Source organism: Ipomoea nil, unplaced genomic scaffold (genome assembly GCF_001879475.1).
Source record: "Ipomoea nil cultivar Tokyo-kokei standard unplaced genomic scaffold, Asagao_1.1 scaffold0715, whole genome shotgun sequence".
In the NCBI taxonomy this organism is placed as follows: Eukaryota; Viridiplantae; Streptophyta; class Magnoliopsida; order Solanales; family Convolvulaceae; genus Ipomoea; species Ipomoea nil.
The window spans coordinates 344,056-488,234 of NW_017617143.1; the positions used below are offsets into that span (position 1 = coordinate 344,056).

Sequence of the window (144,179 nt, forward strand, 5' to 3'; positions counted from 1 at the left end):
GAGAGCAGAAAATACGAACTCACCAAGAGGAACGAATTGAGCAATAAAGCTTAAAAGAGCATAGAGCAAAAATCTCATTTGGTACAGAGCATACCAAAAATCTTCAAGTGAGAAGTGAGAAAAGAAAAAGAACTCAGAGAGCTTCAAATGAAAATATTCTGAGAGTTCTTAAACAGAGCAAAACGGAGCAAAAATATCAAGTGTTTTACTTGATATATTCAAAGAGAGAAAACACTCAGAGTTATCAAGAGAAATCATTCCAGAGTGTTTATCTTCATCAAGGAGACCTTCGCATCATTGAAGATCATCTACAGAGTCTCAGAAGTTGGAAGCAAGACAACACTTGTTTTGGAGCAAAACAAGATAAGGGAGGAAAGTAGCACGGAGCTGTGAGATCCGAAGTAGCAGTGTCGGAGGCACTGGGCGTGATTAGTGCGGGCTTTGTGATCAAAGCACTAGATCACGGGATACGTTTCTACCGGAGTGTGGAAGACGGGGGGAAAGTAACGCGGATTCGTGAAATCCTGGGATAGTAGCGCGGCGACGTGAAACCTGAAGCAGCAGTGTGGTGTCACTGGGCGTGATTAGTGCGGGCTTTGTGATCAAAGTACTAGATCACGGAAATTCATTGTATCTTGGAACCAAGGAGTGGTAGATATAGTGAATTGCTCTTGGAGATAAGAGCAAGTGGAGTAGGAGGATTACACCACCTCGCGAACCACTATAATTGTCTTGTGTTCTTTAGTGCTTTCTTTACTTAATGCTCTTTACATAATTGCTCTACACGAGATATACTGCTCACACAATCTCACACACACTTTATCTTTATTTAATTCCGCTGTGCACCATACTCTAACATTCTAGTTAAGAGTTTTTGTTTATCTCTGGCTTAGCAATGGTTGTGCTGTACAAAAAAGTTTGAAAGTCTATTAACCCCCCCCCCCCCCCCCCCTCTAGACTTTCACCTTACCTCTTTTGGGACCAACAATTGGTACCAGAGCCTGTAGCCTATTTGAGTCAGTATATACCAACCTTTAGTATTAAAACACGTTGCCTAAACTAGGTTAACTGTTTTTGACTGCTAGGCTGATCCATTATACAAAGTGTGTGATTGGATTAATCTTTCATATCTCTCGTGATGATGATGAAGAAAGATTTAGCTCAAAATCTATTATTCTCACTTGATAAATTTGATGATTGGAAAGTTCGTATGCAGGTACACTTATCGGCTTTACACGATGAAATGTGGGAAGTTATTTCCACTGGCCCTATCGAAATATTAAAAATCAATACTGCGTTTGTTATATCCCCGGATGCTCCACAGTATGTACAAAAGCATAAACCGGAATGGACATCGGATGATAGAACGCGGAATAATCTTGACAATATTGCCAAGGATATTCTATTCAAAGCCGTTGATGATACAATATTTCCGAAGATCCGAAAGTGTGCTACTGTGAAAGAAATATGGGAAACTCTCATCAAGATTGGCGAAGGAGATGAACAAGAAAAAGACAATAAGCTTACAATCGCCATGAAGAAGTTTGAAGATTTCAAAATGCTCTCAAATGAAGGTGTTGCAGACATGGAAGCTCGAATGATCAAAGTTCTTGGAGAGATTAGTGATCTTGGCAAAAATATTAGCCAAAAAGAAATTAATCTCAAAATCCTATGAGGCTTACCATCTGCATGGGATATGAAGGTTACGCCTATACGCGATCACCGAGATCTAAGAATGTTGTCAACAGACAAATTATTTAGTGATCTAAAAGCATATGAGTTCGAAATGAAGGCCAAAGATGATGATGTTCATGAAGCTCGAAATGCTGCTCTAATGGCCGAACAACCGTCAACCTCCACGTCAGTAGAAAATAATGTTAATTTTATGACTGACGAACAATTTGCTCTTTTTGTCAAAAAGTTTAGAAGGTTTATGCGAAAAGGAGACAACAAAAATTCTGCTCGTGGAAAATTCGTCTCTCGCACCCCACAAGAAGAAAAAGTCGAAGAAAACAACAATTTGTGCTACAATTGCCGCAAACCCGGACATTTTAAAATAAATTGTCCGTATCCAATCGTTAGCAAGTATCAAGGCAAAAATGTTGAATCTACGCCGAACAAATCCGAAAGCAAAATAAATTGTTTTATGTGAATAAATTGTTCTACGTGTTTATATGCATGTTTTTATTCGAAATTTTTATGTGATAAAATTGCAATATGTGTTAAGAATTTATTTGTGTATTTGCATGTGTTATTTAACGTGAAATCATATGTCATGCAAATTTATTTGATGAAATGTGCATTTCGTGATTAATTTGACAATTTGTTTAAAATTGCATGTTTTAACGTGTTATTTAGTCTATAAGTATTTGTTCATGTTTGTATAATTTAAATAATTTGTTTGCATGAACAATTTACTTTAAAAGATTTAATTTAATGTGTTTATTGATTTATATATGTGTTTTGTGCATATGTGATATAATTTGCAATAAAATGTTTTAGAAACCTGAGCTAAAAGTCAATTTATTTGTTAGTTTCTAAAATATTTTAGAATCTGATTTGTGTGCTAATTATGTGAAGATGTTTCTAAATATTAATTTGGAATATGTGTGTTAATTTTGCTAGTTTCCAAAAAATGTTTATTTTGATTAGAAATTACCGTGTATGTGTTTAATATAATTGGTATGTGTGATTAATTATTTGTGGAGTAATTTTTGCTACTAACGAGATGTTTGAGTATGATTATATCTGTGGTACACGTTTTTGAGAAGGAAATCAGGAGATAAAGGAGGAAAATTAGAGTTTAATTGGGCATCAAACCTCCACCCATAAACTCCTACCCTTTCTAAACCTCCACCCAACCTAAACCTCCCCCCATAATCCTCCCCTAAATCAAATCTTTCCAAACAGATTTACCCTCTCTCTCAATCGACACCCCCATCTCGACTGTCAGAAAAATCACCCCCTTAATCGATCCCCATAAACAAATCTCAAGGAGATCAGAACCCAAATCCTCTCTAAGTGTCTCTTCAAATCTCCACCCTCTACACCTTACGTGCATTGGGTATTTCTAAAGAAGTGTGAGCATTAAATGCTCTTGTCTGCTAATGATGACAATTTCTCTTTCCTCGTAACACCCTCTATCAGATGACTCATCTACCCTAAACTCACCCAATCGACACACCTCAACCAAAGGGTACAATTGAGAAATCTCTTCTCTCTCTTAAATCCGAAAAACCCCTTCGAGTCATCCTCCTCATATAAACCTCTCACTTATATTTCAAAAACTCTTTCAAGACCTTCAGAATATCAGAAACTCTCTCTCAAAATTTATCTCTCCTCTATCAAACGATCTGATCATCATGGTTCAATCTGGAAGAAAGCAAATCGATCCTATTCTCGCCCTCTCGCAACAAGTGACGAATGGGATGGTACTCAATCCTGAGTTTTTCAAACTAGGTTCTACCGACAAGGACACGGCCGAGAAAATTCTTCAAGCTTTAAAAGACTGCGGACTGTTTGATTTCTTCACCTACAACTACTTTGGAAACTTTGAAGAAGATGTAGCCGAATTTTATCTACATGCAGTCGTTGAAAAGGACTCGATTAAATCTAGAGTTGGAGGATCAGAAGTTTCGATCACTGAAGATGACATACACAAGTGCTTCAGCTTTCCTGAATCTCAGATAATGCCAGAATCTCACAGCTATGTTGTTCAAAATTTTTGGAACGAGATTCGTGATCCTACGGCTCCAATTTTCTCTGATGTATCCGCTCAGAAGAATGTATTGAAATTTGAATATGAGACGTTGGTGGACATGATTTACAAGATTCTTGAACACAAACTGGGGAGTACTGAAGATTTGACTGCATCAACAGTGTGCCTGATGGACGGAATCATGAAAGGAATAAAATTCAAATGGGCAAAATTTATCTACAGGAAGATGGTTATTTTTGTTCATGCTGCCAAACCAATGAAGAAACCTGCTGTGGTGGACCGATTCTATCAAAATGTTGGATATGGTCTCATCATTGGAGAACTGCTAAGGAAAAAAGACAATTCCAATGAGAAAACACAAAAATATTGGAATCTACAGAGCACTCTTCAGAAAATTCAGCCCGAATTTTGGAAAAAGGTCAAGCCAGAGAAGAGGACAAGAAGGTGGGAGTTCTACAAGTTCAAAGACACCACAAAGCTCAAGAATGAGAAGCAGCAAAGCAATCTCAGCCTCAAGTAATCAAATTAGATCAAGTAATCGATCCGGAAGAGATCAAGAAGCCATCAGTACGGCTATGACTGTTGTTCCACTCAAATATGCCGAACCGAACATGTTGGCCGAAGGAGTTGACGATACAACAAGAATGGAATTTGCAGGAGTTGATGTGCAAATTTCGAATGATCTACAAAGAAGACTCTCAAGTCAATCTGCAGCCGAAGGAAGTGCAGGACCTATAGTTTTTGACTCAGCTCTCATTCAAGATGATCCGGAGCTGCTAAGAGAATTAATAATGGTGCAAACTTGGAGAGAATGGAAACTTGAAAGATATCACTCTTTCATGTCAAAAATCACCCCAGATTTGATACGGAGTGAAGATTTTTCTTTGGAATGGTGCGGAACTAACGTGATGTTAGATGCACACAACATGGATTTAAATCAAGTTTATCACATGAAGCTTCACCAAAAGGCAACCAGACAGAAAGGAAAAGCACCAATCAAAGGAAGAAGTACGGCGCAAGACCGTATAGCCGAACAAGAAAGACAGAACGAAATATCAGTTCAGTTAGCTCTACAAAGGTCAGTCTGTGACACACATCATTATCGAGGTAATACATCTCTTGTGGATAATGAAATCTTTGATGAAAGAACTGAAGGGATGGCACTCTTGATACCAATCATGAGCACTGAAAATCATATGGACATACCTGTGAAAGTCCATGATGCTTCTTTATTGATATCTGATCTGACCCCCACAACAATTAATGTGAATCTGGAGTGCAATGAACAACTTGTGGGATCTAATGAAGTAGAAGTGTCAGTACGAGAAGAAGAAAGAGAACAAGTGTCAGAAGAAAGAAGAAGAGATATACCAGTGGAAGTTGCAGTAGAAGTTGCTACTGAGAATAGGCAACAAATCACAGAGGATTTATCCAGTGTATTTCCAGTACACCATACGGAGTCTACCATGCCTACCATGGACCCTGTTCTAGAAAATGAAGAATTATTTGCAGACAATTACACGAGAACAGAAGTCTTAGAAGAAGAAATTGGTGATCTCAATCAAGAAGCCGAATCACCTGAAGAATAAGGGATGCAACTTATTGATACAGTTGTTCTCACAGATCCGAATAGAAGTCCATTTGGATCCCCTCAAAACTTTGTGCAGATGGATGATCAAAATGATGGCATATTTTCATTTTTTGCAAAAGTGGCCGAATCCAGTGATGTTGTTTGTCAAACAATTGGAGAAAAATTGGTTGAACAAAACCAAATGCTAGAACAACAACACACGGATACACGAGTCAATCTGAAGGAGTTAATGGAGCATCAAAATGTTTTGAAGACTCAGATTGACAAAGCAGAAAGAATCTTGAAAGGAGAATTGACAAAAGGCTTACTTGATTGAAGTGATTCAGCTCATGAAGAAGGAACGTGAAGCAGCTGAAAAGATTAACAACGAACGTCACTTGCGACAAGTCAAGGCGATTCAAGATCAAGAAAGCCGAATCAACAAACTTGAAGTTGAGTCACAGTTGCAACAAACAAGCTGGAAAATGTACAAGCTGTTTCTATTGAAACACACAATAGTGTTGAAGCTGTGAAAGCAAACCAAGACCGAGATTGTAAAACCCTTGCATTTTTGGTTGATAACGCCAAAAGGGGAGAAAAAAATCTCAGTCACTTGGCTTTGCAACAACAAGAATTTATTCTTGGAATCCAACAACAGCCAGTAATATCTACTCAAGGTAGAGGCCGAAGCCGCGGACAATCCTCACAAGGACCATCTCAGATTGGTTTTGCTCAGTTCGCGAATCCTAGTCTTGGTACGAGTACATCGAAAGTAGTTGAAACTCGTGGCTGGTTTGAATGCTCTAAAGGTACCGCCACTCAGACAACAAAATGGACTAAGGAAAATCTACCAAGCATGATCAAGAAATGGCCTGCAGCCGATCAAGCTCAATGGATCTCGGAGAAGAATAAAGAAGAAGAAGGCAAAAGGAAAAGAACCGATATGTGGTATGAACTAAGAGATTTCACTGTAAATATGGGCATGAATCTTGGAGAAGAAAGAAGCTTCGAAGAATGTGTCTTATGGTGGGAAACCGGATTTCTTCCGGGCAACAATATCAAAGAAGCTTTTTGATATTACATGGCCGGGCAACTTACAAAGAAATTTCAGAATGCAAAGTTCAAAGATAATTTCTTCAAGCTCAGAGAACATGTCAAGGAAATTTTGAAGAAAGACTCTGGTGTGAAGAAACCCAGAAGGTAATCAGAAAAATCTCTTAAGCTGATGCTTCTGCTATTTTCGAACCTCTGTTGCGTTTTTCTCTATAAATTCGAAATATCTCAATAATAATCTCCCATGGTCTATTTTGAGTTTAGAATTTTATTTGTTTGATGTAATTAGACCTTCATGAATTAAAAAGACAAGAAATGTCAAACGCACATAAAAATTAAAATTGATGATCAAAAATTAAAATAATTGAAGATGCGTTTAGGAGCTTGTCTAAAAAAAAATTAATTCACAAGTTTTCTTTTGATGGTGTGTTGGTCCCAAAAGAGGTAATGTGAAAGTCTAGAGGGGGGGGGGGGGGGTGAATAGACTTTCAAACTTTTTCGCACAACACAACAATTGCTAAGCCAGAGATAAACCAAAACTCTTAACTAGATTGTTAGAGTATGGTGCACAGCGGAATTAAATAAACATAAAGTGTGTGTGAGATTGTGTGAGCAGTATATCTCGTGTAGAGCGAGTATGTAAAGAGCAGTATGTAAAGAAAGCAGTAAAGAACACAAGACAATTATAGTGGTTCGCGAGGTGGTGTAATCCTCCTACTCCACTTGCTCTTATCTCCAAGAGAAATTCACTATATCTACCACTCCTCGGTTCCAAGATACAATGAATTTCCGTGATCTAGTGCTTTGATCACAAAGCCCACACTAATCACGCCCAGTGACACCACACTGCTGCTTCGGGTTTCACGTCGCCGCGCTACTATCCCAGGATTTCACGACTCCGCGTTACTTTCCCCCCGTCTTCCACACTCCGGTAGAAACGTATCCCGTGATCTTGTGCTTTGATCACAAAACCCGCACTAATCACGCCCAGTGCCTCAGACACTGCTGCTTCGGATCTCACAGCTCCGTGTGACAATCCAGGATTTCACAGCTCCGTGCTACTTTCCTCCCTTCTCTTGTTTTACTCCAAAACAAGTGTTGTCTTGCTTCCAACTTCTGAGACTCTGTAGATGATCTTCAATGATGCGCAGGTCTCTTTGATGAAGATAAACAATCTGGAATGATTTCTCTTGATAGCTCTGAGTGTTTTCTCTCTTTGAATATATCAATTAAAGCACTTGATATTTTTGCTCTGTATTGCTCTGTTTAAGAACTCTCAGAACATTTCTCTTTTGAAGCTCTCTGAGTTCTTTTTCTTTTCTCACTTCTCACTTGAAGATTTTTGGTATGCTCTATACCAAATGAGATTTTTGCTCTATGCTCTTTTCAGCTTAATTGCTCTATTCGTTCCCCTTGATGGGTTCGAATTTTCTGCTATCTTGTTCGTGATTTTCTCAATTGCTCTATTGCTCTTCACGCCTTCAAGTCTTCATATCTTCATCATTTTATAGCTGGTAATGAGAATCTGTCCGTTGGAAAGAGATGCTCTCATTTTTGAAATCTTGTATCTTTTTGTCAGAGATCTTATCTTATCTTCTGCAAAGTTGTCAGAAAGGATAAGCTAGCCGTTTGATGGAGTTTCATCTCCATGTAAATGAGCTCCCAAACTTCATCTGATATTCCTCTGGTTTTCCGTTGAGTGGAAATATCTGGGTCTCAGTTTTGGTGTAGAATGGCTTCTCTGATCAGCTCTGAAGTGGTCCTTGTATCTTTGGTATTTAAAAAATATTCTTCAATTTAATCTCATACTAGTTAAACTAGTATTTTTCCTTGTGAGAATATTTTCACTATAAGTTCATCTTCATCTTCTTCATTCTCACGTCTGGGTGTTCTCAGACTTCAAACTGGCTTTGAACTTCCACCCAATTTGAATTTCTCCTTTGTAATTGACACCCAATTTCAATTGGCTTGTAATTGTCACCCGATTTGAATTTCTCCATTGTAATTGGCTCCCAATTGACTTTGACTTGTAATTGCTTTCAATTGCTTCCCAATTTGAATTCTTGACTTTGACTTCGAAATTGGCTCCCAGACTTCTCCTGGTATTGAATTTCATCTCAATTCAATTTGATCTCCATGTTTTCTTTGGATCGGTCCCCAACTTGAAATTGCATCCCATACTACAACCTCAATTGGCTCCCAATTTCAATTCTACATTGGCTCCCCTTTCAATTTCTCTGAAACTGGCTCCTAATTTCAATTTCTATTGGCTCCCAAGTGCAATTGCATCTCAATTGCCACCCAATTTCTTCCTTTGAATTGGCTCCCAAGTGCAATTGCATCTCAATTGCCATGAATTGGCTCCCAAGTGCAATTGCATCTCAATTGCCACCCAATTTCTTCCTTTGAATTGGCTCCCAAGTGCAATTGCATCTCAATTGCCACCCAATTTCTTCCTTTGAATTGGCTCCCAAGTGCAATTGCATCTCAATTGCCATGAATTGGCTCCCAATTCCACTTGTAATTGGCGCCCAACTCCATCAGATAAATTTAATTTGGCTTCTCAAATTTTACCTTGTAAAATTGTTGGTGGTGAGTTTTGAACTTGAGCCATTTCGCATAATATATCAAGCATCATCCACTTCGTCCGTACACCTTATTGATTAAATCTCTAATCATATTTGATGTACTCCTTTCTTTCCATAGATGCTTGATCTCCAAGTCAAATTCATGCATTCTTCCATTCTTAATTTTCTTCACGAAAATTCTTCTGGGATATCTTCTTTGAGTAGCATTGACGTGATTTCATATCATTCACCTTCTTCTTCAATTTGTCATTTTCTCCAGACAAATTCTTGATTTTAGGCTTGATATCTTCTTCTTCTATTTTCATGCATCTTCCTCTGTTTTTCTCTATTGTAAATTAAATAATTTCCCGATCATGGTCTAAGACTCTACTAGACCTATGAAATAAAATTGGGGGATCTTGATAAGCCTAGAATAACATCTCTCAACACACAAGAGAGACAACAAAATGCCTAAGCATTTCTTTCATTCAACTTCATTCATCTCTATCTTTTAATATTCTGATTGTGTAGCCTTTAAATAGGCTAATACATAACTCTTATGGAGATCAAAAGACTCTATTACAAGACAATGAATGATATTCATTCATCCTAGACATGTAACCTAAAATAAAATAAATATAGCACATGAATAATATTAAAACTATACTAAATGAGAATTTATTTGCCTTAATGGATTGAGTTTAGCTTCATTTGAATTCTCCCAATCAGCCACGAAAATTTGGACCATTTAGATTAATTCTTCACTTATTTTTGGCAAATTGCATGGATTAATCCATTTATAACCCGTCGCAATTTCTTAGCTTTTGAACTTGTAATTGTGACTTCTCTTATTTGTATGTTGATCTTTGAGCCTTTGGTTGTCCTCATCATTCCCTCACTCTTTGAGAAGATTCGTCCTCGAATCAAACCTACCTCGGTCAAATGGAAATGAGTAAATTTTCCACCGTATTATTTGAATATCTTCATCATAGAAAGTGAGTGAACACATGTTTCCTTGAACTTGGCACAACAACACCACAAATGCATTTAGCTTTTGATGTTCTATTGTCATTTCTTCCAACCTGTTCTCAATACTTGAATCACATCCACGATCCTGCAATGAACTTAAAACAAGGGTTATAGGGCTCTTAACAACTTCATTTCAATGATGACTATTTTCAATGAGCCTTCTAGGACCTTCTTTTTATATTTTTGGACCGACATAGTGATATTTTAATTTACTTGGGCCGTGTCCTCATCATTCCCTCACTCTTCGAGATGATTCGTCCTCGAATCACACTTGCCTCGGTCAAATGGAAATGAGTAATTATCCGACCATATGACTTTAATACCTTCACCAAGGAGAGTGACTGATCCCGCGCTTTGTAGATCATGGCATAACAATACCATTCCTTCCAATTGGTTTTCAACCCTTGTATCACATTCATTAACCTGCAAAGAACTTAAAATAAAGTTTATGGAGTTCTCAAAATCTTCTCCCTCATTCTTTTTCTCACAAAGTTCAAAAGACAATTCTTCTTCCTCACGTTCAGTTTTTTTCTCAATCTCTCCTTTTTCAACCAAATATTTCTCATCTTTGTTTTCACACTCTTCTTCACTTATTTTTACATTGTCACTCATTTCTTTTGAGCCCTCATGATATGACAAGGAAATAGATGTCAAATTCTTGACCTCTTTCTGCTGCAATTTTTCTTCAATTATTTTGGCATGGTATAGTAAAGTAAACAAACACTTGCACCCTTGAGGAAGCAATCGTGCAATCTCCTTTCTAACACCATACACAAATCTGTTCTTTGTAATTGCAGTTGGCTCAATCACCTCATCTCGGATCATCAAATCTCTTAACTTGTTGTAGAATTCTTCCACACTAAGTGATCCTTGTTGAAGTGTATTTAACTTAAAAGACTCCATGGATGATGTGAAACAATGAACAATAACTAGAAAACACAAGGGATGACAACACAAATCTGGACAGATTTTAAGGGTGGCTTTGATGAATTTTCTGGAATGTTATGGATGATATTTTGACCCAAATTTTTTTATGGTTAGCAAGAACTATGGGTTTTATTCAACCATAAAAATTTTCAGGGCAAAAAGATAAGTGGAAGTATTTTTTTCCAAACTTTTCTTCTGGACTGGAGAGGAAGAAAATTTCTGGGCAGAATCTTACGGTTGTGTTGAATTCAACGATTTTTCTGTGTTTCTTGGAATATGATTTTTGCACAAAAATTTCATGAAGCAATAGAGTGATAGGTTGGGTACTTCCAGAAAAAATTTCAACACAATTGGATATGTGGAAGTATTTTTTTGGAATTTTTCTTCCTGAAGACACAGGCTGAAAAATTTTCTGCAGAAACAAATGAAACAAGAATTGATTGGTAGAGTGTTAACCTTTTTTGTGTGAGGAATGAACCAAAAGCTCTGATACCAAACTGATGTGGATCTTTTTTGATGTTTTCAAGATTCAATTCACCAAAGATTCCTCCGGTTGCCTGATCTTTTCCTAACCTAAACAGCAGGAACAACAATTACAGTTTATGGGTGTTGGAAATGGAATTGGTTGATGTAGGGGCTGAATTTGGGATTATTTTTGTGTTTTTGTATAAGGATATTTCCGCCACACCTTGGTCTTAGGTGATAAGGAATGGATGGCACCACAAGATTGGTATTATCTTGATAAGCCTAAAAGAACATCTCCCAAATCACATGAGAGAAAACAAAATGCCTTAGCATTTCTTTCATTCAACTTCATTCATCTCTATCTTTTAAAATTCTGACTGTGTAGCCTTTAAATAGGCTAATACATAACTCTTATGGAGATCAAAAGACTCTATTACAAGACAATGAATGATATTCATTCATCCTAGACATGTAACCTAAAATAAAATAAATATAGCACATGAATAATATTAAAACTATACTAAATGAGAATTTATTTGCCTTAATGGATTGAGTTTAGCTTCATTTGAATTCTCCCAATCAGCCACGAAAATTTGGACCATTTAGATTAATTCTTCACTTATTTTTGGCAAATTGCATGGATTAATCCATTTATAACCCGTCGCAATTTCTTAGCTTTTGAACTTGTAATTGTGACTTCTCTTATTTGTATGTTGATCTTTGAGCCTTTGGTTGTCCTCATCACATGGTCTTGTACAATGATTTATCTTTTGTCTTTACAAGATATTACATAGATGTGAGACTTACCTTTAGATAATGTTTGCGAAGTTATTTCGTAATCTAAAAATAAAAATCCGAATATAATATGCTTAGATAATTATATTTCCATAAATTCAATATCTCTTTTAGTCGGAATACCACAGAGGATACACGTGATCAGGTTGCGGGGCTGCTTGGTGTGCCCAACGCTGACAATTTTGGAAGGTATTTGGGCCTGAAATCGTTTATTGGTAGAAATAAAAGGATTGCTTTTTCATGCTAACACTATGTGATGAGTCTTTGTTCCTCCTGACTTCATTCTAGCTTCGTTATTAATTTCACAATGATTTTTGGCTTTCAAAAAAGATAACTATATTTTTTTTTTGTAATTTGTGATATAATTATAATTTATTTAACTTGTTTTTAACATTAATATAATTTATATGTAATTTTTTTTTAATTATAATATTATTATATATCTAAATATATAGTTCATAGCTTTATATAATTTATAAAAATGTATATATAGGCCGCAACTAATATATCGTACAAGGTCTCAAGTGTTATCAAAAGATATATTGTATATGCACTGCCCGGCGTATATTCGACATATACGTGCACTTGTTGACAACAATGATTAAATATTCTAAATTAACAAGATTAGTTTAAATGTATATATGTATGACCGCATAGCGCAGTGATTTAGCGCGTCTGACTTCGGATCAGAAGGTCGTGGGTTCGACTCCCACTGTGGTCGCTTAAATTATTCCCCTTTAAGAAAAACCTAAAACTTAAACTCTTCCCAACAAAAAGGAAAAATCGTAAAACATAAAGTCTTCCCCAACAAAAAGGAAAAATTTAGGAAAAATGGTCAAATAGACTCATTAACTTTAGATGAAAAATCAATTAGGCCCCCACACATTAAAAAGGTTGAATTACACTTGAACTCTTTAAAATTTTGCAATTAGACATAATTTACACGATGCAGATTTCCTTGGGAGAGTGAAGATGATTTTCTTGCCATTCCAAGAATCTTACAAATGCAATATCATATAAAATAAAAATTCTGCCACCACCTTCTTTTGTCACACATGGTCTTGTACAGTGATTTATCTTTTTTCTTTTCTAGATATTACATAGATGTGAGATTTATCCTTAGATAATGTTTGCGAAGTTCTTTCGTAATCTAAAAAATAAAATTCGAACATAATATGTAAATTGACTCTCATGCATTAAAGAAAAGATTGTATCTAACGCTTTATGATTGTAGCTTGCGGTGGTCATCTCAGTCTATGTCCATTCTGCCTCTGGTTTGAGGACTGGAGGATCTCCTGTATTGTCTCCATCTTTGCAACCAACCAATTGGTAGGATGAGACCAACCAGTAAGTACAGCCATCTAGACCCTCTCTCCTTGAGCTCGTAGATGCATTTTGGTGCGGGCCTTCCAGTACGCATAGTTGTCACCTGTTAGTTCAGGAGGTGCTCTATGTCGTTCCATGCTGTAAGACTCAATGCACAGTGAGCAGCAAATAAACCAGATACTGAGATCTTGAGTTAAGAAAACACGTGATAGCCAGATCGGTTAGACTAGTAACTTAAGCCCCCGAGCTTTGATACCAATTGAAAGAGCACGTGAGTCTTGAATGCAAGATTTTGCTTTAAGAATTTAATTTTATTTCAATTATAAAGTTGGACTAGATGCAATCATACTCCAGATATAATAAAGAACATAAAATAGATAGTAGTAAAAGAAAGCATGCAGCAGGAAATGTTCACGCAGTTCGGAGCCTCACTCCTACGTCTGCGGGGCCACTCACGTCAACCCAAATCCACTATGATAAAAACGGAATACAAAAGGAGAGTTTATTACACACTAAAGTATAACCTATAACTACTCCAGAACCTACTCCAGTGGATCCGATGTGCAGGCGATCTTCATTGCTTCATAATCTGATTACGGGCCTTTCTTCACACTCAACAGTACAGTATATATTTGGTATAGATGAACCAAGAATTTCAGAATAAAACCAATGTGAAAGAGTGCATGGGAAAATGCTAACCAAAGTAGCATTTTATATAGGTAGTAAGGGATACTTCGATCCACAATTCAAGCACTCTTTCCATCCTTGATTTCGGCTGCTCCAGTAGATTTAGATCTCCTCGTTGATAGGGTCTTTAATAAATGATTTGAAGAAGCTTCATACCTCCTGGATTACTTTCTCGCGCTGATCTAGTCAACTACTCCAGACGTTATGACTAATCCAGCAACTAAACCAGAACTACTTTAACAACTAATCTAAGCCAATATTAAGAGGTTTAAACGTGCAACATATTTACACTTACAAGTTTAAAAGTATATATGTATGACCGAATAGCGTAATGGATTAGCACATCATACTTCAGATTAGAAGATTGTGGGTTCAACTCCCACTGTGGTCGCTTAAATTATTTATCTTTAAGAAAAACCTAAAACATAAACTCTTCCCTAATAAAAAGGAAAAATCCCAAAATATAAACTCTTCCCCAATAAAAAGGAAATATTTATGAAAAATGGTCAAATAGACTCATTAACTTTAGATGAAAAATCAATTAGGCCCTAACACATTAAAATGGTTCAATTACACTTGAACTCAGTTAAAATTTTGCAATTAGACATAATTTACACGATGCCAATTTCATTGGGATAGTGAAGATGATTTTCTTGCCATTCCAGGAATCTTACAAATACAAATATCATATAAAATGAAAATTCTGGCAACACCTTCTTTTGTCACAAATGGTCTTGTACAGTGATTTATCTTTTTTCTTTACTAGATATTTCATAGATGTGAGATTTATCCTTAGATAATGTTTGCGAAGTTCTTTCGTAATCTAAAAATAATAATTCGAACATAATATGATTAGATAATTATATTTCTATAAATTCAATATCTCTTTTAGTAGGAATACCACGTAGGATACACGTGATCAGGTTTCGGGGCTGCTTGGTGTGCTCAACGCTGACAATTTTTGAAGGTATTTGGGCTTGCCATCGTTTATAGGTAGAAATAAAAGGGTTACTTTTTCATGCTAACACTATGTGTTGGGACTATGTCCCCCCTGGCGTCTTTCTAGCTTCGTAATTAATTCCACAACGATTTGTGGCTTTCAAAAAAGATAATTATATTTTAATTTTGTAATTTGTGATATAATTATAATTTATTTAACTTGTATTTAACATTAATATAATTTATATGTAATATTTTTATTTTATAATTATAATATTATAAAATTTAAAAATATATAGTTCATAACTTAATATAATTTATAAAAATGTATATATAGACCGCAACTAATATATCCTACAAGGTCTCAAGTGTTATCAAAAGATATATTGTATATGCATTGCGCGGCGTATATTCGACATATACGTGCACTTGTTGACAACAATGATTAAATATTCTAAATTAACAAGATTAGTTTAAAATTATATATGTATAACCGCATAGTGCAGTGGATTAGATCGTCTGACTTTGTATCAGAAGGTTGTAGGTTCGACTCCAACTGTGGTTGCTTTAATTATTTCCCTTTAATAAAAACCTAAAACATAAACTCTTCCCCAACAAAAAGGTAAAACCCTAAAACATAAACTCTTCCCCAACAAAAAGGTAAAATCCTAAAACATAAACTCTTCCCCAACAAAAAGGTAAAATTAAACTCTTCCCCAACAAAAAGGAAAAAAAGGAAAAATGGTCAAACAGACTCGTTAACTTTACATGCAGATTTCCTTGGGAGAGTGAAGATGATTTTCTTGCCATTCTAGGAATTACAACTCTGCCAACACCTTCTTTTGTCACACATGGTCTTGTACAATGATTTATCTTATTTTCTTTACTTGATATTACATAGATGTGAGATTTACCCTTAGATAATGTTTGTAAAGTTCTTTCGTAATCTAAAAATAATAATTCGAATATAATATGTTTAGATAATTATATTTCCATAAATTCAATGTCTCTTTTACTAGGAATACCACGGAGGATACACGTGATCAGGTTGCGGGGCTGCTTGGTGTGCCCAACGCTGACAATTTTAGAAGGTATTTGGGCCTGCCATCGTTTATATGTAGAAATAAAAGGGTTGCTTTTTCATGCTAACACTATGTGTTGGGACTATGTCCCCCCTGGCTTCTTTCTAGCTTCGTAATTAATTCCACAATGATTTTTGGCTTTCAAAAAAGATAATTATATTTTAATTTTGTAAATTGTGATATAATTATAATTTTTTAACTTGTATTTAACATTAATATAATTTATTTGTCATATTTTTATTTTATAATTATAATATTATAAAATTTAAAATTATACAGTTCATAACTTAATATAATTTATAAAAATGTATATATAGGCCGCAACTAATATATCGTACAAGGTCTCAAGTGTTATCAAAAGATATATTGTATATGCACTGCGCGGCGTATATTCGACATATACGTGCACTTGTTGACAACAATGATTAAATATTCTAAATTAACAATATTAGTTTACAAGTATATAAGTACGATCGCATAGCCCAGTGGATTAGCGCGTCTGACTTTGAATCAGATGGTCTTGAGTTCAACTCCCACTGTGGTCGATTAAATTATTTCCCTTTAAGAAAAACTTTAAACATAAACTCTTCCCCAACAAAAAGGAAAAATCCTAAAACATAAACTCTTCCCCAACAAAAAGGAAAAACTTTACACGATTTAGATTTCCTTGGGAGAGTGAAGATGATTTTCTTGCCATTCCAGGAATCTTACAATTATGCCAACACCTTCTTTTGTAACACATGGTCTTGTACAATGATTTATCTTTTTTCTTTACAAGATAATACATAGATGTGAGACTTACCTTTAAATAATGTTTGCGAAGTTTTTTCGTAATCTAAAAATAAAAATTCGAATATAATACGCTTAGATAATTATATTTCCATAAATTCAATATCTCTTTTAGTCAGAATACCATGGAGGATACACGTGATCAGGTTGTGGGGCTGCTTGGTGTGCCCAAAGCTGACAATTTTGGAAGGTATTTGGGCCTGACATCGTTTATAGGTAGAAATAAAAGGGTTACTTTTTCATGCTAACACTATGTGCTGAGTCTCTGTTCCTCCTGACCTCATTCTAAATTCGTTATTATTTCCACAATGATTTTTGGCTTTCAAAAAAGATAATTATATTTTAATTTTGTAAATTGTGATATAATTATAATTTTTTTAACTTGTATTTAACATTAATATAATTTATTTGTCATATTTTTATTTTATAATTATAATATTATAAAATTTAAAATTATACAGTTCATAACTTAATATAATTTATAAAAATGTATATATAGGTCGCAACTAATATATCGTACAAGGTCTCAAGTGTTATCAAAAGAAATATTGTATATGCACTGCGCGGCGTATATTCGACATATACGTGCACTTGTTGACAACAATGATTAAATATTCTAAATTAACAATATTAGTTTACAAGTATATATGTATGACCGCATAGCGCAGTGGATTAGCGCGTCTGACTTTGGATTAGATGGTCGTGAGTTCGACTCCCACTGTGGTTGATTAAATTATTTCCCTTTAAGAAAAACTTTAAACATAAACTCTTCCCCAACAAAAAGGAAAAACTTTACACGTCCCCAACAGAAAGGAAAAATCCTAAACTTTACCCTTAGATAATGTTTGTAAAGTTCTTTCGTAATCTAAAAATAATAATTCAAATATAATATGTTTAGATAATTATATTTCCATAAATTCAATATCTCTTTTAGTAGGAATACCACGGAGGATACACGTGATAAGGTTGCGGGGCTGCTTGGTGTGCCCAACGCTGACAATTTTGGAAGGTATTTGGGCTTGCCATCATTTATAGGTAGAAAAAAAGGGTTGCTTTTTCATGCTAACACTATGTGCTGAGACTCTGTTCCTCCTGACTTCATTCTAACTTCGTTATTAATTCCACAATGATTTTTGGCTTTCAAAAATGATTACTATATTTTAATTTTGTAATTTGTGATATAATTATAATTTATTTAACTTTTATTTAACATTAATATAATTTATATGTAATATTTTTATTTTATAATTATAATATTATTAAATATAAAAATATATAGTTCATAACTTTATATAATTTTAAAAAATGTATATATAGGCCGCAACTAATATATCGAGCAAGGTGTCAAGTGTTATCAAAAGATATATTGTATATGCACTGCGCGGCGCATATTCGACGTATACGTGCACTTGTTGACAACAATGATTAAATATTCTAAATTAACAAGATTAGTTTAAAAGTATAAATGTATGACCGCATAGCGTAGTGGATTAGCGCGTCTGAAATCGGATCAGAAGGTCGTGGGTTCTCGATTCCCAATGTGGTCGCTTAAATTATTTCCCTTTAAGAAAAACCTAAAATATAACTATTCCAAAAGAAAATGGAAAATTTTAGGGAAAATGGTCAAATGGACTTATTAAGTTTTGATGAAAAAGCAATTTGGCCCTCACACATTAAAAATGTTCAATTACACTTGAACTCTTTTAAATTTTGCAATTAGACATAATTCACACGATGCACATTTCCTTGGGAAAGTGACGATGATTTTCTTGCCATTCCAGGAATCCTACAAATACAAATATCATATAAAATAAAAAATCTTCCAACACATTCTTTTGTCACACATGGTCTTGTACAGTGATTTATCTTTTTTCTTTACAAGATAATACATAGATGTGAGACTTACCTTTAGATAATGTTTGCGAAGTTCTTTCGTAATCTAAAAATAAAAATTCAAATATAATACGCTTAGATAATTATATTTCCATAAATTCAATATCTCTTTTAGTCGTAATACCACGGAGGATACACGTGATCAGGTTGCGGGGCTGATTGGTGTGCCCAACGCTGACAATTTTGGAAGATATTTGGGCCTGACATCGTTTATAGGTAGAAATAAAAGGGTTACTTTTTCATGCTAACACTATGTGCTGAGTCTCTGTTCTTCCTGACCTCATTCTAGATTCGTTATTAATTCCACAATGATTTTTGGCTTTCAAAAAAGATAATTATATTTTAATTTTGTAAATTGTGATATAATTATAATTTTTTTAACTTGTATTTAACATTAATATAATTTATTTGTCATATTTTTATTTTATAATTATAATATTATAAAATTTAAAATTATACAGTTCATAACTTAATATAATTTATAAAAATGTATATATAGGTCGCAACTAATATATCGTACAAGGTCTCAAGTGTTATCAAAAGATATATTGTATATGCACTGCGCGGCGTATATTCGACATATACGTGCACTTGTTGACAACAATGATTAAATATTCCAAATTAACAATATTAGTTTAAAAGTATATATGTTTGACTGCATAGCGCAGTGGATTAGCGCGTCTGACTTCGGATTAGAAGGTCGTGGGTTCGACTCCCACTGTGGTTGTTGAAATTATTTCCATTTAAGAAAAACTTTAAACTTTACACGATGTAGAGATGATTTTCTTGCCATTCCTGGAATCTTACAATTACTGCCAACACCTTCTTTTGTCACACATGGTCTTGTACAATGATTTATCTTTTTTCTTTACAAGATAATACATAGATGTGAGACTTACCTTTAAATAATGTTTGCAAAGTTTTTTCGTAATCTAAAAATAAAAATTCGAATATAATACGCTTAGATAATTATATTTCCAAAAATTCAATATCTCTTTTAGTCGGAATACGATGGAGGATACACGTGATCAGGTTGCGGGGCTGCTTGGTGTGCCCAAAGCTGACAATTTTGGAAGGTATTTGGGCCTGACATCGTTTATAGGTAGAAATAAAAGGGTTACTTTTTCATGCTTACACTATGTGCTGAGTCTCTGTTCCTCCTGACCTCATTCTAGATTTGTTATTAATTCCACAATGATTTTTGGCTTTCAAAAAAGATAATTATATTTTAATTTTGTAAATTGTGATATAATTATAATTTTTTAACTTGTATTTAACATTAATATAATTTATTTGTCATATTTTTATTTTATAATTATAATATTATAAAATTTAAAATTATACAGTTCATAGCTTAATATAATTTATAAAAATGTATATATAGGTTACCACTAATATATCGTACAAGGTCTCAAGTGTTATCAAAAGATATATTGTATATGCACTGCGCGGCGTATATTCGACATATACGTGCACTTGTTGACAACAATGATTAAATATTCTAAATTAACAATATTAGTTTACAAGTATATATGTATGACCGCATAGTGCAGTGGATTAGCGCGTCTGACTTCGGATTAGATGGTCGTGAGTTCGACTCCCATTGTAGTTGATTAAATTATTTCTCTTTAAGAAAAACTTTAATCTTAAAACTTTAAACATAAACTCTTCCCCAACAAAAAGGAAAAACTTTACACGTCCCCAACAAAAAGGAAAAATCCTAAAACATAAACTCTTCCCCAACAAAAAGGAAAAACTTTACACGATGCAGATTTCCTAAATCTTACAATTACTGCCAACACCTTCTTTTGTCACACATGGTCTTTTACAATGATTTATCTTGTTTTCTTTACTTGATATTACTTAGATGTGAGATTTACCCTTATATAATGTTTGTAAAGTTCTTTCGTAATCTAAAAATAATAATTCAAATATAATATGTTTAGATAATTATATTTCCATAAATTCAATATCTCTTTTAGTAGGAATACCATGGAGGATACACGTGATCAGGTTGCGGGGCTGCTTGGTGTGCCCAACGCTGACAATTTTGGAAGGTATTTGGGCCTGCCATCATTTATAGGTAGAAAAAAAGGGTTGCTTTTTCAAGCTAACACTATATACTGAGACTCTGTTCCTCTTGACTTCATTCTAACTTCGTTATTAATTCCACAATGATTTTTTGCTTTCAAAAATGATTACTATATTTTAATTTTGTAATTTGTGATATAATTATAATTTATTTAACTTTTATTTAACATTAATATAATTTATATGAAATATTTTTATTTTATAATTATAATATTATTAAATATAAAAATATATAGTTCATAACTTTATATAATTTTAAAAAATGTATATATAGGCCGCAACTAATATATCGAGCAAGGTGTCAATTGTTATCAAAAGATATATTGTATATGCACTGCGCGGCGCATATTCGACGTATACGTGCACTTGTTGATAACAATGATTAAATATTCTAAAGTCACAAGATTAGTTTAAAAGTATAAATGTATGACCGCATAGCGTAGTGGATTAGCGCGTCTGAAATCGGATCAGAAGGTCGTGGGTTCTCGATTCCCACTGTGGTCGCTTAAATTATTTCCCTTTAAGAAAAACCTAAAATATAACTATTCCAAAACAAAATGGAAAAATTTAGGGAAAATGGTCAAATAGACTTATTAAGTTTTGATGAAAAAGCAATTTGGCCCTCACACATTAAAAAGGTTCAATTACACTTGAACTCTTTTAAATTTTGCAATTAGACATAATTCACACGATGCACATTTCCTTGGGAAAGTGACGATGATTTTCTTGCCATTCCAGGAATCCTACAAATACAAATATCATATAAAATAAAAATTCTTCCAACACATTCTTTTGTCACACATGGTCTTGTACAGTGATTTATCTTTTTTCTTTACAAGATAATACATAGATGTGAGACTTACCTTTAGATAATGTTTGCGAAGTTCTTTCGTAATCTAAAAATAAAAATTCGAATATAATACGCTTAGATAATTATATTTCCATAAATTCAATCTCTTTTAGTCGGAATACCACGGAGGATACACGTGATCAGGATGCGGGGCTGCTTGGTGTGCCCAACACTGACAATTTTGGAAGGTATTTGGGCCTGACATCGTTTATAGGTAGAAATAAAAGGGTTACTTTTTCATGCTAACACTATGTGCTGAGTCTCTGTTCCTCCTGACCTCATTCTAGATTCGTTATTAATTCCACAATGATTTTTTGCTTTCAAAAAAGATAACTATATTTTAATTTTGTAATTTGTGATATAATTATAATTTATTTAACTTGTATTTAACATTAATATATTTTATATGTAATATTTTTATTTTATAATTATAATATTATTATATATAAAAATATATAGTTCATAACTTTATATAATTTTAAAAAATGTATATATAGGCCGCAACTAATATATCGTACAAGGTGTCAAGTGTTATCAAACGATATATTGTATATGCACTCCGCGGCGCATATTCGACGTATACGTGCACTTGTTGACAACAATGATTAAATATTCTAAATTAACAAGATTGGTTTAAAAGTATAAATGTATGACCGCATAGCGCAGTGGATTTGCGCGTCTGAATTCGGATCAGATGTTCGTGGGTTCTCGACTCCCACTGTGGTCGCTTAAATTATTTCCCTTTAAGAAAAAGCTAAAATATAACTATTCCCAAACAAAAAGGAAAAATATAGGGAAAATGGTCAAATAGACTCACTAACTTGTGAAGAAAAAGCAATTAGGCACTCACACATTAAAAATGTTCAATTACACTTGAACTCTTTAAAATTTTACAATTTGACATAATTTACACGATGCAGATTTCCTTGGGAGAGTGAAGATGATTTTTCTTGCCATTCTAGGAATCTTATAAATACAAATATCGTATAAAATAAAAATTCTTCCAACACCTTCTTTTGTCACACATGGTCATGGACAATGATTTATCTTTTTTCTTTACAAGATATTACATTTTTTTGAATGCTACTGGCTCTATTACATTGTAGTATCTATTCATATTCTTTCTCAACCTACTGAAACACAAACAACCAATAATGCCTCCACTGAGGCTCTAACTCACAACCTTCCAAATGGAAGTCCAACCCGGGTACCATTAGACCACATAGTCTTGGTTATAAGATATTACATAGATGTGAGATTTACACTTAGATAATGTTTCCGAAGTTCTTTCGTAATCTAAAAATAAAAATTTGAATATAATATGTTTAGATAATTATATTTCCATAAATTCAATATCTGTTTTAGTAGGAATACCACGAATGATACACGTGATCAGGTTGCGGGGCTGCATGGTGTGCTCAACTCTGACAATTTAAGAAGGTATTTGGGCCTGCCATCATTTATGGGGAGATATAAAATGGTTTTTTTTTTTCATGCTAACACTATGTGCTGGGAATTTGCCCCTCCTGACTTCATTCTAGCTTCGTTATTAATTCCACAATGAATTTTTGCTTTCAAAAAACATAACTATACTGTAATTTTTTAATTTGTAATATAATTCTAATTTATTTAACTTGAATTTATCAATAATATAATTTATATGTAATATTTTATTTTATAACTATAATATTATTAAATTTAAAAATATATAGTTCATAACTTTATATAGTTTATAAAAATGAATATATATGCCGCAACTAATATATCGTACAAGGTGTCAAGTGTTATCTAAAGATATAGTGTATATGCACTGCGCGGCGTATGTTCGACATATAAGTGTACTTGTTGAAAACAATGATTAAATATTCTAAACAAGATTAGCTTAAAAGTATAAATGTTTAACCGCATAGCCTAGTGGATTAGCGCGTTTGACTTCGGATTAGATGGTCGTGGGTTCGACGACCACTGTGTTTGCTTAAATTATTTCCCTTTAAGAAAAATCTAAAATATAAACTCTTCCCAAATTAAAAGGAAAAATTTAGGGAAAAGGTTTAAATAGACCCCCCCTTTAAGTTTTGATGAAATATCAAATAGGCCCTCACACATTAAAAATGTTCAATTTCACTTGAACTCTTTAAAATTTTGCAATAAGACATCATTTACACGATGCACATTTCCTTGGCAGTGTGACGATGATTTTCTTTCCATTCCAGGAATCTTACAAATACAAATATCATATAAAATAAAAATTCTTCCAACACCTTCTTTTGTCACACATGGTCTTGTACAGTGATTTATCTTTTCTCTTTACAAGATATTACATAGATGTGAGACTTACCTTTAGATAATGTGTTAGGAATAAAGTGTAATGATTTTGATATGCCAAATATGTATTTGTAGATCCCCCAATTTTATTTTATAGGTCTAGTAGAGTCTTAGACCATAATCGGGAAATTATTTAAATTGCAAAAGAGAAAAACAGAGGAAGATGCATGAAAATAGAAGAAGAAGAAGATATCCGAAAATCAAGAATTTGTCTGGAGAAAATGACAAATTGAAGAAGAAGATGAATGATATAATATTCACGTCTATGCTACAAGAAGATATCCCAGAAGAATTTTCGTGAAAGAAAATTAAGTTTGGAAGAATGCATGAATTTGACTTGGAGATCAAGCATTTATGGAAAGAAAGGAGTACATCAAATATGATTGGAGATTTAATCAATAAGCTATACGGATGAAGTGGAAGATGCTTGATATATTATGCAAAATGGCACAAGTTCGAAACTCACCCTCAATAATTTTACAAGGTAAAATTTGAGAAGCCAAAATTAATTAAGCTTGATGGAGTTGGGCGCCAATTACAAGTGGAAATTGAGAAGCAATTTCACTTGGGTGGCAATTGAGAAGCTAGTTTGGCTTTGGGCGCCAATTACTAGTGGCAATTGAGAAGCAATTGCACTTGGGAGCCGGAATAAATCAGAATTGAAATTGGGAGCTAGTTTGAAGCAATTGAAATTGGGCTCACATGGTTGAAAGAGAAATTGAAATTGGGAGCTAGTTTGAAGCAATTGAAATTGGGCTCACATGGTTGAAAGAGAAATTGAAATTGGGAGCAAGTAAGCAATTGAAATTGGGCTCACATGGTTGAAAGAGAAATTGAAATTGGGAGCAAGTTTCACATGAGAATCAATTCAAGATGGGAGCCAGAAATTGAAATTGGGAGCAAGTTTCATATGGGAATCAATTCAAGATGGAAGCCAATGTAGAAATTGAAATTGGGAGCCAATTGAGGTTGTAGTATGGGATGCAATTTCAAATTGAGCCAATTGAGGTTGTAGTATGGGATGCAATTTCAAATTGGGGACTGATTCGAAGAAGATATGGAGATCAAATTGAATTGAGATAAATTCAATACCAGGAGAAGTCTGGAGCCAATTTCGCGAAGAGAAGTCTGGGCAATTGAAAGCACCAGGAGTAGATCAAATAATTCAAAAGCAATTGAAAGCACCCGGAGTAGATTGGGAGCCAATTACAAGTCAAAGTCAATTGGGAGCCAATTACAATGGAGAAATTCAAATTGGGTGCCAATTACAAGTAAATTGCAATTGGGTGTGGGTGCCAATTACAAGTCAATTGCAATTGGGTGTCAATTACAAAGTAGAAATTCAAATTGGGAAATTGGGAAATTGGGTGCCAATTACAAGTAAATTGCAATTGGGTGTGGGTGCCAATTACAAGTCAATTGCAATTGGGTGTCAATTACAAAGTAGAAATTCAAATTGGGAGGAAGTTCAAAGCCAGTTTGAAGTCTGAGAACACCCAGACGTGAGAATGAAGAAGATGAACTTACAGTAAAAATATTCTCACAAGGAAAAATACTAGTTTAACTAGTATGGGATTAAATTGAAGAATATTTTTAAATCCCAAAGATACCAGGACCACTTCAGAGCTAATCAGAGAAGCCGTTCTATACCCAGATATTTCCACTCAACGTAAATCCAGAGGAATATCAGATGAAGTTTGGGAAACCATTCACATGAAGTTCAAGCTCTCAAACGGCTAGCTTATCCTTTCTGACATCTTTGCAGAAGATAAGATAAGATCTCTGAACTAACGTGAAGATTTTTCTTTGGAATGGTGCGGAACTAACGTGATGTTAGATGCACTCAACATGGATTTAAATCAAGTCTATCACATGAAGCTTCACGAAAAGGCAACCAGACAGAAAGGAAAAGCACCAATCAAAGGAAGAAGTACGGCGCAAGACCGTATAGCCGAACAAGAAAGACAGAACGAAATATCACTTCAGTTAGCTCTACAAAGGTCAGTCTATGACACACATCATTATCCAGGTAATACATCTCTTGTGGATAATGAAATCTTTGATGAAAGAACTGAAGGGACGGCACTCATTGATGTACCAATCATGAGCACTGAAAAATATATGGACATACCTGTGAAAGTCCATGATGCTTCTTTATTGATATCTGATCTGACCCCCACAACAATTAATGTGAATCTGGAGTGCAATGAACAACTTGTGGGATCTAATGAAGTAGAAGTGTCAGTACGAGAAGAAGAAAGAGAACAAGTGTCAGAAGAAAGAAGAAGAGATATACCAGTGGAAGTTACAGTATAAGTTGCTACTGAGAATAGGCAACAAATCACAGAGGATTTATCCAGTGTATTGCCAGTACACCATACGGAGTCTACCATGCCTACCATGGACCCTGTTCTAGAAAATGAAGAATTATTTGCAGACAATTACACGAGAACAGAAGTCTTAGAAGAAGAAATTGGTGATCTCAATCAAGAAGCCGAATCACCCGAAGAAGAAGGGATGCAACTTATTGATACAGTTGTTCTCACAGATCCGAATAGAAGACCATTCGGATCCCCTCAAAACTTTGTGTAGATGGATGATTAAAATGATGGCATATTTTCATTTTTTGCAAAAGTGGCCGAATCAAGTGATGTTGTTTGTCAAACAATTGGAGAAAAATTGGTTGAACAAAACCAAATGCTAGAACAACAACACACAGATACACGAGTCAATCTGAAGGAGTTAATGGAGCATCAAAATGTTTTGAAGACTCAGATTGACAAAGCAGAAAGAATCTTGAAAGGAAAATTGACAAAAGGCTTACTTGATTGAAGTGATTCAGCTCATGAAGAAGGAACGTGAAGCAGCTGAAAAGATTAACAACGAACGTCACTTGCGACAAGTCAAGGCGATTCAAGATCAAGAAAGCCGAATCAACAAACTTGAAGTTGAGCTCACAGTTGCAACAAACAAGCTGCAAAATGTACAAGTTGTTTCCATTGAAACACGCAATAGTGTTGAAGCTGTGAAAGCAAACCAAGACCGAGATTGTAAAACCCTTGCATTTTTGGTTGATAACGCCAAAAGGGGGGAAAAAATTCTCAGTCACTTGGCTTTGCAACAACAAGAATTTATTCTTAGAATCCAACAACAGCCAGTAATATCTACTCAAGGTAGAGGCCGAAGCCGCGGACAATCCTCACAAGGACCATCTCAGATTGGTTTTGCTCAGGTCGCGAATCCTAGTCTTGGTACGAGTACATCGAAAGTAGCTGAAACTCGTGGCGGGTTTGAATGCTCTAAAGGTACCGCCACTCAGACAACAATATTGACTAAGGAAAATCTACCAAGCATGATCAAGAAATGGCCTGTAGCCGATCAAGCTCAATGGATCTCGGAGAAGAATAAAGAAGAAGAAGGCAAAAGGAAAAGAACCGATATGTGGTATGAACTAAGAGATTTCACTGGAAATATGGGCATGAATCTTGGAGAAGAAAGAAGCTTCGAAGAATGTGTCTTATGGTGGGAAACCGGATTTCTTCCGGGCAACAATATCAAAGAAGTTTTTTGATATTACATGGCCGCGCAACTTACAAAGAAATTTCAGAATGCAAAGTTCAAAGATGATTTCTTCAAGCTCAGAGAACATGTCAAGGAAATTTTGAAGAAAGACTCTGGTGTGAAGAAACACAGAAGGTAATCTGAAAAATCTCTTAAGCTGATGCTTCTGCTATTTTCGAACCTCTGTTGCGTTTTTCTCTATAAATTCAAAATATCTCAATAATAATCTCCAATGGTCTATTTTGAGTTTAGAATTTTATTTGTTTGATGTAATTAGACCTTCACGAATTAAAAAGACAAGAAATGTCAAACGCACATAAAAATTAAAAATGATGATCAAAAATTAAAATAATTGAAGATGCGTTTAGGAGCTTGTCTAAAAAAACAAAATAATTCACAAGTTTTCTTTTGATCGTGTCTAGAAAACCATTTGTTAAACTCATCTTGGCTTTGTCAAATAAAATTGAGCAAAAAGATTATTTTTCAAAGAATTAAAGCAAATGACTGAGTATAGGTTTTGGCATTATCAAAAGGGGGGAAATTGTTAGGAATAAATGTAATGGTTTTGATATGCCAAATATGTATTTGTAGATCCCCCAATTTTATTTTATAGGTCTAGTAGAGTCTTAGACCATAATCGGGAAATTATTTATATTGCAAAAGAGAAAAACAGAGGAAGATGCATGAAAATAGAAGAAGAAGATATCAAGCCGAAAATCAAGAATTTGTCTGGAGAAAATGACATATTGAAGAAGAAGATGAATGATATAATATTCACGTCAATGCTACAAGAAGATATCCTAGAAGAATTTTCGTGAAAGAAAATTAAGTTTGGAAGAATACATTAATTTGATTTGGAGATCAAGCATCTATGGAAAGAAAGGAGTACATCAAATATGATTGGAGATTTAATCAATAAGTTGTACGGACGAAGTGAAAGATGCCAGATATATTATGTGAAATGGCTCAAGTTCAAAACTAACCATAAACAATTTTACAAGGTAAAATTTGAGAAGCCAAAATTAATTAAGTCTGATGGAGTTGGTGGGAGCCAATAGGAATTGAAATTGGGAGCTAGTTCGAAGCAATTGAAATTGGGAGCTAGTTTCTCTCAATTCAAGATGGGAGCCAATGTAGAAATTGAAATTGAAATTGGGAGCTAGTTTCTCTCAATTCAAGATGGGAGCCAGTGTAGAAATTGAAATTGGGAGCCAATTGAGGTTGTAATTGAAATTGGGAGCCAATTGAGGTTGTAGTATGGGATGCAATTTCAAAATTGGGTGCCAATTGAGGTTGTAGTATGGGATGCAATTTCAAAATTGGGGACTGATTGAGGTTGTAGTATGGGAAGCAATTAAAATTTGGAGCCAATTGAGGTTGAAGTATGGGATGCAATTTCAAAATTGGGTGCCAATTGAGGTTGTAGTATGGGATGCAATTGAAATTGGGAGCCAATTGAGGTTGTAGTATGGGATGCAATTTCAAAATTGGGTGCCAATTGAGGTTGTAGTATGGGATGCAATTTCAAATTGGGGACTGATTCGAAGTGCAATTTCAAAATTGGGTGCCAATTGAGGTTGTAGTATGGGATGCAATTTCAAATTGGGGACTGATTCGAAGAAAACATGGAGATCAAATTGAATTGAGATAAAATTCAATACCAGGAGAAGTCTGGGAGCCAATTTCAAAGTCAAAGTCAAATAATTCAAACTGGGAAGCAATTGAAAGCACCAGGAGTAGATTGGGAGCCAATTACAAGTCAAAGTCAATTGGGAGCCAATTACAATGGAGAAATTCAAATTGGGTGCCAATTGCAATTGAGGGAGCCAATTGAGGTTGTAGTATGGGATGCAATTTCAAATTGGGGACTGATTCGAAGAAGACATGGAGATCAAATTGAATTGAGATAAAATTCAATACCAGGAGAAGTCTGGGAGCCAATTTCGAAGTCAAAGTCAAATAATTCAAACTGGGAAGCAATTGAAAGCACCAGGAGTAGATTGGGAGCAAATTACAAGTCAAAGTCAATTGGGAGCTAATTACAATGGAGAAATTCAAATTGGGAGGAAGTTCAAAGCCAGCTTGGAGTCTGAGAACACCCAGACGTGAGAATGAAGAAGATGAAGATGAACTTACAGTAAAAATATTCTCACAAGGAAAAATACTAGTTTAACTAGTATGGGATTAAATTGAAGAATATTTTTAAATCCCAAAGATACCAGGACCACTTCAAAGCTAATCAGAGAAGTCGTTCTACACCCAGATATTTCCACTCAACGTAAAACCAGAGGAATATCAGATGAAGTTTGGGAAACCATTCACATGAAGTTCAAGCTCTCAAACGGCTAGCTTATCCTTTCTGACATCTTTGCAGAAGATAAGATAAGATCTCTGACAAAAACATACAAGATTTCAAAAATGAGATCGTCTCTTTCCAACGGATAGATTCTCATTATTAGCTATAAAATGATGAAGATATGAAGATTTGAAGAAGAGGAACACGAACTAGAGAGTAGAAAATACGAACTCATCAAGAGGAACGTATAGAGCAATAAAGCTTAAAAGAGCATAGAGCAAAAATCTCATTTGGTACATAGCATACCAAAAATCTTCAAGTGAGAAGTGAGAAAAGAAAAAGAACTCAGAGAGCTTCAAAAGAAAATATTCTGAGAGTTCTTAAACAGAGCAAAACAGAGCAAAAATATCAAGTGTTTTACTTGATATATTCAAAGAGAGAAAACACTCAGAGTTATCAAGAGAAATCATTCCAGAGTGTTTATCTTCATCAAGGAGACCTGCGCATCATTGAAGATCATCTACAGAGTCTCAGAAGTTGGAAGCAAGACAACACTTGTTTTGGAGCAAAACAAGAGAAGGGAGGAAAGTAGCACGGAGCTGTGAAATCCTGGATTGTCACACGGAGCTGTGAGATCCGAAGCAGCAGTGTTCGAGGCACTGGGCGTGATTAGTGCGGGCTTTGTGATCAAAGCACTAGATCACGGGATACGTTTCTACCGGAGTATGGAAGACGGGGGGAAAGTAACGCGGAGTCGTGAAATCCTGGATAGTAGCGCGGCGACGTGAAACCCGAAGCAGCAGTGTGGTGTCACTGGGCGTGATTAGTGCGGGCTTTGTGATCAAAGCACTAGATCACGGAAATTCATTGTATCTTGGAACCAAGGAGTGGTAGATATAGTGAATTGCTCTTGGAGATAAGAGCAAGTGGAGTAGGAGGATTACACCACATCGCGAACCACTATAATTGTCTTGTGTTCTTTACTGCTTTCTTTACTTAATGCTCTTTACATAATCGCTCTACACGAGATATACTGCTCACACAATCTCACACACACTTTATCTTTATTTAATTCCGCCGTGCACCATACTCTAACATTCTAGTTAAGAGTTTTGATTTATCTCTGGCTTAGCAATTGTTGTGCTGTGCGAAAAAGTTTGAAAGTCTATTCACCCCCGCCCCCCCCCTCTAGACTTTCACCTGACCTCTTTTGGGACCAACATAATGTTTGCGAAGTTCTTCCGTAATCTAAAAAAAAAATCGAATATAATATGCTTAGATAATTATATTTCCATAAATTCAATATCTCTTTTAGTCGGAATACCACAGAGGATACACGTGATCAGGTTGCGGGGCAGCTTGGTGTGCCCAATGCTGACAATTTTGGAAGGTATTTGGGCCTGACATCGTTTATAGGTAGAAATAAAAGGGTTGCTTATTCATGTTAACACTATGTGTTGAGACTCTTTTCCTCCTGACTTCATTCTAGCTTCGTTATTAATTCCACAATGATTTTTGGCTTTCAAAAAAGAAAACTATATTTAATTTTGTAATTTGTGATATAATTATAATTTATTTAACTTGTATTTAACATTAATATAATTTATAACTATTCCCAAACAAAAAGGAAAAATTTAGGGAAAATGGTCAAATAGACTCATTAACTTTTGATGAAAAACAATTAGGCCCTCACACATTAAAAAGGTTCAATTACACTTGACCTCTTTAAAATTTTGCAAATAGACATAATTTACACGATGCAGATTTCCTTGGGAGAGTGAAGATGATTTTTCTTGCCATTCTAGGAATCTTATAAATACAAATATCGTATAAAATAAAAATTCTTTCAACACCTTCTTTTGTCACACATGGTCATGTACAGTGATTTATCTTTTTTCTTTACAAGATATTACATAGATGTGAGATTTACACTTAATTAGATAATGTTTGCGAAGTTCTTTCGTAATCTAAAAATAAAAATTTGAATATAATATGTTTAGATAATTACATTTCCATAAATTCAATATCTATTTTAGTAGGAATACCACGGAGGATACACGTGATCAGGTTGCGGGGCTGCTTGGTGTGCTCAACTCTGACAATTTAAGAAGGTATTTGGGCCTGCCATCATTTATAGGGAGATATAAAAGGGTTTTTTTTTTTCATGCTAACACTATGTGCTGGGAATATGTCCCTCCTGACTTCATTCTAGCTTGGTTATTAATTCCACAATGAATTTTTTCTTTCAAAAAACATAACTATACTTTAATTTTTTAATTTGTAATATAATTCTAATTTATTTAACTTGAATTTAACAATAATATAATTTATATGTAATATTTTATTTTATAATTATAATATTATTAAATTTAACAATATATAGTTCATAACATTATATAATTTATGTAACACCCCCCAACCAAGGCCCAAATAAAAGCCCTAACACATGCAGATTAAACAACAAAACTAGCACAGCGGAAGATAAAACGAAAACTGGATAAAAAGAAATCCGAATGGGGTGTTATGCCACGTTTACCAAACCCGGTAAACGCTACGGCGAACAATCTGCAAGTGTATACATCTATCCCAAATCATCAGTCTAACTAGCTACATTGGCGCACAGGCCACAAAAGCAAGGATAAAGGTGCTAAGCTACCAGGCCCTAAACATCGCTCTCGTCTAAACATCACCTGAAAGATACAAAGATAAACATTGGGACGAAGCCCGGTCCGTGAATAATGCTGGTAACCCACCAATACCGTTAAGTATCATATATAGATACATATAAGCCATAAAACCATTTTCGAAACGGAATACATAAGTATATAAGTCAAAAGCCAAGATCAATAGACAACATAAGACTCACCACTCACAAGGATAATACCGGGAACACATCCCAAACCACAAAGGTTAACTACAACACAAAGGATAAAGACTCACCCAACGGCAGCACATGCCAAAACAACACAAGCCTCCGTGACTACACACGTCACGAGAGAAGATCACACAACGCCGGCTTTACAAGCCCTCGCAACATCACCCATCACGAGTTGGTATGCCTTCCTTATGCCCTGTTCCAACCTTATGGCTACCCCTAACCTTGTATCTTCTTTCCAACCATTACCTCCAGGACCCCCTGTACTTCTTAGTCCAACCTTTTCCCTCCTGGGACCGTCGTCCCCCACCAACAAACCACCAACAAAACCACCAATTTCATAGTACACAAGGTACCGTTCACACACATGGCGACACACGCCTCGGCGACACACGCCTTACCCAAGAAATACGTGAACCTGACACACAGGTCACAACTCCATAATCACGTCACGGCCACCACGAGGACCGCTGCAATACCTTGGTGACTAGTGTCCCATACCACTAATCGTGCAATCCAGGTAAAGCCACACACACCACACCTCAACAGGAATCAATCAACGGATTGCAATGAAGGTATGAAACATACTCAATCAAGGAACGGGTCACAGCCCAATCAACATCAACGATGAATAACACGAGTTATCATCAACCCAACGGAAGGAACAAACAACTCACATGCTAGCATTAAGACAACAAACTTGCATGCTTATCAACGAGGAAACTCAAGATAGTTCCGAGGAACTCACAAGACACCTCTTGGTCCAACGAAACACAATGTTGAACACTTAGCACGATTCAAGACACCAAAGTCCTACATGGACACCTACCATATAGTTCTAGACGTACGAAACATCAAGAATACGCTCAATTAGATCCACAAAAGAACAACGGGAAGTCAAAAGACCAAACACCAAGACCAACAAATCACGGGGAACAAATCCCGAACGAACACCATCGTGTTCCCCGCGGGTGGACCCACGGGTAGTGCCCCACCCGTGGTCCCGCCCGCGGGAACACATCCCCACAGGCCTATGTACCCGCGGGTAGGCTGGAGGGTGGTGCCCCGCCCGCGGGAACATCCCTGTTCCACAACAAATCCCTTCAGGGATTTTCAACTCCAAACTCAAATTCAAGTCCAAAACATGCCAAATCTCATCCAATACAACAAAATGACTTGAACAATGGAAAATGCCAAGCAATGGCACAAAGGAACCCTAAACACAAGCTCTAGATATGCAATATCACAAGACAAATGCATAAACCCTCACATTTCATAGCAAAACACAAGTAGAATCCAAGAAATCACATATAGGTAAGCAAAATAGGTTTTGTAGAGCATGGGTTACCTCTTGAAGACCAAAAGACTTCACTTTACACCACAACAAGCTCTCCACTAGGGTCACTTTCCAAACCCACTTCAAGATTAAACCAAAAGATCATAAAGATCCTACTTTTAAGAAAAAGACAACTAAGATGGAACCAAAAACACAAGATGAACTTAGATCTTACCCTCCTAGATGCCCAAATAGGTGAAAGGTTGAATCTTGGAAGCAAATCTTGGAATCTTGACAAGGGTCTCAACTTGGCTTGGAGAATAAGCTACACTTCTTTTCTAGAGAGAAGGTAGAGATATTTTTCTAAGAATTGTAAGGAATGAAATGAAGAAGTCTTCTAGGTTAGGTTACAATACTAACTCTTGGTGAAAAGACAAGGATACCCTTACTAACCCTTAGAAAGTGTAAGGAACAAGGGAACTCCCCTCAAAGCACAAGGTACAACACCACTTAAAGGTTGACTAGTCAAATTCTAGTCCTTGAGTATCAAAAATCAGGATATTAGGAATCAATTCCTCAAAAGGTATAGAATTAATTACTCAATTAATTCATGGAAAGAAATGTGGATTTTTGGGGTGTCACAATTTATAAAAATGAATATATATGCCGCAACTAATATATGTATATACACTGCGCGGCGTATGTTCGACATATACGTGTACTTGTTGAAAACAATGATTAAATATTCTAAACAAGATAAGCTTAAAAGTATAAATGTTTCACCGCATAGCGTAGTGGATAAGCGCATTTGACTTCGGATTAGATGGTCGTGGGTTCGACGACCACTGTGTTCGCCTAAATTATTTCCCTTTAAGAAAAATCTAAAACATAAACTCTCCCCAAAGTAAAAGGAAAAATTTAGGGAAAAGGTTTAAATAGACCCCCCCTTTTACTTTTGATGAAAAAGCAAATAGGCCCTCACACATTAAAAAGGTTCAATTATACTTGAACTCTTTAAAATTTTCCATTAGACATAATTTACACGATGCACATTTCCTTGGGAGAGTGACGATGAATTTCTTGCCATTCCAGGAATCTTACAAATACTAATATCATATAAAATAAAAATTCTTCCAACACCTTATTTTGTCACACATGGTCTTGTAAAGTGATTTATCTTTTGTCTTTACAAGATGTTACATAGATGTGAGACTTACCTTCAGATAATGTTTGCGAAGTTATTTCGTAATCTAAAAATAAAAATCCGAATATAATATGCTTAGATAATTATATTTCCATAAATTCAATATCTCTTTTAGTCGAAATACCATAGAGGATAAACGTGATCAGGTTGCGGGGCTGCTTGGTGTGCCCAACGCTGACAATTTTGGAAGGTATTTGGGCCTGAAATCGTTTATTGGTAGAAATAAAAGGGTTGCTTTTTCATGCTAACACTATGTGATGAGTCTCTGTTCCTCCTGACTTCATTCTAGCTTCGTTATTAATTTCACAATGATTTTTGGCTTTCAAAAAAGATAACTATATTTTAGTTTTGTAATTTGTGATATAATTATAATTTATTTAACTTGTTTTAACATTAATATAATTTATATGTAATTTTTTTAATTATAATATTATTATATAGATAAATATATAGTTCATAGCTTTATATAATTTATAAAAATGAATATATAGGCCGCAAGCCCGCAACTAATATATCGTACAAGGTCTCAAGTGTTATCAAATGATATATTGTATATGCACTGCCCGGCGTATATTCAACATATACGTGCACTTGTTGACAACAATGATTAAATATTCTAAATTTACAAGATTAGTTTAAATGTATATATGTATGACCGCATAGCGAAGTGATTTAGCGCGTCTGACTTCGGATCAGAAGGTTGTGGGTTCAACTCCCACTGTGGTCGCTTAAATTATTCCCCTTTAAGAAAAACCTAAAACATAAACTCTTCCCCAACAAAAAGGAACAATCGTAAAACATAACCTCTTCCCCAACAAAAAGGAAAAATTTAGGAAAAATGGTCAAATAGACTCATTAACTTTAGATGAAAAATCAATTAGGCCCTCACACATTAAAAAGGTTGAATTAAACTTGAACTCTTTAAAATTTTGCAATTAGGCATAATTTAGACGATGCAGATTTCCTTGGGAGAGTGAAGATGATTTTCTTGCCATTCCAAGAATCTTACAAATACAAATATCATATAAAATAAAAATTCTGCCACCACCTTCTTTTGTCACACATGGTCTTGTACAGTGATTTATCTTTTTTCTTTTCTAGATATTACATAGATGTGAGATTTACCCTTAGATAATGTTTGCGAAGTTCTTTCGTAATCTAAAAAATAAAATTCGAACATAATATGTAAATTGACTCTCATGCATTAAAGAAAAGATAGTATCTAACGCTTTATGATTGTAGCTTGCGGTGGTCATCTCAGTCTTTGTCCATTCTGCCTCTGGTTTGAGGACTGGAGGATCTCCTGTATTATCTCCATCTTTGCAACCAACCAATTGGTAGGATGAGACCAACCAGTAAGAACAACCCTCTAGACCCTCTCTCCTTGAGCTCGTAGATGCATTTTGGTGCGGGCCTTCCAGTACGCATAGTTGTCACTGTTAGTTCAGGAGGTGTTCTATGTCGTTCCATGCTGTAAGACTCAATGCACAGTGAGCAGCAAATAAACAAGATAAACAGAAAGCAAACCAGATACTGAGATCTTGAATTAAAAAAACACGTGATAGCCAGATCGGTTAGATTAGTAACTTAAGTCCCCAAGCTCTGATACCAATTGAAAGAGCACGTGAGTTTTGAATGCAAGATTTTGCTTTAAGAATTTAATTTTATTTCAATTATAAAGCTGGACTAGATGCAATCATACTCCAGATATAATAAAGAACATAAAATAGATAGCAGTAAAAGAAAGCATGCACCAGGAAATGTTCACGCAGTTCGGAGCCTCACTCCTAGGTCTGCGGGGCCAGTCACATCAACCCAAATCCACTATGATAAAAACGGAGTACAAAAGGAGAGTTTATTACACACTAAAGTATAACCTATAACTACTCCAGAACCTACTCCAGTGGATCCGATGTGCAGGCGATCTTCATTGCTTCATAATCTGATTATCGGCCTTTCTTCACACTCAACAGTACAGTATATATTTGGTATAGATGAACCAAGAATTTCAGAATAAAACCAATGTGAAAGAGTGCATGGGAAAATGCTAACCAAAGTAGCATTTTATATAGGTAGTAAGGGATCCTTCGATCCACAATTCAAGCACTCTTTCCATCCTTGATTTCGGCTGCTCCATTAGATTTAGATCTCCTTGTTGATAGGGTCTTTAATAAATGATTTGAAGAAGCTTCATACCTCCTGGATTACTTTCTCGCGCTGATCCAGTCAACTACTCCAGACATTATGACTAATCCAGCAACTAAACCAGAACCACTTTGACAACTAATCTAGGCCAATATTAAGAGGCTTAAACGTGCAACATATTTACACTTACAAGTTTAAAAGTATATATGTATGACCGAATAGCGCAATGGATTAGCGCGTCATACTTCGGATCAGAAGGTCGTGGGTTCAGCACCCACTGCTGTGGTCGCTTAAATTATTTCTCTTTAAGAAAAACCTAAATAATAAACTCTTCCCCAATAAAAAGGAAAAATTCCAAAATATAAACTCTTCCCCAACAAAAAGGAAATATTTAGGAAAAATGGTCAAATAGACTCATTAACTATAGATGAAAAATCAATCAATTAGGTCCTCACACATTAAAATAGTTCAATTACACTTGAACTCTTTAAAATTTTGCAATTAGACATAATTTACACGATGCCAATTTCATTGGGAGAGTGAAGATGATTTTCTTGCCATTCTAGGAATCTTACAAATACAAATATCATATAAAATGAAAATTCTGCCAACACCTTCTTTTGTGACAAATGGTCTTGTACAGTGATTTATCTTTTTTCTTTACTAGATATTGCATAGATGTGAGATTTATCCTTAGATAAAGTTTGCGAAGTTCTTTCGTAATCAAAAAATAATAATTCGAACATAATATGTTTAGATAATTATATTTCTATAAATTCAATATCTCTTTTAGTAGGAATACCAAGGAGGATACACGTGATCAGGTTTCGGGGCTGCTTGGCGTGCTCAACGCTGACAATTTTGGAAGGTATTTGGGCTTGCCATCGTTTATAGGTAGAAATAAAAGGGTTAATTTTTCATGCTAACACTATGTGTTGGGACTCTGTCCCCCCTGACTTCTTTCTAGCTTCGTAATTAATTCCACAACGATTTTTGGCTTTCAAAAAAGATAATTATATTTTAATTTTGTAATTTGTGATAAAATTATAATTTATTTAACTTGTATTTAACATTAATATAATTTACAAGTAATATTTTTATTTTATAATTATAATATTATAAAATTTAAAAATATATAGTTCATAACTTAATATAATTTATAAAAATGTATATATAGGCCGCAACTAATATATCGTACAAGGTCTCAAGTGTTATCAAAAGATATATTGTATATGCACTGCGCGGCGTATATTCGACATATACGTGCACTTGTTGACAACAATGATTAAATATTCTAAATTAACAAGATTAGTTTAAAAGTATATATGTATGACCGCATAGTGAAGTGGATTAGATCGTCTGACTTCGGATCAGAAGGTAGTAGGTTCGACTCCAACTGTGGTTGCTTTAATTATTTCCCTTTAAAAAAACCTAGAACATAAACTCTTCCCCAACAAAAAGGAAAAATCTTAAAACATAAACTCTTCCTCAACAAAAAGGAAAAATGGTCAAATAGACTCATTAACTTTACACGATGCAGATTTTCTTGGGAGAGTGAAGATGATTTTCTTGCCATTCCAGGAATCTTACAAATAAAAATATCATATAAAATAAAAACTCAAACACCTTCTTTTGTCACACATGGTCTTGTACAATGATTTATCTTATTTTCTTTACTTGATATTACATAGATGTGAGATTTACCCTTAGATAATGTTTGTAAAGTTCTTTCGTAATCTAAAAATAATAATTCGAATATAATATGTTTAAATAATTAAATTTCTATAAATTTAATGTCTCTTTTAGTAGGAATACCACGGAGGATAAACGTGATCAGGTTGCGGGGCTGCTTGGTGTTCCCAACGCTGACATTTTTGGAAGGTATTTGGGCCTGCCATCGTTTATAGGTAGAAATAAAAGGGTTGCTTTTTCATGCTAACACTATGTGTTGGGACTATGTCTCCCTTGGCTTCTTTCTAGCTTCGTAATTAATTCCACAATGATTTTTGGCTTTCAAAAAAGATAATTATATTTTAATTTTGTAAATTGTGATATAATTATAATTTTTTTAACTTGTATTTAAAATTAATATAATTTATTTTTCATATTTTTATTTTATAATTATAATATTATAAAATTTAAAATTATACAGTTCATAACTTAATATAATTTATAAAAATGTATATATAGGCCGCAACTAATATATTGTACAAGGTCCCAAGTGTTATCAAAAGATATATTGTATATGCACAGCGCAGCGTATATTCGACATATACGTGCACTTGTTGACAACAATGATTAAATATTCTAAATTAACAAGATTAGTTTAAAAGTATATATGTATGACTGCATAGTGTAGTGGATTAGATTGTCTAATTTCAAATTAGAAGGTCATGGGTTCAACTCCAACTGTGGTTGCTTTAATTAATTCCCTTTTCATAAACTCTTAGACTCATTAACTTAACACGATGCAGATTTCCTTGGGAGAGTGAAGATGATTTTCTTGCCATTCGAGGAATCTTACAATTACTGCCAACACCTTCTTTTGTCACACATGGTCTTGTACAATGATTTATCTTATTTTCTTTACTTGATATTACATAGATGTGAGATTTACCCTTAGATAATGTTTATAAAGTTCTTTCGTAATCTAAAAATAATAATTCGAATGTAATATGTTTAGATAATTATATTTCCATAAATTCAATATCTCTTTTAGTAGGAATACCACGGAGGATACACGTGATCAGGTTGCGGGGCTGCTTGGTGTGCCCAACGCTGACATTTTTGGAGGGTATTTGGGCCTGCCATCGTTTATAGGTAGAAATAAAAGGGTTTCTTTTTCATGCTAACACTATGTGTTGGGACTATGTCTCCCCTGGCTTCTTTCTAGCTTTTTAATTAATTCCACAATGATTTTTGGCTTTCAAAAAAGATAATTATATTTTAATTTTGTAAATTGTGATATAATTATAATTTTTTTAAGTTGTATTTAACATTAATATAATTTATTTGTCATATTTTTATTTTATAATTATAATATTATAAAATTTAAAATTATACAGTTCATAACTTAATATAATTTACAAAAATGTATATATAGGCCGCAACTAATATACCGTACAAGGTCTCAAGTGTTATCAAATGATATATTGTATATGCAGTGCGCGGTGTATATTCGACATATACGTTCACTTGTTGACAACAATGATTAAATATTCTAAATTAACAATATTAGTTTAAAAGTATATATGTATGACCGTATAGCGCAGTAGATTAGCGCGTCTGACTTCGGATCAGAAGGTCGTGGGTTCGACTCCCACTGTGGTCGCTGAAATTATTTCCCTTTAAGAAAAACTTTAAACATAAACTCTTCCCCAACGAAAAGTAAAAATCATAAAACATAAACTCTTCCCCAACAAAAAGGAAAAATCGTCGAATAGACACTTTACACGATGAAGATTTCCTTTGGAGAGTGACTCATTTAGTCTACACGATGCAGATTTCCTTAGGAGAGTGAAGATGATTTTCTTGCCATTCCAGGAATCTTACAATTACTGCCAACACCTTCTTTTGTCACATATGACAATGATTTATCTTATTTTCTTTACTTGATATTACATAGATGTGAGATTTACCCTTAGATAATGTTTGTAAAGTTCTTTCGTAATCTAAAAATAATAATTCGAATGTAATATATTTAGATAATTATATTTCCATAAATTCAATATCTCTTTTAGTAGGAATACCACGGAGGATACACGTGATCAGGTCGCGGGGCTGCTTGGTGTGCCCAACGCTGACAATTTTGGAAGGTATTTGGGCCTGCCATCTTTTATGGGTAGAAATAAAAGGGTTGCTTTTTCATGCTAACACTATGTGTTGGGACTATGTCCCCCTCTTTTCTTTCTAGCTTCGTAATTAATTTCACAATGATTAAAGGCTTTCAAAAAAGATAATTATATTTTAATTTTGTAAATTGTGATATAATTATAATTTGTTTAACTTGTATTTAACATTAATATAATTTATTTGTCATATTTTTATTTTATAATTATAATATTATAAAATTTAAAATTATACAGTTCATAACTTAATATAATTTATAAAAATGTATATATAGGCCGCAACTAATATATCGTACAAGGTCTCAAGTGTTATCAAATGATATATTGTATATGCACTGCGCGGCGTATATTCGACATATACGTTCACTTGTTGACAACAATGATTAAATATTATAAATTAACAATATTCGTTTAAAACTATATATGTATGACCGTATAGTGCAGTGGATTAGCGTTTCTGACTTCGGATCAGAAGGTCGTGGGTTCGACTCCCACTGTGGTCGCTTAAATTATTTCCCTTTAAGAAAAACTTTAAACATAAACTCTTCCCCATCAAAAAGGAAAAATCCTAAAACATAAACTCTTCCCCAACAAAAAGGAAAAATTGTCAAATAGACACTTTACACGATGCAGATTTCCTTGGGAGAGTGACTCATTAACTCTACACGATGCAGATTTCCTTAGGAATCTTACAATTACTGCCAACACCTTCTTTTTGTCACACATGGTCTTGTACAATGATTTATCTTATTTTCTTTACTTTTTTTTTTTTTTTTGTAAATGGACAAAAACTTCATTAAATCAAATTCGAGATACAACTAGGTGGGTGAGTAATCCACACCCCAAGGACAGATGAAGAACCTGCAGCCTGCGCAAGCGCATGAGCCACGTGATTCGCTGGCCTTCTGACGTGGCGAATGATAACATTCCCAACGCCTCGAACAATGTCACAGCATTGTTTAATAACCAAACCTACATAAGACAAGTCCCTACTAGATGAATTAAGGTTGTTACAAAGATTTAAGCAGTCGGACTCTACAATATAATTCATCGGAGGTCTAGAATTAATCCAAGATAAAGCTTCTTTCATTGCCATCGCTTCTGCACAGTAGGGGTCGTGGGTGCCTTGTAGTCTTCCACTCCTGGCAGCCACAAATTGGTTCAGATGGTTTCAGATCACAGCCCCGTAGAAGGTACCATTCTCGGCAACGGCTGCATCAACATTACACTTCAAACTCCCCTCCGGTGGTGGTGTCCAGACTGCTGGAGTATTAACTGAACGGTGACCTCCATTATGCCCCGGTGAAAACACCTCCAGCCAAAGAGATACAAGCTCTACTGTTTGTCTCATTAGGCCCTCTAAATTCCAACTTTTGTGGTGCCATATTACATTATTGCGAGCGTTCCATATCGTCCATATGCGTGCCGCAATGCGTACCATAGACGTGTGGGGCAGCAAGCTTAAACTGGATTCCATATAGCCTGCGAAAGTAGAGCCTTGGAGAACATCATCAACTCCCTCTAACTGTCGAGAGACAAGACAGTCCCCAAACAGATGATCAACCGTTTCCGCATCAGCATTGCACATCGGACAGCCGCCTCCAATCCAGACTCCTTTCCTCTTCAGATTCTCACGCACTGGCAGTATATCCCATATCCCACGCCAAATCAAGTTGATCACTTTAGGTGGAACTGGAATACGCCACAATTTTTTCCACTCTGTAAATTCGTGGGAAGAGTTCTGTGTTGAGCCTGCGCCTACCGTAGTGTGATAGCCAAGCTTGACCGAGTAGAGGCCCCGAATATCATCTGCCCAACTCCATGAATCTGCATACTGTATAGATATAGGAGTGTTGGGAATGCGTTCCACATCTTGGTCTAGAAAAATATCCCGAAGAATTTCTAGGTCCCATTCGCCCTCATTAGTCATAATTTGGCTTACCGTTGCGTTACGGAGGGGTTCGATACATGGCGTAGATAACGGACCATTACTTGCGTCGGCTAGCCAATTGTGATCCCAAATCCGAGTGTCTTTACCATCCCCAATGCGCCGGATCAAACCCCCATGCAGTAGACCCTGACTAGCGTTGATGCTTCGCCAAAGATAACTCGGATTGTTTCCAGTGGATGCTTTAAGGAATTCCGTATTTGGAAAATACTTCGCTTTCAGGAGACGACTCAAAAGCGACTCGGGTCGTGTGATAATCCGCCATCCCTGCTTGGCTAAAAGCGCAAGATTGAATTCATGGAGCCGTTTGAATCCCATGCCCCCGAATTGCTTAGGGATCGCTAATCGGAGCCAGGACATCCAATGGATACCTCGACCAGCGGCCGTCCCGTTCCTCCACCAAAATTGGTTCATTAATTTTTCAATCGAATCACAAACGCCTCTTGGGAATAGGAATACTGACATGGCAAAAATTGGCATGGACTGTGCAATACTTTTCAGAAGAACTTCTTTCCCAGCCCTTGACAACAATTTTTTCTGCCATGTGCTAATCCTGTCACGAATTCGTTGCTCAATGAATTTAAATAGCCCAGATTTATTTCGTCCCAAAAAAGACGGTAATCCTAAATACCTTTCAAAATCCTCGACTTGCTGAACACCAAAGATTCCGGCCACCTGCGTTCGTGTACTCGGAACTGTGTTGGCACTGAACATTATACTGGATTTGCCAAAATTAATCACCTGACCTGAAACACAGCTGTACAAGTTTAGGCAATCTTGCACTTTCCGTGCCTCCCCCGTAGATGCTCTGAAGAAGAGCATACTATCATCGGCGAAAAAAAGATGTGACACTGGCGGGGCTGATCTAGCCACCCGGATGTCATGAATATTACCTCGGGCTTCCTCCTGCTGTAGGAGTAATGAAAGCCCTTCCGCACAGATTATAAATAAATATGGGGAAATTGGGTCACCTTGTCGGATACCCCGAGTGGGTACTACCGCTCCTGTAACATCTCCATTTATCACAAAATTATATTTAACTGAGTTCACACACAATAAAACGAGATCAACCCACTCACGGGCAAACCCCATAGCTAGCATCATGCTTTCTAGAAATCCCCATTCCATTCGATCGTACGCTTTCGCCATGTCTAGCTTTAGCGCTGTCCACCCCCCGTTCCCCTTACACTTACCCCTCAAATAATGGCCTATTTCCCCAGCAATAATAATATTGTCTGTTATTAATCTGTCTGGGATAAAGGCACTTTGAGACGATGAAATCACAGTATCAAGAATGTCTTTTAGCCTGTTAGCTATGACTTTGGCAAGGACTTTGTAGGCTACATTGCATAATGCAATGGGCCTCAGATCAGTCACAAATTCCGGGCAAGACTTCTTTGGAATGAGAACCACATTGGCTTCGTTTAGACCTTCCGGCATGTGACAATTATGAATGCAATCTTTAACAAAGATTGTGAGATCCTCCCCAACAATAGACCAGAAATTTTGGTAAAAAGAAGGGGACATACCGTCAGGGCCCGGAGCTTTATCTGGGGCCATGGAGAATAAGGCAATTTTCACTTCTTCGTTGTCAATTGGTCGCAGCAGCGCTTCATTCATCTCGGCAGTGACCTTGCATGGAACCCGATCAATAATGTCGAGGGTGCAATGAGATGTTGTAAAAATATTTTCGAAGTAGTTTAAGATTTCTGCATGCATGTCGTGATCTTCCAGCCAATGTCCGTCCGAGTTTCTAATACGGCGAAGGGTGTTCTGCTTACGTCGACTTGAAGCTACTTTATGGAAAAACTTAGTGTTATGATCGCCTTCCTTAAGCCATAGTTGTTTAGATCTCTGTCTCCAATAGACTTCCTCTTGAGATTGAAGTCTATGTAACTCGCGCTCCACCTCCCCATACTCCTCTATATCTCTAACCAGTCTGCTTCCTTTTAACGCCTCCAATTTATCTCTTAGTCGTTGCATTTTTTGACCAAACATTCTGAAGTATGAACCTCCCCATCTCCATAGATCATTGCCACAACGCTCGATACGCTGTCTGAATTCAAGGTCGCGCGAGAAGTCCCAGGATTGTTCTATAATACGTCGACAATCTGCATCCTTAACCCAGGCTGACTCAAACTTGAAACCACGCCTACCTCTACGAGCAGGAATATCCTCCAGACGCAAAAGAAGAGCGCTATGATCAGAATTCGTGGTAAGAATATTTTGAACCGAAGCTTCGACATATGCGTTGCACCATTCTGTTGATGCCGCTGCCCTATCAAGTCTCTCTTCGACCCAATGCTCTGTACCTCTGCCCTTCTCCCAAGTAAAATCGTATCCCGACATGCCCAGGTCGGACAAGTCACATTCCTGCAAAACTTCATTAAAACCCCTTATTAGACTATCTGGATGTGGAATCGAACCTCTCTTTTCCGTGTGACTGGCTAGATCGTTGAAATCACCGATAACTACCCAAGGAAGAGATGAACGGGTATTCAGCGTCCTCAGTAAGTCCCAGGACTGGCTTCTTCTGGAGCGTTCCGGGTAACCGTAGAACCCCGTTAGTCTCCATGGCACCATGCCTGGTAGCATCACCTCGACATCAATGTGGTTATCAGAAAAACTCAGTAACGAGGCCATGTCCTTTTCCTTCTAGAAAAGAGCCAATCCACCTCCCATACCCACTCTATCTACACACAATAAACCGTCAAAACCCAAACGTACTCGCACACTTTCCAAACGAACAGACCAAGATTTTGTTTCCATCAAAAACACAAAACTGGGTCGCTTCTTGGACACAATGCCCAAAAGTTCCCGAACCATCCGAGGGCCACCCAAGCCTCGGCAGTTCCAGCTCAAAACACTCATTGTGTAGAGCGAGTCTGATCCATCAGACCCGCCGGAATTGAGTTTTTTGGTGCTTCAAACATAACCACATCATGCCCTTCACTGTCACCTGCCCTACGTCTTTTAAGATCTCCTTGCATACCGCTGTTCTCTTCAGTCGCTTCCACATCTGTATTTTCTCTGTCTGGGTTCGGCGTTTCCGTGGTCACTGGATTCTGTGGAAGATCGGCTAAGAGCCACCTCGCCCCAACCGGACGGGCTTGTCTACGAGACCCCGCTCGCATCCATCCCCCGTACGGGAATGTCCCCGGATCGATCACCTCCTCGTAAGTCTTTTTACAGAATTTCTCGGAATGGCCTAGCACACCGCAACAGAAACAGAATGTGCCCAGCCTCTCGTACTTGAAGCTTATCCACTGTGTTGTGCCATCCTTTCGATACATCTTCATTCGTCTCTTCAGGGGGGCTGACACGTCTAAACGCACCCTGATGCGGAAGAAGCTGCGCCAGAGACCACCAAAATTATTTGGATCGGCCTTCAGAAAAGCGCCAACATAATTACCGATGCGTTCGATGAATTCCGCTGATGCGTAGATGGAGGGGAGATCGTGGATCTGGACCCATATAGCAATGGCGTTGAGCGACACCTCCTCCGGTCTGGTTCCTGTCGGCACCATGTCACAAACCAACGTGTGGTTTTCGAAGGACCATGGTCCATCATCGAGCACCCGCTGCAAATCCTTAACATGAGGAAATTGAAATAAAAAAAGATCATCCGCGATCGGAAGCACCCTCATTCCCATCACTGGTCGCCATACGGACGCTAATACCTGTTGCATATGATCAAATTTGATCGCCCGATCCGTAAGGAATCGTTCGATCAACTCATAATGAGGGTTCGCCGTAGGAGGTACGAGAACGTCCGGGGCCTCCAGGCCGCCGATCTCCTCGTCTGCCAGGGACAAGGCAGCACAATCCGATACGAGCGTATTGGTATCAGGGGTCTCGAAACAGAGGGAGAACGAAAAATTTTGATACAGATCGGTTACGTATGATCTAAAACTCTCGTGTGATCTGAAACTCTCGTGGTGAAGGATCGGGAAACTGCATGTGAATATGTAAACCAAACTAATAACGTGGAGTGAACACGATTGCCATACCGATGTAACAACTGCCATAGTGGAGAAAAGAGACCCTAGACAAACTAGGAAGAAAACTCTCTAAGCACTACCTAAAGAGAGAACCATGTTACACCCTATTTTCTTTACTTGATATTACATAGATATGAGATTTACCCTTAGATAATGTTTGTAAAGTTCTTTCGTAATCTAAAAATAATAATTCGAATGTAATATGTTTAGATAATTAGATTTCCATAAATTCAATATCTCTTTTAGAAGGAATACCACGGAGGATACACGTGATCAGGTTGCGGGGCTGCTTGATGTGCCCAACGCTGACAATTTTGGAAGGTATTTGGGCCTGCCATCGTTTATAGGTAAAAATAAAAGGGTTGCATTTTCATGCTAACACTATGTGTTGGGACTATGTCCCCCTGGCTTCTTTCTAGCTTCGTAATTAATTCCACAATGATTTTTGGGTTTAAAAAAAGATAATTATATTTTAATTTTGTAAATTGTGATATAATTATAATTTTTTAACTTGTATTTAACATTAATATAACTTATTTGTCATATTTTTATTTTATAATTATAATATTATAAAATTTAAAATTATACAGTTCATAACTTAATATAATTTATAAAAATGTATATATAGGCTGCAACTAATATATCGTACAAGGTCTCAAGTGTTATCAAATGATATATTGTATATATTGTATATGCACTGCGCGGCGTATATTTGACATATACGTTCACTTGTTGACAACAATGATTAAATATTAGTTTAAAAGTATATATGTCTGACCGTATAGCGTAGTAGATTAGCGCGTCTGACTTCGGATCAGAAGGTCGTGGGTTCGAATCCCACTATGGTCGCTTAAATTATTTCCCTTTACACTTTACACGATGCTGATTTCCTTTGGAGAGTGACTCATTAAGTCTACACGATGCAGATTTCCTTTTTCTTGCCATTCCAGGAATCTGATTTCCTTTGGAGAGTGACTCATTAAGTCTACACGATGCAGATTTCCTTTTTCTTGCCATTCCAGGAATCTTACAATTACTGCCAACACCTTCTTTTGTCACACATGGTCTTGTACAATGATTTATCTTATTTTCTTTACTTGATATTACATAGATGTGAGATTTACCCTTAGATAATGTTTGTAAAGTTCTTTCGTAATCTAAAAATAATAATTCGAATGTAATATGTTTAGATAATTATATTTCCATAAATTCAATATCTCTTTTAGTAGGAATACCACGGAGGATACACGTGATCAGGTTGCGGGGCTGCTTGGTGTGCCCAACGCTGACAATTTTTGAAGGTATTTGGGCCAGCCATCGTTTATAGGTAGAAATAAAAGGGTTGCTTTTTCATGCTAACACTATATGTTGGGTCTATGTCCCCCTGGCTTCTTTCTAGCTTCGTAATTAATTTCACAATGATTTTTGGCTTTCAAAAAAGATAATTATATTTTAATTTTGTAAATTGTGATATAATTATAATTTTTTAACTTGTATTTAACATTAATATAATTTATTTGTCATATTTTTATTTTATAATTATAATATTATAAAATTTAAAATTATACAGTTCATAACTTAATATAATTTATAAAAATGAATATATAGGCCGCAACTAATATATCGTACAAGGTCTCAAGTGTTATCAAATGATATATTGTATATGCACTGCGCGGCGTATATTCGACATATACGTTCACTTGTTGACAACAATGATTAAATATTCTAAATTAACAATATTAGTTTAAAAGTATATATGTATGACCGTATAGCGCAGTGGATTAGCGCGTCTGACTTCGGATCAGAAGGTCGTGGGTTCAACTCCCACTGTGGTCGCTTAAATTATTTCCCTTTAAGAAAAACTTTAAACATAAACTCTTCCCCAACAAAAAGGAAAAATCCTAAAACATAAACTCTTTATTTCCCTTTAAGAAAAACTTTAAACATAAACTCTTCCCCAACAAAAAGGAAAAATCCTAAAACATAAACTCTTTCCCCACTTTACACGATGCAGATTTCCTTGCGAGAGTGACTCATTAACTCTACACGATGCAGATTTCCTTGGGAGAGTGAAGATGATTTTCTTGCCATTTCAGGAATCTTACAATTACTGCCAACACCTTCTTTTGTCACACATGGTCTTGTACAATGATTTATCTTATTTTCTTTACTTGATATTACATAGATGTGAGATTTACCCTTAGATAATGTTTGTAAAGTTCTTTCGTAATCTAAAAATAATAGTTCGAATATAATATGTTTAGATAATTAGATTTCCATAAATTCAATATCTCTTTTAGTAGGAATACCACGGAGGATACAGGTGATCAGGTTGCGGGGCTCCTTGATGTGCCCAAAGCTGACAATCTTGGAAGGTATTTGGGCCTGCCATCGTTTATAGGTAGAAATAAAAGGGTTGTTTTTTCATGCTAACACTATGTGTTGGGTCTATGTCCCCCTGGCTTCTTTCTAACTTCGTAATTAATTTCACAATGATTTTTGGCTTTCAAAAAATATAATTATATTTTAATTTTGTAAATTATGATATAATTATAATTTTTTTTAACTTGTATTTAACATTAATATAATTTATTTGTCATATTTTTATTTTATAATTATAATATTATAAAATTTAAAATTATACAGTTCATAACTTAATATAATTTATAAAAATGTATATATAGGCCGCAACTAATATATCGTACAAGGTCTCAAGTGTTATCAAATGATATATTGTATATGCACTGCGCGGCGTATATTCGACATATACGTTCACTTGTTGACAACAATGATTAAATATTCTAAATTAACAATATTAGTTTAAAAGTATATGTGTATGACCGTATAGCGTAGTGGATTAGCGCGTCTGACTTCGGATCAGAAGGTCGTGGGTTCGACTCCCACTGTGGTCGCTTAAATTATTTCCCTTTAAGAAAAACTTTAAACATAAACTCTTCCCCAACAAAAAGGAAAAATCCTAAAACATAAACTCTTTCCCCACTTTACACGATGCAGATTTCCTTGCTAGAGTGACTCATTAACTCTACACGATGCAGATTTCCTTGGGAAGAGTGAAGATGATTTTCTTGCCATTCCAGGAATCTTACAATTACTGCCAACACATTCTTTTGTCACACATGGTCTTGTACAATGATTTATCTTATTTTCTTTACTTGACATTACATAGATGTGAGATTTACCCTTAGATAATGTTTGTAAAGTTCTTTCGTAATCTAAAAATAATAATTCGAATGTAATATGTTTAGATAATTATATTTCCATAAATTCAATATCTCTTTTGGTAGGAATACCACGGAGGATACACGTGATCAGGTTGCGGGGCACCTTGATGTGCCCAACGCTGACAATTTTGGAAGGTATTTGGGCCTGCCATCGTTTATAGGTAAAAATAAAAGGGTTGCGTTTTCATGCTAACATTATGTGTTGGGACTATGTCCCCCTGGCTTCTTTCTAGCTTCGTAATTAATTCCACAATGATTTTTGGGTTTAAAAAAAGAAAATTATATTTTAATTTTGTAAATTGTGATATAATTATAATTTTTTTAACTTGTATTTAACATTAATATAATTTATTTGTCATATTTTTATTTTATAATTATAATATTATAAAATTTAAAATTATACCGTTCATAACTTAATATAATTTATAAAAATGTATATATAGGCCGCAACTAATATATCGTACAAGGTCTCAAGTGTTATCAAATGATATATTGTATATGCACTGCGCGGCGTATATTCGACATATACGTTCACTTGTTGACAACAATGATTAAATATTCTAAATTAACAATATTAGTTTAAAAGTATATATGTATGACTGTATAGCGCAGTGGATTAGCGCGTCTGACTTTGGATCAGAAGGTCGTGGGTTCAACTCCCACTGTGGTCGCTTAAATTATTTCCCTTTAAGAAAAACTTTAAACATAAACTCTTCCCCAACAAAAAGGAAAAATCCTAAAACATAAACTCTTTCCCCACTTTACACGATGCAGATTTCCTTGCGAGAGTGACTCATTAACTTGCCATTCCAGGAATCTTACAATTACTGCCAACACATTCTTTTGTCACACATGGTCTTGTACAATGATTTATCTTATTTTCTTTACTTGATATTACATAGATGTGAGATTTACCCTTAGATAATGTTTGTAAAGTTCTTTCGTAATCTAAAAATAATAATTCGAATGTAATATGTTTAGATAATTATATTTCCATAAATTCAATATCTCTTTTAGTAGGAATACCACGGAGGATACACGTGATCAGGTTGCGGGGCTGCTTGGTGTGCCCAAAGCTGACAATCTTGGAAGGTATTTGGGCCTGCCATCGTTTATAGGTAGAAATAAAAGGGTTGTGTTTTCATGCTAACAATATGTGTTGGGTCTATGTCCCCCTGGCTTCTTTCTAACTTCGTAATTAATTTCACAATGATTTTTGGCTTTCAAAAAATATAATTATATTTTAATTTTGTAAATTATGATATAATTATAATTTTTTTTAACTTGTATTTAACATTAATATAATTTATTTGTCATATTTTTATTTTATAATTATAATATTATAAAATTTAAAATTATACAGTTCATAACTTAATATAATTTATAAAAATGTATATATAGGCCGCAACTAATATATCGTACAAGGTCTCAAGTGTTATCAAATGATATATTGTATATGCACTGCGCGGCGTATATTCGACATATACGTTCACTTGTTGACAACAATGATTAAATATTCTAAATTAACAATATTAGTTTAAAAGTATATATGTATGACCGTATAGTGCAGTGGATTAGCGCGTCTGACTTCGGATTAGAAGGTCGTGGGTTCGACTCCCACTGTGGTCGCTTAAATTATTTCCCTTTAAGAAAAACTTTAAACATAAACTCTTCCCCAACAAAAAGGAAAAATCCTAAAACATAAACTCTTTCCCCACTTTACACGATGCAGATTTCCTTGCGAGAGTGACTCATTAACTCTACACGATGCAGATTTCCTTGGGAAAGGAAGAGTGAAGATGATTTTCTTGCCATTCTAGGAATCTTACAATTACTGCCAACACATTCTTTTGTCACACATGGTCTTGTACAATGATTTATCTTATTTTCTTTACTTGATATTACATAGATGTGAGATTTACCCTCAGATAATGTTTGTAAAGTTCTTTCGTAATCTAAAAATAATAATTCGAATGTAATATGTTTAGATAATTATATTTCCATAAATTCAATATCTCTTTTAGTAGGAATACCACGGAGGATACACGTGATCAGGTTGCGGGGCTGCTTGGTGTGCCCAAAGCTGACAATCTTGGAAGGTATTTGGGCCTGCCATCGTTTATAGGTAGAAATAAAAGGGTTGTGTTTTCATGCTAACACTATGTGTTGGGTCTATGTCCCCTGGCTTCTTTCTAACTTCGTAATTAATTTCACAATGATTTTTGGCTTTCAAAAAATATAATTATATTTTAATTTTGTAAATTATGATATAATTATAATTTTTTTTAACTTGTATTTAACATTAATATAATTTATTTGTCATATTTTTATTTTATAATTATAATATTATAAAATTTAAAATTATACAGTTCATAACTTAAGATAATTTATAAAAATGTATATATAGGCCGCAACTAATATATCGTACAAGGTCTCAAGTGTTATCAAATGATATATTGTATATGCACTGCGCGGCGTATATTCGACATATACGTTCACTTGTTGACAACAATGATTAAATATTCTAAATTAACAATATTAGTTTAAAAGTATATATGTATGACCGTATAGCGCAGTGGATTAGCGCGTCTGACTTCGGATCAGAAGGTCGTGCGTTCGACTCCCACTGTGGTCGCTTAAATTATTTCCCTTTAAGAAAAACTTTAAACATAAACTCTTCCCCAACAAAAAGGAAAAATCCTAAAACATAAACTCTTTCCCCACTTTACACGATGCAGATTTCCTTGCGAGAGTGACTCATTAACTCTACACGATGCAGATTTCCTTGGGAAGAGTGAAGATGATTTTCTTGCCATTCCAGGAATCTTACAATTACTGCCAACACCTTCTTTTGTCACACATGGTCTTGTACAATGATTTATCTTATTTTCTTTACTTGATATTACATAGATGTGAGATTTACCCTTAGATAATGTTTGTAAAGTTCTTTCGTAATCTAAAAATAATAATTCGAATGTAATATGTTTAGATAATTATATTTCCATAAATTCAATATCTCTTTTCGTAGGAATACCACGGAGGATACACGTGATCAGGTTGCGGGGCTCCTTGATGTGCCCAACGCTGACAATTTTGGAAGGTATTTGGGCCTGCCATCGTTTATAGGTAAAAATAAAAGGGTTGCGTTTTCATGCTAACATTATGTGTTGGGACTATGTCCCCCTGGCTTCTTTCTAGCTTCGTAATTAATTCCACAATGATTTTTGGGTTTAAAAAAAGAAAATTATATTTTAATTTTGTAAATTGTGATATAATTATAATTTTTTTAACTTGTATTTAACATTAATATAATTTATTTGTCATATTTTTATTTTATAATTATAATATTATAAAATTTAAAATTATACCGTTCATAACTTAATATAATTTATAAAAATGTATATATAGGCCGCAACTAATATATCGTACAAGGTCTCAAGTGTTATCAAATGATATATTGTATATGCACTGCGCGGCGTATATTCGACATATACGTTCACTTGTTGACAACAATGATTAAATATTCTAAATTAACAATATTAGTTTAAAAGTATATATGTATGACCGTATAGCGCAGTGGATTAGCGCGTCTGACTTCGGATCAGAAGGTCGTGGGTTTGAATCCCACTATGGTCGCTTAAATTATTTCCCTTTACACTTTACACAATGCAGATTTCCTTTGGAGAGTGACTCATTAAGTCTACACGATGCAGATTTCCTTTTTCTTGCCATTCCAGGACTCTTACAATTACTGCCAACACCTTCTTTTGTCACACATGGTCTTGTACAATGATTTATCTTATTTTCTTTACTTGATATTACATAGATGTGAGATTTACCCTTAGATAATGTTTGTAAAGTTCTTTCGTAATCTAAAAATAATAATTCGAATGTAATATGTTTAGATAATTATATTTCCATAAATTCAATATCTCTTTTAGTAGGAATACCACGGAGGATACACGTGATCAGGTTGCGGGGCTGCTTGGTGTGCCCAAAGCTGACAATCTTGGAAGGTATTTGGGCCTGCCATCGTTTATAGGTAGAAATAAAAGGGTTGTTTTTTCATGCTAACACTATGTGTTGGGTCTATGTCCCCCTGGCTTCTTTTTAACTTCGTAATTAATTTCACAATGATTTTTGGCTTTCAAAAAATATAATTATATTTTAATTTTGTAAATTATGATATAATTATAATTTTTTTTAACTTGTATTTAACATTAATATAATTTATTTGTCATATTTTTATTTTATAATTATAATATTATAAAATTTAAAATTATACAGTTCATAACTTAATATAATTTATAAAAATGTATATATAGGCCGCAACTAAAATATCGTACAAGGTCTCAAGTGTTATCAAATGATATATTGTATATGCACTGCGCGGCGTATATTCGACATATACGTTCACTTGTTGACAACAATGATTAAATATTCTAAATTAACAATATTAGTTTAAAAGTATATATGTATGACCGTATAGCGCAGTGGATTAGCGCGTCTGACTTCGGATCAGAAGGTCGTGGGTTTGTATCCCACTATGGTCGCTTAAATTATTTCCCTTTACACTTTACACAATGCAGATTTCCTTTGGAGAGTGACTCATTAAGTCTACACGATGCAGATTTCCTTTTTCTTGCCATTCCAGGAATCTTACAATTACTGCCAACACCTTCTTTTGTCACACATGGTCTTGTACAATGATTTATCTTATTTTCTTTACTTGATATTACATAGATGTGAGATTTACCCTTAGATAATGTTTGTAAAGTTCTTTCGTAATCTAAAAATAATAATTCGAATGTAATATGTTTAGATAATTATATTTCCATAAATTCAATATCTCTTTTAGTAGGAATACCACGGAGGATACACGTGATCAGGTTGCGGGGCTGCTTGGTGTGCCCAAAGCTGACAATCTTGGAAGGTATTTGGGCCTGCCATCGTTTATAGGTAGAAATAAAAGGGTTGTGTTTTCATGCTAACAATATGTGTTGGGTCTATGTCCCCCTGGCTTCTTTCTAACTTCGTAATTAATTTCAAAATGATTTTTGGCTTTCAAAAAATATAATTATATTTTAATTTTGTAAATTATGATATAATTATAATTTTTTTTAACTTGTATTTAACATTAATATAATTTATTTGTCATATTTTTATTTTATAATTATAATATTATAAAATTTAAAATTATACAGTTCATAACTTAATATAATTTATAAAAATGTATATATAGGCCGCAACTAATATATCGTACAAGGTCTCAAGTGTTATCAAATGATATATTGTATATGCACTGCGCGGCGTATATTCGACATATACGTTCACTTGTTGACAACAATGATTAAATATTCTAAATTAACAATATTAGTTTAAAAGTATATATGTATGACCGTATAGCGCAGTGGATTAGCGCGTCTGACTTTGGATCAGAAGGTTGTGGGTTCGACTCCCACTGTGGTCGCTTAAATTATTTCCCTTTAAGAAAAACTTTAAACATAAACTCTTCCCCAACAAAAAGGAAAAATCCTAAAACATAAACTCTTTCCCCACTTTACACGATGCAGATTTCCTTGCGAGAGTGACTCATTAACTCTACACGATGCCCAACACCTTCTTTTGTCACACATGGTCTTGTACAATGATTTATCTTATTTTCTTTACTTGATATTACATAGATGTGAGATTTACCCTTAGATAATGTTTGTAAAGTTCTTTCGTAATCTAAAAATAATAATTCGAATATAATATGTTTAGATAATTAGATTTCCATAAATTCAATATCTCTTTTAGTAGGAATACCACGGAGGATACACGTGATCAGGTTGCGGGGCTCCTTGATGTCCCCAACGCTGACAATTTTGGAAGGTATTTGGGCCTGCCATCGTTTATAGGTAAAAATAAAAGGGTTGCGTTTTCATGCTAACACTATGTGTTGGGACTATGTCCCCCTGGCTTCTTTCTAGCTTCGTAATTAATTCCACAATGATTTTTGGGTTTAAAAAAAGAAAATTATATTTTAATTTTGTAAATTGTGATATAATTATAATTTTATTAACTTGTATTTAACATTAATATAATTTATTTGTCATATTTTTATTTTATAATTATAATATTATAAAATTTAAAATTATACCGTTCATAACTTAATATAATTTATAAAAATGTATATATAGGCCGCAACTAATATATCGTACAAGGTCTCAAGTGTTATCAAATGATATATTGTATATGCACTGCGCTGCGTATATTCGACATATACGTTCACTTGTTGACAACAATGATTAAATATTCTAAATTAACAATATTAGTTTAAAATTATATATGTATGACCGTATAGCGCAATGGATTAGCGCGACTGACTTTGGATCAGAAGGTCGTGGGTTCGACTCCGACTGTGGTTGTTGAAATTATTTCCCTTTAAGAGAAACTTTAAACATAAACTCTTCCCCAACGAAAAGGAAAAATCCTAAAACATAAACTCTTCCCCAACAAAATGGAAAAATCATCGAATAGACACTTTACTTCAGATTTCCTTTTTCTTGCTATTCCAGGAATCTTACAATTACTGCCAACGCCTTCTTTTGTCACACATGGTCTTTTACAATGATTTATCTTATTTTCTTTACTTGATATTACATAGATGTGAGATTTACCCTTAGATAATGTTTGTAAAGTTCTTTCGTAATCTAAAAATAATAATTCGAATGTAATATGTTTAGATAATTATATTTCCATAAATTCAATATCTCTTTTAGTAGGAATACCACGGAGGATACACGTGATCAGGTTGCGGGGCTGCTTGGTGTGCCCAAAGCTGACAATCTTGGAAGGTATTTGGGCCTGCCATCGTTTATAGGTAGAAATAAAAGGGTTGTTTTTTCATGCTAACACTATGTGTTGGGTCTATGTCCCCCTGGCTTCTTTCTAACTTCGTAATTAATTTCACAATGATTTTTGGCTTTCAAAAAATATAATTATATTTTAATTTTGTAAATTGTGATATAATTATAATTTTTTTTAACTTGTATTTAACATTAATATAATTTATTTGTCATATTTTTATTTTATAATTATAATATTATAAAATTTAAAATTATACAGTTCATAACTTAATATAATTTATAAAAATGTATACATAGGCCGCAACTAATATATCGTACAGGGTCTCAAGTGTTATCAAATGATATATTGTATATGCACTGCGCAGTGTATATTCGACATATACGTTCACTTGTTGACAACAATGATTAAATATTCTAAATTATCAATATTAGTTTAAAGTTATATATGTTTGACTGTATAGCGCAGTGGATTAGCGCGTCTGACTTCGGATCAGAAGGTCGTGGGTTTGAATCCCATTGTGGTCGCTAAAATTATTTCCCTTGGTCGTGGGTTTGAATCCCACTGTGGTCGCTTAAATTATTTCCCTTTACACTTTACACGATGCAGATTTCCTTTGGAGAGTGACTCATTAAGTCTACACGATGCAGATTTCCTTTTTCTTGCCATTCGAGGAATCTTACAATTACTGCCAACACCTTCTTTTGTCACACATGGTCATGTACAATGATTTATCTTATTTTCTTTACTTGATATTACATAGATGTGAGATTTACCCTTAGATAATGTTTGTAAAGTTCTTTCGTAATCTAAAAATAATAATTCGAATGTAATATGTTTAGATAATTATATTTCCATAAATTCAATATCTCTTTTAGTAGGAATACCACGGAGGATACACGTGATCAGGTTGCGGGGCTGCTTGGTGTGCCCAACGCTGACAATTTTTGAAGGTATTTGGGCCTGCCATCGTTTATAGGTAGAAATAAAAGGGTTGCTTTTTCATGCTTACACTATATGTTGGGTCTATGTCCCCCTGGCTTCTTTCTAGCTTCGTAATTAATTTCACAATGATTTTTGGCTTTCAAAAAAGATAATTATATTTTAATTTTGTAAATTGTGATATAATTATAATTTTTTTAACTTGTATTTAACATTAATATAATTTATTTGTCATATTTTTATTTTATAATTATAATATTATAAAATTTAAAATTATACAGCTCATAACTTAATATAATTTATAAAAATGTATATATAGGCCGCAACTAATATATCGTACAAGGTCTCAAGTGTTATCAAATGATATATTGTATATGCACTGCGCGGCGTATATTCGACATATAGGTTCACTTGATGACAACAATGATTAAATATTATAAATTAACAATATTAGTTTAAAATTATATATGTATGACCGTATAGCGCAGTGGATTAGCACGTCTGATTTCGGATCAGAAGGTTGTGGGTTTGACTCCCACTATGGTCGCTTAAATTATTTCCGTTTAAGAAAAACTTTAAACATAAACTCTACCCCAACAAAAAGGAAAAATCCTATAACATAAACTCTTCCCCAACAAAAAGGAAAAATCGTTAAATAGACACTTTACACGATGCAGATTTCCTTGGGAGAGTGACTCATTAACTCTACACGATGCAGATTTCCTTGGGAGAGTGAAGATGATTTTCTTGCCATTCCAGGAATCTTACAATTGTCACACATGGTCTTGTACAATGATTTATCTTATTTTCTTTACTTGATATTACATAGATGTGAGATTTACCCTTAGATAATGTTTGTAAAGTTCTTTCGTAATCTAAAAATAATAATTCGAATGTAATATGTTTAGATAATTATATTTCCATAAATTCAATATCTCTTTTAGTAGGAATACCACGGAGGATACACGTGATCAGGTTGCGGGGCTCCTTGATGTGCCCAACGCTGACAATTTTGGAAGGTATTTGGGCTTGCCATCGTTTATAGGTAAAAATAAAAGGGTTGCGTTTTCATGCTAACACTATGTGTTGGGACTATGTCCCCCTGGCTTCTTTCTAGCTTCGTAATTAATTCCACAATGACTTTTGGGTTTAAAAAAAGATAATTATATTTTAATTTTGTAAATTGTGATATAATTATAATTTTTTTAACTTGTATTTAACATTAATATAATTTATTTGTCATATTTTTATTTTATAATTATAATATTATAAAATTTAAAATTATACAGTTCATAACTTAATATAATTTATAAAAATGTATATATAGGCCGCAACTAATATATCGTACAAGGTCTCAAGTGTTATCAAATGATATATTGTATATGCACTGCGCTGCGTATATTCGACATATACGTTCACTTGTTGACAACAATGATTAAATATTCTAAATTAACAATATTAGTTTAAAATTATATATGTATGACCGTATAGCGCAGTGGATTAGAGTGTCTTACTTCAGATCAAAAGGTCGTGGGTTCGACTCCCACTGTGGTTGTTGAAATTATTTCCCTTTAAGAAAAACTTTAAACATAAACTCTTCCCCAACGAAAAGGAAAATTCCTAAAACATAAACTCTTCCCCAACAAAAAGGAAAAATCATCGAATAGACACTTTACTGCAGTTCCTTTTTCTTGCCATTCCAGGAATCTTACAATTACTGCCAACACCTTCTTTTGTCACACATGGTCTTTTACAATGATTTATATTATTTTCTTTACTTGATATTACATAGATGTGAGATTTACCCTTAGATAATGTTTGTAAAGTTCTTTCGTAATCTAAAAATAATAATTCGAATGTAATATGTTTAGATAATTATATTTCCTTAAATTCAATATCTCTTTTAGTAGGAATACCACGGAGGATACACGTGATCAGGTTGCGGGGCTGCTTGGTGTGCCCAAAGCTGACAATCTTGGAAGGTATTTGGGCCTGCCATCGTTTATAGGTAGAAATAAAAGGGTTGTTTTTTCATGCTAACACTATGTGTTGGGTCTATGTCCCCCTGGCTTCTTTCTAACTTCGTAATTAATTTCACAACGATTTTTGGCTTTCAAAAAATATAATTATATTTTAATTTTGTAAATTATGATATAATTATAATTTTTTTTAACTTGTATTTAACATTAATATAATTTATTTGTCATATTTTTATTTTATAATTATAATATTATAAAATTTAAAATTATACAGTTCATAACTTAATATAATTTATAAAAATGTATATATAGGCCGCAACTAATATATCGTACAAGGTCTCAAGTGTTATCAAATGATATATTGTATATGCACTGCGCGGCGTATATTCGACATATACGTTCACTTGTTGACAACAATGATTAAATATTCTAAATTAACAATATTAGTTTAAAAGTATATATGTATGACCGTACAGCGCAGTGGATTAGCGCGTTTGACTTCGGATCAGAAGGTTGTGGGTTCGACTCCCACTGTGGTTGTTGAAATTATTTCCCTTTAAGAAAAACTTTAAACATAAACTCTTCCCCAACGAAAAGGAAAAATCCTAAAACATAAACTCTTCCCCAACAAAAAGGAAAAATCATCGAATAGACACTTTACTGCAGATTTCCTTTTTCTTGCCATTCCAGGAATCTTACAATTACTGCCAACACCTTCTTTTGTCACACATGGTCTTTTACAATGATTTATCTTATTTTCTTTACTTGATATTACATAGGTGTGAGATTTACCCTTAGATAATGTTTGTAAAGTTCTTTCGTAATCTAAAAATAATAATTCGAATATAATATGTTTAGATAATTAGATTTCCATAAATTCAATATCTCTTTTAGTAGGAATACCACGGAGGATACACGTTCTCAGGTTGCGGGGCTGCTTGGTGTGCCCAAAGCTGACAATCTTGGAAGGTATTTGGGCCTGCCATCGTTTATAGGTAGAAATAAAAGGGTTGTTTTTTCATGCTAACACTATGTGTTGGGTCTATGTCCCCCTGGCTTCTTTCTAACTTCGTAATTAATTTCACAATGATTTTTGGCTTTCAAAAAATATAATTATATTTTAATTTTGTAAATTGTGATATAATTATAATTTTTTTAACTTGTATTTAACATTAATATAATTTATTTGTCATATTTTTATTTTATAATTATAATATTATAAAATTTAAAATTATACAGTTCATAACTTAATATAATTTATAAAAATGTATATATAGGCCGCAACTAATATATCGTACAGGGTCTCAAGTGTTATCAAATGATATATTGTATATGCACTGCGCGGTGTATATTCGACAAATACGTTCACTTGTTGACAACAATGATTAAATATTCTAAATTAACAATATTAGTTTAAAAGTATATATGTATGACCGTATAGCGCAGTGGATTAGCGCGTCTGACTTCGGATCAGAAGGTCGTGGGTTCGACTCCCACTGTGGTCGCTGAAATTATTTCTCTTTAAGAAAAACATTAAACATAAACTCTTCCCCAACAAAAAGGAAAAATCGTCAAATAGACACTTTACACGATGCAGATTTCCTTGGGAGAGTGAAGATGATTTTCTTGCCATTCCAGGAATCTTACAATTACTGCCAACACCTTCTTTTGTCACACATGGTCTTGTACAATGATTTATCTTATTTTCTTTACTTGATATTACATAGATGTGAGATTTATTTTCTTTACTTGATATTACAAAGATGTGAGATTTACCCATAGATAATGTTTGTAAAGTTCTTTCGTCATCTAAAAATAATAATTCGAATGTAATATGTTTAGATAATTATATTTCCATAAATTCAATATCTCTTTTAGTAGGAATACCACGGAGGATACACGTGATCAGGTTGGGGGCTGCTTGGTGTGCCCAACGCTGACAATTTTGGAAGGTATTTGGGCCTGCCATCGTTTATAGGTAGAAATAAAAGGGTTTCTTTTTCATGCTAACACTATGTGTTGGGTCTATGTCCCCCTGTCTTCTGTCTAACTTCGTAATTAATTCCACAATGATTTTTGGGTTTAAAAAAAGATAATTATATTTTAATTTTGTAAATTGTGTTATAATTATAATTTTTTTTAACTTGTATTTAACATTAATATAATTCATTTGTCATATTTTTATTTTATAATTATAATATTATAAAATTTAAAATTATACAGTTCATAACTTAATATAATTTATAAAAATGTATATATAGGCCGCAACTAATATATCGTACAAGGTCTCAAGGGTTATCAAATGATATATTGTATATGCACTGTGCGGCGTATATTCGACATATACGTTCACTTGTTGACAACAATGATTAAATATTCTAAATTAACAATATTAGTTTAAAACTATATATGTATGACCGTATAGCGCAGTGGATTAGCGCGTCTGACTTCGGATTAGAAGGTCGTGGGTTCGACTACACTGTGGTCGCTTAAATTATTTCCCTTTAAAAAAAACTTTAAACATAAACACTTCCCCAACAAAAAGGAAAAATCCTAAAACATAAACTCTTCCCCAACAAAAAGGAAAAATCGTCAAATAGACACTTACACTTTGCACGATGCAGGTTTCCTTTCCAGGAATCTTACAATTACTGCCAACACCTTCTTTTGTCACACATTGTCTTGTACAATGATTTATCTTATTTTCTTTACTTGATATTACATAGATGTGAGATTTACCCTTACATAATGTTTGTAAAGTTCTTTCGTAATCTAAAAATAATAATTCGAATGTAATATGTTTAGATAATTAGATTTCCATAAATTCAATATCTCTATTAGTAGGAATACCACGGAGGATACATCTGATCAGGTTGCGGGGCTGCTTGATGTGCCCAACGCTGACAATTTTGGAAGGTATTTGGGCCTACCATCGTTTATAGGTAAAAATAAAAGGGTTGCGTTTTCATGCTAACTCTATGTGTTAGGACTATGTCACCCTGGCTTCTTTCTAGCTTCGTAATTAATTCCACAATGATTTTTTGGTTTAAAAAAAAGATAATTATATTTTAATTTTGTAAATTGTGATATAATTATTATTTTTTTTTAACTTGTATTTAACATTAATATAATTTATTTGTCATATTTTTATTTTATAATTATAATATTATAAAATTTAAAATTATACAGTTCAAAACTTAATATAATTTATAAAAATGTATATATAGGCCGCAACTAATATATCGTACAAGGTCTCAAGTGTTATCAAATGATATATTGTATATGCACTGCGCGGCGTATATTCGACATATACGTTCACTTGTTTACAACAATGATTAAATATTCTAAATTAACAATATTAGTTTAAAACAATATATGTATGACTGTATAGCGCAGTGGATTAGCGCGTCTGACTTCGGATCAGAGAGTCGTGGGTTCGACTCCCACTGTGGTCGCTTAAATTATTTCCGTTTAAAAAAAACTTTAAACATAAACACTTCCCCAACAAAAAGGAAAAATCCTAAAACATAAACTCTTCCCCAACAAAAAGGAAAAATCGTCAAATAGACACTTTACACGATGCAGATTTCCTTGGGAGAGTGAAGATGATTTTCTTGCCATTCCAGGAATCTTACAATTGTCACACATGGTCTTGTACAATGATTTATCTTATTTTCTTTACTTGATATTACATAGATGTGAGATTTACCCTTAGATAATGTTTGTAAAGTTCTTTCGTAATCTAAAAATAATAATTCGAATGTAATATGTTTAGATAATTATATTTCCATAAATTCAATATCTCTTTTAGTAGGAATACCACGGAGGATACACGTGATCAGGTTGGGGGCTGCTTGGTGTGCCCAACGCTGACAATTTTGGAAGGTATTTGGGCCTGCCATCGTTTATAGGTAGAAATAAAAGGGTTGCTTTTTCATGCTAACACTATGTGTTGGGTCTATGTCCCCCTGTCTTCTTTCTAACTTCGTAATTAATTTCACAATGATTTTTGGCTTTCAAAAAAGATAATTATATTTTAATTTTGTAAATTGTGATATAATTATAATTTTTTTAACTTGTATTTAACATTAATATAATTTATTTGTCATATTTTTATTTTATAATTATAATATTATAAAATTTAAAATTATACAGTTCATAACTTAATATAATTTATAAAAATGTATATATAGGCCGCAACTAATATATCGTACAAAGTCTCAAGTGTTATCAAATGATATATTGTATATGCACTGCGCGGCGTATATTCGACATATACGTTCACTTGTTGACAACAATGATTAAATATTCTAAATTAACAATATTAGTTTAAAACTATATATGTATGACCGTATAGCGCAGTGGATTAGCGCGTCTGACTTCGGATTAGAAGGTTGTGGGTTCGACTCCACTGTGGTCGCTTAAATTATTTCCCTTTAAAAAAAACTTTAAACATAAACACTTCCCCAACAAAAAGGAAAAATCCTAAAACATAAACTCTTCCCCAACAAAAAGGAAAAATCGTCAAATAGACACTTTACACGATGCAGATTTCCTTTCCAGGAATCTTACAATTACTGCCAACACCTTCTTTTGTCACACATTGTCTTGTACAATGATTTATCTTATTTTCTTTACTTGATATTACATAGATGTGAGATTTACCCTTACATAATGTTTGTAAAGTTCTTTCGTAATCTAAAAATAATAATTCGAATGTAATATGTTTAGATAATTAGATTTCCATAAATTCAATATCTCTTTTAGTAGGAATACCACGGAGGATACATCTGATCAGGTTGCGGGACTGCTTGATGTGCCCAACGCTGACAATTTTGGAAGGTATTTGAGCCTACCATCGTTTATAGGTAAAAATAAAAGGGTTGCATTTTCATGCTAACACTATGTGTTAGGACTATGTCACCCTGGCTTCTTTCTAGCTTCGTAATTAATTCCACAATGATTTTTTGGTTTAAAAAAAAGATAATTATATTTTAATTTTGTAAATTGTGATATAATTATTATTTTTTTTAACTTGTATTTAACATTAATATAATTTATTTGTCATATTTTTATTTTATAATTATAATATTATAAAATTTAAAATTATACAGTTCAAAACTTAATATAATTTATAAAAATGTATATATAGGCCGCAACTAATATATCGTACAAGGTCTCAAGTGTTATCAAATGATATATTGTATATGCACTGCGCGGCGTATATTCGACATATACGTTCACTTGTTGACAACAATGATTAAATATTCTAAATTAACAATATTAGTTTAAAAGTATATATGTATGACCGTATAGCGCAGTGGATTAGCGCATCTGATTTCGAATCAGTAGGTCGTTGGTTCGACTCCCACTGTGGTCGCTGAAATTATTTCCCTTTAAGAAAAACTTTAAACATAAACTCTTCCCCAGCAAAGAGGGAAAAATCCTAAAACACAAACTCTTCTCCAAAAAAAAAAGGAAAAATCGATGCAGATTTCCTTGGGAGAGTGAAGATGATTTTACTGCCAACACATTCTTTTGTCACACATGGTCTTGTACAATGATTTATCTTATTTTCTTTACTTGATATTACATAGATGTGAGATTTACCCTTAGATAATGTTTGTAAAGTTCTTTCGTAATCTAAAAATAATAATTCGAATGTAATATGTTTAGATAATTAGATTTCCATAAATTCAATATCTCTTTTAGTAGGAATACCACGGAGGATACACGTGATCAGGTTGCGGGGCTGCTTTATGTGCCCAACGCTGACAATTTTGGAAGGTATTTGGGCCTGCCACCGTTTATAGGTAAAAATAAAAGGGTTGCGTTTTCATGCTAACATTATGTTTTGGGACTATGTCCCCCTGGCTTCTTTCTAGCTTCGTAATTAATTCCACAATGATTTTTGGGTTTAAAAAAAGATAATTATATTTTAATTTTGTAAATTGTGATATAATTATAATTTTTTTTAACTTGTATTTAACATTAATATAATTCATTTGTCATATTTTTATTTTATAATTATAATATTATAAAATTTAAAATTATACAGTTCATAACTTAATATAATTTATAAAAATGTATATATAGGCCGCAACTAATATATCGTACAAGGTCTCAAGGGTTATCAAATGATATATTGTATATGCACTGTGCGGCGTATATTCGACATATATGTTCACTTGTTGACAACAATGATTGAAAATTCTAAATTAACAATATTAGTTTAAAAGTATATATGTATGACTGTATAGCGCAGTGGATTAGCGCGTCTGATTTTGGATCAGAAGGTCGTGGGTTCGACTCCCACTGTGGTCGTTTAAATTATTTCCCTTTAAGAAAAACTTTAAACATAAACTCTTCCCCAACAAAAAGGAAAAATCCTAAAACATAAATTCTTCCCCAACAAAAAGGAAAAATAGTTAACAAGGAGAGTGACTGACTCAAGGAATCTTACAATTACTGCCAACACCTTCTTTTGTCACACATGGTCTTATACAATGATTTATCTTATTTTCTTTACTTGATATTACATAGATGTGAGATTTACCCTTAGATAATGTTTGTATAGTTCTTTCGTAATATAAAAATAATAATTCGAATGTAATATTTTTAGATAATTATATTTCCATAAATTCAATATCTCTTTTAGTAGGAATACCACGGAGGATACACGTGATCAGGTTGCGGGGCTGCTTGGTGTGCCCTACGCTGACAATTTTGGAAGGTATTTGGGCCTGCCATCATTTTTAGGTAGAAATAAAAGGATTGCGTTTTCATGCTAGCACTATGTGTTGGTACTATGTCCCCCTGGCTTCTTTCTAGCTTCGTAATTAATTCCACAATGATTTTTGGATTTCAAAAAAGATAGTTATATATTAATTTTGTAAATTGTGATATAATTATAATTTTTTTAACTTGTATTTAACATTAATATAATTTATTTGACATATTTTTATTTTATAATTATAATATTATAAAATTTAAAATTATACAGTTCATAACTTAATATAATTTATAAAAATGTATATATAGGCCGCAACTAATATATCGTACAAGGTCTCAAGTGTTATCAAAAGATATATTGTATATGCACTGCGCGGCGTAAATTCGACATATACGTGCACTTGTTGACAACAATGGTTAAATATTCTAAATTAACAATATCAGTTTAAAAGTATATATGTATGACCGCATAGCGCAGTAGATTAGCGCGTCTAATTTCGGTTCAGAAGGTCGTGGGTTCAACTCCCACTGTGGTTGCTTAAATTATTTCGCTTTAAGGAAAACCCTGCCAACACATTCTTTTGTCACACATGGTCTTGTACAATGATTTATCTTATTTTCTTTACTTGATATTACATAGATGTGAGATTTACCCTTACATAATGTTTGTAAAGTTCTTTCGTAATCTAAAAATAATAATTCGAATGTAATATGTTTAGATAATTAGATTTCCATAAATTCAATATCTCTTTTAGTAGGAATACCACGGAGGATACACGTGATCAGGTTGCGGGGCTGCTTGATGTGCCCAACGCTGACAATTTTGGAAGGTATTTGGGCCTGCCACCGTTTATAGGTAAAAATAAAAGGGTTGCGTTTTCATGCTAACATTATGTGTTGGGACTATGTCCCCCTGGCTTCTTTCTAGCTTCGTAATTAATTCCACAATGATTTTTGGGTTTAAAAAAAGATAATTATATTTTAATTTTGTAAATTGTGATATAATTATAATTTTTTTTAACTTGTATTTAACATTAATATAATTCATTTGTCATATTTTTATTTTATAATTATAATATTATAAAATTTAAAATTATACAGTTCATAACTTAATATAATTTATAAAAATGTATATATAGGCCGCAACTAATATATCGTACAAGGTCTCAAGGGTTATCAAATGATATATTGTATATGCACTGTGCGGCGTATATTCGACATATATGTTCACTTGTTGACAACAATGATTGAAAATTCTAAATTAACAATATTAGTTTAAAAGTATGTATGTATGACTGTATAGCGCAGTGGATTAGCGCGTCTGATTTTGGATCAGAAGGTCGTGGGTTCGACTCCCACTGTGGTCGTTTAAATTATTTCCTTTTAAGAAAAACTTTAAACATAAACTCTTCCCCAACAAAAAGGAAAAATCCTAAAACATAAATTCTTCCCCAACAAAAAGGAAAAATAGTTAACAAGGAGAGTGACTCAAGGAATCTTACAATTACTGCCAACACCTTCTTTTGTCACACATGGTCTTATACAATGATTTATCTTATTTTCTTTACTTGATATTACATAGATGTGAGATTTACCCTTAGATAATGTTTGTATAGTTCTTTCGTAATATAAAAATAATAATTCGAATGTAATATTTTTAGATAATTAAATTTCCATAAATTCAATATCTCTTTTAGTAGGAATACCACGGAGGATACACGTGATCAGGTTGCGGGGCTGCTTGGTGTGCCCTACGCTGACAATTTTGGAAGGTATTTGGGCCTGCCATCATTTTTAGGTAGAAACAAAAGGATTGCGTTTTCATGCTAGCACTATGTGTTGGTACTATGTCCCCCTGGCTTCTTTCTAGCTTCGTAATTAATTCCACAATGATTTTTGGATTTCAAAAAAGATAGTTATATATTAATTTTGTAAATTGTGATATAATTATAATTTTTTTAACTTGTATTTAACATTAATATAATTTATTTGACATATTTTTATTTTATAATTATAATATTATAAAATTTAAAATTATACAGTTCATAACTTAATATAATTTATAAAAATGTATATATAGGCCGCAACTAATATATCGTACAAGGTCTCAAGTGTTATCAAAAGATATATTGTATATGCACTGCGCGGCGTAAATTCGACATATACGTGCACTTGTTGACAACAATGGTTAAATATTCTAAATTAACAATATCAGTTTAAAAGTATATATGTATGACCGCATAGCGCAGTAGATTAGCGCGTCTAATTTCGGTTCAGAAGGTCGTGGGTTCAACTCCCACTGTGGTTGCTTAAATTATTTTGCTTTAAGGAAAACCCTGCCAACACATTCTTTTGTCACACATGGTCTTGTACAATGATTTATCTTATTTTCTTTACTTGATATTACATAGATGTGAGATTTACCCTTACATAATGTTTGTAAAGTTCTTTCGTAATCTAAAAATAATAATTCGAATGTAATATGTTTAGATAATTAGATTTCCATAAATTCAATATCTCTTTTAGTAGGAATACCACGGAGGATACATCTGATCAGGTTGCGGGGCTGCTTGATGTGCCCAACGCTGACAATTTTGGAAGGTATTTGGGCCTACCATCGTTTATAGGTAAAAATAAAAGGGTTGCGTTTTCATGCTAACACTATGTGTTAGGACTATGTCACCCTGGCTTCTTTCTAGCTTCGTAATTAATTCCACAATGATTTTTTGGTTTAAAAAAAAGATAATTATATTTTAATTTTGTAAATTGTGATATAATTATTATTTTTTTTTAACTTGTATTTAACATTAATATAATTTATTTGTCATATTTTTATTTTATAATTATAATATTATAAAATTTAAAATTATACAGTTCAAAACTTAATATAATTTATAAAAATGTATATATAGGCCGCAACTAATATATCGTACAAGGTCTCAAGTGTTATCAAATGATATATTGTATATGCACTGCGCGGCGTATATTCGACATATACGTTCACTTGTTTACAACAATGATTAAATATTCTAAATTAACAATATTAGTTTAAAACAATATATGTATGACTGTATAGCGCAGTGGATTAGCGCGTCTGACTTCGGATCAGAAAGTCGTGGGTTCGACTCCCACTGTGGTCGCTTAAATTATTTCCGTTTAAAAAAAACTTTAAACATAAACACTTCCCCAACAAAAAGGAAAAATCCTAAAACATAAACTCTTCCCCAACAAAAAGGAAAAATCGTCAAATAGACACTTTACACGATGCAGATTTCCTTGGAGAGTGAAGATGATTTTCTTGCCATTCCAGGAATCTTACAATTGTCACACATGGTCTTGTACAATGATTTATCTTATTTTCTTTACTTGATATTACATAGATGTGAGATTTACCCTTAGATAATGTTTGTAAAGTTCTTTCGTAATCTAAAAATAATAATTCGAATGTAATATGTTTAGATAATTATATTTCCATAAATTCAATATCTCTTTTAGTAGGAATACCACGGAGGATACACGTGATCAGGTTGGGGGCTGCTTGGTGTGCCCAACGCTGACAATTTTGGAAGGTATTTGGGCCTGCCATCGTTTATAGGTAGAAATAAAAGGGTTGCTTTTTCATGCTAACACTATGTGTTGGGTCTATGTCCCCCTGTCTTCTTTCTAACTTCGTAATTAATTTCACAATGATTTTTGGCTTTCAAAAAAGATAATTATATTTTAATTTTGTAAATTGTGATATAATTATAATTTTTTTAACTTGTATTTAACATTAATATAATTTATTTGTCATATTTTTATTTTATAATTATAATATTATAAAATTTAAAATTATACAGTTCATAACTTAATATAATTTATAAAAATGTATATATAGGCCGCAACTAATATATCGTACAAGGTCTCAAGTGTTATCAAATGATATATTGTATATGCACTGCGCGGCGTATATTCGACATATACGTTCACTTGTTGACAACAATGATTAAATATTCTAAATTAACAATATTAGTTTAAAACTATATATGTATGACCGTATAGTGCAGTGGATTAGCGCGTCTGACTTCGGATTAGAAGGTCGTGGGTTCGACTCCACTGTGGTCGCTTAAATTATTTCCCTTTAAAAAAAACTTTAAACATAAACACTTCCCCAACAAAAAGGAAAAATCCTAAAACATAAACTCTTCCCCAACAAAAAGGAAAAATCGTCAAATAGACACTTTACACGATGCAGATTTCCTTTCCAGGAATCTTACAATTACTGCCAACACCTTCTTTTGTCACACATTGTCTTGTACAATGATTTATCTTATTTTCTTTACTTGATATTACATAGATGTGAGATTTACCCTTACATAATGTTTGTAAAGTTCTTTCGTAATCTAAAAATAATAATTCGAATGTAATATGTTTAGATAATTAGATTTCCATAAATTCAATATCTCTTTTAGTAGGAATACCACGGAGGATACATCTGATCAGGTTGCGGGGCTGCTTGATGTGCCCAACGCTGACAATTTTGGAAGGTATTTGAGCCTACCATCGTTTATAGGTAAAAATAAAAGGGTTGCGTTTTCATGCTAACACTATGTGTTAGGACTATGTCACCCTGGCTTCTTTCTAGCTTCGTAATTAATTCCACAATGATTTTTTGGTTTAAAAAAAAAGATAATTATATTTTAATTTTGTAAATTGTGATATAATTATTATTTTTTTTAACTTGTATTTAACATTAATATAATTTATTTGTCATATTTTTATTTTATAATTATAATATTATAAAATTTAAAATTATACAGTTCAAAACTTAATATAATTTATAAAAATGTATATATAGGCCGCAACTAATATATCGTACAAGGTCTCAAGTGTTATCAAATGATATATTGTATATGCACTGCGCGGCGTATATTCGACATATACGTTCACTTGTTGACAACAATGATTAAATATTCTAAATTAACAATATTAGTTTAAAAGTATATATGTATGACCGTATAGCGCAGTGGATTAGCGCATCTGATTTCGAATCAGTAGGTTGTTGGTTCGACTCCCACTGTGGTCGCTGAAATTATTTCCCTTTAAGAAAAACTTTAAACATAAACTCTTCCCCAGCAAAGAGGGAAAAATCCTAAAACACAAACTCTTCTCCAAAAAAAAAAGGAAAAATCGATGCAGATTTCCTTGGGAGAGTGAAGATGATTTTCTTGCCATTACAATTACTGCCAACACCTTCTTTTGTCACACATGGTCTTGTACAATGATTTATCTTATTTTCTTTACTTGATATTACATAGATGTGAGATTTACCCTTAGATAATGTTTGTAAAGTTCTTTCGTAATCTAAAAATAATAATTCGAATGTAATATGTTTAGATAATTAGATTTCCATAAATTCAATATCTCTTTTAGTAGGAATACCACGGAGGATACACGTGATCAGGTTGCGGGGCTGCTTTATGTGCCCAACGCTGACAATTTTGGAAGGTATTTGGGCCTGCCACCGTTTATAGGTAAAAATAAAAGGGTTGCGTTTTCATGCTAACATTATGTGTTGGGACTATGTCCCCCTGGCTTCTTTCTAGCTTCGTAATTAATTCCACAATGATTTTTGGGTTTAAAAAAAGATAATTATATTTTAATTTTGTAAATTGTGATATAATTATAATTTTTTTAACTTGTATTTAACATTAATATAATTCATTTGTCATATTTTTATTTTATAATTATAATATTATAAAATTTAAAATTATACAGTTCATAACTTAATATAATTTATAAAAATATATATATAGGCCGCAACTAATATATCGTACAAGGTCTCAAGGGTTATCAAATGATATATTGTATATGCACTGTGCGGCGTATATTCGACATATATGTTCACTTGTTGACAACAATGATTGAAAATTCTAAATTAACAATATTAGTTTAAAAGTATGTATGTATGACTGTATAGCGCAGTGGATTAGCGCGTCTGATTTTGGATCAGAAGGTCGTGGGTTCGACTCCCACTGTGGTCGTTTAAATTATTTCCCTTTAAGAAAAACTTTAAACATAAACTCTTCCCCAACAAAAAGGAAAAATCCTAAAACATAAATTCTTCCCCAACAAAAAGGAAAAATAGTTAACAAGGAGAGTGACTCAAGGAATCTTACAATTACTGCCAACACCTTCTTTTGTCACACATGGTCTTATACAATGATTTATCTTATTTTCTTTACTTGATATTACATAGATGTGAGATTTACCCTTAGATAATGTTTGTATAGTTCTTTCGTAATACAAAAATAATAATTCGAATGTAATATTTTTAGATAATTATATTTCCATAAATTCAATATCTCTTTTAGTAGGAATACCACGGAGGATACACGTGATCAGGTTGCGGGGCTGCTTGGTGTGCCCTACGCTGACAATTTTGGAAGGTATTTGGGCCTGCCATCATTTTTAGGTAGAAATAAAAGGATTGCGTTTTCATGCTAGCACTATGTGTTGGTACTATGTCCCCCTGGCTTCTTTCTAGCTTCGTAATTAATTCCACAATGATTTTTGGCTTTCAAAAAAGATAGTTATATATTAATTTTGTAAATTGTGATATAATTATAATTTTTTTAACTTGTATTTAACATTAATATAATTTATTTGACATATTTTTATTTTATAATTATAATATTATAAAATTTAAAATTATACAGTTCATAACTTAATATAATTTATAAAAATATATATATAGGCCGCAACTAATATATCGTACAAGGTCTCAAGGGTTATCAAATGATATATTGTATATGCACTGTGCGGCGTATATTCGACATATATGTTCACTTGTTGACAACAATGATTGAAAATTCTAAATTAACAATATTAGTTTAAAAGTATGTATGTATGACTGTATAGCGCAGTGGATTAGCGCGTCTGATTTTGGATCAGAAGGTCGTGGGTTCGACTCCCACTGTGGTCGTTTAAATTATTTCCCTTTAAGAAAAACTTTAAACATAAACTCTTCCCCAACAAAAAGGAAAAATCCTAAAACATAAATTCTTCCCCAACAAAAAGGAAAAATAGTTAACAAGGAGAGTGACTCAAGGAATCTTACAATTACTGCCAACACCTTCTTTTGTCACACATGGTCTTATACAATGATTTATCTTATTTTCTTTACTTGATATTACATAGATGTGAGATTTACCCTTAGATAATGTTTGTATAGTTCTTTCGTAATACAAAAATAATAATTCGAATGTAATATTTTTAGATAATTATATTTCCATAAATTCAATATCTCTTTTAGTAGGAATACCACGGAGGATACACGTGATCAGGTTGCGGGGCTGCTTGGTGTGCCCTACGCTGACAATTTTGGAAGGTATTTGGGCCTGCCATCATTTTTAGGTAGAAATAAAAGGATTGCGTTTTCATGCTAGCACTATGTGTTGGTACTATGTCCCCCTGGCTTCTTTCTAGCTTCGTAATTAATTCCACAATGATTTTTGGCTTTCAAAAAAGATAGTTATATATTAATTTTGTAAATTGTGATATAATTATAATTTTTTTAACTTGTATTTAACATTAATATAATTTATTTGACATATTTTTATTTTATAATTATAATATTATAAAATTTAAAATTATACAGTTCATAACTTAATATAATTTATAAAAATGTATATATAGGCCGCAACTAATATATCGTACAAGGTCTCAAGTGTTATCAAAAGATATATTGTATATGCACTGCGCGGCGTAAATTCGACATATACGTGCACTTGTTGACAACAATGGTTAAATATTCTAAATTAACAATATCAGTTTAAAAGTATATATGTATGACAGCATAGCGCAGTAGATTAGCGCGTCTAATTTCGGTTCAGAAGGTCGTGGGTTCAACTCCCACTGTGGTTGCTTAAATTATTTCGCTTTAAGGAAAACCCTGCCAACACATTCTTTTGTCACACATGGTCTTGTACAATGATTTATCTTATTTTCTTTACTTGATATTACATAGATGTGAGATTTACCCTTAGATAAACTCTAAGAAAAACATAAACATAAACTCTTCCCCAACAAAAAGGTAAAATCCTAATACATAAACTCTTCTCCAACAAAAAGGAAAAATCGTCAAATAGACTCATTAACTTTACACGATGCAGATTTCCTTGGGAGAGTGAGGATGATTTTCTTGCCATTCCAGGAATCTTACAATTAAAAATATCATATAAAATAAATACTCTGCCAACACCTTCTTTTGTCACACATGGTCTTGTACAATGATTTATCTTATTTTCTTTACTTGATATTACATAGATGTGAGATTTACCCTTAGATAATCTTTGTAAAGTTCTTTCGTAATCTAAAAATAATAATTCGAATATAATATGTTTAGATAATTATATTTCCATAAATTCAATATCTCTTTTAGTAGGAATACCACGGAGGATACACGTGATCAGGTTGCGGGGCTGCTTGGTGTGCCCAACGCTGACAATTTTGGAAGGTATTTGGGCCTGCCATCATTTATTGGTAGAAATAAAAGGGTTGCTTTTTTATGCTAACACTATGTGTTGGGACTATGTCCCCCCAGGCTTCTTTCTAGCTTCATAATTTATTCCACAATGATTTTTGGCTTTCAATAAAGATAATTATATTTTAATTTTGTAAATTGTGATATAATTATAATTTTTTAATTTGTATTTATCATTAATATAATTTATTTGTGATATTTTTATTTTATAATTATAATATTATAAAATTTAATATTATACAATTCATAACTTAATATAATTTATAAAAATGTATATATAGGCCGCAACTAATATATTGTACAAGGTCTCAAGTGTTATCAAAAGATATATTGTATATGCTCTGCGCGGCGTATATTCGACATATACGTGCACTTGTTGACAACAATGGTTAAATATTCTAAATTAACTATATTATTTTAAAAGTATATATGTATGATCGCATAGCGCAATGGATTATCGCGTCTGACTTCGGATTAGAAGGTCGTGGATTCGACTCCCACTGTGGTGCTAACACCTTCTTTTGTCACACATGGTCTTGTACCATGATACTTGATATTACATAGATGTGAGATTGATTAGAAAAGATAATTCATTCAATTCAAACTGAAACCAATTACACATGAGTATATCTAGTCTCACCACTAAACACTCCTGACTAATAGACTAGAATTATAAGACTAATTATAGAACCACACAAATACTAACTATGTTACATGTAATCAAATAATAATAATAATAGTAACACTAATACACCCCCTCAAGCACAAGATTGATGATTCACAATGTTGAGCTTGTCTCGTAGAGCTGTAAAGTGTAAACCGAGGTCCAGAAAGTGGTTTGGTGAGAATATCGGCTAGCTGATCCTTGGTGGAGACGAAGTTGACCACGAAATCGCCGGAGGCCACCTTGTCACGAACAAAGTGGTAGTCTATCTCAACGTGCTTCGTCCGAGCATGGAACACAGGATTAGCACACAAGTACGTAGCACCAAGATTATCACACCATAAGTGGGAGGGGTGCCCAGTGTGTATCCCAAGTTCCTGTAACAGCGATACCATCCAGGTGACTTCAGCAGCAACGTCAGCTAGGGCTTTATACTCCGCCTCAGTGGAAGAGCGAGCTACGGTGCGCTGTTTCCGGGAGAGCCAGGAAACAAGATTACTTCCGAGAAAGACGGCATAGCCACTGGTGCTTTTCCTGTCTACCGGACACCCAGCCCAGTCAGAGTCGGAGTAGGCGTGGATGTCACTAGAAGCGGAAGGAGAGAATCGGAGCCCGTAATGAAGAGTGCCCTTGATATAGCGCAAGACACGTTTCACCATTGCCCAGTGGTCATCAGTAGGAGAGTGCATGAATTGACATAGGCGATTGACAGCATATGCGAGATCCGGTCGAGTGATAGTCAAGTACTGCAGGGCGCCAACAATCCGCCGATACTGCGTAGGGTTTTCAAAAGGCTGCTCGGACGGTGTGACGGCTTGTGTAATGGATGTCGGGGTAGTAAGTGGTTTGCAATCCGTCATCCCAGAACGATGAAGTAAATCCACCATGTACCGATGCTGTGACAAAATCATCCCGCCAGTAGTCGAGACTGTCTCGATGCCCAAGAAGAACCCAGGTGTGCCAAGGTCTCTAATCTTGAATGCCGATGCAAGACGCCGTAGCAAGGACTCAACTAAGGCGGCGTCACTTCCCATCATGATGATGTCATCCACATAGACGAGTAAAAAGACTTTAGATGCACCCGCCGAGTGGTAGAATAATGAGACATCAGTTTTGGATGATGCAAAACCTGCAGTTAGCAAAAAATCGTGTAGTCTCTTGAACCAGGCCCTTGGGGCCTGTTTGAGCCCATATAGAGACCGCTGCAAAAGACAGACGTGATCGGGATGTGTTGGATCTTCATATCCGGGAGGTTGTTTCATGTATACCGTCTCGGCTAAATGGCCATTCAGGAAGGCGTTGTGGACGTCCAGCTGACGTAGTGTCCAATTTTTCGAGACAGCTAACGAAAATAAGATGCGGACAGTCGTGGGTTTGACAACCGGACTGAACGTATCAAAGAAGTCCTCCCCTGCGACTTGATTGAAGCCTTTGGCAACTAACCGAGCTTTATATCGTTCAATCGAGCCATCGGCAGTCCGTTTCGTACGGAAGACCCATTTGCACCCAATGACCCATTAGTCCGGGGGAACTAATCGCCATGTGTTGTTGTGAAGAAGAGCATTGAACTCTTGATCCATTGCGTCACGCCACTGTGGATGACCTACAGCTTGGGAGTAGCATGTTGGATCAGTTGTTGCAGTTAGAGCATGAAATTCTTCATTATTACCCCGAGTCATACGCCGGAGGCGCATAGCCAGAGGTTGGACAGTGGTCCGTTTCCGGCCCCGTCGTGGTGCACTTGGCTCAATAGCCAACAAAGGTGCTTCTTGGGCCAGTGGGACCGGTTCAGGGTCCGGAGTTGGCATAAGTTGACAAGATTGCACCGGTGACACGGGTGCGGATGCCCAAGGTAGAGACGCAGGTGTAGGTTCCTGAGCCTGCACAGAACCTGTTGCAAAGGGAAACACATTCTCGTCAAACCGCACATGGCGACAGATATAGGTTTTCCCACTGATTGGATCGATGCATCTATATCCCCTATAGGACGGTGGGTAACCTAAGAAGACGCACGGAGTGGAACGATACTCCATCTTGTGCCGATTATACGGCCGTAGATGAGGGTAACATTGGCACCCGAAGACACGAAGAAATTGGTAAGGGGGTGATTTTTTGTAGAGGCGATAGTATGGGCTTTCAAACTTTAAGACTGAGGTGGGAAGGTAGTTAATTAAACGGGTGGCAGTCTCAAAAGCGTAGTCCCAATATTCTTGCGGGACAGAGCTTTGAGCAAGAAGAGCTAACCCCGTTTCGACAATGTGTCTGTTACGGCGTTCAACTTTTCCATTTTGTTCATGCGTATATGCGCAAGACTGCCGATGTTCAATTCCCAAGGATTCAAAGGTTGTATGTAATTTTCTGTATTTACCCCCTAAATCTGATTGGATTGACTTGATAGAGCGCGAGAACTGCCGCTCTACCAACAGACGAAACGAGTCAAAACTTTTATAGATATCTGATTTTACCCGTAGTGGATAAAACCAGGTAAACCGTGTGAAGTCATCAGCAAACAATAAAAAATAGCGATAGCCACTATTCGACACTACAGGAGCTGGGCCCCAGATATCAGTAAATAATAGATCTAATACATTTTGACTATTATTTTGAATGCTATCTAACTTGAAACGGGAAGACTTGCCGAGATGGCTAGCCGTGCACGACCCCAACTCTTTGGAATTATTGACTTGAACAGGACAGCTTTGTAGAATTTTGTTTTGGACCACACTATGCGGGTGACCAAGCCTACGATGCCACACGGCCGGCGTAGCACGGGAACTCACAAACGCAAAGTGGGAATGAGATACGGGCAATTTGTATAGACCGCCCGCGGTTGGACCTTTAAGCAGCGTGACCCTGGTTTTGGAATCCTTCACAAAAAATCAATTTCCATGAAATTCAAAATATACATGATTGTCATTTGCAAATTTTTGGACAGAAAGTAACGGGACTGTTAAGTTAGGGACGTGCAACACATTTGACATGATTAAGTGTTTTGACTCAGATGGAATAGACGCATGACCAATCTGCGAGATTGCCAAACCTGTACCGTTTCCAACCCGGAGCGTGTCCGGGCCAACATATTCCTCCACGTGACTCAGCATGCCGGCGTCCGGCGTGGCGTGAGCGGTGGCTCCGGTGTCCGGATACCATGACTCCGCCGGGGTGGTGACGTTGCCGGCCGGATCACCCGAGACCGCCATATTGTCCTGCGCCGGTGGTGGTGGTGGTGCGGAATACCGCTTGTAGCAGTAGAGGGCCGTGTGGCCGTGAGAACGGCATATTTGGCATCGGGGACCTCCTCTACCACCGCGACCATTTCTGCCAGAGTGACTGCCACGGCCACCTCTCCCTGATCTGCCGGAATTGTTGCTGCCACGACCACCATCCGTATGCGAACCTGCTGCACGTCCCCGGCCTGCATACAACGCCGAATGAGAGCCACCATCTGCCGGAGCGAAGTCGTCTGCCAAAAAGAAATCCGCCGCCTGCAGATGATCCGCCATTTGCGGCAAGGTGAGCGGAGTGTTCGCCGTGAGCGACGCGGCGTAGCTTCTATATTCCGGACGGAGACCTCTCAGGACATACAGGTTCTGCTCGCCGAGTGACAGTGGTTGGCCGGCCTGCGCAAGAGCCTCGACAAGAAGCTCCGCACGCCCAAGAAATTCTGTCGGGGAAGAACTGCCTTGGCGCATGGTCTGGAATTGATTGAGAAGGCTTAGACACCTGGCTTGGGTGTTCGAACCGAGAGCCGAGCAGATGGAGTGCCACACCTCCGCGGATGTATTCCGGCCTACAGCGAGATGGAGAACCTCATCAGACATCGCCGAGATGAGGAGGGAAAGGATCGATTGATCCTGTTGAGTCCATATTTTGTGCGCCGGATTGGGCACCAGATCGGCGGAGGAGGAGTCGGAGCCCAACAAACAACAAACTCTAAGAAAAACATAAACATAAACTCTTCCCCAACAAAAAGGAAAAATCATAAAACATAAACTCTTCCCCAACAAAAAGGAAAAATCATCAAATAGACTCATTACCTTTACAGAGATGCAGATTTCCTTGGGAGAGTGAAGATGATTTTCTTGCCATTCCAGGAATCTTACAATTAAAAATATCATATAAAATAAAAACTCTGCCAATACCTTCTTTTGTCACACATGGTCTTGTACAATGATTTATCTTATTTTCTTTACTTGATAATACATAGATGTGAGATTTACCCTTAGATAATGTTTGTAATGTTCTTTCGTAATCTATAAATAATAATTCGAATATAATATGTTTAGATAATTATATTTCCATAAATTCAATATCTCTTTTAGTTGGAATACCACGGAGGATACACGTGATCAGGTTGCGGGGCTGCTTAGTGTGCCCAACGCTGACAATTTTTGGAAGGTATTTGGGTCTGCCATCATTTATAGGTAGAAATAAAAGGGTTGCTTTTTTATGCTAACACTATGTGTTGGGACTATGTCCCCCCCTGGCTTCTTTCTAGCTTCGTAATTAATTCCACAATGATTTTTGGCTTTCAAAAAAGATAATTATATTTTAATTTTGCAAATTGTGATATAATTATAATTTTTTTAACTTGTATTTAACATTAATATAATTTATTTGACATATTTTTATTTTATAATTATAATATTATAAAATTTAAAATTATACAGTTCATAACATAATATAATTTATAAAAATGTATATATAGGCCAAAACTAATATATCGTACAAGGTCTCAAGTGTTATCAAAAGATATATTGTATATGCACTGCGCGGCGTATATTCGACATATACGTGCACTTGTTGACAACAATGGTTAAATATTCTAAATTAACAATATTAGTTTAAAAGTGTATATGTATGACCGCATAGCGCAGTGGATTAGCGCGTTTGACTTCGGATCAGAAGGTCGTGGGTTCGACTACCACTGTGGTCGCTTAAATTATTTCCCTAGAAGAAAAACCTAAAACATAAACTCACCCCCAACAAAAAGGAAAAATCCTAAAACATAAACTCTTCCCCAGCAAAAATGAAAGGAAAAATCGTCTGCCAACACCTTCTTTTTGTCACACATGGTCTTGTACAATGATTTATCTTATTTTCTTAACTTGATATTACATAGATGTGAGATTTACCCTTAGATAAACTCTAAGAAAAACATAAACATAAACTCTTCCCCAACAAAAAGGAAAAATCCTAAAACAAAAACTCTTCTCCAACAAAAAGGAAAAATCGTCAAATAGACTCATTAACTTTACACGATGCAGATTTCCTTGGGAGAGTGAAGATGATTTTCTTGCCATTCCAGGAATCTTACAATTAAAAATATCATATAAAATAAATACTCAGCCAACACCTTCTTTTATCACACATGGTCTTTTACAATGATTTATCTTATTTTCTTTACTTGATATTACATAGATGTGAGATTTACCCTTAGATAATGTTTGTAAAGTTCTTTCGTAATCTATAAATAATAATTCGAATATAATATGTTTAGATAATTATATTTCCATAAATTCAATATCTCTTTTAGTAGGAATACCACGGAGGATACACGTGATCAGGTTGCGGGGCTGCTTGGTGTGCCCAACGCTAACAATTTTTGGAAGGTATTTGGGCCTGCCATCATTTATATGTAGAAATAAATGGGTTGCTTTTTTATGCTAACACTATGTGTTGGGACCATGTCCCCCCTGGCTTCTTTCTAGCTTCGTAATTAATTCCACAATAATTTTTGGCTTTCAAAAAAGATAATTATATTTTAATTTTGTAAATTGTGATATAATTATAATTTTTTAACTTGTATTTATCATTAATATAATTTATTTGTCATATTTTTATTTTATAATTATAATATTATAAAATTAAAAATTATACAGTTCATAACTTAATATAATTTATAAAAATGTATATATAGGCCGCAACTAATATATCGTACAAGGTCTCAAGTGTTATCAAAAGATATATTGTATATGCACTGCGCGGCGTATATTCGACATATACGTGCACTTGTTGACAACAATGGTTAAATATTCTAAATTAACAATATTAGTTAAAAGTATATATGTATGACCGCATAGCGCAGTGGATTAGCGCGTCTAACTTCGGATCAGAAGGTCGTGGGTTTGACTCCCACCGTGGTCGTTTAAATTATTTCCCTTTAAGAAAAACCTAAAACATAAACTCATCCCCAACAAAAAGGAAAAATCCTAAAACATAAACTCTTCCCCAACAAAAAGGAAAAATCGTCAAATATACCCTTAGATAATGTTTGTAAAGTTCTTTCGTAATCTAAAAATAATAATTCGAACATAATATGTTTTGATAATTATATTTTCATAAATTCAATATCTCTTTTAGTAGGAATACCACGGAGGATACACGTGATCAGGTTGCGGGGCTGCTTGTTATGCCCAACACTGAAAATTTTGGAAGGTATTTGGGCCTGCCATCGTTTATAGGTAGAAATAAAAGGGTTGCTTTTTCATGCTAACACTATGTGTTGGGACTATGTCCCCCCTGGCTTCTTTCTAGCTTCGTAATTAATTCCACAATGATTTTTGGCTTTCAAGAAAGATAATTATATTTTAATTTTGTAAATTGTGATATAATTATAATTTATTTAACTTGTATTTAACATTAATATAATTTATATGTAATATTTTTATTTTATAATTATAATATTATAAAATTTGAGGATATATAGTTCATAACTTAATATAATTTATTAAAATGTATATATAGGCCGCAACTAATATATCGTACAAGGTCTCAATTGTAATGAAAAGATATATTGTATATGCATTGTGCGGCGTATATTCGGCATATACGTGCACTTGTTGACAACAATGATAAAATATTCTAAATTAACAAGATTATCTTAAAATTATATATGTATGAACGCATTGCGCAGTGGATTAGCACGATTGACTTCGGATCAAAAGGTCGTGGGTTCGACTCGCAAAGAAAAATCCTAAAACATAAACTCTTCCCCAACAAAAAGGAAAAATGGTCACATAGACTCCTTAACTTTAGATGAAAAATCAATTAGGCCCTCACACATTAAATAGGTTCAATTTTACTCGAACTCTTTAAAATTTTGCAATTAGACATAATTTACACGATGCAGATTTCCTTGGGTGAGTGAAGACGATTTTCTTGCCATTCGAGGAATCTTACAAATATCATATAAAATAAAAATTCTGCCAACACCTTCTTTTGTCACACATGATCTTGTACAGTGATTTATCTTTTTTCGTTACTAGATATTACATAGATGTGAGATTTACCCTTAGATAATGTTTGCAAAGTTCTTTCGTAATCTAAAAATAATAATTCGAATATAATATGTTTAGATAATTATATTTCCATAAATTCAATATCTCTTTTAGTAGGAATACCATGGAGGATACACGTGATCAGGTTGCGGGGCTGCTTGGTATGCCCAACGCTGACAATTTTGGAAGGTATTTGGGCCTGCCATCGTTTATAGGTAGAAATAAAAGGGTTGCTCTTTCATGCTAACACTATGTGTTGGGACTACGTCCCCCCCCCCCCCCCCCCTTGCTTCTTTCTCGCTTCGCAATTAATTCCACAATGATTTTTGTCTTTCGAAAAGGATAATTATATTTTAGTTTTGTAAATTGTGAAATAATTATAATTTTTTAAACTAGTATTTAACATTAATATAATTTATAGGTAATATTTTTATTTTATAATTATAATTTTATAAAATTTAAAAATATATAGTTCATAACTTAATATAATTTATAAAAATGTATATATAGGCCGCAACTAATATATCGTACAAGGTCTGAAGTGTTATCAAAAGATATATTGTATATGCACTGCACGGCGTATATTCGACATATACGTGCATTTGTTGACAACAATGATTAAATATTATAAATTAACAATATTAGTTGAAAAGTATATATGTATGAACGTATAGCGCAGTGGATTAGCGCGTCTGACTTCGGATCAGAAGGTCGTGGGTTCGACTCCCATTGTGGTTGCTTAAATTATTTCCCTTTTGAAAAACCTAAAACATAAACTCTTCCCCAACAAAAAGGAAATATCCTAAAACATAAACTCTTCCCCAAAAAAAAAAAGGAAAAATGGTCAAATAGAGTCCTTAACTTTGGATGAATAATCAATTAGGCCCTCACACATTCAAAATGTTCAATTACATTCGAACTCTTTAAAATTTTGCAATTAGACATAATTTACACGATGCAGATTTCCTTGGGAGGGTGAAGATGATTTTCTTGCCATTCGAGGAATCTTACAAATATCATATAAAATAAAAATTCTGCCAACACCTTCTTTTGTCACACATGGTCTTGTACAGTGATTTATCTTTTTTCTTTACTAGATATTACATAGATGTGAGATTTACTGTTGGTCCCGAAAGGGTGGCGAGAAGTTTAGAGGGGTGGGGGGGGGGGGTGAATAGACTTCTCTAACTTTTTAAAACTTATCTCCAAAACACACAAGGCAAATAATACTTTGGTAATTTCAACTCTAAGTAACAAGCATCGACAAGATAAACAACTTAGACTGTGCAGCGGAATAGGTAGCGGCAAAGTGTTATGTTTAAATAGTGCGGTGCTCAAAGAGAAATTCTAAACATGCAACATGTTAGAAAACTTGATATGGTTCAAAGATGATGTATGTAAAGTTTGGCTTGCATGCGAACGTGGGTGCCCACTACGGGTACCCACCACTTATCATCTTATTATGTTTTTCAAAAAATAATATTTAAATTATTTGCACATAATAAAAAAATAAAATCCATTAGTGATACTAAAACATAAATAATGGAAATATTTAAATATAATAACTAAATTGTTAATTTTTAAAAATAAACTTAGTAGTTTTGATATAAAAAATAGTAAAAAGATACACGGAGTTATATAAACTATTATAAATAACTACATACTAGTATTTATTTTACTATTATATATATATATATATACACACACACACTGGTGGGTCGGGTGGGGTTCTAGGCGGGTCTTGTACATAGAACCCGAATCCAACCCGACCCACCGCGGGTTTTCTTTTTTAAGACCCACCCCCGACCCACCACCCACCATCACCCAAAAAAACCCGATCCATGCGGGGTGGATTCGGGTGGATATCCACGGGTCGGATTGAAATTGCCATCCCTACCTGAAGAAGAAGGGATGCAACTTATTGATACAGTTGTTCTCACAGATCCGAATAGAAGTCCATTCGGATCTCCTCAAAACTTTGTGCAGATGAATGATCAAGATGATGGCATATTTTCATCCTTATTTGCAAAAGTGGCCGAATCCAGTGATGTTGTTTGTCAAACAATTGGAGAAAAATTGGTTGAACAAAACCAAAAGCTAGAACAACAACACACGGATACCCGAGTCAATCTGAAAGAACTCATGGAGCACCAAAATATTTTGAAGACTCAGATTGACAAAGCAGAAAGAATCTTGAAAGGAGAATTGACAAAAGGCTTACTTGAAGTGATTCAGCTCATGAAGAAGGAACGTGAAGCAGCTGAAAAGATTAACAACAAACGCCACTTGCGACAAGTCAAGGCGATTCAAGACCAAGAAAGCCGAATCAACAAACTTGAAGTTGAGCTCGCAGTTACAACAAACAAGCTGGACAACGTACAAACCGTGTCCATTGAAACGCACAATAGTGTTGAAACTGTGAAGGCAAACCAAGACCGAGATTTTAAGACCCTTGAATTTTTGGTTGATAACGCCAAAAGGGGGGAAGAAATTCTCAGTCACTTGGCTTTGCTACAACAAGAATTTATTCTTAGAAGCCAACAACAGCCAGTAATGTCTACTCAAGGTACAGGCCGAAGCCGCGGACAATCCTCACAATGACCATCTCAGATTGGTTTTGCTCAGTTCGCGATCCTAGTCTTGGTACGAGTACATCGAAGGTTTCTGAACAGCGTGGCTGGTTCGAATGCTCTAAAGGTACTACCACTCAGACAACAATATGGACTAAGGAAAATCTACCAAGCATGATCAAAAAATGGCCTGCAGCCGATCAAGCCCAATGGATCTCGGAGAAGAATAAAGAAGAAGAAGGCAAAAGGAAAAGAACCGAGATGTGGTATGAATTAAGAGATTTCACTGGAAATATGGGCATGAATCTTGGAGAAGAAAGAAGCTTCGAAGAATGTGTCTTATGGTGGGAAAACGGAGTTCTTCCGAGCAACAATATCAAAGAAGCTTTTGGACATTACATGGCCGGACAGCTTACAAAGAAATTTCAGAATGCAAAGTTCAAAGATGATTTCTTCAAGCTCAGAGAACATGTCAATGAAATTTTGAAGAAAGACTCTGGTGTGAAGAAACACAGAAGATAATCTGAAAATTCTCTTAAGCTGATATTTTCTATTTTCGAACCTCTGTTGCGTTTTTCTCAATATTTTCGAAATATATAAATAATAATTTCCCATGGTCTATTTTGAGTCTTTACTTTTGTTTGTTTAATGTAATTAGACTTTCGTGAATTAAAAGACAAGAAATATGTCAAACGCACGACAAAATTAAAAAAATTGATCATGTTCAAAATAAAAATAATTCAAGATGCGTTTAGGAGCTTGTCTAAAAAAATTAATTCACAAGTTTTCTTTTGATTGTGTCTAGAAAACCATTGTTAAACTCATCTTGGCTTTGTCAAATAAAATTGAGCAAAAAGATTATTTTTCAAAGACTTAAAGCCAATGACTAAGTATAGGTTTTGGCATTATCAAAAGGTGGGAAATTGTTAGGAATAAAGTGTAATGGTTTTGATATGGCAAATATGTATTTGTAGATCCCCCAATTTTATTTGATAGGTCTAGTAGAGTCTAAGACCATGATCGGGAAATTATTTAAATTGGAAACGAGAAAAACAGAGGAAGTTGCATGAAAATAGTAGAAGAAGATATCAAGCCGAAAATCAAGAATCTGTCTGGAGAAAATGACAAATTGAAGAAGAAGTTGAATGATATGAAATTCACGTCTATGCTACTCAAGAAGATATCCCAGAAGAATTTTCGTGAAAGAAAATTAAGATTGGAAGATTGCATGAATTTGACTTGGAGATCAAGCATCTATTGAAAGAAAGGAGTACATCAAATATGATTGGAGATTTAATCTATAGAGTTACGGACGAAGTGGAAGATGCTTGATATGTTATGCGAAATGGCTCAAGTTTGAATCTCACCATCAATAATTTTACAAGGTAAAATTTGAGAAGCCAAATTTAATTAAATCTGATGGAGTTGGGCGCCAATTACAAGTGGAAATTGGGAAACAATATCTGATGGAGTTGGGCGCTAGTTTGGCTTTGGGCGCCAATTACAAGTGGAAATTGGGAAACAATTTCACTTGGGTGGCAATTGGCTCCCAATGGGAGCCAATTTAGAATTGAAATTGGGAGCCAATTGAGGTTCCGAAATTGTAATCAATTGAAATTGGGAGCATGGGAATCAATTCAAGATGGGAGCCAATGTAGAATTGAAATTGGGAGCCAATTGAGGTTCCGATTCAAAGAAGACATGGAGAGTCAATTGGGAGCCAATTACAATGGAGAAATTCAAATTGGGTGCCAATTACAAGTCAATTGCAATTGGGTGTCAATTACAAAGGAGAAATTCAAATTGGGTGGAAGTTCACAACCAGTTTGAAGTCTGAGAACACCCAGGCGTGAGAATGAAGAAGATGAAGATGAATTAACAAGTATAGGATTAAATTGAAGAATATTTTTTAAATCCCAAAGATACAAGGACCACTTCAGATAATATAATCAAGATTGATTATAATTGTCAATAAAATAATTGTATAGGTATAGTTGAAACCAAATACGGGACATAAGGGAGAACACATAAAAGTTAGGGCATAAAATATTAAATATATACTAATATTGTTTGAGGAGATTCCGACATTAGGATTTGTGGTTAAGTTCTGTTAATACTTTAATATTAGAATTAGATTAATGGTGTAGTTATAATTCTGTATTAGACTTTAATATTAGAATTAGACTAACGGTGAATTAACGGAAAAGTTAAATGGATAATCATATAATTAAGGATAAATTAGAAAATCTTAAAAGAAAAAAATTATAACCTGAACAATATGAACCATTCATGTGATTTAATAATTTGGCGGTCATTTTTTTCTACCCAATTTTAACACATTTGGTCCTCCCGACCAAATCACCGGCCAAATATCGCCGGAATCTTTTAATTCTATTTTAATTTGTTTAATTCGGGGGTAAATCGGTCATTCTATGTTCTTCCTTCTTCTTCTTTCTTCTTCATCCTTCTTCGAAAAAATACGTCCACAGTGGTAGTGTGTATACCTCATAAAAGCAATTGGCCAGACCAATTCAATTTCTCAAAGTAATAATAAAGAAAACAGTTAAAGTAATTGAATTATTAAATATTGAAATTTTCTAACCAAAATCAGAAAAATCTGTTTAAATAATAAAGCATCAGAGTCTTCTCCGACTTAAAATAATCCATTGCCGACCGATCAGTATTTCTCTCAAATGGCGTCGCAATAATCTGTATCACAAGGCCAAGGTGAACAATGTATTTGGGTAAAAAAGGCATCAATTTGATGGCATTGTGGTGAGCAACTCTGCTTATTGTTCTTCCGGCGACTTGTGAAATTAACAAAATAATATAAAAAGGCATCTTGTTTTCTTGATGAAAAGATGGAGACCTGTGCTGAAAAGCTTCAAGAAAAAGTTGATTTTGTTGTTGGGTATGGGAATGAAGAGGAGGGTAGAGAGAGTTGTTCTGGTTCTGAGTATTTGGTGTCAGAGACAACTCTCAATGAAGAACTCAACAAATCCCTCAAGTAGTTAATATGATTGACTTTATTAATTATATATTTTTTTTAATTTTTTTTCATGATATTAATAAAATACTTGGTAAATAAATATATAGCATTATTTTATGTTATAACTTTGATATTTTTTTTTTATTATAAGGAAGGAGGATACCCTACATATACACAACTATTGCCTCAATTGAGGTTCAAACCTTACACCTCCCACTTAGGGGAGCAATCCGATACCAGTGGACTATAAGCCACTTGGTTATAACTTTGATATTTAATTATATTCTAATATTGTTTGAGGAGATTCTGACATTAGGATTTGTGGTTAAGTTCTATTAAGACTTTAATATTAGAATTAGATTAATGGTGTAGTTATAATTCTATATTAGACTTTAATATTAGAATTAGACTAACGGTGAATTAACGGAAAAGTTAAATGGATAATCATATAATTAAGGATAAATTAGAAAATCTTAAAAGAAAAAAATTAAAACCTGAACAATATGAACCATTCATTTGATTTAATAATTTGGCAGTCATTTTTTCTACCCAATGTTAATAATTAAATAAATTCGCAGGTCAAATCCGCTTGTATAATCCGCTAACGTTAACCGCTAACTGCTGATTGTCAAACAAGGACATTGCGAGGTAGTTCTCACTTCAATTTGTTGTGTGATTTGAATACTCTCGTTGTCACAAAATCTCTTAAGTAGTTAATATGGTTGGCTTTATTAATTATATTCTTTTAATTTTACCATTGAGTCACCGTGATTTACAACTTCCCACAATGCTCTGTCGGGCCCGAGTGTGGGGGGCCCTTGGGGTTGAGGACTCAACCTTTGGGAGAATAATTGCCTATTTAAATACGCAAATTCAACCTTCAATTATCTATGCATGAACAATTTCAATATAATCTTGCCTTAATATATTTTAAAGTACTTATTTAAAAAAAGGCATTGGGCATTATCCCAATCGCGCAATGCGCGTAAAAAACTAGTTTTTTACGCGCATTGCACGATTGGGATAATGGCCAATGTTTTTTTTTTTTTTTTAAATAAGTACTTTAAAGTATATTAAGGCAAGATTATATTGAAATTGTTCATGCATAGATAATTGAAGGTTGAATTTGCGTATTTAAATAGGTAATTCTTCTCCCAAAGGTTGAGTTCCCAACCCCAAGGGCCCCCCACACTTTGACCCGACAGAGCATTGTGGAAAGTTGTAAATCACGGTGACTCAATGGTTCAGCAGACAGGACCAAATGCCGGTGCGAACAAGGAATCTGCCCACTTTGGACATAATTCCCGCACTGCCGCCGCCGAGGTTCAAACCTTGGTCTCTTCTCCCAAATACTGCCCACTAAACCATTGAGCTAAGCCCGTGCGGGTTAAATATATAATTCTAAGTTTACAAATGCAAGATAATATAGTCAAGATTGATTATAATTGTCAATAAAATAATTGTATAGGTATGATTGAAACCAAATACGGGACATAAGAGAGAACAAATAAAAATTAGGCATAAAATATTAAATATATACTAATATTGTTTGAGGAGATTTCGACATTAGGATTTGTGGTTAAGTTCTATTAAGACTTTAATATTAGAATTGGATTAATAGTGTAATTATAATTCTATATTAGACGTTAATATTAGAATTAGACTAACGGTGAATTAACGGTATTTAACGGAAAAATTAAATGGATAATCATATAATTAAGGATAAATTAGAAAAACTTTAAAAAAAAATTAAAATCTGAACAAATGGGAGCACAATTGAAATTGGGAGCACAATTGAAATTGGGAGCCATAGAATTGAAATTGGGAGCCATAGAATTGAAATTGGGAGCCAATTGAGGTTCCGAAATTGTAATCAATTGAAATTGGGAGCATGGGAATCAATTCAAGATGGGAGCCAATGTAGAATTGAAATTGGGAGCCAATTGAGGTTCCAGTTCAAAGAAGACATGGAGAGTCAATTGGGAGCCAATTACAATGGAGAAATTCAAATTGGGTGCCAATTACAAGTCAATTGCAATTGGGTGTCAATTACAAAGGAGAAATTCAAATTGGGTGGAAGTTCACAACCAGTTTGAAGTCTGAGAACACCCAGGCGTGAGAATGAAGAAGATGAAGATGAATTAACAAGTATGGGATTAAATTGAAGAATATTTTTTAAATCCCAAAGATACAAGGACCACTTCAGAGCTAATCAGAGAAGCCGTTCTACACCTAGATATTCCCACTCAACGTAAAACCAGAGGAAATATCAGATGAAGTTCGGGAACCCATTTACATGGAGATGAAGCTCTAACAACGGCTAGCTTATCCTTTCTGACATCTTTGCAAAAGATAAGATAAGATCTCTGACAAAAAGATACAAGATTTCAAAAATGAGAGCGTCTCTTTCCAACGGACAGATTCTCATTACCAGCTATAAAATGATGAAGATATGAAGACTTGAAGATATGAAGAGCAAGAACGAACTCACGAACAAGAGAGCAGAAAATTCGAAATCATCAAGGAGATCGAATAGAGCAATTAAGCTTAAAAGAGCATAGAGCAAAAATCTCATTTGGTACAGAGCATACCAAAAATCTTCAAGTGAGAAGTGAGAAAAGAAAAAGAACTCAAAGAGCTTCAAAAGAAAATATTCTGAGAGTTCTTAAACAGAGCAAAAATATCAAGTGCTTTACTTGATACACTCAAAGAGAGAAAACACTCAGAGCTATCTAGAGAAATCATTCCAGAGTGTTTATCTTTTTCAAAGAGACCTGCGCATCATTGAAGATCATCTACATAGTCTCAGAAGTTGGATGCAAGACAACACTTGTTTTGGAGCAAAACAAGAGAAGGGAGGAAAGTAGCACGGAGCCGTGAAATCCTGGATTGTCACACGGAGCTGTGAGATCCGAAGCAGCATTGTCGGAGGCACTGGGCATGATTAGTGCGGGCTTTGTGATCAAAGCACTAGATCACGGGATACGTTTCTACCGGAGTGTGGAAGACGGGGGGAAAGTAACGCGGAGTCGTGAAATCCTGGGATAGTAACGTGACGACGTGAAACCCGAAGCAGCAGTGTGGTGTCACTGGGCGTGATTAGTGCGGGCTTTGTGATCAAAGCACTAGATCACGGAAATTCATTGTATCTTGGAACCAAGGAGTGGTAGATATAGTGAATTGCTCTTGGAGATAAGAGCAAGTGGAGTAGGAGGATTACACCACCTCGCGAACCACTATAATTGTCTTGTGTTCTTTACTGCTTTCTTTACTTACTGCTCTTTACATATTTGCTCTACACGAGATATACTGCTCACACAATCTCACACACACTTTATCTTTATTTAATTCCGCTGTGCACCATACTCTAACAATCTAGTTAAGAGTTTTGGTTTATCTCTGGTTTAGCAATTGTTGTGCTGTGCGAAAAAGTTTGAAAGTCTATTCACCCCCCCCCCCCCCCCCCCTCTAGACTTTCACCTTACCTCTTTTGGGACCAACAAAGATCCATATTTATATGAGTTTGTTGTAGAAGTCCCTTCATTTGTTTCTCCAATAGCTTGAGTCTTGAGATAGTTTCGGACCCCAACTTTCCCATTTCAACAAATAATTTCATCCCTTCATTTTTCAACTCCTCCTTAGCCGTATCAATTTCATTTTTTCAATAGGCCTTGCCTATTGAACAATTGCAAGGCACGATCAATCATGTCCTTATGGTAATCATCAAGCTTGTTGTCCATGGCATCCATCTTGGTATTCAACCCTCATGTGGACTCTTGAAGAATCATCTTAACATCTCCAACAATTTCCTCCCGTAAGGTTTGAACATTGAACAATGTTTCGACTTGCATTGGTGGTGTTGGATTCGGCATTGGGTGAATGAAATGATCTTGAGGAGTGGTAAGCATCGTCTCGGCATGGTTTGGTTCGGCCTCCTCATTGTTGTAGCAAATCATCAAAGTGGCGCGGTTCCTTGGATTGTCTTGATCATAAAACTCACAAGTAGTTGGCAAGCATGGCAAATTTCGTGCTTCATCCAAATTCAAGGAAATTTGATGACTTGGTACGCTCACATTGTCTTGAATTGATCCCGTAATCTCCATTGCGGGATAAGGAAAGCAAGACTCATAGCTAAGATTTTCATCTCCAAAAGTGGCAGGATACGGGTCTAACTTTGGCAATCCTCCATCATCAATTCTTGCCGTAGATCCTTCTCCGGGGGCCCTTCGAATTTCCTCCCTTGAAATGATAGTTTCCCGGTGGATTTCATTTGGATCAAATTCTCCAATCGGCACATCCAATGCGGCTTCGACAATCACATTTTTCTCGGTTCTTTTCTTTCTTGCAAGCTTGGTCATAAAACAAGAAATAATGACCGACAATCTTGTGGCTCGGGCAAGGTCTCGAGTACCTAGCCAACTCAAAACTAGTTCCTCCCTTTCCAAGGTATTTGGCCCAATTGTTTCGGCCAACTTGTTGTGATCGCCCAATCTCCAAGCTCTCCAAGCTTTGGCACGCTCAAACTCCTCCAATAATGCACTGTCTGCCCCAATGGTTGGTACATCATCAACACTGCCAACCTCAATTCTATCACTCTCAACTGCATCAACTTCCAATCTATCAACTCTTTCAACCGGCATGGGAAAGTTAAGGATAAGAGGGTTCGGATTTGGCAAGGTTGCGGGTCGAGTGGTTATTGGGTGGCTAGATGTTTCTTCATTGGATCTTATTGCGGGGGTGTTGGATCCCTCATTGCTTGGTTCACGAATGAAGGGTCTTAGAGCTAGGGAAGGGTTTGAGGTTTTTCTTTTTCGGGTAGGCTTGGGTATGGTGGGAATTTTTGGTTCATTGGAGCTTGGTCTAAATAGGTAGTTGTGGTTGAGGATAAGTTTGGCTTTAGATAGTGTCACATTTTTTGTTCTTAAAATCTCCCCAATTGCAAAACCATATCCAATCTCTTGTTGGAACCAACCATCTACGAACGGTTTTGCCTTCTTCAAGGAATCACACAATCTCTCAAACATGAAAGCTCCCCAATCAACACACACATTATTCAAAATAATATCCATGATCGAAAGCTTCTCCCTATACAATTTGTCACGACAATAGTACCTAGACTCAACACATTTGTGTATGATATCCAATTGTAGTCCATAGTCCTTTTTTCAAGTCCTTTTTATTGCCGTTAATCTTAGGAGCTAGCGGTGCATTGGCATCGCGTACCTCGGCCCAAGTAGCATTGATGTCAAAAACATGCGTTTCTACCCACAAACTTGATTCAACAAGATTAAATACCCTCCAAAAATCATCGACTTTTATTTATATTTCAACCCCTTTCACCATAGAAATAATCGAACTGTTTTCAACTCTAGCATGAAAGTATAGCTCGGTCACCTCATCCTTGTAAAAACCAACATATCTAAAGGTGCAAAAATTTAACAACCCACAAATTTCAAGAGAGTTGATAATTTTTACCCCTAAAGCTTTGTCTTCGACTTGCTTGTTGAAATCGGTGATGTCAAGAATAATTCCGCTAAGCACGCCGCTTGATCTCCTTGTCCCTCCAGTGGTGATTGTCTCCACCTCCATTTGATCAACCTCCATTGAGTAGAGCTTGAGTTTGGGGATTTTGGTGAGATTTTGGGTTTTTGGGTATTTGGATTTAGAGAGTGTTTGGGTGATGGGTTTTTATGAGTAGAAGGATTTTGTGTAGAAGATTTTGGATGGGTGAGGAAGTAATGGAAAATGTGGACTCTTCCTTGTTCGAAAATCTGGCCGGTGAGAGTGGAGAAGAAGAAGTGATTTCCCTTTTTGGGTTTCTCCCTTCTACCCGTTAGAATTGAGGGAAAAACATTTGTGAAATTACTTCTTTGCCCTCTAGTGGATGGAGAGAGAGTATTGATCTCTTTGAGGATAAATTCGACCTTCCACAAGATTTAAATTTGTCAGCTCAGATTTAAATACTCCATTTGTGGGTACATGGCGCCAAAAATTGTGCTTCAAATAACCGCCAAGCTGGAGCAAATCAGATTAAAAAATCTCGAAAATAATCTGTTAGAGCAATAAATATATTCCAGATAAATATTATCATCTCGATTTCATATTTCAATAAAGCTGATATATTCTCTGAAAAGTCTGATAAAATTTTTGGACTGACAGATGTATACGTAATTTTCTGAAAAAGTTTTTCAAGTTCCAAAAAAAAATAAATGATTTTGACTTTCCACAACTCTGAGTATTACCTTTTTGACTTTTGAAAGAAATTTTGAGCAAATATGCATGCAGGTAATTCGAGAGCTTTTCTTAAAATATGCTGACCCAAAAAAGTTCCATCCAAGTTTCCCTTTAATATTTGCAAAAAGAAATAACCCAACTAGAAACATTTTTCCCCCTTAATTGCATACTAAGCCTAACTAAATCAAATCAATTAAACACATTAAGCAAATAAATTACACAAATTAGTTTTTGCTAAAACGTGACAAATATATAGATACACATTTCACATAAATAAATTACAAACACATGTACGCAAATTTCGTAAGATAAAATTTTAACACATTTAGGCACATAAATTTTACGAAAACATGTTCATAACTACATATCACACGTACACACAAATATAACATATGTTCTAAAAAAAAATTTCAAACATGTAGGTCACATAAATAACACATTACATGCACAGTGCGAACATATAAAAAAAATGAGAGTTTAGAAATTGCTTAGCTCATTTCGATCATTCCCATTTCATGCCTTAGAGTTGCAAAACGAGATTCACACAACGGCTTTGTGAGAATGTCGGCAATTTGATTCTCCGTGGGAACATGATCGATTTTCAAATCTTTCTTTTCGACGTGGTCTCGGATAAAATGGTGTCGAACGCCGATATGCTTGGTTCGCAAATGAAGCACCGGATTTTGGGTTATGGCGATTGCACTAGTATTATCGCATAAAATGCTAACATTTTCGCACTTAATCCCATAGTCATATTGTTGCTTCATCCACAAGATTTGTGCACAACAACTCCCTGCTGCAATGTATTCGGCTTCGGCAGTGCTCGTAGCTATGGAGTTTTGCTTTTTGCTGAACCAAGAGACCAATCTTCCCCCTAAGAACTGGCATGTCCCTGAGGTACTTTTTCGGTCTATTATACAACCTGCAAAATCTGCATCTGAATAACCAATTAGTGTAAAATCTCCTTCTTTGGGATACCATAATCCCACATTGATTGTTCCTTTGAGATATCGAATTATCTTCTTGGTTGCAATCAGATGACTTTCTTTGTGCTTTGATTGGAATCTCGCACATACGCGAACCAAGTAGGATATGTCCGGTCTGCTTGCGGTTAAGTAAACAATGATCCAATCATCCCTCGATACATCGTTTGGTCGACATCTTTTCCTTCATCATCTTTATCCAATTTTTGAGATGTATTCATGGAAATTTTGACTGAGGATTTTCCATCTACGCCAAATTTCTTGATAAGATCTCTTGTGTACTTGGCTTGATTTATGAAAATTCCTTCTTCTAGTTGCTTGACTTGCAGTCCCAAAAAGTAATTTAATTCTCCCATCATACTCATCTCGAACCTGTTCTGCATGAGTTTAGAAAATTTCTCATATAAAGATTTTTCAGTACTTCCAAAAATGATATCGTCAACATAAATTTGTACTAATAAAATGTGATTATTTTCTTGAATTATAAAGCGGGTTTTATCGACTAGACCTTTGGTGAATCGACAACTAATTAAGAACATTGACAAGGTGTCATACCAAGCTCGTGGAGCTTGTTTTAACCCATACAATGCCTTCTTTAATTTGTAGACTTGATCACAAACGTCTTTTACCTCAAATCCGGGTGGTTGTTCGACGTAAACTTCTTCTTCAAGTAAGCCATTAAGAAATGCTCTTTTTACGTTCATTTGATAAACAATGAAATTCTTGTGCGCTGCATATGCTAGGAATATCCGGATTGCTTCGAGCCGTGCGACGGGGGCGAATGTCTCATCAAAATCAATGCCTTCTTCTTGTGAATACCCCTTCGCAACTAATCTTGCTTAATTCCTAACAATGACACCGTCTTCATTTGCTTTGTTCCTAAAGACCCATTTAGTGCCAATTACATTTTGGTGCGTTGGTCTTGGAACAAGTTTCCATACATCGTTGGGCTTGAATTGATCTAATTCCTCTTGCATGGCATCTATCCAACTTGGATCGGCTAAAGCTTCGTCAATTTCTTTTGGCTCCAGTTGTGATAGGAAACAAGAAAACATTGCATCCCTTGTCACTTGTTCGTTCCTTGTAGATGATCGTGTTCTTACTCCGTCTCTCAGATTTCCAATGACTAAGTCATGTGTGTGACTTCTTAGCCACTTTCGATTTGGATGGAAACCTATTAGATTCTCAGAGTTTCCTTCTTGTTGAAATACCACTTGTTGAGATGTCTCTTGTTGTGAATTATTGACGGGTGTTTCTTCGGGTTCATCCACTGGGGTTTCTTCAGTTGGAATTCTAGGTGCAATTTCGGTTGTAGGTGTGAGTGATATTTCGGGTGTCACATTGGATATTGTCTCAATTTGGTGAGTGCCCATATCACTTCGTTCTTCTTCCTCCTACAACACATTATCTTTGAAAGTGTCATTAGAATAATTTAAATCACGATTACCTCCATTATCTTTGTCGTTTTTGTCATGATTTTCGTCAAACACAACGTGAATGGATTCTTCTACCACCATGGTTGATTTGTTGAAAATTCTATACGCCTTGCTAGTAGACGAATATCCTAAGAATGTTCCTTCGTCCGCTCGCTCGTCAAAAGTCTTTAATTGAGACTTTCCATTAACAAGTACAAAACATTTACAACCAAATGTATGAAAATAGGTGAGATTTGGTTTTCTCCCTTTCCATAATTCATATGGTGTTTTGTTATAGGACTTGTGGATTAGAGTGCGATTTTGAGTATAGCACGCCGTGTTGATTGCTTCTGCCCAAAATCTCTTTGGTAGTCCGGCGGCTGTTATCATGACTCATGCGGCTTCCTTGACTGTTCAATTTCTTCTTTCAACTACACCATTTTGTTGCGGCATTCGTGCGGCAGATAATTGATGTAAGATTCCTTGAGAGTTGCAGTACAATTGAATCACTTTGTTCACAAATTTTTTTCCTCGATCGGTTCGTATTGGTGCAATCTTCATGTCTTTTTCGACTTGTAGTAACTTCAATAGCTCTAGCAACTTTGATAAGACTTCATTTTTCATGATGAATATTGTCCATGTGTACCTGGAAAAATCATCAACAACAACCAAAGTATATTTCTTACCACTTATACTTACTGGGTCTACTGGACCAAATAAATCCATGTGCAGTAGACTTAAGGGTCTTGATGTTGACTCTTGAGCTTTGGCTTTGAATGATGTTTTGATTTGTTTTCCTTTCTGGCATGCGTCACATATTTGATCTTTCTTGAACACAATATTGGGTAGTCCTTCGACTAGCTTATTTCTGGCAAGCTTGTTGATGGGTTTGAAATTCAAATGATTTAGCCTTCTGTGCCATTCCCAACTAGCTTCATTCGGATTGTTTGCCATCAAGCATACAGAATCTTTTGTTGTACTCCAATCTACAACATACATATTTTTCTTTCTTGATCCGGCGAGTACGACTTCGTTCGTAGATTCGTCCTTGACTTGACATTTGCCTTTGTAAAATTCTACGAGATATCCTTTGTCGCAAAATTGACTTGTACTAAACAAGTTGAATTTTAATCCTTCGACATAGGATACATCATCAATTCGTAGACCATTTTTCACAATTGCGCATGTACCTTTTGTCATTCCATATCGATCGTTTCCACCGAACACTACTTTTGGTCCTTCGATACTTTTAAACTCAACTAGACTAGCTTTATTGCTAGTCATATGTCGAGAGCATCCGCTATCGAAATACCAAACTTCCTGCAAAAAAGATTAATTACTGGTCATAAAGACTCTATAATCATAACGCACTTGCGAATAATGCTTTGGTGCGGGTTGGGAAGCAGATAGTTGCTTGATCCTATGAAAAAGAGCAAATCTCGACTTGGTCCATGGTTTGTCTTCAAGCAACCAATCTTGTTCTGAGGGATATAATCTCCCAGCCCCAATTCTCGGAATTCTTCCCATATTCCTATGAGGTTTTGTTGCACTAGACTCATTGGCTCTCTTTTGAGATACAAATTTTTGCCTTTTAAAATTTTGTTGCCTATCCGAGATATTGATTTTTGGATTTGGCCTTGCAATATTTTTATGGGCATTTATTTGATCACCAACTCCTTGTCTCATTTTGCTATACTGACTTTTCACAAATTTTACCACCGGAACTTTATTAATTAAAGTAGTAGTAGAATTAGTCAGTTTCACATGGGTTTGAGAACATGATGGATCGTAGCCTAGTCCGGCTTTATCTCCAGTGGGTTTTTGCATGTTTACCATTTTATCCCTTATTTTGGATGAATTTGTAAATGATGCGATTACTTCCCGAATGTTATGTTCTCGAACCTCTCTAGCTTTACACTCTCCTTGAAGTCGAACATTTTCGGCTTTCAAGTTACTCATTTCATTTAGAGCATTTTGCAATTTTTGTGTCATTTCTTCCTTTTCAAGGATTAACGTATTATTGCGCTCTTTGATTTGAGTATGAGTGGCCATGACCTTTTGACAATCTTCCATAAGACTTTGAAATGATTCTTGAGTCTAGAAAGAAGTGTCAACTGAACTAAAGGAACTAAAAGAGCTAGAAGATACCTCTTCGTCAGTTTCACGCGCCATTAAGCATTCCTCATGTTCGGATGTCTTGCCTACTAGGCATAGTAGCGCTGTATCTTCTTGTGATGAATCACTCTCGTCACTGGATGATTCTTCAGATTCACTTGCTTCTAGCGGATCGCTTATTGGTGCCTTCCGTTTTCCCTTTTTGAATTTCTTCTCTTTGGATATGTATTCCACCTGTGGAGAGTTAGAAGTGTTCGAATTTTTGTCCGCCTTGGGGTGTGGACATTCGGCCATAAAATGTCCAGGCTTTCTACAATTGTAACACACATTTGTGTTATCTTCGACTGGTTCCCTTCTTGATCTTCTATTCTCTCGAAAAGAATTTCCTTGTGGTCATCCTTTGTTCTTTCGCATGAATTTCTTGAATTTCCTAACAAATAAGGAAAATTGTTCGTCAGATAAAAAATCATTATTTACTACTGACCTTGATGAGAATGGTTGTTCGGCTATTAGTGCAGATGTTCGTTCATCATGTTCTTCTTCGACTCGTGTCTTCATTTCGAACTCATACGCCTTAAGATCACTAAAGAGTTTATTCGTAGATAATTTCCTTAGATCTCTATGATCACGCATTGCGGTCACCTTCATATCCCAACTTGTTGGTAGTAAGCGTAACACTTTGAGCGATATTTCCTTCTGGGTGATGGTCTTTCCCAGATCCGTGATTTCTCCAAGGATTTTGATCAATCGAGCTTCCATGTCGGTGATGCTTTCGTTCTGTAGCATTTTGAAATCTTCGAACCTCTTCATGGCAATGGTTAGTTTGTTATCCTTTTCTTGTTCATCGCCTTCACCGATACCGATAAGTGTATCCCATATTTCTTTTGCTGTGGTGCACTTTCGAACCTTTGGGAATATAGTGTCATCTACGGCCTTGAACAAAATATCTTTGGCAATGTTGTCCAAATTATTTCGTGCTCTATCTTCACTTGTCCACTCCATTTTTGGCTTTGGAACATATTTTGGAGCATTTGGAGTTAGTGCGGCGGTGGTGTTAACTTCCATGATTTGGATAGGACCATTTGTGATGACTTCACACATTTCGTCATTTAGAGCAGATAAGTGCACCTCCATTCGAATTTTCCAATCATCAAATTTGTTAAGTGAGAAAAGCAGATTTTGAGCGAGAACCATATCTCTCTTCATCTTGAAGATTTTGAGATCTATCTAGCAGTCAAAATTGACTCAAATAGACAACCGCTCTGATACCATTTGTTGGTCCCGAAAGGGTGGCGAGAAGACTAGAGAAGGGGGGGGGGGGGTGAATAGACTTCTCTAACTTTTTTAAACTTATTTCCAAAACACACAAGGCAAATAACACTTTGGTAATTTCAACTCTAAGTAACAAGCATCGACAAGATAAACAACTTAGAGTGTGCAGCGGAATAGGTAGCGGTAAAGTGTTATGCTTAAATAGTGCGGTGCTCAAAGAGAAATTCTAAACATGCAACATGTTAGAAACACTTGATATGGTTCAAAGATGATGTATGTAAAGTTTGGCTTGCATGCGAACGTGGGAACTATCAAACCCAGACAGTTAAAGATATGCGATAAATCGTAATCTGGTTAGTTCGCAATTAGAATAAGCATGCACGAAATATATGAGCAGTAAATAAATAGAGAGAGAGATTTATAGTGGTTCAAAGATGGTGTAATTCTCCTACTCCACTCTTCTCCTTTCCTTCAAGGAGGAAATTCACTATTCTTCGATCACCCAGATACAATAGTGAATAAGTGTCCACCGACACTTCTCCGAGTGCTTCGCACAAAGCTACACTCCTCCAAGGTTTTTCGCAAGCTCCTCTTATTACTCCGCCTTCCTGAGTACTTCGCACCAAGCTGTACTCCTACACAACGAGAACTACGCACAAAGCTACGCTCTCACAGGGTTTTCACAAGCTCCCCATGTTACTCTGCCCTTTACACCAAGTGCTACGCACAAACCTACACTCAACCAGTGTTTTTCACTCTCTCTAGTTACTCCGCCCTCTTTCTACACTCAGTAGAGAATATTACAAAGAGATAAAATTTTTCTCTCACTCAGACTTGAATTCTATCGTATATAGCTCAATATATTGCTTCTTGATTGATTGGATATTTTTCGTTGTTTTTCGTTGTAGAATTCTTATTTGTCTTCAAGTCTACTTGGGCAATTTATAGCCAATGAAAGCTATTTGCCCGTTGATCAACTTTCGATCTCGATCGTCCATCTTCGTATGTAGTTGATCAAAAATAAAATTGTCAACTTGATCTGAAATATTAGGTAGATGTCTTTTCGCCTTCTGTCAGATGATTTGAATATTTTGCATGTTACCGTGTCTTGAATTTTGTAGCCTCCAAGATTTGAATAAGTTCGGCGTGACAATCTTGACATTTCTTGTCATTCATAAATGTTCTGACATATCAAGTTGATCAAATAATTTATCTGCTGATTCTTGCTTGAGTATTAAGCAATCAATATCTCCGTGAATCAGCCTCCTTCGAGCGTCTCCGGTTCCACCGTAAAAAGATTGATGTTTAGATGAAAATATATCAGTTCATTTTCTCCTTCACGATCCTTGTAGAATAATATACTGGAACCTTCTGTAAAAACTTCATCGTTGTTCATGGTGAGATGCGCTGTTTCGATTTTGTACTTGGTCCACCATACTTGGTGTGTTTCTTCATCTGGTGCATGGCTTTTGTGAGACTTGTGCATTCATCTTGGTTAGTCTCCTTCTTGCCTAGTCTCCAAGTTGGTTAGTCTCCCAAGCTAGCTAGTCTCCCTCTTCGGGTTAGTCTCCCAAGCAAGCTAGTCTCCATCTTGGTTAGTCTCCCAAGCTAGCTTGTCTCCTTCTTGGGGTTAGTCTCCCATACGGTGGTACCTAGTCTCCCAAGTAAGGTAAAAATGCTTAACTTGAGATTCAAACTTAGGACCATTTAGCATAGCTTACACACATATCATCAAACTCTTCAAACATGGTTCTTGGTGACTTATCCGCATCATAATTTTGTTAAGCCAGAATCCCGCTTAACTTCTTCAAATAAATTATGATCTTCCAGACTTGTACATGGGTTGCATGATATGGGTGCACCTTACTAAGTAGACTCAAACTGACTAGTATAGAATAAAAATGGGGACTACTTGATTTTTCAAAAATACATTCGACTCATCAAAATTTACAATTTATTCCTAACATTTACCCTTAGATAATATTTGCAAAGTTCTTTCGTAATCTAAAAATATTAATTCGAATATAATATGTTTAGATAATTATATTTCCATAAATTCAATATCTATTTTAGTAGGAATACCACGGAGGATACACGTGATCAGGTTGCGGGTCTGCTTGGTGTGCCCAACGCTGACAATTTTGGAAGGTATTTGGGCCTGCCATCGTTTATAGCTAGAAATAAAAGGGTTGCTTTTTCATGCTAACACAATGTGTTGGGACTATGTCCCCCCTGGCTTCTTTCTAGCTTCGTAATTAATTCCACAATGATTTTTGGCTTTCAAAAAAGATAATTATATTTTAATTTTGTAAATTGTGATATAATTGTAATTTTTTTAACATGCATTTAACATTAATATAATTTATATGTAATATTTTTATTTTATAATTATAATATTATAAAATTTGAAAATATATAGTTCACAACTTAATATAATTTATAAAAATGTATATATAGGCCGCAACTAATATATCGTACAGGTCTCAAGTGTTATCAGAAGATATATTGTATATGCACTGCGCAACGTATATTCTACATATACGTGCACTTGTTGACAACAATGATTAAATATTCTAAATTAACAATATTAGTTTAAAATATATATGTTTGACCGCATAGCGCAGTGGATTAGTGCGTTTGACTTCATATCAGAAGGTCGTGGGTTTGACTCCCACTGTGGTCGCTTAAATTATTTCCCTTTAAGAAAAACCTAAAACATAAACTCTTCCGCAACAAAAAGGAAAAATCCTAAAACAAAAACACTTGCCCAACAAAAAGGAAAAATGGTCGACATAATTTACACGATGCAGATTTCCTTGGGAGGGTGAAGATGATTTTCTTTCCATTCGAGGAATCTTACAAATAAAAATATCATATGAAATAAAAATTCTGCCAACACCTTCTTTTGTCACACATGGTCTTGTACAGTGATTTATCTTTTTTCTTTACTTGATATTACATATATGTGAGATTTACCCTAAGATAATGTTTGCAAAGTTCTTTCGTAATCTAAAAATAATAATTCGAATATAATATGTTTAAATAATTATATTTCCATGAATTCAATATCTCATTTAGTAGGAATACCACGAAGGATACACGTGATCAGGTTGCGGGGCTGCTTGGTGTGCCCAACGCTGACAATTTTGGAAGGTATTTGGGCCTGCCATCGTTTATAGGTAGAAATAAAAGGGTTGCGTTTTCATGCTAACACTATGTGTTGGGACTATGTCTCCCCCTGGCTTCTTTCTAGCTTCGTAATTAATTCCACAATGATTTTTGGCTTTCAAAAAAGATAATTATATTTTAATTTTGTAAATTGTGATATAATTATAATTTTTTTAACTTGTATTTAACATTAATATAATTTATATGTAATATTTTTATTTTATAATTATAATATTATAAAATTTAAAAATATATAGTTCATAACTTAATATAATTTATAAAAATGTATATATAGGCCGCAATTAATATATCGTACAAGGTCTCTCAAGTGTTATTAAAAGATATATTGTATATGCACTGCGCGGCGTATATTCGACATATACGTGCACTTGTTGACAACAATGATTAAATATTCTAAAGGGAATATCGCACTTTTGGTCCCTCAATTGTTGCCCGATCTGTAATGTGGTCCCTCATTTTCAATTTCAGTCAATTGGGTCCTTCAAAACTTTAATTCATAGTCAATTTGTCCCTCCGATCAGATTTCTCTCAAATCAGGGTAAAATTTATCGACAGTTTGATAATTTTACAATAGCCTTAGTTACCCCAAATTCATTTTAGCCGGATTTGAGAAGCTCGCTCTTGGGCACAACTCATTTTCCGCCCGGCTCTTCGACGACCTGAATAAATGCGTTGGCCTGAAGTATTTGGATCTCGGGAACAATTTATTATCCAGGTCACCATGTCGGCGCTCAGTGAGCTGACACATCTGTACATGGACTGCCGTAGATTCGCCGGGAAATTTTTATGGAATTCACATGAAAATGTTACGAAGCTAGAGGTTCTTAGAATCAGAGATAATTCATTCGAAAAGACTCTGTTCCTGGAAGTGATTACGAAGCGTACTCGTTGGAATTTAATTGATTGTATCTATCGAAATGTAGTCTGGAAGGTAAGATTCTAGAAGGGATTGGAAATCTTACGGAGCATATCGATTTGGAGCTGTCTTTGAACTATCTTTTCAGCGAAAATTCCTGCCGGAATTTTGAACCTTCGGAAACTATAGCAGCTCGAACTTTACAGCAACGAGCTCACCGTGAAGCTACCGGTTGGGTTTGGGAACCTGACGAACCTGGAATTTCTAGATGGTTCAAAGAATTATCTCTATGATGATCTCTCCGAGATCAGGCACTTGACCCAACTGGTAAGTCTGCAACTTCTTGAAAATCATTTTTTTGGCGAGTTACCGTCGGAGTTGGGGGAATTCAAGAAACTGGTGAACTTGTCTCTCTAATACCAACAGCCTCTCTGGCTAGCTCCCTTCAAAGATGGGCTCGTGGGCAGAGTTTGATTTCATCGACGTCTAGGAAAATTTCTTCATCAGACCAATTCCTGCAGAGATGTGCGAGTAGGGGAAGATGAGTCAGTTGTTTATTCAAAACTCCAACATCAAATTCTCCCTCCGCCTTCGCGCCTCGTCTCTCTTTTGCCCCGTCTCCGCCGCCATAAAGTTCACCAATTTCTAATCTCTGCCGCCGGCCAACATGCATACTTTCACAGTCATCGCTCTAGAGAATTTTATCGAGCCTCGCGTTTGAGATACCTACAAATCGCATTTCGGTTTCGAGGAATTTACCTCCAAACCGGGAGCGTATTATACCAATAAGAGCATCGGTAACGGTGGCACGTATTATATGGTGCTCGGATGGAGGAAGTGGATGATTCCAAGACTCCGTCTGCCAATCATGTTTACATTTCTCCGGCTCTCTATATAACTCCGGTACCAGCTCCGAACTCCGAGATTTCCTCCACACCGCTTTCACCATCTCCATATGTTGTTAATCACAAGCGGCGTGGAGGAGAACGTCACGTGAACGGAAAAATCGATGGATTTCACGTGAAAATGAGCAAGAGAGATGGATGAGGTAAAGAGGGTAAAGCGAAATTACTATTTTGTCCATGAATTTAACCTTGGTTTGGGAGAACTCTAACCGAAGGGCCAAATTAACTACGATTTAATGTTTTGAAGGACCAATTGACTGAAATTGACAATGAGGGACCACATTGCAGATCGGATAACAATTGAGGGACCAGAAGTACGATTTTCCCTATTCTAAATTCAAAATATTAGTTTAAAAGTATATATGTATGACTGCATAGCGCAGTGGATTAGTGCGTTTAACTTCGGATCAGAAGGTCGTGGGTTCGACTCCTACTGTGGTTGCTTAAATTATTTCCCTTTAAGAAAAACCTAAAACATAAACTCTTCCCCAACAAAAAGGAAAAATGGTCATATAGACTCCTTAACTTTAGATGAAAAATCAATTAGGCCCTCACACATTAAAAAGGTTCAATTACACTCGAACTCTTTAACATTTTGCAATTAGACATAATTTACACGATGCAGATTTCCATGGGAGGGTGAAGGTGATTTTCTTGCCATTCGAGGAATCTTACAAATAAAAATATCATATAAAATAAAAATTATGCCAACACTTTCTTTTGTCACACATGGTATTGTACATTGATTTATCTTTTTTCTTTACTTGATATTACATAGATGTGAGATTTACCCATAGATAATGTACGCAAAGTTCTTTCGTAATCTAAAAATAATAATTCAAATATAATATGTTTAGATAATTATATTTCCATAAATTGAATATCTCTTTTAGTAGGAATACCACGGAGGATACACGTGATCAGGTTGCGGGGCTGCTTGGTGTGCCCAACGCTGAAGATTTTGGAAGGTATTTGGGTCTGCCATCGTTTATAGGTAGAAATAAAAGGGTTGCTTTTTCATGCTAACAATATGTGTTAGGACTATGTCCCCACTGGCTTCTTTCTAGCTTCGTAATTAATTCCACAATGATTTTTGACTTTCAAAAAAGATAATTATATTTTAATTTTGTAAATTGTGATATAATTATAATTTTTTTTAACTTGTATTTAACATTAATATAATTTATATGTAATATTGTTATTTTATAATTATAATATTCCAAAATTTATAAATATATAGTTCATAACTTAATATAATTTATAAAAATGTATATATAGGCCGCAACTAATATATCGTACAAGGTCTCTCAAGTGTTATCAAAAGATATATTGTATATGCACTGCGCGGCGTATATTCGACATATACGTGCACTTGTTGACAACCATGATTAAATATTCTAAATTAACAATATTAGTTTAAAAGTATATATGTAAGACCGCATAGCGCAGTGGATTAGCGCGTTTGACTTCGGATCAGAAGGTCGTGCGGTCGCTTAAATTATTTTCCTTTAAGAAAAACCTAAAACATAAACTCTTCCCCAACAAAAAGGAAAAATCCTAAAACATTAACTCTTCCCCAACAAAAAGGGAAAATGGTCAAATAGACTCCTTAACTTTAGGTGAAGAATCAATTAGGCCCACACACATTAAAAAGGTTCAATTACATTCGAACTCTTTAAAATTTTGCAATTAGATATAATTTAGACGATACATTAACTCTTCCCCAACAAAAAGGGAAAATGGTCAAATAGACTCCTTAACTTTAGGTGAAGAATCAATTAGGCCCACACACATTAAAAAGGTTCAATTACACTCGAACTCTTTAAAATTTTGCAATTAGATATAATTTAGACGATGCAGATTTCCTTGGGAGAGTGAAGATGATTTTCTTGCCATTCCAGGAATCTTACAAATACAAATATCATATAAATTAAAAATTCTGCCAACACCTTCTTTTGTCACACATGGTCTTGTACAGTGATTTATCTTTTTTCTTTACTTGATATTACATAGATGTTATATTTATCCTTAGATAATGTTTGTAAAGTTCTTTCGTAATCTAAAAATTATAATTCGAATATAATATGTTAAGATAATTATATTTGCCTAAATTCAATATCTCTTTTCGTTGGAATACCACGGGGGGTACACGTGATCAGGTTGCGGGGCTGCTTGGTGTGCTCAACGCAGACAATTTTGGAAGGTATTTGGACCTGCCATCGTTTATAGGTAGAAATAAAAGGGTTGCTTTTTCATGCTAACAATGTGTTGGGACTATGTCCCCACTGGCTTCTTTCTATATTCGTAATTAATTCCACAATGATTTTTGGCTTTCAAAAAAGATAATTATATTTTAATTTTGTAAATTGTGATATAATTATAATTTTTTTTAACTTGTATTTAACATTAATATAATTTATATGTAATATTTTTATTTTATAATTATAATATTCCAAAATTTAAAAAATATTGTTCATAACTTAATATAATTTATAAAAATGTATATATAGGCCGCAACTAATATATCGTACAAGGTCTCTCAAGTGTTATTAAAAGATATATTGTATATGCACTGCGCGGCGTATATTCGACATATACGTGCACTTGTTGACAACAATGATTAAATATTCTAAACGGAATATCGCACTTTTGGTCCCTCAATTGTTACCCGATCTGTAATGTGGTCCCTCATTTTCAATTTCAGTCAATTGGGTCCTTCAAAACTTTAAATCATAGTCAATTTGGCCCTCCGATCAGATTTCTCTCAAACCAGGGTAACATTTATAGACAGTTTGATAATTTCACAATAGCCTTAGTTACCCCAAATTCATTTTAGCCGGATTTGAGAAGCTCGCTCTTCGGCACAACTCATTTTCCGCCCGGCTCTTCGACGACCTGAATAAAAGCGTTGGCCTGAAGTATTTAGATCTCGAGAACAATTTATTATCCAGGTCGCCATGTCGGCGCTTAGTGAGCTGACACATCTGTACATGGACCGCCGTAGATTCGTCGGGAAATTTTTATGGAATTCACATGCAAATGTTACGAAGCTAGAGGTTCTTAGAATCAGAGATAATTCATTCTAGAAGACTCTGTTCTTGGAAGTGATTACGAAGCGTACTTGTTGGAATTCAATTGATTGTATCTATCGAAATGTAGTCTGGAATGGAGGATTCTAGAAGTGATTGGAAATCTTACGGAGCTTATCGATTTGGAGTTGTCTTTGAACTATCTTTTCAGCGAAAATTCCTGCCGGAATTTTGAACCTTCGGAAACTATAGCAGCTCGAACTTTACAGCAACGAGCTCACCGAGAAGCTACCGGTTGGGTTTGGGAACCTGACGAACCTGGAATTTCTAGATGGTTCAAAGAATTATCTCTATGATGATCTCTCCGAGATCAGGAACTTGACCCAACTGGTAAGTCTGCAACTTCTTGAAAATCATTTTTTTGGCGAGTTACCGTCGGAGTTGGGGGAATTCAAGAAACTGGCAAACTTGTCTCTCTAATACCAACAGCCTCTCTGGCTAGCTCCCTTCAAAGCTGGGCTCGTGGGCAGAGTTTGATTTCATCGACGTCTAGGAAAATTTCTTCATCAGACCAATTCCTGCAGAGATGTGCGAGTAGGGGAAGATGAGTCAGATGTTTATTCAAAACTCCAACATCAAATTCTCCCTCCGCCTTCGCGCCTCGTCTCTCTTTTGCCCCGTCTCCGCCGCCATAAAGTTCACCATTTTCTAATCTCTGCCGCCGGCCAACATGCATACTTTCACAGTCATCGCTCTAGAGAATTTTATTGAGCCTCGCGTTTGAGATACCTACAAATCGCCTTTCAGTTTCGAGGAATTTTCCTCCAAACCGTAAGCGTATTATACCAATAAGAGCATCGGTAGCGGTGGCACGTATTATATGGTGCTCGGATGGAGGAAGTAGATGATTCCAAGATTTCCTCCACACCGCTCTCATCATCTCCGTATGTTGTTAATCACAAGCGACGTGGAGGAGAACGTCAGGTGAACGGAAAAATTGATGGATTTCATGTGAAAATGAGAAAGAGAGAAGGATGAGGTAAAGAGGGTAAAGCGAAATTACTATTTTGTCACTGAATTTAACCCTGGTTAGGAAGAAATCTGACCGAAAGGCCAAATTGACTACGATTTAAAGTTTTGAAGGACCAATTGACTGAAATTGTCAATGAGGGACCACATTGCAGATCGGATAACAATTGAGGGACCAAAAGTACGATTTTCCCTATTCTAAATTAAAAATATTAGTTTAAAAATATATATGTATGACCGCATAGCGCAGTGGATCAGTGCATCTGACTTCGGATCAGAAGGTCGTGGGTTCGCCTCCCACTATGGTCGCTTAAATTATTTCCCTTTAAGAAAAACATAAACTCTTCCCAAACAAAAAGAAAAAATGGTCAAATAGACTCCTTAACTTCAGATGAAAAATCAATTAGGCCCTCACACATTAAAAAGGTTCAATTACACTCGAACTCTTTAAAATTTTGCACTTTAGATGAAAAATCAATTAGGCCCTCACACATTAAAAAGGTTCAATTACACTCGAACTCTTTAAAATTTTGCAATTAGACATAATTTACACGATGCAGATTTCCTTGGGAGAGTGAAGATGATTTTCTTCCCATTCCAGGAATCTTACAAATACAAATATCATATAAAATAAAAATTCTGCCAACACCTTCTTTTGTCGCACATGGTCTTGTACAGTGATTTATCTTTTTTCTTTACTAGATATTACATAGATGTGAGATTTACCCTTAGATAATGTTTGTAAAGTTCTTTCGTAATCTAAAAATAATAATTCGAATATAATATGTTAAGATAATTATATTTGTATAAATTTAATATCTCTTTTTGTAGGAATACCACGGAGGATACACGTGATCAGGTTGCGGGGCTGCTTGGTGTGCCCAACGCTGACAATTTTTGAAGGTATTTGGGCCTGCCATCGTTTATAGGTAGAAATAAAAGGGTTGCTTTTTCATGTTAAAATTATGTGTTGAGACTATGTCCCCCTGGCTTCTTTCAAGCTTTGTAATTAATTCCACAATGATTTATGGCTTTGAAAAACTATAATTATATTTTAATTTTGTAATTTGTGATATAATTATAATTTATTTAACTTCTATTTAACATTAATCTAATTTATATGTAATATTTTTATTTTATAATTATAATATTATAAAATTTGAAAATATATAGTTCAGAACTTAATATAATTTATAAAAATGTATATATAGGCCGCAACTACAATATCGTACAAGGTCTCAAGTGTTATCAAAAGATATATTGTATATGCACTGCGCGGCGTATATTCGACATATACGTGCACTTGTTGACAACAATGATTAAATATTCTATATTAACAATATTAGTTTAAAAGTATATATGTATTACCGCATAGCGCAGTGGATTAGCGCGTCTGACTTCGGATCAGAAGGTCGTGGGTTCGCTTAATTTATATCCCTTTTAGAAACACCTAAAATATAATCTCTTCCCCAACAAAAAGGAAAAATCCTAAAACATAAACTCTTCCCAAACAAAAAGGAAAAATGGTCAAATAGACTCCTTAACTTTTGATGTAAAATCAATTAGGACCCCAGACATTAAAAAGGTTTAATTACACTCGAACTCTTTAAAATTTTGCAATTATACATAATTTACACGATGCAGATTTCCTTGGGAGAGTGAAGATGATTTTCTTGCCATTCCAGGAATCTTAGAAATACAAATATCATATAAAATAAAAACTCTGCCAACACCTTCTTTTGTCACACATGGTCCTTTACAGTGATTTATCTATTTTTTTTAATAGATATTACATATATGTGAGATTTACCCTTAGATAATGTTTGTAAAGTGCTTTCGTAATCTAAAAATAATAATTCGAGTATAATATGTTTAGATAATTATATTTTCATAAATTCAATATCTCTTTTAGTAGGAATACCACGGAGGATACACGTGATCAGGTTGCGGGGCTGCTTGGTGTGCCCAACGTTGACAATTTTGGAAGGTATTTTGGCCTGCCATCGTTTATAGGTAGAAATAAAAGGGTTGCTTTTTCATGCTAACACTATGTGTTTGGACTATGTCCCCCCTGGTTTCTTTCTAGCTTTGTAATTAATTCCACAATAATTTTTGGCTTTCAAAAAAGATAAGTATATTTTAATTTTGTAAATTGTGATATAATTATAATTTTTTTAACTTGTATTTAACATTAATATAATTTATATGTAATATTTTTATTTTATAATTATAATATTATAAAATTAAAAAATATATAGTTCATAACTTAATATAATTTATAAAAATGTATATATAGGTCGCAACTAATATATCTTACAAGGTCTCAAGTGTTATCAAAAGATATATTGTATATGCACTGCGCGGCATATATTCGACATATACGTGCACTTGTTGACAACAATGATTAAATATTCTAAATTAACAAGATTAGTTTAAAATTATATATGTATGAACGCAGAGCGTAGTGGATTAGCGCGTTTGACTTTGGATCAGAAGGTCGTGGGTTTGACACCCACTACGGTCGCCTAAATTATTTCCCTTTAAGAAAAACCTAAAATATAAACTCTTCCCCAACAAAAAGGAAAAATCCTTAAACCTAAACTCTTCCCCAACAAAAAGGAAAAATGGTCAAATAGACTCCTTCACTTTTGATGAATAATGAATTAGGCCCTTCCACATTAAAAAGGTTCAATTACACTCGAACTCTTTAAAATTTTGCAATTAGACATAATTTACACGATGCAGATTTGCTTTGGAGAGTGAAGATGATTTTCTTGCAAATAAAAATATCATATAAAATAAAAATTCTGCCAACACCTTCTTTTGTCAGACATGGTCTTGTACAGTGATTTATCTTTTTTCTTTACTTGATATTACATAGATGTGAGATTTACCCTTAGATAATGTTTGCAAAGTTCTTTCGTAATCTAAAAATAATAATTCGAATATAATATGTTTAGATAATTATATTTCCATAAATTCAATATCTCTTTTAGTAGGAATACCACGGAGGATACACGTGATCAGGTTGCGGGGCTGCTTGGTGTGCCCAACGCTGAAGATTTTGGAAGGTATTTGGGTCTGCCATCGTTTATAGGTAGAAATAAAAGGGTTGCTTTTTCATGCTAACACGATGTGTTGGGACTATGTCCTCCCTGGCTTCTTTCTAGCTTCGTAATTAATTCCACAATGATTTTTGGCTTTCAAAAAAGATAATTATATTTTAATTTTGTAAATTGTGATATAATTATAATTTTTTTAACTTGTATTTAACATTAATATAATTTATATGTAATATTTTTATTTTATAATTATAATATTATAAAATTTAAAAATATATAGTTATTAACTTAATATATTTTATAAAAATGTATATATAGGCCGCAACTAATATATCGTACAAGGTCTCAAGTGTTATCAAAAGATATATTGTATATGCACTGCGCGGCGTATATTCGACATATACGTGCACTTGTTGACAACAATGATTAAATATTCTAAATTAACAATATTAGTTTAAAAGTATATATGTATGACTGCATAGCGCAGAGAATTAGCGCGTCTGACTTCGGATCAGAAGGTCGTGGGTTCGACTCCCACTGTGGTCGTTTAAATTATTTCCCTTTAAAAAAAACCTAAAACATAAACTCTTCCCCAACAAAAAGGAAATATTGTCAAATAGACTCCTTAACTTTAGATGAAGAATCAATTAGGCCCACACACATTAAAAAGGTTCAATTACACTCTAACTCTTTAAAATTTTGGAATTAGATATAATTTACACGATGCAGATTTCCTTGGGGGAGTGAAGATGATTTTCTTGCCATTCCAGGAATCTTACAAATGCAAATATCATATAACATTAAAATTCTGCCAACACCTTCTTTTGTCACACATGGTCTTGTACAGTGATTTATCTTTTTTCTTTTCTAGATATTACATAGATGTGAGATTTACCCTTAGATAATGTTTATAAAGTTATTTCGTAATCTAAAAATTATAATTCGAATATAATATGTTAAGATAATTATATTTGCATAAATTCAATATCTCTTTTCGTGGGAATACCACGGAGGATACACGTGATCAGGTTGCGGGGCTGCTTGGTGTGCCCAACGGTGACAATTTTGGAAGGTATTTGGGCCTGCCATCGTTTATAGGTAGAAATAAAAGGGTTGCTTTTTCATGCTAACAATATGTGTTAGGACTATGTCCCCACTGGCTTCGTTCTAGCTTCGTAATTAATTCCACAATGGTTTTTGACTTTCAAAAAAGATAATTATATTTTAATTTTGTAAATTGTGATATAATTATAATTTTTTTTAACTTGTATTTAACATTAATATAATTTATATGTAATATTGTTATTTTATAATTATAATATTCCAAAATTTATAAATATATAGTTCATAACTTAATATAATTTATAAAAATGTATATATAGGCCGCAACTAATATATCGTACAAGGTCTCTCAAGTGTTATCAAAAGATATATTGTATATGCACTGCGCGGCGTATATTCGACATATACGTGCACTTGTTGACAACAATGATTAAATATTCTAAATTAACAATATTAGTTTAAAAGTATATATGTAAGACCGCATAGCGCAGTGGATTAGCGCGTTTGACTTCGGATCAGAAGGTCGTGCGGTCGCTTAAATTATTTTCCTTTAAGAAAAACCTAAAACATAAACTCTTCCCCAACAAAAAGGAAAAATCCTAAAACATTAACTCTTCCCCAACAAAAAGGGAAAATGGTCAAATAGACTCCTTAACTTTAGGTGAAGAATCAATTAGGCCCACACACATTAAAAAGGTTCAATTACATTCGAACTCTTTAAAATTTTGCAATTAGATATAATTTAGACGATACATTAACTCTTCCCCAACAAAAAGGGAAAATGGTCAAATAGACTCCTTAACTTTAGGTGAAGAATCAATTAGGCCCACACACATTAAAAAGGTTCAATTACACTCGAACTCTTTAAAATTTTGCAATTAGATATAATTTAGACGATGCAGATTTCCTTGGGAGAGTGAAGATGATTTTCTTGCCATTCCAGGAATCTTACAAATACAAATATCATATAAATTAAAAATTCTGCCAACACCTTCTTTTGTCACACATGGTCTTGTACAGTGATTTATCTTTTTTCTTTACTTGATATTACATAGATGTTATATTTACCCTTAGATAATGTTTGTAAAGTTCTTTCGTAATCTAAAAATTATAATTCGAATATAATATGTTAAGATAATTATATTTGCCTAAATTCAATATCTCTTTTCGTTGGAATACCACGGGGGGTACACGTGATCAGGTTGCGGGGCTGCTTGGTGTGCTCAACGCAGACAATTTTGGAAGGTATTTGGACCTGCCATCGTTTATAGGTAGAAATAAAAGGGTTGCTTTTTCATGCTAACAATGTGTTGGGACTATGTCCCCACTGGCTTCTTTCTATCTTCGTAATTAATTCCACAATGATTTTTGGCTTTCAAAAAAGATAATTATATTTTAATTTTGTAAATTGTGATATAATTATAATTTTTTTTAACTTGTATTTAACATTAATATAATTTATATGTAATATTTTTATTTTATAATTATATTATTCCAAAATTTAAAAAATATTGTTCATAACTTAATATAATTTATAAAAATGTATATATAGGCCGCAACTAATATATCGTACAAGGTCTCTCAAGTGTTATTAAAAGATATATTGTATATGCACTGCGCGGCGTATATTCGACATATACGTGCACTTGTTGACAACAATGATTAAATATTCTAAACGGAATATCGCACTTTTGGTCCCTCAATTGTTACCCGATCTGTAATGTGGTCCCTCATTTTCAATTTCAGTCAATTGGGTCCTTCAAAACTTTAAATCATAGTCAATTTGGCCCTCCGATCAGATTTCTCTCAAACCAGGGTAACATTTATAGACAGTTTGATAATTTCACAATAGCCTTAGTTACCCCAAATTCATTTTAGCCGGATTTGAGAAGCTCGCTCTTCGGCACAACTCATTTTCCGCCCGGCTCTTCGACGACCTGAATAAAAGCGTTGGCCTGAAGTATTTAGATCTCGGGAACAATTTATTATCCAGGTCGCCATGTCGGCGCTTAGTGAGCTGACACATCTGTACATGGACCGCCGTAGATTCGTCGGGAAATTTTTATGGAATTCACATGCAAATGTTACGAAGCTAGAGGTTCTTAGAATCAGAGATAATTCATTCTAGAAGACTCTGTTCTTGGAAGTGATTACGAAGCGTACTTGTTGGAATTCAATTGATTGTATCTATCGAAATGTAGTCTGGAATGGAGGATTCTAGAAGTGATTGGAAATCTTACGGAGCTTATCGATTTGGAGCTGTCTTTGAACTATCTTTTCAGCGAAAATTCCTGCCGGAATTTTGAACCTTCGGAAACTATAGCAGCTCGAACTTTACAGCAACGAGCTCACCGAGAAGCTACCGGTTGGGTTTGGGAACCTGACGAACCTGGAATTTCTAGATGGTTCAAAGAATTATCTCTATGATGATCTCTCCGAGATCAGGAACTTGACCCAACTGGTAAGTCTGCAACTTCTTGAAAATCATTTTTTTGGCGAGTTACCGTCGGAGTTGGGGGAATTCAAGAAACTGGCAAACTTGTCTCTCTAATACCAACAGCCTCTCTGGCTAGCTCCCTTCAAAGCTGGGCTCGTGGGCAGAGTTTGATTTCATCGACGTCTAGGAAAATTTCTTCATCAGACCAATTCCTGCAGAGATGTGCGAGTAGGGGAAGATGAGTCAGATGTTTATTCAAAACTCCAACATCAAATTCTCCCTCCGCCTTCGCGCCTCGTCTCTCTTTTGCCCCGTCTCCGCCGCCATAAAGTTCACCATTTTCTAATCTCTGCCGCCGGCCAACATGCATACTTTCACAGTCATCGCTCTAGAGAATTTTATTGAGCCTCGCGTTTGAGATACCTACAAATCGCCTTTCAGTTTCGAGGAATTTTCCTCCAAACCGTAAGCGTATTATACCAATAAGAGCATCGGTAGCGGTGGCACGTATTATATGGTGCTCGGATGGAGGAAGTAGATGATTCCAAGATTTCCTCCACACCGCTCTCATCATCTCCGTATGTTGTTAATCACAAGCGACGTGGAGGAGAACGTCTGGTGAACGGAAAAATTGATGGATTTCATGTGAAAATGAGAAAGAGAGAAGGATGAGGTAAAGAGGGTAAAGCGAAATTACTATTTTGTCACTGAATTTAACCCTGGTTAGGAAGAAATCTGACCGAAAGGCCAAATTGACTACGATTTAAAGTTTTGAAGGACCAATTGACTGAAATTGTCAATGAGGGACCACATTGCAGCTCGGATAACAATTGAGGGACCAAAAGTACGATTTTCCCTATTCTAAATTAAAAATATTAGTTTAAAAATATATATGTATGACCGCATAGCGCAGTGGATCAGTGCATCTGACTTCGGATCAGAAGGTCGTGGGTTCGCCTCCCACTATGGTCGCTTAAATTATTTCCCTTTAAGAAAAACATAAACTCTTCCCAAACAAAAAGAAAAAATGGTCAAATAGACTCCTTAACTTCAGATGAAAAATCAATTAGGCCCTCACACATTAAAAAGGTTCAATTACACTCGAACTCTTTAAAATTTTGCACTTTAGATGAAAAATAAATTAGGCCCTCACACATTAAAAAGGTTCAATTACACTCGAACTCTTTAAAATTTTTCAATTAGACATAATTTACACGATGCAGATTTCCTTGGGAGAGTGAAGATGATTTTCTTCCCATTCCAGGAATCTTACAAATACAAATATCATATAAAATAAAAATTCTGCCAACACCTTCTTTTGTCGCACATGGTCTTGTACAGTGATTTATCTTTTTTCTTTACTAGATATTACATAGATGTGAGATTTACCCTTAGATAATGTTTGTAAAGTTCTTTCGTAATCTAAAAATAATAATTCGAATATAATATGTTAAGATAATTATATTTGTATAAATTTAATATCTCTTTTTGTAGGAATACCACGGAGGATACACGTGATCAGGTTGCGGGGCTGCTTGGTGTGCCCAACGCTGACAATTTTTGAAGGTATTTGGGCCTGCCATCGTTTATAGGTAGAAATAAAAGGGTTGCTTTTTCATGTTAAAATTATGTGTTGAGACTATGTCCCCCTGGCTTCTTTCAAGCTTTGTAATTAATTCCACAATGATTTATGGCTTTGAAAAACTATAATTATATTTTAATTTTGTAATTTGTGATATAATTATAATTTATTTAACTTCTATTTAACATTAATCTAATTTATATGTAATATTTTTATTTTATAATTATAATATTATAAAATTTGAAAATATATAGTTCAGAACTTAATATAATTTATAAAAATGTATATATAGGCCGCAACTACAATATCGTACAAGGTCTCAAGTGTTATCAAAAGATATATTGTATATGCACTGCGCGGCGTATATTCGACATATACGTGCACTTGTTGACAACAATGATTAAATATTCTATATTAACAATATTAGTTTAAAAGTATATATGTATTACCGCATAGCGCAGTGGATTAGCGCGTCTGACTTCGGATCAGAAGGTCGTGGGTTCGCTTAATTTATATCCCTTTTAGAAACACCTAAAACATAATCTCTTCCCCAACAAAAAGGAAAAATCCTAAAACATAAACTCTTCCCAAACAAAAAGGAAAAATGGTCAAATAGACTCCTTAACTTTTGATGTAAAATCAATTAGGACCCCAGACATTAAAAAGGTTTAATTACACTCGAACTCTTTAAAATTTTGCAATTATACATAATTTACACGATGCAGATTTCCTTGGGAGAGTGAAGATGATTTTCTTGCCATTCCAGGAATCTTAGAAATACAAATATCATATAAAATAAAAACTCTGCCAACACCTTCTTTTGTCACACATGGTCCTTTACAGTGATTTATCTATTTTTTTTAATAGATATTACATATATGTGAGATTTACCCTTAGATAATGTTTGTAAAGTGCTTTCGTAATCTAAAAATAATAATTCGAATATAATATGTTTAGATAATTATATTTTCATAAATTCAATATCTCTTTTAGTAGGAATACCACGGAGGATACACGTGATCAGGTTGCGGGGCTGCTTGGTGTGCCCAACGTTGACAATTTTGGAAGGTATTTTGGCCTGCCATCGTTTATAGGTAGAAATAAAAGGGTTGCTTTTTCATGCTAACACTATGTGTTTGGACTATGTCCCCCCTGGTTTCTTTCTAGCTTTGTAATTAATTCCATAATAATTTTTGGCTTTCAAAAAAGATAAGTATATTTTAATTTTGTAAATTGTGATATAATTATAATTTTTTTAACTTGTATTTAACATTAATATAATTTATATGTAATATTTTTATTTTATAATTATAATATTATAAAATTAAAAAATATATAGTTCATAACTTAATATAATTTATAAAAATGTATATATAGGTCGCAACTAATATATCTTACAAGGTCTCAAGTGTTATCAAAAGATATATTGTATATGCACTGCGCGGCATATATTCGACATATACGTGCACTTGTTGACAACAATGATTAAATATTCTAAATTAACAAGATTAGTTTAAAATTATATATGTATGAACGCATAGCGTAGTGGATTAGCGCGTTTGACTTTGGATCAGAAGGTCGTGGGTTTGACACCCACTACGGTCGCCTAAATTATTTCCCTTTAAGAAAAACCTAAAATATAAACTCTTCCCCAACAAAAAGGAAAAATCCTTAAACCTAAACTCTTCCCCAACAAAAAGGAAAAATGGTCAAATAGACTCCTTCACTTTTGATGAATAATGAATTAGGCCCTTCCACATTAAAAATTTTGCAATTAGACATAATTTACACGATGCAGATTTGCTTTGGAGAGTGAAGATGATTTTCTTGCAAATAAAAATATCATATAAAATAAAAATTCTGCCAACACCTTCTTTTGTCAGACATGGTCTTGTACAGTGATTTATCTTTTTTCTTTACTTGATATTACATAGATGTGAGATTTACCCTTAGATAATGTTTGCAAAGTTCTTTCGTAATCTAAAAATAATAATTCGAATATAATATGTTTAGATAATTATATTTCCATAAATTCAATATCTCTTTTAGTAGGAATACCACGGAGGATACACGTGATCAGGTTGTGGGGCTGCTTGGGGTGCCCAACGCTGACTGTTTTGGAAGGTATTTGGGCCTGCCATCGTTATAGGCAGAAATAAAAGGGTTGCTTTTTCATGCTAACACTGTGTGTTGGGACTATATCTCCCCTGGCTTCTTTCTAGCTTCACAATTAATTCCACAATGATTTTTGGCTTTCAAAAAAGATAATTATATTTTAATTTTGTAAATTGTGATATAATTATAATTTTTTTAAACTTGTATTTAACATTAATATAATTTATATGTAATATTTTTATTTTATAATTATAATATTATAAAATTTAAAAATATATAGTTCATAAATGTATATATGGGCCGCAACTAATATATCGTACAACGTCTCCTGTGTTATCAAAAGATATATTGTATATGCACAACGCGGCGTATATTCGACATATACGTGCACTTATTGACAACAATGATTAAATATTCTAAATTAAGAATATTAGTTTAAATGTATATATGTATGAGCGCATAGTGTAGTGGATTAGCGTGTCTGACTTCGAATTAGAAGGTCGTGGGTTTGAGTCCCACTGTGTGGTCGCTTAAATTATTTCCCTTTATGAAAAACCTAAAACATAAAATCTTCCCCAACAAAAAGGAAAAATCCTACAAAATAAACTCTTCCCCAACAAAAATGAAAAATGGTCAAATAGACTCCTTAACTTTAGATGAAAAATCAATTAGGCCCTCACACATTAAAACGGTTCACTTACACTCGAACACTTTAAAAAATTTTGCAATTAGACATAATTTTCACGATGCAGATTTCCTTGGGAGAGTGAAGATGATTTTCTTGCCATACGAGGAATCTTGGAAATAAAAATATCATATAAAATAAATTAAAAACTTTGCCAACACTTTCTTTTGTCACACATGGTCTTGTACAGTGATTTATCTTTTTTTCTTTACTAGATATTACATAGATGTGAGATTTACCCTTTGATAATGTTTGCGAAGTTCTTTCGTAATCTAAAAATAATAATTCGAATATAATATGTTTAGATAATTATATATCCATAAATTCAATATCTCTTTTAGTAGGAATACCACAGAGGATACACGTGATCAGGTTGCGGGGTTGCTTGGTGTGCCCAACGCTGACAATTTTGGAAGGTATTTTGGCCTGCCATCGTTTATAGGTAGAAATAAAAGGGTTGCTTTTTTCATGCTAACACTATGTGTTGGGACTATGTCACCACTGGCTTCTTTCTAGCTTCGTAATTAATTCCACAATGATTTTTGGCTTTCAAAAAAGATAATTATATTTTAATTTTGTAATTTGTGATATAATTATAATTTATTTAACTTGTATTTAACATTAATATAATTTATATGTAATATTTTTGTTTTATAATTATAATATTATAAAATTTAAAAATGTATAGTTCATAACTTAATATAATTTATAAAAATGTATATATTGGCCACAACTAATATATCGTATAAGGTCTCAAGTGTTATCAAAAGATATATTTTATATGCACTGCGCGGCGTATATTCGACATATACGTGCACTTGTTGACAAGAATCACTAAATATTCTAAATTAACAAGATTAGTTTAAAAGTATATATGTATGACCGCATAGCGTAGTGGATTAGCGCGTCTAACTTCGGTTCAAAAGGTCGCTTAAATTATTTCCCTTTAAGAAAACCCTAAAACATAAACTCTTCCCTAACAAAAAGGAAAAATGGTTGAGTCAAATAGACTCATTAACTTTAGATGAAAAAACACTCGAACTCTTTAAAATTGGGAGAGTGAAGATGATTTTCTTTCCATTCCCTGATGATTTTCTTTCCATTCCAGGAATCTTACAAATACAAATATCATACAAATTCACAATTCTGCCAACACCATCATTTGTCACACATGGTCTTGTATAGGGATTTATCTTTTTTCTTTACAAGAAATTACATAGACGTGAGATTTACCTATAGATAATGTTTGTGAAGTACTTTCCAAATCAAAAAATAAAAATTCGAATATAATATGGTTAGAATTCAATATCTCTTTTACTTGGAATAGATAATGTTTGCGAAGTTCTTTATTAATCTAAAAATAAAAATTCAAATATAATATGTTTAGATAATTATATATCCATAAATTCAATATCTCTTTTAGTAGGAATACCACAGAGGATACACGTGATCAGGTTGCGGGGTTGCTTGGTGTGCCCAACGCTGACAATTTTGGAAGGTATTTTGGCCTGCCATCGTTTATAGGTAGAAATAAAAGGGTTACTGTTTCATGCTAACACTATTTGCTAGGACTCTGTCCCCCCTGACTTCATTCTAGCTTCGTTATTAATTCCTCAATGAATTTTTGCTTTCAAAAAACGTAATTATACTTTAACTTTGTAATTTGTAATATAATTCAAATTTAAATAACATGTACTTAACATTAATATAATTTATATGTAATATTTTATTTTATAATTATAATATTATTAAAATTAAAAATGTATAGTTCATAGCATTATACAATTTTGAAAAATGTATATATACGCCGCAACTAATATATCGTACATGGTGTCAAGTGTTATCTAAAGGTATATTGTATATGCATTGCGCGGCGTATGTTCGACATATACGTGCACTTGTTGACAACAACGATTAAATATTCTAAGTTAACAAGATTAGTTTAAAAGTATATATGTATGACTGCATAACGTAGTGGATTAGCGTGTCTTACTTCGGATCAGAAGGTTGTGGGTTCGACTCCCACTATGATTGCTTAAATTATATCCCTTTATGAAAAACCTAAAACATAAATTCTTCCGGAAAAATGGTTAAATAGACTTATTAACTTTGGATGAAAATGAAATTAGGCCCTCACACCTTAAAAAGGTTCAATTATTGTGACACCCCATATATCCAAACTCACTAGGATTAATTATCATCCTAGTTTTATTGGTAATTTATTCCCAAAATCATGAAAATTCAATAGTCGGGGGACTAGAATTTGACTAGTCAATCCAAGTCAAAGCGTTGTACCTTATGCCTTATGAGTTGTTCCCTTGTCTCCTTATTCTTCCAACTTTAGTAAGGGAAAAGATGTCTTTCTACCTAAAGTTTGTGCTCCAAGCTAACCTAGCATCATCCTTTCATTTCACCCACCAACACTCTAAACACAAAACCTCTACCTTCTCTCTAAGAATTTGGTAGCTTATTCTCCAAGCCAAATTTTGGGCATCTTAGATTCTACAAGTTGGCTTCCAAGATTCATACTTTCCTAACCTTGAGCATAGGGGAGGATAAGATCCTTGATCTCTTGGTGTTTTTAGTATCTTTTTAGATGTCTTTTTCTAAAAATAGAATCTTTGTTGTCTTTTGGTGTATTTATGAAGTTGGTGTTGAAGAAGAGCTTTAGGAGAAGCTTTTAAGGGTGAGAAAAGTGAAGTGTTAGGCTACAAAGGTAACCCATGCTTTACAAAATCTATTTTCTTACTTATATGATGATTTCTTAGATTCTACTAGTGATTCTTGTGTTGAAATGTGTGATTTGATGCATTGTCTTGTGGTAATGCATGTTTAGAGCTTGTTATTATTGTTCTTGTATGCCATTTCTTGGCAATTTCTTGGTTTCAAGTCATATTGTTGTATTGTGCGAGATTTTGGGTGTTTTGGACTTGAATTTGGACTTGTTGTTGAAAATCCACGAAGGGTTTATTTTGGAGCACAGGACGGCACCCGCGGGCGGAACGACGGGTAGTGCACCACCCGCGGGGAACAGGTGGTCGTGGGCTTCGTACCCGCGGGCGGAACCACGGGTGGAGGTCCACCCGTGGCCCCACCCGCGGGGTACATTGTTGTTGATGGTCGGGGATTTGTTCCACGTGATTCTTTTGACTCGGTATTGATGTTTTGACCTCCTGATGTTGTTTTATTGGGAAATTTGAGTGTCTTCTGGATGTTTCGTATGTGTAGAACAGTATGATAGGAATCCATGTAGGAATTGGTGTCTTGAATCGTGCTTGTGGTCCAATTTTGTGATTCGTTGGATTGATGTGAGTCTTGTATGTTCTAAGGAACTACTTTTGGTTTACCTGTTTGATGAGCATGCTAGTTTGATGTTGAAACGCTAGTGTGTGTGGTTTGTACTTTCCTTGTGAGATTGGCAACTTGTGTTGACCATCGTTTTGGTGTCGGATTGTGATCCTTCCTTGTGAGTATGGTTTCATATCTTTGTTGTGATCCATTGATTGATTCCTGTAATATGAAAATGTATGTAGTCGTTGTACCTTGACTACATGATTAAGAGTATGGGACCTTAATCTTCAAGGTACTGTTGCGGTCCTCGTGTGGTCATGATTTATATGTTGTTGGTTGTTACCTGAGCAAAGGCTCATATGTTGGTGGTTGTGTGATATGAACTATACCCTTGTGTACTGATATGTTGGTGGAAATGTTGGTGGTTGTTGGTAGGGGAACGACGGTTCCCGGAGGCATAAGGTTGGACGCAGAAGTACAGGGGTTACTCGGAGGTAATTGTTGGAACTGTAATAAGGCTGGGGGTAGCCATAAGGTTGGAATAGGGAAAAAGGTTGGAACCGTGTGAATCTTGTGACATGTAGTTGTCACTGTGGCAAGTAGTTTCCAATGTGTGAATGCCTAATCTTTGCTAATGAGTATGTCGTGATGTATTCTACTTCGTGATAACTAGAATACATCTCGAGTTGTATTGTTTACAGTTGTTATTCTTGTCGTGTTGTTGTCATGGGATGTTGATTTCCCTTTTTTCTTTGAGAGTGTGAAAGAGTCTTTGAAGTTGACTTCTCTCTTGCCTTTTGAAATGATATATACTATATTCCGTTTCGAAAATGGTTTTGTTTTATACTATCTATATATGCTATTTAACGCGTATTGATGGGTTACCAGCAATGTTCGCTGACCGTTCCCACCAGATACTGCCATGTGTACAATATCTCTTTTAGTAGGAAGACCACGGAGGATACACGTGATCAGGTTGCGGGGCTGCTTGGTGTGCCCAAGACTGACAATTTTGGAAGGTATTTGGGCTTGCCATCGTTTATAGGTAGAAGTAAAAGGGTTGCTTTTTTATGCTAATTATGTGCTGGTATCTGTCCCCCCTGACTTCGTTCTAGCTTCATTATTGTAATTAGTAATATAATTCATATTTATTTAACTTGTATTTAACATTAATATAATTTATATGTAATATTCTATTTTATAATTATAATATTATTAAATTCAAAAGTATTTAGTTTATAACTTTATATAATTTATAAAAATGTATATATATGCCACAACTAATATATCGTACAAGGTGCCAAGTGTTATCTAAAGATATAGCGTATATGCACTGCGGGGTGTATTTTCGGCATATACGTGCACTTGTTGACAACAATGATTAAATATTCTAAACAAGATTAGTTTAAAAGTATAAATGGTTGACCACATAGCGCACTAGATTAGCGCGTCTGACTTCGGATTAGAAGGTCGTGGGTTAGACGACCACTGTGGTTGCTTAAATTATTTCCCTTTAAGAAAAATAAAAAATATAAACTCTTTCAAAACTAAAACGAAAAATTTAGGGAATAGGGTCAAATAGACCCTTTAATTTTTGATCAAAAAGCAATTAGGCCCTCACACATTAAAATGGTTCAATTGCACTTGAACTCTTTAAAATTTTGCAATTAGACATAATTTACACGATGCAGATTTCCTTGGGAGAGTGGCGATGATTTTCTTGCCAATCCAGGAATCTTACAAATACAAATATCATATAAAATAGAAATTCATCCAACACCTTCTTTTCTCACACTTGGTCAGTGATTTATCTTTTCTCTTTACAAGATATTGCATAGATGTGAGATTTACCCTTAGATAATGTTTGCGAAGTTCAATTCTTCCGTAATCTAAAAATAAAAATTCGAATATAATATGTATAGATAATTATATTTCCATAAATTCAATATCTCTTTTAGTAGGAATACTACGGAGGATACACGAGATCAGGTTGCGGGGTTGCTTGGTGTGCCCTAGACTGAAAGTTTTGGAAGGTATTTGGGCCTGCCATCATTTATAGGTAGAAATAAAAGGGTTGCTTTTTCATGCTAACACTATGTGCTGAGACTCTGTCTCACCTGACATCATTCTAGCTTCATCATTAATTCCAAAATGATTTTTGTCTTTCAAAAAAGATAATTATATTTCAATTTTATAATTTGTGATATAATTATAATTTATTTAACTTGTATTTAACAGAAAAAGCACGTGAGTCTTGAATGCAAGATATAACCTTTAAAACATTAATTTATTTCAATTATAACGCTGGACTAGATGAAAACATATTCCAGATATAATAAAGAACATGAAATAAATAGCAGTAAAAGAAAGCATGCACCAGGATATGTTCATGCAGTTCGGAGCCTCACTCCTACGTCTGCGGGGCCACTCACATCAACCCAAATCCACTATGATGAAAAACGGAGTACAAAAGGATAGTTAATTAACTCTAAAGTATAACCTATAACTACTCCAGAACCTACTCCAGTGGATCCGATGTGCAGGTGTTCTTCATTGCTTCATGATCTGATTGCAAGATCTTCTTCACACACAACAGCACAAGATATATTTGGTATAGATGCAATAAGATTTTCAGAGTAAGACTTTGTGAAAGAGTGCGCAATTTGAATGCTAATTAAGGTAGCATTATATATAGGTTGTAAATGATGTTTTGATCCTCAACGCATGCACTCTTCCATTCCTTGAATTCGGCTGCTCCATTAGATTTAGATCTCCCCATTGATAGGGTCTTGAATAAATACTTTGAACAAGCTTTATACCTCCTGGATAACTTCCTTGCGCTGATCCAGTCAACTACTCCAGACGACGTGACTGATCCAGCAACTAATCCAGGACTACTTTGACAACTAATCTAAGACAATAATACAGAGGTTTAAATGTGCAATATATTTACACTTACAATCTCCCCCTTTGGCTATTAGTTGACAAAACTACTAAAAGATATCATCGGCTTTAAAATGAATTGCCAGATGAATAATCTATACAATTGAGATCGAATTAGTCACTAGTCAAGAGTAGCTAGACACACACCCTCCTTAAACTTAACCAATGTTGTGCCAGAGAATTTCAAACACAACTAAGGCATACAAACACATAGAAATTTAAAGCACAAAGAGACACAGAACACATACATGTCACATAATATAACTGCATAGCATTTATCACATAGTCAAGGCAAAACATGCAGCACCTTAACACATATAAAAGCAAAATAAAGGTAGAGCACACCACATTATTCACTGGCACTTATGGCTAAGTTCACAAAAAAAAAAAAACGTACTCCCCCTTACTACGTGCACTCCCCCTTTTTGTCAATCTAATGGACAAAGAGCAGCATCAGGACTGGGTGGAGGAGGAGGAGGTCTCCAAGTCTTCATCATCACCAGCAGGAGCAGCAGTAGAAGCATTCTCAATAGAGGCAATCTAGCGATTGGTGCGGAGCAGCTGAGCCTTGGCAGTAGAGATGGAAGATTGAATGGCTAGAGAGGCATCCTTCATGGTAGCAATGTGTGAAGTAAGAAAGGTGACTTGCTGACGAAGAACAGCCAGTGTCGAAGCAGAATCGGTAGCAGAAGCAGTCGGTGTAGAGTCCAGGCCTGTTGCTGGAGGATCAGCTGGAGCAGGGGCAGGTGGAACTGAGGAGAGAGTGGCCCGATCATAATAGTGCGACCTTTGGAAGATGCGAGAGTCCATAGAAGTCTTGTGAGTAACGTGGCAGAGCTCTTTATTGGAATAGAGTTGAAACCCTTGTTGTTGTAGAATCCCGGTGATAAGGCATCGAAAAGGGAGATGAATCTTGGCTTCCTTCTTTTTAGCAGAACTCATGATGTGATGATAGATGAGGTGACCAAGATCAATAGGCAGTTGATGTCGAACTTTGTATAACAGAGAGGCCATCTTCTTATTGACAGTGTGCACAGAGACATTCGGGATCCAATTGTTAGAAGCTAGGCGAAACAGAACCGAATAGACTGCAGTAAGTACATTCGAAGGCAGACCATCCTTTGGCCAGATGTTGATCTCATTGTGGGTAAGATGGGATGCAAGAAAGTCCCCAGCGGGCTCAAAAAGATCATCACACGCATCACGCTGAAAATAAGCATTAACAATAGAGGGACTAAAATCATACCAAACATCCCGGAGAAAAACCTGATGATAATGCGGAGAGGTCGGCCAAAGAGAATCAGATGTGAGATTGGCGTAGAATTCTGGAATAAGCCAGGCAGAGTAGGCTCCTACATTCTGGATAGTCTGGAGAAGGTTATGAGCACGAAGAAGAGGAATGATATTGCATACGCGAATGAGGTACTCAATACTGAAATTCTTCTCAACCAAGATATCGCGATTGGAATGTTGCTGCCATACTGTTTCCAATGCAGGAGAGAGCAAGATTGGTCTGAACAAGGTTTCCTTGGACACCTTAGCAGTCTTGGACCTGGATGATGCAGCTGGCTTTAAAACAGGAGCAGAGGCTGGAGCAGAAGCTTAAGGAGGAGCTGGAGTGGACACGCCAGATCTCGATTGTGTACGCTGAGCAAGACCCGTAGGCCGATGTTCAGAAAGCTTGCTAGGACGAGATTCAGAGACAAATTCAACATCATCGGACATGTGAAGCTTTCTCTTAGCCACCAGAGCTGCAGCAGGTGCTTCATCTGGATCAGTAGCTTTGGCTTTTCCTTTAGCCTTCGATGCAGCAAACGACACTCTGATAACTGGGACAGCCGTTTCTGCACGGGCAGAGTTAGGTATATTTGGAATGGTGTTTGAGATGATGGTTGCTTGAACTGATGGATCCTCAGGCTCAGAAACTATGTCCCGAATCGATACCTCAACATCCTCTGGAACAGAGCCTAGAGCAGAGACTGGATCATCAATAACTGGATCTGAGGCTGGAGCAGTGGCTGGATCATGCGAATGCTCAGCCATTTTTGGAGTGGCCTTGTTGGTGCTTTGATGTTGGGAACCTGTGAAGGCAATCGTAGACAGAGGCACAATAGACATACCAGCAGAGGGATCCTAATTTCGCAAGACAATAGCACAATCTCAAAAAAAACATACCATAAATAATCAAGGTAAGAAGCAAATTAAAGCATAAAAAACCGACCATAGATAATCAGGGCAGAATAAGCAAATTAAAGCATAAAAATGCGATGCATGCCTAATTAACAAGCAATAAGATATTGCTCCCTAAGAGATTAGAGAAATCAAACCATAGATTGAGCCCTTAGTTGCCGAGCCCGAAGCTCTTCCTGAAGAATTTCCTCGTCTAAAATTTCATCAAGCGACCATAGGTCATCCGTGATCCCTGATGCTCTGGAAAAGATCTCCTTTGAGTCCTTCACGGATAACTCCTCCATCAGAGATGGGTGTCGAAGAAGCGTTGCAAGAACCAGGCGAGCAGAGATGTCGGAAATTGGAGCTGTGCCTCGAAGAATCTGACGATATAGATCTAAGCGCTCATCTTCCGTGAGATAGAAAAGGAAAGGGTTTAGATCAGAATGGCTAGCCATATTTTAGATAGGTAAAATGGATTTGGTAGAAGAATTTGGCTAGGATTCAAAATTTCTATAGAAGGCGTGAGAAGTGTTTAAAAGAAGGTGAGAGCAATTTTAGGGATTTGATTCTATTAAATGGGGAAGAAGGCGGTGGTGTATAACAGCCAGGAGAGAGAAGAAATTAATAAATAAATCTGATTATTTAGTGCGGTCAAAAAGGCTTATTTTCCGGTCTGGAGTGCTTACTGGAGCAGAGATCATATCTGGAGGATTTTCTGGATTAAATCTGAAAAAGAAAAGGAACAACACAAAACAAAAAAATACAAAAACTTTATTTGAGTCACAAAACAAACTTAGATTGAAAACCTGCACACCCCGAGAGCAGCTCGAAGTAACTCAAATCTTGTGTTATCAAGAGGCTTTGTAAATAGATCAGCTAGATTTTTCTCTGTTGAAATGTACTCGAGGTTGATATACTTTTCCAGGAGGCGGGGTTCCTTGCTGAATGATGCCCTCCATGATCTTCTTCAGGTAGAAGCATTCCTCCGTGCTATGAGTATAAGATTTATGATAACGACAATACTTAGAGGTCTTACCCATCTCTTCGTTCGTCGGGCGATCGTCGGTCGGCGGAGGCGGAGGCGGGGCAACCGCTTGTATCTCGTGGACCGGACGTTCGGGAATCGGCCGATAAGCGTGGACGACGGGGCTTTCGTACCGACGTCTGCCCTCGGGTCACCGAGTTACGTCCGGGCGCCTTTCCTTGGTTTCAGCTCGCGTCCTCTTCCCGCTGGTGGATCCGCCGACTTCGCGCTGCCGCTTATACTTCATAGCCTGCTCTGTGTTGGCCCTCTTGTTGGCCATATGAATGGCTTCTGCGTAGGTGGCCGGGCGATTGTCCCTCAGGTCTCGGTACAGTTGGCCAGACCACAAGGACTCGATGAAGAAGGTAAGCGCCGTCTGGTCCTCGACCTCCTCTATGGACTGGATTTCCTTCTGCCAGCGGGCCAGATAGGTTTTCAAGGACTCGCCTTCATCCTGACGAATGTCGCCCAAGTGTGTTAGGTCCTTTTGTGGTTTCATATTAGCAGCATAATGGCTCATGAAGCGGTCTGCCAGCTCTTCAAAGTTGTGAATCGACCCCGAGGGCTGCGCTACTAGCCACCTTTGGCTGACCCTTTCAACGTGGGTAAGAAAGCGCGGCACATGACCGGATCTCGTACCCCCAAAACCTGCATCTTAGCCTGGTAGCTCAGCAAATGTTCCCGGGGATCGCCAGTTCCATCGAACGTGGCCTGCTCCGGGAACTTGAAATCACCCGGTATCTTATAAGCCATAACCTCGTCCGAGAAGGGTAAGGCGGTCAGCAACGTACGTCCTGGGGATTTGGCTTTCCCCTCCATTCGTTCTTTCAGATTTCGCACTTCTTGTACTAAGTTCGCCACTTCGACCCTCTCCTGGGTGCGATTTCCCGTGGATTCCGTGCTCTCACCGACTTTAGACTCAGCCGGTTGGTCGGGGTTGCGGGGGGGTTGCTCCACGCGACGAGTCTCAGTCCTGGCTCTTTTGGTACGGTTCTTCTCTCGTGCAGCTTGTCGATCGCGAGCGGCTAACGGGGCACGACTGGGTTCCTTCCGACCCAATCGTTCTCTCGCCGACCGGCGTCCAACGCTGGGGCCCAGCCGGGAATGAACGGACTGTACCGGTTGGCTTTCGGCCCGTCGGCTCTGTTGCTGGTTGTCGGGCCTATGAGGCGGCTGTAACTCACGTTGCGGCTGGCGAGTGAGGGACTGTTCTCTCACTCCTAGGCTTGCTTCGGCGCAGGCGCGTCCGATTGCACGCAGCTGCTCTGGGGTGAGCAGCACTTGGGGCAATTGTTGGTTTATCGGTGGTGTCGGCGGCGGTGTTGTCTCATTTTCCCGGCTCCGGGCATTTCTCCGATTCAGCTGGCTTCTCAGGTCTGCGTCCCGTCCATTGTCGTGACGGCTTGATTGTTCCTCACTTCCTGCCATGTTAGGAGCCTCTTAATTCGACGGAGACTCTCGTTGTTGTTTCTTGGACTTGCCTCACTCAAGAGGACACGTGACTCTTAGTTTCGATCCCCACAGACGGTGCCAGTGATGGTTTTAGGGTTTTCGGGCCCAAGGAGGTCCAACACAACCTTTGGCTGGAGGGTGCACCTTTCAATAAAATGTATGCCTATCTCGGAGATAATGTTAGTACTCGGAACCTTTTTAGTATTCTCCCCCTCTGGGTGTTCAATTGTCTGTCCCTTTACAAGAATGGAGGAGCCTTTATATAGCGGCTCCTCCTCTACCGACTTGAAGGCCCTTAATGGCCGACTTCAAGGCTAATCAAGATATGGAGCCGTTGGACGCCATTACTTGGTCGACCAACGGCTCTTCCAGGCTTGTAACAGCCTGACCGAGTCCCGCTTTCAATGCCCTAACGGCTCCCTTTTAAACGAGCCTCTTCAATGCTCTCAACGGCTCCTTGAACCGAGTCTTCCCCTGGGCTTAGGCCTCGGTCGACTCCTCGTCTCGGCCTAAGCTCCCACTGGGCTCCTCTTTATTAGCTCTGAACCGGGCCCCATGCTTGGGCCTGGGCCGGCTCCCGGACTCGGCCCGATTGCTTTTCGGGCTCCTCTTTACACTGGCCCACTTATCCTATCTATTTTCTTTGGGCCCCTATCTCTTGGGCCGGGGTCCTTACCCCATCAGTTACCATTAAGGTCATGGTGGGGGAACCATTTACTCGGCGTCCCGATTTCTTGATTCCCCCGGCCGAGTCCCTCAGTGTGATGGACCGGCCCTTCTCTTGCTAACAACTTTTGAATACTTTAAATTAAATATTACATTTAATTTAAATGATAATGGTTACCTCTTGTAGACCTCAACACCCAGTCTTCTTTACTTGATTCTCCTCTAGTCCTCTTCTTGGTTCACGGTTCTCCATGAACCTTCTCAATCTTCCGTCCGTAGTGACCGGACGCTCTCCGAAATTATTCAGACAAAGAGGTAAACGCGACCTTTAATTTTGTCACGTCCCCACAGACGACGCCAGTGTTGGTTTTAAAGTTTTTGGGCCCTCGGAGGTCAAACACAACCTTGGTCGATGGATTTACCGTGGAAACCGAAAGGTGAAAATCACGGGTCTTTTTGGGCGGTGTCAAGCCAAGACTTTCACTATTCTTGTAGCTATTGGTACATAGTATATGGTTATTTTGTACATGTAATATTGTGTAAGAATAAAGCTATCTTTGATACCAAGAGATGGAGTATGCTTCTTGGTGGAATGGTGGTGGAGTCTTTTCATATGGAGTCTTCTTCATGCGTGGAAGAGTGATGGAGTCTTCTTTGTATATTGTGGAATGAAGCCTTCTTGGGAGAGTAGTTGTGGGAGAGTGATATGTGGTCTTCTAGTGTGTAGGAATAGTGCTTGGGAGAGTCCTCCCATGTGTGGATGAATGAATGAGCCCCCTTTTCATTGTGTTCTCTCTTGTCTTTTATAGCAATAAGAAGTAGCCGTTTGGGTGACTAACCATTAGGAAAATAATGGGTATTAAATATGCTATTAATGGGTTGGTTATGAATATTAAGTTGGGGGTTAGGATGAGGTAATTTGAATAGACAATAAATAGGTAGTAATGGGTTGTAATGTGGTTTTAGTAGGATAATGAAGGCAGTCTTTATTTGGGGGTTGTGGATGCTTAGTGGGTAAGTAAATAGGTGTCTTTAATAGGATAACGCTCACTTTAGGCCGACCTCCTACTCGTGCCGACCTAACGTTTGTGTCGAGTCCTGGTTTGGCCCATATCTATTATTGGGCTTGCTCCATTTTCTTCTTAGGCTTCTCTTCTTCTTCTGGGCTTGATCTCTTTTCTTCTTGGGCCCCGAGCCCACGGGGTTCACACCCCACCAATAATAATAATAATAATAATAATAATAATAATAATAATTATTATTATTATTATTATTATTATTATTATTATTATTATTATTATTATTATTATTAATTAATTAATTAATTAATTAATTAATGAAATGAAATAAAAAATTTAAAAAAACACAAGGGGAGTCGAATCAGTTCGGCTCCCCATAGTTTTGCCACTTTTCCTACATCGGTGGAAAAAGTGGCATGGGAGCCTTGAGGCTCCTATAAAAGAAGCTTCAAGGCTTTCCAAGTTAAACATAAAGCTTGTCCATCCGTTGATGGGTAAGGAGTATGCCAGCCAAACTGGTTCTTGCACTCACGGAGCAAAAATGGCTCCATAGTAAATGTTTTTTTTTTATATATAAAAATACATGGCCGTTTTGGGGAAAGGTTTCTGTTGGTCCCAAAAGAGATAAGGTAAAGGTCTAGAGGGGGGGGGGGGGGGTTAATAGACTTTTAAACTTTTTAGCGCAGTACAACAATTGCTAAGGCAACAGAGAAACCAAGACTCTTAACTAGATTGTTAGAGTCTGGTGCACAGGGGAAATAATAAAAGATACGGTGTGTGTATATTCGTGTCAAGATTATTCTCGTGAGAAGCAAGCAAGAGCAGTAACAAAAGAAAGCGGTAAAGAACACAAGGCAATTTATAGTGGTTCGGAGGTGGTGTAATCCTCCTACTCCACTACTTGGTTCCAAGATACAATGAATTTCGTGATCTAGTGCTTTGATCACCAAGCCCACACTAATCACGCCAAGTGCCACCAAAACTGTTGCTTCGGGTTTCACGTCGCTGCGCTACTTTCCCAGAATATCACGACTCTGCGTTACTTTCCCCCCGTCTTCTACGCTCCGGAAGAAATGCTCCTTCCGTGATCTAGTGCTTCGATCACAAAGCCCGCACTAATCATGCCCAGTGTCTCTGACACTGCTGCTTCGGATCTCACAACTCCGTGTGACAATCCAGGATTTCACAACTCCGTGTTACGTTCCTCCTTTCTCTTGTTTTGCTTCAAAAAAAGTTTGCCTTGCTTCAAACTTTGAGAATATGTTGTTGATCTTCAATGATGCGCTTAGTCTCTTGTAGTTGATGAAGATTCTAACACTCTTGGATGTTTCTTTTGTAAGCTCTGTATCACTCTGAGTGTTTATCTCACTAAGAATATATCAATTTAAGCTCTTGAGATGGAAAGCTTTTTTTTTTTTTTTTGAATTTTGTATGCTCTATTATGCTCTGTTTAGCTCTGCTCTTTGCTCTTGTGTGTTCTTTGTATACTTGCTTCTACTTTCCACTGCTTCAATCTTCATCTTTTTATTGATGGTAATGAGAATCCGTCCGTTGGAAAGAAACGTTCTCTTTTTTTAATTTCTTCTAGCGGTATAACCTTTTCAAAGGATAAGATAACGTTGCAGATATGTCAGAGATTCTCTGCAAGTTGAGCTTGAGGTTCTCGCAAAAATGGCATCCCAAAAACTTCATCTGGTGTAGATCCTTGGGATTTCTATCTTCAAAAATATAATCTCCAATTTAATCCCTTACTAGTTTGGACTAGTATTTTTGCTTCTACAACTTCTTCTTGTATTTCCTCTGTACTTCATGTCTGGGTTTGTTCACTGCTTCCAGACTTCATCTTCTTAATTGACTTGGGAAATCTCTTCCCATGTGAACTTCATCCCTTACTATATTTGGAAGTGAAATCTCTTCCCTTCTTGATTTGTCAATTGAAATCTCATCCCTTTCTAAAATTGAATTGAAGCCCTTGCTATTTATATCTCAAATTGAATTGAAGCCCTTTGCAAATCTCATCCCATCAAGTTCCAGACTCTTCTTAATTGACTTGGGAAATCTCTTCCCATGTGAACTTCATCCCTTACTATATTTGGAAGTGAAATCTCATCCGTTTACTTGATTTGTCAATTGAAATCTCATCTGTTTACTTGATTTGGACTTGCAACTTCATCCCTTGTTATTTATATCTCAAGTTGAATTGAAGCCCGCAAATCTCATCCCATCAAGTTGAGACTTCTGCCCAAGGGTGAGATCCCTTTCTTAAGTGAACTTCATCCCAATTTCAATTTTGAGATACTTCATCCCTTCAATTGGAATTGCATCCCAATTTCAATTTTGAAATTTTCTTCAATTTGGAAAAAACTCATCCCATGGTCAATTTGAAATCCCAATTTCAATTTTGAAATTTTCTTCAATTTGGAAAAAACTCATCCCATGGTCAATTTGAAATCTCTTCCATATTGACTTTGTAAACGGCTTCCCTTCGGCCAAACCATCGCCCAAACTTCATCGGATGGATTTAAACTTGGCTTCTTTAAAATATGTGAAATGTGAGATTTGAACCTGTGACCTTGTGTATATCATTTCAAATTTCTACCAACCCGTTCATACAACCTTTTAGTTATTATCTTGTTTCACTTGGTGTACTCCTTTCTTTCTATAGATGCTTGATCTTCAAGATAGCTTCATGCAAACTTCAAGTCACGTTCTTTCTTTTTTGAGATTTCTTGAGGGATTTCTTCATTGATTTCTTGAGAGATTTCTTCTTAGGATGAAAGTCTTCATAACTTGTGTACATATTTTCATATGTATACATCTTTCTCTTCTGTTTGCCATCTTCACTAGGCAAATTCTTGATTTTAGGCTTTATATCTTCTTCATCCATTTTCCTCAACTAATGAATTTATTTTTCCCTTTCTTGGTCTATGACTCGACTAGTCTAACCAAAATAAAATCGGGGTTCTACGATTTACAATTTGGCATATCAAAATCTATTACAATTTATTCCTAACAATTTCCCCCATTTTGATAATGCCATAACTTATGCTCAAACATTGGATTTAAGTCTTTAAAAAAAATAATTTCAATTTTTGCTCAATTTTATTTTGACAAAGCCAAGATGAGTTTGACAAAAGAATTCTAGGAAAAAAAAATACTTGTGAATTAATTCAGACAAGTCCTATACGCATCCTTGATTAATTTTTAATCAATTTTTATCTTTTCAATTTTCAATTTTGCATGCGTTTAACAATTCTTGTCTTTTAACTCACGAACTAATACAAGATAGCCAAAATAAATCTAAACAGACTTAGATCAGACCAAGGGAAATATTTATTCATATTAGTCGATACAAGAAATTTTTATTATAGCCAAAATCATTTCAAAATATTGATATTCAAAACACCATATTTTTGAGGAGTTCATATCTAATTACCTTCTGGGTTTCTTGAATCCCATGTCAGCTTTCAATATGTCCTTGATGTGTTCTCTCATCTTGCAGATATCATTTTTGAACCTTTCACATTCAAATCTCTTGGTCACATTGCCAGCCATGTAGTGTCCAAAGGCATCTTTAATGTTGGTGCTCGGAAGAACTCCGGCTTCCCACCAAACTATGCATTCTTCAAAGCTTCTTTGGAATTCCAAACTTTCACCATTATTGTTGGTATGATCTCTAAGCTCATACCGCATCTCGGTTCGCTTCCTTTTCGCTTCTTCTTCATTATTTTTGTCAGATATCCATTGAGCTTGATCAGCTTTGGGCCATCTATTCACCATACTCGGCACATTCTCGGCTGTCCAGATTTTCTGCGGTGTTACAGTTCCTTTTGAGCATTCGTACCAGCCTCGAGTTTCAGCAACTTTCGATGAGCTTGATCCAAGACTCAGATTTTGGAATTGAGTGAAACCAACTTGGGATTCTTGACCACCTCCTCGGCCACGGCCTTTCGTTGGTGCGGTCAAAACTAGCTGTTGTTGTTGACTTCCAAGGATGAATTCTTGTTGTTGTAAAGCCAGATGATTGAGAATTTGTTCCCCCCTTATAGCATTATCAACCAAAAAGCCAAGGGATTTGGAATCTTGTTCTTGATTGGCTTTAACAAGTTTAACACCATCATGTGTTTTGAGAGAAACATCCTGCAAAACAGACATTTTATTAGCCATAGAGGATAATTCCACCTCAAGGTGATTTATCATTGTCTCTTGATCTTGTATGGCCTTTATTTGTCTCAAGTGTCTTTCATTGTTGATCTTCTCGGTAGCTTCCCGTTCCTTCTTCATGAGTTGAATTATCTCCAGTAATCCTTCGGTGAGATATCCCTTCAGATGTCTTTCGGCTCTGTCTATTTTTGTCTGCAGGGCGTTTTGATGTTCCAATAGCTCCTTCAAATTGGTTCATGTGTCCTCAAAATGTTGCAAAGAGAAATGTCCTTGCTCGGTTAGAGTAGTTCCAATCTTTTGACACACAACATCACTTGTCTCTGTAACTTTTGCAAATAGTGATGTTAACAAATCTTCTTCATCTTCTTCACGACTTCGTTTTCCACTCATGTTCAGGGAGTGCAAAGATTTAAACAAATTCCTTCGTGAATCAGATAGAACTGGGTTTTCAACAAGTTGCATATTTCCTTCAGGTGATTCGGCTTCTTGATGTTGATTTCCAGTCTCTTCTTCTGCAATAATCTCTGTTCTTGAAATAATCTCTGTATTTAAATTGACTTCCAGAGAGATGTTTTGATGTGACATTACATGGTTGTTATCATGTACTAGCGCTTCATACAAACATTCCCCACCAATTGAGGGTCTAATTTCACCATCAATTTGGTCCCTTACTTCATCCCTTGTAGGGTCCATTCTTTGACTTTTGACCATATGAAGTGATGAGTAAGTTTGTTCATTTTACGGTCCTTTTTAAAGGGGTAGGAATCAAGATTGTTTCAGAGACAACCAACAAGGCATTCTTTTATTTATTACACCTTTAGTCAGGGGTATAAAATGATCAAATAGAGATTCTTGACAATACAACCACATCAACTACGAGTTGTGGAACAACAATCATCTTCATTGTTGTCCGAGTCAGTGTGTGGATGAGATGGGCAGTATCCTGGTCCTGAGTCTTCATTGAGCATGTTTGAGCTTGAGGACGAGTACGTTGCATTGAAAAACCTTGTATAATCCACAGGTGGACGGATATGAGGATTCATCGAGGGTGGAGGGGGTTGAAGATGCAGAACAAGTTCTGGTGGAATAGGAGGTAGATCTTGTTCCACAGTCGGTGGTGCATCAACTTGAACAGGTGCTGCGAGAGGTTCTGGCGTTGGTGGTCGAGAAAGTCCTTCAAATCCGGGTGGTGGCATGACCGGTTAGAAAGTCAGCTGTTTCAGGTAGTGAAGGTATTCTGAATCACTCATGTTCAGAATCTCTTGGTAGATGTCCGGCTGAACAACCGGTGAGAACTTCAGTAAATGGGATTTAGACCCTTTGGAATTCTCTGGCTCGGCCAAGTCTTGATGTTGTGGTGACAAGTATTTCTTAAGGTCAGCTTCTCCTCCTTCTGCATATATGAAGCCTTGTTCTTGTGGTGGCGAGACAGGTGCACATTGATCAAGGTTTTAAAAGTTTTCCTCTTCCGATACGATAATAGGATCGTTTGCAGTATCCCCAACGAGACGTCCTCCAGCTGCCGTCCTTCTGGCTTGCAACTTTTGGAGCCGTACTTGCTCCCAAATTCTCTTGGATGTCTTTCTTTCTCCATTCGTCCTATCCATTGACACCATGGTTCTCCTACAAAATGAATACAAACTACTGCACGATTGTGGTTTGGATTACTCTTGCCAATATAGGCTCGAGAATGGTTGAAGACTTTTAGAGTTGGCTCAAGGTTTTTGGTTGACAGTTGGGTTCTGAGCGGGTATGATTGACGTCCATTAAATTTGGGTGAGATGTTATTGGCCGATGAGGGCGATGCTAGGGAGAAGATTAGACGTGTAACTACTAGGGTATAAGATGAGATTTACTCAGATTTATGGCATGGGTAATTATGGGTGACGATCGAGATCTTCAAGAGAGGGAGACGATCAGAATTTATGAGAGGGGATATGATTTTGTGGGATTAATTATGGGTGGAAGTTTAAGAGGTGTAGGTTTTGAAAGGTGGAGAGTTTTAATGGGATTAGGTTTTATGGGTAGAGGTTTAGTGGGGGGAGGTTTCAAACCAATCTGATCTCTTCCTTCTTCTTCTAAAAAACGTACACATCGGATAATTATATAAACACATAATTTCACATAAATATGATCACACAAATCACACAAATTTTCGTAAATCTCACAAGCAATTTTGAAACATATATGGAATTTTAAATTTTAGCAATTAAATCACATCCATATATAATCATGCATATACACGTTAATTCCCAATTAAAATAAACACAAATTTTGGAAATTAGCCAAATTTCAATTAAATCACCAAGAATACATGTACACTCATACGATAGTTTCTAAAACACATTTGTAAACCAATTTCTTAAACATAATCAAATTATTTAGAAACTAACAAATTATTCTAGATACCAATTAAAAAACAATTAGCATGGCAAATTTTCTCATAAGCACTTAAATTATACATAACACGCATATTATGTCATAGCCACAATTAGAACACTTAGACATGCATTTAAATCAAATAAACACAGATTTTCAAAAATAATTTGCATGGCACATAATTTTACGTTAATTTTCACATGCAATTTTACAAATAGATGCTAAATACATTGAACTAAATTATTCATGCCATTTTCGAACAAATATATAAACGAATATATCAAATAAATTTATTTGAGCAAAAGTATCAAATTTATATCATGAGATTAAGTCCAGTGATACTTAGCTCATTTCAAGCATTCCCAATTCGTGCCTTAAGGTAGAAAATCTTGTTTCGCATAAAGGCTTTGTGAGAATGTCTGCAACTTGGTTCTACGTAGGGATATACTCGATTTTTAGATCTCTCTTTTCAACATGATCCCTTATGAAATGATGTCGTATGTTGATGTGTTTGATTCTTGAGTGAAGCACCGGATTGTGAGTGATAGCGATTGCACTTGTATTGTCACAAAATATGGTAACATTGTCGCAATTCACTCCATAATCCTTCAATTGTTGCTTCATCCATAAAATTTGAGCACAACAACTTCCTGCAGCAATATATTCGGCCTCGGCGGTACTAGTTGCAATGGAATTTTGCTTTTTGCTGAACCAAGAAACAAGTCTTCCCCCCAAGAACTGGCATGTCCCGGAAGTGCTTTTTCTATCTATTTTGCAACCTGCAAAATCCGCATCTGAAAAACTCGTTAGAGTAAAACCTGTACCTTTTGGATACCACAATCCAACATTGATTGTGCCTTTCAGATATCGTATGATCTTCTTTGTTGCGGTGAGGTGGATTTCTTTTGGATTTGCTTGGAATCTTGCACACACTCCCACAACATAAGAAATGTCCGGCCTGCTTGCAGTAAGATATAGAAGAGAACCAATCATTCCTCTATATTTTGTTTGATCGACATCCTTTCCATCTTCATCTTTGTCTAGCCTTACTGATGTGCTCAATGGAATTTTGATCGATGATTTTCCATCAAGGCCAAACTTCTTTATCAAGTCGCGGGTATACTTTGCTTGATTGATGAATACTTCTTCTTTCAGTTGTTTGACTTGTAAGCGCAAGAAGTAATTCAATTCACCCATCATGCTGATTTCGAATTTATTCTGCATAAGCTTCGAAAATTTCTCACAAAAAGAATTGTTCGTGCATCCAAAAATAATATCATCAACATATATTTGCACTAATAGAATATGATTACCATCTTGAATTCTAAAGAGAGTTTTGTCAACAAGGCCTTTGGTACAGCTTATCAAGAACATTGACAAGGTATCATACCGAGCTCTAGGTGTTTGTTTCAACCCATACAATGCCTTTTTAAGTTTGTAGACTTTGTCACTTTCGCCTTTTACCTCAAAACCTGGGGGTTGTTTCGAAATAAACTTCTTCTTCAAGTAATCCATTCAAGAATGCGCTTTTCACGTCCATTTGATAAACGGTGAAATCTTTGTGTGCGGCGTAGGCTAGGAAAATCCTTATTGCTTCGAGTCTTGCTACCGGTGCAAAGGTTTCATCAAAATCTATTCCTTCCTATTGAGAGTATCCTTTTGCAACGAGCCTTGTTTTATTCCTAACAATCATGCCTTCTTCGTTTGCTTTGTTCTGAAAGACCCATTTAGTTCCTACAACATTGTGGTTCATTGGTCTTTGAACAAGTTCCTAAACATCATTTCTTTTGAATTGATCGAGTTCATCTTGCATGGCGTCAATCCAACTCGGATCATTTAGAGCTTCGTCCACTTCTTTTGGTTCAATCTGAGATAGATAACATGTGAACAATGCTTCCATGCTAGATGATATTGTTTTCACGCCATCTCGAACATTTCCTATCACTAATTCTGGTGGGTGATTTTGAGCCATCTTAATTCTTAAGTCTGGTTCAAATGGGTGCATGGTACTGGATGGATTCGCAGGTTGGGAAGTGATTCAAATTTCTGCTTCATTTTCTAGATTTCTAACTTCTCCAGTAATTGCATCCAAGGGCTGATTTGTAATTTCCACATCAACTGCATCCCTGGGTTGATTTGCAATTTCAATACCAATTGCATCTCTCACTTCATTTCTTACTGGATGAGAGATGAGATTTTCTAGAGAATTAATTTCCAACTCATCCATTCCCTGCAAAATATTTTCTTCACATGTATCATCAGTATCACAAAAATCAATATGACACTTGTTACCATTTTGTTCAATATTTTCGCCATTTTCGTCCAGAGCATCAATATTGACGTGTGATTTTTCATCAAATACCACGTGTATGGATTCTTCAACCACCATTGTTCTTTTGTTCAAAACTCTGAATGCTTTACTGGTATCGAGTATCCTAGAAAAATTCCTTCATCTGCACGCTCATCAAAAGCTTTTAGATGCAATTTATCATTAATATGAATAAAGCACTTGCATCCAAAAATATGAAAATAACCAATATTTGGTTTTCTCCATTTTTATAGCTCATATGGCGTCTTGCTATACGGCTTGTGGATCATGCTTCGATTTTGAGTGTAACAGGCAGTGTTGATAGCTTCCGCCCAATATCTTTTCGGGAGACCGGCTGCACTAATCATCACTTGTGTGGCTTCTTTAAGCGTCCGGTTTCTTCTTTCGGCAACACCGTTTTTTTGTTGTGTTCTCGCGGTGGATAATTGATGTGATATTCCATGTGTATTGCAAAATGATTGTATACCGCTATTCACGAACTCGGTTCCACGATCGGTTTGGATTTTTTATATATGCAATTCTTTTTCGTTTTGTAGTTGCTTCAACAGCTTCGACAACACTTGTTCAACTTCATTTTTCTTCTTGAGAAACACGGTCCAAGTGTACCTAGAAAAATCATCAACAACAACAACAATATATTTCTTACCACTTACACTTATTGGATCAACCGGTCCAAATAAGTCCATGTGTAACAAGCTTAGCGATCTTGATGTTGATTCGTGCGTCTTAGACTTGAATGATGATTTGATTTGCTTTCCGCGTTGGCATGCATCACACACTTGGTCCTTCTTGAAGATAATACTTAGTAATCCTTCAACTAGATTTTTCTTTGCAAGTTGATTGATGGTCTTGAAGTTTAAATGGTTGAGCTTTCTGTACCATTCCCAATTTGCTTCATTTGAATTTCTGGCCATTAAGCATACTGAATCCTTGCTTGTGCTCCAATCAACAACATACATGTTCTTTCTCCTTTTTCAGTGAGCACAACTTCATTTGAGAGCTCATTTTTTATTAGGCAATTGTCTTTGGAAAATTCCACAAGATAGCCTTTATCACAAAATTGACTAGTGCTTAACAAATTGAATTTTAGGCCTTCAACAAATGAAACATCTTCGATCTTTAATCCATTTCTTTCAATTGTACCAACTCCTTTTGTAGTTCCATGATTTTGATTTCCTCCAAATATAACTTTTGGTCGATCAATTTTCTTGAAATTCACTAGATATGCTTTATTTCTAGTCATGTGGTGTGAGCAACCACTATCGATGTACCAAACATCCTACAAAAAAAGATTAGTTGGTTTTAGGTACCCATACTTGCTTGGGTCCTTTACTGTTAGTGATTTTTTGTAACCAAAGCCACCTAGATCCTATTGAATTAAGATAAGGCGATTTGTAACCATTTGAAACACGATAATCATAATTAACTTTTGAAAACATTTTTGGCGCCGAGTTTTGAAAACCATTTTTATATTTAGGCACCTGGGAAGAGGATTGTTGCTTTGGTCTATAAGAAGCATTAAAACAAGATTTACACAACCAATCCTTTTGAGTAGAATAAAATCTTCCATCTTTTCTAAAAATTCTTTTTGCACTTGACTCTTTGGCATATCTTTGCTTGAAGAATTTTTGTCGCTTTGTTGTAGTACTAAACTGTTTCGGCTTATCAACATTCAACTTTGCATTCTCATGACAGCCAAGTCCTTGTTTCATCGTGCTATACTGACTTTATGCACTTTA

General features: G+C 35.4%; 1 protein-coding gene and 43 non-coding genes across 44 annotated transcripts; all 44 read left to right on the top strand.

Moving 5' to 3' along the window:
• The first annotated feature begins 12,771 nt into the window (after positions 1-12,771).
• TRNAR-UCG lies at positions 12,772-12,845 on the top strand. The gene has a single exon. It is a non-coding gene; the product is annotated as a tRNA-Arg (tRNA).
• Positions 12,846-16,629: 3,784 nt separating this feature from the next.
• TRNAQ-UUG lies at positions 16,630-16,703 on the top strand. Its single transcript has one exon. It is a non-coding gene; the product is annotated as a tRNA-Gln (tRNA).
• An 897-nt stretch (positions 16,704-17,600) lies between these two features.
• On the top strand, positions 17,601-17,674 carry TRNAQ-UUG. The gene has a single exon. It is a non-coding gene; the product is annotated as a tRNA-Gln (tRNA).
• Positions 17,675-19,493: 1,819 nt separating this feature from the next.
• Positions 19,494-19,567, top strand: TRNAR-UCG. The gene has a single exon. It is a non-coding gene; the product is annotated as a tRNA-Arg (tRNA).
• Positions 19,568-21,359: 1,792 nt separating this feature from the next.
• On the top strand, positions 21,360-21,435 carry TRNAR-UCG. The gene has a single exon. It is a non-coding gene; the product is annotated as a tRNA-Arg (tRNA).
• Positions 21,436-35,971: 14,536 nt separating this feature from the next.
• On the top strand, positions 35,972-36,045 carry TRNAR-UCG. Its single transcript has one exon. It is a non-coding gene; the product is annotated as a tRNA-Arg (tRNA).
• Positions 36,046-40,720: 4,675 nt separating this feature from the next.
• Positions 40,721-40,794, top strand: TRNAR-UCG. The gene has a single exon. It is a non-coding gene; the product is annotated as a tRNA-Arg (tRNA).
• A 946-nt stretch (positions 40,795-41,740) lies between these two features.
• On the top strand, positions 41,741-41,814 carry TRNAR-UCG. Its single transcript has one exon. It is a non-coding gene; the product is annotated as a tRNA-Arg (tRNA).
• Positions 41,815-48,035: 6,221 nt separating this feature from the next.
• TRNAR-UCG lies at positions 48,036-48,109 on the top strand. Its single transcript has one exon. It is a non-coding gene; the product is annotated as a tRNA-Arg (tRNA).
• A 913-nt stretch (positions 48,110-49,022) lies between these two features.
• On the top strand, positions 49,023-49,096 carry TRNAR-UCG. Its single transcript has one exon. It is a non-coding gene; the product is annotated as a tRNA-Arg (tRNA).
• Positions 49,097-50,098: 1,002 nt separating this feature from the next.
• TRNAR-UCG lies at positions 50,099-50,172 on the top strand. The gene has a single exon. It is a non-coding gene; the product is annotated as a tRNA-Arg (tRNA).
• Positions 50,173-51,099: 927 nt separating this feature from the next.
• TRNAQ-UUG lies at positions 51,100-51,173 on the top strand. Its single transcript has one exon. It is a non-coding gene; the product is annotated as a tRNA-Gln (tRNA).
• An 884-nt stretch (positions 51,174-52,057) lies between these two features.
• On the top strand, positions 52,058-52,131 carry TRNAR-UCG. The gene has a single exon. It is a non-coding gene; the product is annotated as a tRNA-Arg (tRNA).
• A 932-nt stretch (positions 52,132-53,063) lies between these two features.
• Positions 53,064-53,137, top strand: TRNAR-UCG. The gene has a single exon. It is a non-coding gene; the product is annotated as a tRNA-Arg (tRNA).
• Positions 53,138-54,064: 927 nt separating this feature from the next.
• TRNAR-UCG lies at positions 54,065-54,138 on the top strand. The gene has a single exon. It is a non-coding gene; the product is annotated as a tRNA-Arg (tRNA).
• Positions 54,139-54,981: 843 nt separating this feature from the next.
• Positions 54,982-55,055, top strand: TRNAR-UCG. The gene has a single exon. It is a non-coding gene; the product is annotated as a tRNA-Arg (tRNA).
• Positions 55,056-55,898: 843 nt separating this feature from the next.
• Positions 55,899-55,972, top strand: TRNAQ-UUG. The gene has a single exon. It is a non-coding gene; the product is annotated as a tRNA-Gln (tRNA).
• An 866-nt stretch (positions 55,973-56,838) lies between these two features.
• On the top strand, positions 56,839-56,912 carry TRNAQ-UUG. The gene has a single exon. It is a non-coding gene; the product is annotated as a tRNA-Gln (tRNA).
• An 892-nt stretch (positions 56,913-57,804) lies between these two features.
• On the top strand, positions 57,805-57,878 carry TRNAR-UCG. The gene has a single exon. It is a non-coding gene; the product is annotated as a tRNA-Arg (tRNA).
• An 888-nt stretch (positions 57,879-58,766) lies between these two features.
• TRNAR-UCG lies at positions 58,767-58,840 on the top strand. The gene has a single exon. It is a non-coding gene; the product is annotated as a tRNA-Arg (tRNA).
• Positions 58,841-59,774: 934 nt separating this feature from the next.
• On the top strand, positions 59,775-59,848 carry TRNASTOP-UCA. The gene has a single exon. It is a non-coding gene; the product is annotated as a tRNA-Sec (tRNA).
• Positions 59,849-60,738: 890 nt separating this feature from the next.
• Positions 60,739-60,812, top strand: TRNAR-UCG. Its single transcript has one exon. It is a non-coding gene; the product is annotated as a tRNA-Arg (tRNA).
• An 891-nt stretch (positions 60,813-61,703) lies between these two features.
• TRNAR-UCG lies at positions 61,704-61,777 on the top strand. The gene has a single exon. It is a non-coding gene; the product is annotated as a tRNA-Arg (tRNA).
• Positions 61,778-63,653: 1,876 nt separating this feature from the next.
• On the top strand, positions 63,654-63,727 carry TRNAR-UCG. Its single transcript has one exon. It is a non-coding gene; the product is annotated as a tRNA-Arg (tRNA).
• Positions 63,728-64,619: 892 nt separating this feature from the next.
• TRNAR-UCG lies at positions 64,620-64,692 on the top strand. Its single transcript has one exon. It is a non-coding gene; the product is annotated as a tRNA-Arg (tRNA).
• An 886-nt stretch (positions 64,693-65,578) lies between these two features.
• On the top strand, positions 65,579-65,652 carry TRNAR-UCG. Its single transcript has one exon. It is a non-coding gene; the product is annotated as a tRNA-Arg (tRNA).
• An 870-nt stretch (positions 65,653-66,522) lies between these two features.
• Positions 66,523-66,596, top strand: TRNAQ-UUG. Its single transcript has one exon. It is a non-coding gene; the product is annotated as a tRNA-Gln (tRNA).
• An 871-nt stretch (positions 66,597-67,467) lies between these two features.
• On the top strand, positions 67,468-67,541 carry TRNAR-UCG. The gene has a single exon. It is a non-coding gene; the product is annotated as a tRNA-Arg (tRNA).
• Positions 67,542-68,297: 756 nt separating this feature from the next.
• TRNAQ-UUG lies at positions 68,298-68,371 on the top strand. The gene has a single exon. It is a non-coding gene; the product is annotated as a tRNA-Gln (tRNA).
• Positions 68,372-69,238: 867 nt separating this feature from the next.
• On the top strand, positions 69,239-69,312 carry TRNAR-UCG. Its single transcript has one exon. It is a non-coding gene; the product is annotated as a tRNA-Arg (tRNA).
• Positions 69,313-70,070: 758 nt separating this feature from the next.
• Positions 70,071-70,144, top strand: TRNAR-UCG. The gene has a single exon. It is a non-coding gene; the product is annotated as a tRNA-Arg (tRNA).
• An 891-nt stretch (positions 70,145-71,035) lies between these two features.
• TRNAR-UCG lies at positions 71,036-71,108 on the top strand. Its single transcript has one exon. It is a non-coding gene; the product is annotated as a tRNA-Arg (tRNA).
• An 887-nt stretch (positions 71,109-71,995) lies between these two features.
• On the top strand, positions 71,996-72,069 carry TRNAR-UCG. Its single transcript has one exon. It is a non-coding gene; the product is annotated as a tRNA-Arg (tRNA).
• An 884-nt stretch (positions 72,070-72,953) lies between these two features.
• On the top strand, positions 72,954-73,027 carry TRNAQ-UUG. The gene has a single exon. It is a non-coding gene; the product is annotated as a tRNA-Gln (tRNA).
• An 867-nt stretch (positions 73,028-73,894) lies between these two features.
• Positions 73,895-73,968, top strand: TRNAQ-UUG. Its single transcript has one exon. It is a non-coding gene; the product is annotated as a tRNA-Gln (tRNA).
• A 7,086-nt stretch (positions 73,969-81,054) lies between these two features.
• TRNAR-UCG lies at positions 81,055-81,128 on the top strand. The gene has a single exon. It is a non-coding gene; the product is annotated as a tRNA-Arg (tRNA).
• Positions 81,129-82,265: 1,137 nt separating this feature from the next.
• Positions 82,266-82,339, top strand: TRNAR-UCG. The gene has a single exon. It is a non-coding gene; the product is annotated as a tRNA-Arg (tRNA).
• Positions 82,340-84,136: 1,797 nt separating this feature from the next.
• Positions 84,137-84,210, top strand: TRNAR-UCG. Its single transcript has one exon. It is a non-coding gene; the product is annotated as a tRNA-Arg (tRNA).
• A 19,449-nt stretch (positions 84,211-103,659) lies between these two features.
• On the top strand, positions 103,660-103,733 carry TRNASTOP-UCA. Its single transcript has one exon. It is a non-coding gene; the product is annotated as a tRNA-Sec (tRNA).
• Positions 103,734-104,960: 1,227 nt separating this feature from the next.
• On the top strand, positions 104,961-127,779 carry LOC109176596 (receptor-like protein kinase HAIKU2). The gene is made up of 7 exons (XM_019326050.1): positions 104,961-105,170; positions 105,288-105,422; positions 109,285-109,419; positions 116,176-116,280; positions 116,384-116,443; positions 116,509-116,643; positions 127,687-127,779. The coding sequence occupies exons 1-7, from the start codon at positions 104,961-104,963 to the stop codon at positions 127,777-127,779; spliced, it is 873 nt and encodes a 290-aa protein (XP_019181595.1).
• TRNAR-UCG lies at positions 110,294-110,367 on the top strand. Its single transcript has one exon. It is a non-coding gene; the product is annotated as a tRNA-Arg (tRNA).
• TRNAR-UCG lies at positions 113,593-113,666 on the top strand. The gene has a single exon. It is a non-coding gene; the product is annotated as a tRNA-Arg (tRNA).
• On the top strand, positions 117,518-117,591 carry TRNAR-UCG. Its single transcript has one exon. It is a non-coding gene; the product is annotated as a tRNA-Arg (tRNA).
• TRNAQ-UUG lies at positions 119,733-119,806 on the top strand. The gene has a single exon. It is a non-coding gene; the product is annotated as a tRNA-Gln (tRNA).
• Positions 127,780-144,179: the final 16,400 nt, after the last annotated feature.

Coding starts and splice junctions, on each gene's coding strand:
- LOC109176596 (XM_019326050.1), top strand. CDS start 104,961: ATGTCGGCGCTCAGTGAGCTGACACATCTGTACATGGACTGCCGTAGA. Junction 116,281..116,383: donor CAAATGTTACGAAGCTAGAG/GTTCTTAGAATC, acceptor ATCGAAATGTAG/TCTGGAATGGAGGATTCTAG. Junction 116,444..116,508: donor GAGCTTATCGATTTGGAGCT/GTCTTTGAACTA, acceptor AAACTATAGCAG/CTCGAACTTTACAGCAACGA.